This window comes from Ascidiella aspersa, chromosome 4 (assembly GCF_963924565.1).
Source record: "Ascidiella aspersa chromosome 4, kaAscAspe10.2, whole genome shotgun sequence".
NCBI lineage: Eukaryota > Metazoa > Chordata > Ascidiacea > Phlebobranchia > Ascidiidae > Ascidiella > Ascidiella aspersa.
The window spans coordinates 25111068-25255246 of record NC_139450.1 but is presented as its reverse complement, the minus strand read 5'-3'; the positions used below and the strand labels follow the sequence as shown (position 1 = coordinate 25255246).

The 144179-nt window shown below is 36.7% G+C and overlaps 8 protein-coding genes and 1 non-coding gene across 11 annotated transcripts in view; 7 read left to right on the top strand and 2 right to left on the bottom strand.

Moving 5' to 3' along the window:
* The window catches only part of LOC146157117 (DNA replication licensing factor mcm7-like), an 11726-nt gene extending 9204 nt beyond the window's left edge, over window positions 1-2522 (top strand). Inside the window, exons 15-16 of the mRNA XM_083388624.1 lie at window positions 1214-1323; window positions 2014-2522. Of these exons, the coding sequence (XP_083244750.1) occupies window positions 1214-1323; window positions 2014-2227 (324 nt within the window). The 3' untranslated portion in view covers window positions 2228-2522. The remainder of the gene's footprint in view (window positions 1-1213; window positions 1324-2013) is intronic.
* A 12503-nt stretch (window positions 2523-15025) lies between these two features.
* On the top strand, window positions 15026-33517 carry LOC146157116 (glypican-5-like). The gene is made up of 12 exons (XM_083387681.1): window positions 15026-15584; window positions 16376-16537; window positions 20095-20284; window positions 21387-21564; window positions 21976-22133; window positions 22226-22403; window positions 24925-24979; window positions 26108-26399; window positions 29896-30030; window positions 31861-31981; window positions 32368-32572; window positions 32810-33517. Exons 1-12 carry the CDS (start codon window positions 15407-15409, stop codon window positions 33115-33117), a joined length of 2160 nt encoding a protein of 719 aa, XP_083243807.1. The 5' UTR covers window positions 15026-15406; the 3' UTR covers window positions 33118-33517.
* A 10126-nt stretch (window positions 33518-43643) lies between these two features.
* Window positions 43644-51909, bottom strand: LOC146157115 (sterile alpha motif domain-containing protein 3-like). Its single transcript, XM_083388097.1, has 7 exons — window positions 51502-51909; window positions 47722-47818; window positions 46876-47055; window positions 46462-46668; window positions 46163-46289; window positions 45794-45870; window positions 43644-44346 (listed from the first exon to the last, which is right to left on the bottom strand). Exons 1-7 carry the CDS (start codon window positions 51768-51770, stop codon window positions 44092-44094), a joined length of 1212 nt encoding a protein of 403 aa, XP_083244223.1. The 5' UTR covers window positions 51771-51909; the 3' UTR covers window positions 43644-44091.
* A 23555-nt stretch (window positions 51910-75464) lies between these two features.
* On the top strand, window positions 75465-81147 carry LOC146157114 (3 beta-hydroxysteroid dehydrogenase type 7-like). The gene is made up of 6 exons (XM_083388095.1): window positions 75465-75624; window positions 76081-76239; window positions 78897-79129; window positions 80182-80364; window positions 80609-80824; window positions 80983-81147. The coding sequence occupies exons 1-6, from the start codon at window positions 75465-75467 to the stop codon at window positions 81145-81147; spliced, it is 1116 nt and encodes a 371-aa protein (XP_083244221.1).
* A 1125-nt stretch (window positions 81148-82272) lies between these two features.
* Window positions 82273-86481, top strand: LOC146157113 (3 beta-hydroxysteroid dehydrogenase type 7-like). Its single transcript, XM_083388094.1, has 6 exons — window positions 82273-82432; window positions 82784-82942; window positions 83895-84028; window positions 84982-85179; window positions 85620-85835; window positions 86320-86481. Exons 1-6 carry the CDS (start codon window positions 82273-82275, stop codon window positions 86479-86481), a joined length of 1029 nt encoding a protein of 342 aa, XP_083244220.1.
* A 961-nt stretch (window positions 86482-87442) lies between these two features.
* Window positions 87443-91752, bottom strand: LOC146157112 (parapinopsin-like). The gene is made up of 9 exons (XM_083388093.1): window positions 91686-91752; window positions 91107-91363; window positions 90457-90619; window positions 89873-89977; window positions 89522-89645; window positions 88976-89075; window positions 88576-88722; window positions 87771-87860; window positions 87443-87574 (listed from the first exon to the last, which is right to left on the bottom strand). The coding sequence occupies exons 1-9, from the start codon at window positions 91750-91752 to the stop codon at window positions 87443-87445; spliced, it is 1185 nt and encodes a 394-aa protein (XP_083244219.1).
* An 11850-nt stretch (window positions 91753-103602) lies between these two features.
* LOC146157110 (nucleolin-like) lies at window positions 103603-117572 on the top strand. Of its 3 annotated transcripts, none has more exons than XM_083387241.1 (15): window positions 103603-103698; window positions 103761-103829; window positions 104240-104338; window positions 108772-108882; window positions 109061-109168; window positions 110614-110683; window positions 111359-111462; window positions 112133-112253; window positions 112547-112664; window positions 112785-112918; window positions 114384-114555; window positions 114821-115035; window positions 116096-116225; window positions 116320-116441; window positions 116843-117572. In XM_083387241.1, the coding sequence occupies exons 1-15, from the start codon at window positions 103678-103680 to the stop codon at window positions 116989-116991; spliced, it is 1743 nt and encodes a 580-aa protein (XP_083243367.1). In that variant the 5' UTR covers window positions 103603-103677; the 3' UTR covers window positions 116992-117572. The 3 variants fall into 3 exon arrangements, with proteins under 3 accessions (XP_083243367.1, XP_083243366.1, XP_083243365.1); XM_083387240.1 differs by having other exon boundaries at window positions 104240-104341; window positions 109052-109159; window positions 110596-110679; window positions 111355-111462; window positions 116320-116453; XM_083387239.1 differs by having other exon boundaries at window positions 104240-104341; window positions 109052-109159; window positions 110596-110679; ... (1 more) ...; window positions 114381-114555; window positions 116320-116453.
* On the top strand, window positions 115114-115187 carry Trnas-gcu (transfer RNA serine (anticodon GCU)). The gene has a single exon. It is a non-coding gene; the product is annotated as a tRNA-Ser (tRNA).
* A 9057-nt stretch (window positions 117573-126629) lies between the features above and the next one.
* On the top strand, window positions 126630-131459 carry LOC146157109 (uncharacterized). The gene is made up of 6 exons (XM_083387642.1): window positions 126630-126784; window positions 128011-128106; window positions 128934-129021; window positions 129562-129722; window positions 129803-129941; window positions 130025-131459. The coding sequence occupies exons 1-6, from the start codon at window positions 126695-126697 to the stop codon at window positions 130963-130965; spliced, it is 1515 nt and encodes a 504-aa protein (XP_083243768.1). The 5' UTR covers window positions 126630-126694; the 3' UTR covers window positions 130966-131459.
* Window positions 131460-144179: the final 12720 nt, after the last annotated feature.

Sequence of the window (144179 nt, the reverse complement as noted above, 5' to 3'; positions counted from 1 at the left end):
TACAAAAATTTACCCTTAAATAAAATTGAGGGCCGAATTTTTCAAGGGCTAAGGCAGTGCTTCTCAACCTTTTTTCGCCGCGACCCAAATATTAAGCGTAAGCACGACGACTAATCTTTGGCGACCCAATTGTTTTTTCTTGTTAGCGCACGAAAAATAGGCATTAGCATAAAGAATTTCGAATTTTTAAAATTATTCTAAAACGTTATTTGTTTTGCTTCCTTAATTTTCCAAATTGAGAAATCTTTCTCAGAACCAATCTCAATTAGTATAAACATGTGAGCTACTGCAGTCGACCCAACCAAATCAAACAGCGACCCAATTTTGGGTCGCGATCCATGGGCTGAGAAGCACTGGGCTAAGGCTATGTAGCCTTAGTAGCCTAATGGTAAATCCGGCCCTGAATGCAACCATGGAGTAGCTAAAGAGTTGAAACCTGCCGATTTGTAATCAACAATTCTTTAATTCGACAAACTTCCCAGCATACCCTGTCGGTCCGGACTGGTGGAAATGCGTGCCAGAGAGTCGTATTGCACTTGTCCCGGCCTTCAGGTTCTGGTGAAAATTCGCCTCGGATCTAACGTGCTAGATAGCTTCATGCTGTTGGCGTTGTGTTGGGATGCTTTGGTCGTCTTAACTTTCACCAAAAGCAAACCTTTTTTCCGTTTATCGGTCGGCCTAGGCTTGTGCAGTGATTCTGTTCTCGTGATATTATTGCACTTCCCTAGACTGGTTGAAAACCGGACCATACAGCATTTGTCCAAAAGGTATCGAACGTTTTTGTCGCCCAATGAGGTTTGCATTTGCATTGATAAGTCCGTGATACTATGGAGTTTTTTTCGGGTGGAGTTTGTGTAAAAGGGAGTTAATTTTTTGCGCCACCTGTTGTTTGGCATGGCCAGTAAATTATTACAGAATTTTTACTCTTTGTCAAGAAAATAAAGCTTTGTTTACACCAACCAACACACGCTCGGTCGATCAATATTCGCTGCAAACCATAAAGTTTACCAAGCTGATGCATTGCACTTTTATTGATCTGGCCGATTGCTGTCACTTTCAACTGAACAATTGCATTAAGCAGAAGACGAAGCTGACCCCGTTATTTAAAAAAATCGAACCTCAAATGTTATGGGAAATTCCACAGAAATGCGTCACGAATCATTTTTGTATTTTAAAGTCGAAAAATTAAGCAGCTCTAAATTTTGCTTTACAGGCCCGCTTACGCTTGGCTGATGTAGTGGAAAAGGATGACGTGAACGAAGCGATGCGGATGATGGAAATGTCAAAAGACACCCTAAACCCTGCGGCTGAACACACCCACAGGTACGTTTTTGTAAAGCTCTTTTTAAGATAAGTAGAAGTGATTTACGCTAAAAAAATCGTTAGTTTCACTCGAGCTTTCGTGTCAAATTTGCACATTTACAAACAAATCAGCACTTGCAGTTGCTAACTAATCCTCATTCGAAAAGTTTTCCAGCATTATTTTGTTTATATTTGGGGAATGCCCACAGGTACTTTTTTGTAAAGCTCCACAGGTACATTTTTGTAAAGCTCTTTTTAAGATAAGTAGAAATGATTTACGCTATAAAAATCGTTAGTTTCACACGAGCTTTCGTGTAAAATTTGCAAATTTACAAACAAATCAGCACTTGCGGTTGCTAACTAATCCTCATTCGAAGAGTTTCCAGCATACTTTCGTTTATATTTGGGGAATGCCCACAGGTACTTTTTTGTAAAGCTTTAGGTTAAGTAAAGGTACGTTTCGCTAAAAAAATCATTGGTTTCATTCGACCTTTCGTGTCAAATTTGCACATTTACAAGCAAATTAGCACTTGCAGTTACCAATCCTCATTTGATAAATTTTCCAGCATACCTTAGTTTATCTTCGGGGAATGCCGAACGTTTTTTGTCTTGCCAAAGCTTCTGGAGTACTTTTAACATATGCATCATTGGTATTGGAATTCTGAAACGTATTACCGGACAGCAACCTAAACCGCTTTGCTCTTTTTTCAGGCAACAACGACCGACCGACGCGGTGTTCCAAGTGATCCGCGACATGGTGTCAGTCGACGGTGGCTCAGTGGCAAGCGTCCGTGTCACTGACGCCCGCCTGCGCTGCGTTGCCAAGGGCTACACTCCAGACCAGTTCGACGAGGCAATCGAAGAGTACGAGGCGCTTAACGTTTGGTTGCTAAACGCAGCCAAGACCCGCCTTACTTTTATTTAGTTCAAAATTTCGACCCCCCCCCCCCTGCTGTTGTCGCTCATTCGATAGAAAACGACCTTTATCCCTTTCCTTGGAATTTGGCTTCTAAAATGACCGTTTGGTGGCCGTTTGCGTTTGAAACCATTGTATAGAATCCCCAATTGTATATTTCGTTCGGTAGAAACTGTCCGCATTGTATCGTTTTAGTGTTTATCATGAATTGAAATGTGGAAATGCCAATAAATGTTTGTTTGTTTGTTAAATTGTTCAGGGTGTAAATGCTGTTTGCCAAGATAAATAAAATGATATCACCATGCAGTGTAGCGAAGTTTTTGATTGACTAGGGCCCTAATTTAATTGCCAGGCCTAAGTCACCTAAAACAGTGGTCGGCAACCTTTTTTACACTGCGGACCGGTTTAAAACTGAAATTTTGTCGGGACCGGCCTTAAAAACAACAAATGTTCAGTAAAGGAACAACTTTATTCAATGTCCTAATTAAAATGCTTGCGTTTTTTCTAAAATTTCCTGTCTGAACATCAACATTGTTTATAGACATTGTTTGCATGATTTGATTCTATTGCACTGTGGGGTGAGCACGCTTGAACATCAAAAAAATTTATATATGGCCCGTTTTCGATATATTGTACGTACGAGAAGTTATATTTTTATCAAAATATCATCTGGAAACCCTGCTACGGACCGGTAATGAACTCCTCGCGGACCGGCGATTGCCGAGCATTGACCTAAAATACCCAAAGCGTTATACATGTTGTTCCCTTAAAAAGTTTCGGAATCATTTTAAAGCAGTTCTTCCAACCTTTTTCAGTTCGCGCCTTTTAATGCAAGTTTTATTGTGCCACTCAAAATGAGATATTGCCAAATTGCTTAGCAATACTTTAAAATGCAACTAACTGGAAATAAGATTACCAGTTAAATAAAACCTGCCTCTACTACTGGCGTACGTACTGAAACAGTTAATGCGACAATTTCCCAAGAAAACTGTAACATTTAGAAATGCTTCGCGACCCACCTGAAATAGTTTCGCGACCTTCTGGTTGAGAAGTATTGGTTTAAAGGATTCGATTTCTAAAAAATACACTTTGCAGCTAACCCGTGCGTTCAGGCGCGTAGCGTGACCGTTTCAAATGGGGGTGTCCCAATTTTCAACTTAGGGAATTCCCCTATTTTCTGTATGACGTTAATGAATAATGACGTAATAAAACAGTGACGGGTATGACGTCACTAAGTAGTGATTGTACTGACGTCATAAAACATTTTAATCAGAAACAACTAACGTCCAGCAAAGTGAACACGTTCGTCGCAGACACTCCTGCCAGGCGAAAAACTAAGCCAAGATCCTAAAATATGTGTGATTGATTTTGGAAGAATCATAAACTATCAACAGCGCAGTTTCCTAAGTTCCATGTACGGGACTAGCGTTAAATTACAGGCAAGCCTATCGCCACCTGCAATACTAAACGAAGGTCGTTGTTCCCGGGTGTTATTATGCCATAATTAGCCAAACATCTGCGTCGAGCTGTGTACCAAGTTAGCAAAAATACAAGCTGCGGGGGGAAGTAAGTTTGTAGACAATAATTTTGCGTTAACTATCATAACTTAAAAATAGCTACTTTGAAACGCGCACGACAGTCATCATTATACCACCTTTTAAGAATCTGCTTCAGTTAAACAAAAATCCGTTGTTAACCAATATCAAATATTATAGGGCAGACAGCGAACAGCGAGAAAAAAAAAAACATTATGCGCCTAACTTATACGTTTCTTAGCGTGAAAAAAGAAAGACGGTTTGACTTAGCGTTGTTAATTGTCTAATTCACACTTGATGATCAGCCAACCTCAACAAATAACGAAAGAGGAAAACTATACTGCGTTTTACGTCGACCAAAAAAGACAAAAACAGAGTTTTGCGTTAGTTTTGGTTACGCATTAGCAGGGCCGGATTAACCAATAGGCTAATAAGGCTATAGCCTTAGGCCCTGAAAAAATTCGCCCCCTTTTTTTTTAAGGTTAAATTTTTGTAAGGCTGATAGTGATACAGATCCAGTACCGGTTCAATACAGGCTCCGCTGTTTTTGCATTGGAATTTTGACCCTGTTTGGGATTATTGGTGGGTAATGGGTGGAGTTTGAAAATAGGTAAGGGTTAAAATTATTAGGGGAGTTAGTGATGTACTTAGGGGTGAGGTTTGAGGTTAGGTAAAGTGTTGTCTAGGCTGACAAACATATAGCTTATTACTGTAGTTACGGTAAGACGGCCATTTATTATCAGTTTAGTGGGAAGCTATATAGTTCGCCGACGTTTTAATCTATGTTTCAAAATGCCACGGTCAAGCGCTCCTTTTCGAATTGAGGCTAATAAAAACATTCAATAGAGCGACCTGCGGTGAAGACGTTTGCCGTTCGTTTCATCAATAAAATCTATCAGGCAAACTGCTAAATGAAACAACGATAACGAGTGGTGATTGGTGGCGGCGATAAGCACTGACGACGACGTGTTTTCAACGCCAGGTGCAATGTTCCCGATGAAACATTGCAGCAATCACGGTTTTAGTTTTATGATAACTGTTTACTGAGATTTCAAAGGGGGGTGTCAAGACTCCTAGACACCCCCCCCCCCACGCTACGCCCCTGCGTGTGTTGAAATAAATTTCAATATTTTCTTTTCATCTACAAAACCAGTGTTTCTCAACATTTTTTATACTAGTGTCCCCTTGGGCTCCTTATTATTTCATATCACAACCTTAAATTAATGACGTAGGTCAAGGGTTCTTAAACCTTTTTTACCGCGGACCCCTAAATATTTCTTTTTGCTTTGCTTAGTCCACGATAGACAACAAATTTTCATAGAATTACCTCATAAATTGACGTCACAATGAAATACACTTCAGAAATAGTACACCGAAAGCCATTGCAGACTCACCGAATCTGTTAATCTATGTTGCAAGCGGGACAGGCTAGAAAAACAACTAGCCTGCAGTGAGGTTCGAACTCACGACAACCGGGTCAGCTAGATCTCAGATGTTAACTCATTTATGTGTGTGCATGTTTTACTTCAGAAATATACTGATTTTTTCATAAATTTACATCACAATACAAATTCAGAAATATGCTGATGATTAGTAAAATGGAGTCGAATACATTCAGTGCTAAAACGTTTCTTTTTTTTTAATTAAATTTACTTCGAATAAATTGATTATATACTTCTTAAATATACACTAATATTTCAATTTGACCTTGATGGACCCCCTAAAATCAGTTCACGGACCCCAAGGGGTCCATGGACCCCAGTTCAAGAACCCCTGACGTAGGTGCATAACTTAAAATATTAAGGCAATTTACATACAACAATAATAGCGTTAAGATTTTAACGGACCTAACTAACACTACACTGCATTTTGCGGAAAATTTAACTTGGTAATGCAATCCAGTTTTGTCGTTGGCTTAACATAAAAGATTACTGGCGCTGGTCTACTCTAGAATCCTACCACAGCGTTGAAACAATTATTAAAGCAACGCACAATATATGGGTTAGCGTGTCGGTTAGTGTTTGGATGAGGGTGGGTCAAGTATTCTTATATTTATCATTTAATAATATTGCTCAACCTACCTCAACCCAATACGATAACCTGTCCCTAACCCAAAAATGTTCGCTGTGTAGGATTTCTAGACCAGTGCCAGATTACATCCTAATATACATACATTGTTTGTCAAAGTTGTGTTATTACCAGGACAAATTCAACATTCTGCACCAATACTTTAAGTTTAAATTAACAAACATTTTGCCGCGTATAAAATGGTGAAAAGCAACAACAACCTTACATGAGAAAGCCAATTATTACATCAAAAGTTAACAATGGGCGGGAAACTTCTACATTGTGTAGAATCTACAAGTTCGCAGTACGAAAGTTGTCATTTAAGCATAAATGTGACATATTGCAGTGCTGTTTGTTACTATTTTTATGTAAACTGTTTATAAAAGTAGGCTACGTTAACGTAACGCCCCTTTATGTGCGTTCAGCGCCCCCCGAATGAGACAAAGACCCAAAACGCCCCCTTATAACTCAACGCCCACAAGGGGGTGGTACCGTCCACGTAGGTAACCACTGTACAAAACGAACGAAAAAAAATTGCTCAAGGCACAAAATCTGGTGCGACGTGCTCTGATCAAGGTTGCCTTCAACCTTTCAAAAAATAAATGACCACTTAATACAGTCATTTAGGAAATGTCATTTAGTAAAATTTGGCTTTTTACTATTTTTTGAGGAATTCATGGTAATACACCGAAAATCATCGCAGACTGACCGAATCTGTCGATCAATGATCTAAAAAACAAATAGCCTGTAGTGAGGCTCAATCTTACTATTCCGGCGGGACCGTCGATCTACCAACTGAGCTAAACAGGCTCAGATGGAAGCGAGTCAAAAAACAACCATGGTGTCAATACTGTATACATTTTGTTAATACAAGCAACTTTATATTGTTGAACACGTGTGTGGTTATTCATGTTATTAAAAAACAAAAACAAGACAAACGTAAAACTGCATAAATAGTGTCTTTGCTTTCTGTTCGTAATTCTTATTTACCAATGGAGGCCTAACAAATATAGGGTATCAACATCAATATTTCTGATGTTTTTTTAACCACGACATCATTAAACCAGTGCATTGAATAAACAACACATTCAACTTCTTAGTTTAAACGCACACGCCTTTGTGTTTGTTCCAACTTATTTAAACCTTACTGGAAGTCATATCACAGAGAGCAAGAAACTAACAATACCTCAAAATTTTCAGTAACACAGTAATGACCATATTGAAGTGACATGGACCCTGGCGGTCATTTAAAAAGTCGAAAATGGCGGTTTTCCCGATGCCCAATGAGCTGGAGCTATTTTTTGGTGTATAGACCCCAAATTTTAAAAATCGGTTACTAAACACTTGTTTTCTAATTATTTCTCAGACAAATTAATAAAACAGGGATACTATATTGGAAATGCAAGCAAACGTTTTTGTATAGAAATCTAGTAACAATTTATTGGACTTTATATACGGCTACTCAAATGACTTGACTGGAATTTTATCATTAAAAAATGACTTATTTACGACACTGACCCAGTGCCGGATTAATCATTAGGCTACTAAGGCAAAAGCCTTAGGCCCTGGAAAAATTCGGCCCTCAATTTTTTTAGGTTAATTTTTGTAAGGCTGGTAGTGAAACAGTCTCAGTACCAGTACAGTACAATTTTCGCCTAAAAACGAATGACTGAGTGAAGTCAATATATGCCTTGTGTGTGAGTAGATAAATCAATCGTTTTATTTATGCTGTAAAATTAGGCCCTTTAGGCCTACAGTACCCAGTCTCAGGCCTACGGTGCTCTTAATTCGGCCTTGCAATGACCTATCAAATTTAAGTATATGTTTCTTTTTATAACTAGTTTACAAGCCTTCTATTAGACACCATGCAAAGTAGGCTTCTAGTAATATTGACCATCGATATCCAACAGTGCAGTGCAAAGCACCATAAACGCGACAACACTGGGAACTTTTTTGTGCAAAATAGTTTTTAATCATTACGATATGTCACCACTGCGTCGGCAAGAGTGATATAAACCACGAAAAGTTAACCTCCTGGGAGAAAATTACGGAGCAACCAACCACATGCAAGGGTTTGTTTAAGAACTAAGGTGCTAAACGAGAGCAGTTTTGTCAACACCTTTCTGCTGCCCGCATCAAACAGCTTACGGGGTTGTATCAGGTCACGACCTGTACATAAGGCATATGTGCACAAGGGAAAGTATAAAGGTGATATTACCGCTGCCTCTTCCAACATACGCATTAAAGTCAAATTGTTTGGAACGTTGAAAGTTTTTTAGGGGCGCCTTTTTAGCGCTATCGCCTTAAACCCAGTGCGAGTAAATTTGCCGAGATACTGCCTAAAACCAAGTGTTCCATTTAAAAACATGGGTTAACGTATGATTTCGACCTTAGTTTAGCAAGGCAGGCCTTACCGTGATTTTCGTTAAAATCGTTAAAATCTATGTCCATTGAGCAAAATTCCATTTTAAGTCTTTCCTTTTACATATATTGCTGCAACAGACACCTGCATAGCGTTTTTTTAATAATAATTTGCCTAGATATAAAGATGTGATACGCTCTTTTGTAAAAAAGATGGTGTGCATTACGTAGTATCATATCATTGTTTAAAAACTTTGTTCAATACTAAAGTTTTGTTAGACGATTCTTACCGAAATTTAGGTTCGATTTTATCTGGTTAACGTGCAGCTAGTTTTATTTTTGCAAGCGATTATAATTTTTCACAGTCCTTCTTCGTAATATAAAAAAATTAAAATAACATATCGATTCTATTATCATCAAACGTATAGGAAATGTTTAGGAAGTTGTCACGGTCCTATAAAAGCGGGGCTCAATGTCGTGTCAGTTCAAATCTTTGGATAATTAATTGTTTTTCAATTCATACGAATGTTTATTACTTTTGTAATCATTTACGGTGCCACAAGAGTCATGACCATTTGAAAACAAATGTAAAGTCCATTTATTCTCATAGATGGAACATAACCTCTCTATATAGAAAGCTTTGAACAAAGGATATTTTTTTAATTAATTATCAGATTGATGACATTATAACCTAATTTTATAATTCTATGTGTAACGAATGTTATAATATCTATTACGCTGTGTGGGTAATGGGAGTGTTTTTGTTGCCAAGATTTCACTAAAATAAAAGTTCATCCATTTGTCTAAGAATGTTGTTAAAGGTATATATTTGGATGTAAAACTATAATTAAAATAATCTCATATTTGGAAATTAGTTTATTCAAAATCGAAAGCTGGAACCAGCTACGGTTCCCACGTGGCCATGTACCCCAAAACTGTATTGTTTGCCATATTTTGACAAATTAAATGCAAGAATTTTAATTTTGTTTTTAAAAGATCTAGCTATCTTCATCTACACTAGAGCTCGGCAGCCTGCAGTACGCGGCCCGCTGATGTAATTCATTCAGCCCGCCATCTTTACAAACTGCATACTACGTAATTTCCCATACTTTGGCATTTTTAACTATACGTAATTGTAAAAAACCATCTCGTATGTTTTTGTGATCATATGTAACGCTTTTAAACCTACAACATACGCATTTGTTTGTTCGAGTTACCGCCTACGTCTTAAATGTAATGAGACCAATTTTCATTAAAAAAAATATTGGTCTGACCCTAATTTACTTACAGTTTCTATAATTAAAACTTAAAACTTGTTATATTAAAAGATTTTGCACACATTAACAAACAAATGTCAATTAAAGTTTAGTAAGACCGCCGATGCTGAGTTTGGTTTTGGCCCGCGACTGACAAAAGATTGCCGACCCCTCATCTACAAAAACAAAGTTAAATGATTTTTCTATAAGTGACACTCCTTTGACATTTTTTGTTTTAGGAAACCGTCTAGATTGCAATGTTTACTTCACACCAGTAACTTATATTAGGGGGGGTGGTAATTTACAATTTTTTCATTGAACAAAACCAACTTAACCAGGTGTACCCGGGACTAAATAATAGTTAATTATACCTTTAAAAAGGTTCTACATTGAAAAAAAAGTCCGACCTCACCTATATTTCTATTTTTGAAATTTGAGATGAAATATGTCATAATTTCCTAATTAAGGTATATGACTCTTCGTCTTGAAGGACCTTTAGACTAAATTATTCCCATAAGTTTTACCTGGAAATTTGACAGAAATTAGAAACAAATATCCCCAAATATTAAAACAAAACCTTCTCTTTCAAAAATATTGATTTGAAATAGGTAATCAATTTTAGGCTCATAGTATTTGATACAGGTTTACAGTAATATTCACAAATACACTAGTCTTTAGATTTGTAGCACCTCCACTCTAAACTTAGCCAGAAGTCATGGCTAAGCTGTCCAAGCACTGCTGAAACTTGTCGTATTCCATCCCAATTCTTTCAGTCTTTTTACCAAGAAAGGCTTTCAAGGCTTTGCCAAACTCTTCAGCATTCTTGTCACGGCTCTTTCCATTTAGCTCAGTCTTTCTGATTTTGAAGAGAGGGTCAGCTTTAGGAAGCAATGTGTTGGTGTCTCGAGCATACTGTAGCTCCTTTTTCATTCTTTGCTTTTTGATCTTCTCATTCTGTGAGTTGAGGTCAGCTAGATAATCCTCAACTTCTTCTGCCGAAGTAAAAGGACCTCCAATAACTTTAAGAGATTCTAAGACAACAAGTCTTTTTCTTTCCTGCTTTAGGGCCAATTCTCTTTTCTCATTAGCGCCTTCCTTTAGTCTGGTTTTCATCTGTTTAGACCAGTTTAACTCCAGCTCACTCTTGAGCTTAGCAGCTTCTCTGTATCCGCGAAAGGATGGAGTCTCTCCGGTTCTTAATTCTTTCATTCTCTGAAGAATATTTTGTCTGCTCACGGCACTGTCAACTTCCTCAGTTTGTTTTGACACAAAAGTTTTTTTCTTTGATTTTTTGTTATCTCCAGATTCTCCAACTTCTACACTCTCTGCCACTACAGGTTCTATGTACAGAGGGCTTGCTTCTCCATAATGTGTTTTGCTTTCATTCTCACTACTGTCCTCACTTTTAGAGATATCTAAGTCTCCATCTTCTTTGAGAATCTCTGTGATCTTAGATATTGGCTGGTATTCAAACTGTTTTTCTCTCTCTACTCTGTACTTAGCATCTTTCTCCCTTTTCCTTTGCCTTTTCATCATGGCCTGATTCATCATGGCCTGACTGGATCAACTTCTTTTCCACACTGCATTTGCCTGTCCTTTTGCATGTTCTCATAGTACATTTTCTCCATTTTCCCCATTTTTATACCCCAATCTTCTTCAACCCTCCGCCGTTTCTCATGATCTTCCTCCCCATTAGCTTTTCGAGGAAAGATATCAAAAAGGTTATCCTTTTTGTCAACCAGCTCTTTAAACTCTGTCACCACCTTTCTCTTCTTTCCTTCTTTTAGTCTCTTACTACCTTCCTGTACCAACTGAAGAAGCTTCAGAAGTTTATTGACCAATGTTTCATACAATATGCATGGAACCGAATCGTGGTACCACTTTGCATAGACTTGTTTTGCTACTTCTCTTACAGCCTTGTTCTTGCTATGACCTGCTCCTCCAATCTGTGTGTAGTACCTTAGCATTCCCACCACTCCAGCATTTGTGGGGAGTTGAGTCACAGGAAGATAAATCTTGACTTTAGGGAAAACAATGTCAATATCGTAGACAGGTCCATCAGATCGGGTTTTAGGGCGACGTACTTTGGTAAGGTTTCCAGAGCACACTTCACTCATTTTCTTATTCACAATTACCTAATGTATCTTAAATATAACAAAATTATCTTTAAATTTAAATATTTTGGATATCAAAGTAATTAAGGTAACAAACTTGCAAGAAACTGTATTATCTGAATGTTCGTATTTTATTGGATGACACGTACTAAAACATGGTTAAATTTCACCATAAAATTTTTTTCTAATATTAAAGACACAAGCAATATGTAAACTTCTATATAAAACATTTTCAATAATTAGGATGAGCTTGTTAGTAGAACGAAATACCCGACAAACGATAAGACAAACCAAATTTAACTACATTATAAACCAACAAATTAGGCCAATTTAGTCCAAATTTTGAAATGACCGAGGTCGGACTTTTTTTATAAGATAAGACCACCAAGTGATGATTTTTCAGAGTCAAATTGGCTAAATATTAACCCTGTAAGTTGGTTTTGGCCAATTCTAAAATTTGACATTTTAGCTCAATTACCACCCCCTGCTACTTATATGCTCCTGAACATAAAGAAAAAATAAAACGATTGCTTTAGATCAGGGGTTCCCAACCTGTGGTACGCGTACCATTAGTGGTACGCGAAGGTTTTTCAGGTGGTACGCGAGTAGCTTTCGTTTTTTTCACAAAAACCTGGATTCACAACTTTATGTTTTGTTCATCTGGTTTTGTTTACAAAAAAAAAATCCGAAGCTCATTCATTGTTACGTAACCATCCCTGTTGTTTCGTACGATTACGATCTTCAAAATACTGGCCTTGTCAATTGTCAACAATGAGCACAGCAGTTGCTTTAAAAAGCCGTACAACGCTGTAGGACAGTGGGCGACGGGCGTCAAATATGTCAAATGATTGCTCTTGATAGATAGCATCTACTGTTTTATGGCTTAATCTACAAATAGCGTTAAATAATGCTAGTTGTTAGCTAAAAATACAATAAAATATGATTCGAACAAATTAGTTTTCTGCAAGAAATGGTACGCGTGGCAGTACAGAGCGTCCAAGTGGTACGAGAACGTAAAAAGGTTGGGAACCCCTGCTTTAGATGTACCGCCTTTCAGTTACCCTTCATAATAGCGTGGTCAGAAATAATATAACCCTCAGTAAAACAATCTCAGATTTCGGTATACATAATAAAAGTGCATAAACTGTCCTACATTTATATTTCGATATAATGATTGGTAGTACCGATTTCAATCGGTCTTAACTGTGTTTTACGTTTCTTTAGGAAGAACAACACTTTGCACCGTCTATATTTAAAAACAAATTGGAGTATATGTTTACAAACAAAAAAACAGGTAACAATATCTTTTGGTAAAAATATTTATTAAAACTTATGTTTTACAATTTTACAGATCTTTGCAGTGTATCTCTTTAAATAAATGTTTTAAAACAAGAAAAATGAGTTGCACGATGGCGAGATTTTAATTAATTGTTTTGTGAGGTTGATGACTTCTGTTGTTGTAAATATTTAATTTACTAATAAAACTCGTAAAAGATAAATTTCAGTTAAAAGTAAGAAGTTGGAAATATAATTTATTGTTTCACTAAAACGCTGCATTCCGGCAATGTTTTCCTCAAACACTCGTAAACGGCCTGTGTTTTTATAGCAGTGATACTAGAAGGTTTAGGCGGCCGACAAAGGCTTACACATTGAAATGGAGAAGGGTCCGTTGGCCACATATTGCCGAAAATTAATCATTGCCAAAGAACGAGTTTTATCGCCTCAATACCCGAGGCACGCTAAGGCGCGATAAATTGGCATGGCATTTAAGGCGGGACGTGACATCGCGAGGAGTTCCGAGATCCGAAAAAAAACTGTTCTCGATATCCTATACGCAGCACTGCCGTTCTCGCCCAATAGTTCGGGAGTTGGGGGGCATTTTGTTGGCAAACCAAACTGTCGAAGCGAATTTGCCGAGTCTATATGCTGGGATATTGCTTAATTGAGCGTTATGGGTCTTGCTTGGGTATAAGGGTCAGGCATTGGCGCTGGCAAGGTCGCCTATGGAGCGATCGCCCCCGTTTGTGTAAGGTAAATAGTGTTCTATTCTCGTTGCCACACGAAGCGGCAAAGTAACGTCTTGCTGCAGTGAATCCATGTAAACAGGGTGGTTTATCGCGCCGGCTTATCATTAGATCAACAATTAGCCGTGAGAAGTGCCGTGGTTAGTGATGTATGAAGCTGCCGTCGCGTTGAGGTCTCCCTTGTTTGAGCTGCTCAATTGACGAAGGCGAATTTGTGGCAGGAGAGTTTTACAGGGAAGTCGTTAGGAAGGCATTTATGGTGTTATTTTTTTGCTAGTCATTTATACTATAAAGCGATATAAAAAGGCGTATCTTTAAGGAGTGCAAAAGCATTGGCTGCAGGTTTTTTCTTGTCGATAACTTTAACAAAATGTCTGATCCTGGTTTTACTTGGGTTTTTAAATTTGAGTCTTGTTTGTTAATATAAGGTGAATGACGTTGATTTTGTTGTTGTTGTTGTCAGTTCGGCCTACAATGTTATCATTAACATCTACTTGTTGTAAAACCCAATGCAATGTTTCTGAATGACAAACTTTGCGACTTAGTAGCTGATCGTTTTCGACCTCTTGCGGCTTTGTCTATCCGTGTTGAAATTCCTACCGAGCCCACTGTTGTTTTGCTTGTCAAACTTAATTGGAGTGGCACTTGGAAAAGTGCGCCGCCCTATCGATTCCTTTTACAAGATTACTGGCCTTGTGCTAATTAAAACTGCCATTATTAGATAGGCTTTATCGGCCACCTGACGCCAAGGAAATTTAAATCTTATAGTATGTGGTGGCAAAGTACGATAGACAAAGAACTGCTAGCAATACTACTATGAGCAGTATAGTTAATTAATAGTCGCATGAATGTTAATTTGAAATAAATAGGTTAATCTTTTCTGGATAGTTTGAAAAGCTGAACAGCCATACGAATAAGTTTATTCTAATTTTGTATTTATGCTATTTGTACTTATCTTAGGCAGAGAAAAGCCTTAAAAACATAAAGTAAAACATTCGAGTTGAGAGGTTTTATATAGTTTACCTTTTATAATGTACGTGTTTAAATATCCACTCGGGAACGATCAATTGCAAAAATCTGTCTTAAACTAAATACACTTTAACTGTTATTTGGAAATCAAATGCGTAAACATACAAAAACGCAGAAATAGTCTAAGATATTTATCAGCAAACACCAAAGCTTATCAAACGTTTTTTCTACTGTTATGTCATATCGCCGATGGCTGCCGGAATTGATACTTTGCCCTTTTTCGCAACACACCAGCCCTTGTTGGGACCTGTATTAACTTTTATTAGGCTGGACGCTTGCTTCGCGAGCGATGATGCAATGGATGTTGGGCGTTAGAGGCCTTACAAGTGCCTTGCGTTTCGATTTTTTCGCCAAGGGCTTTTAAACGCGCGAGAGTGCGCCCGCGAACGAAACCAAGCAGATGAGAAAGGTACGCGGGCCAGGTGTAAGCAACGCCCGCGCACGCTAACTGGTGCATGTCATAATAAACACAAGGTTATCAGCTAACCAGGCTCACACCGAGGCCTGTTTTTGTTTGTAATTTCAGTTTGAACTGTAAGCTCAGGGAGTGCCGGGCGCTTTTGCCTTGAAAAATACCTTGCTTCAGCGCTTAAAACACGACGACACGACCAGTGCTTCAACTTGAAGTCTGCGCCGGTTTGCACTTTCTGGCGGTTGCTTGCAAGTGTAAATTGAAAGGAACACTCCAAACGAAAGAAATCACTGAACGGCTAAACCCAAAAAGAGGATATTGCTAGTGACGGACTGAGCAAGATCGTCTCTTGCTAAGGTTCCTGTTTTGTGAAAACCTAACCGAAGCGAAATGGATTATTACCGAGCAGATTGTAAGCTTCGCTCGGCGACTTTAATGCTCGCCTCGTTGACAATCGTATCGTGGTTTTCTCCAGCGGTCGGCGGCAATTCATGCGGTGATGTCCGGCGGACATTTGTCATGCAGCGAATAGGATCTGCATCAATGGTTCCCTTCAAGCCAATTGATGGTTAGTTATGCACTTTATTTTTTTACAAAGTAACTTTTTTATTGCCAACCCGGTCGATTTAAGAATATAAGAACTGGCCAAATTGCCCCATTTTATTTTAAAGTAATGTTATGCAATTTAATGAAAGACTATATGAACCCCTATTTATTTGTAAGGACAATAGGTAATTCCTCTAAATAATATGCAGTTTATTGGATAACTGTATGAACCCTATTTTTCTTAAAGGAAAATAGGTAAGGCCTCTACATATTATGCAGTTTAATGGATAACTGTATGAATTTATAGCTTCCCGGGGAAACGTGCAATTATTAGGCCTTAGTCGTTTTCGATGATCGCTTGTATGGCGGAATGCTCCTTAAGGTGACAATTTCACACGGTGTCTTTTTGATGATGGGTCTGTAGCGATTTACATCTCCTTATTGCCAACCGCGCATCAGCGGCGTTCCATCGCATTTCTCTCCACATGAGGAATTTTCTCATGCCCGCAAGTGATAAACGTGTTTGAGTGGTTTGATTCGATTTTGTGTGCTGTTTACCCCCCATAAACTCGCAATTTGACAATAATAAATATCTCATAACTGCACTTTTATGCTAACTTCCGTAACTTGGGCGATAATGTTTTCAGATAGTTTAAGGTTAATTTTGCTTTACGAGTTCATCACACAGAAATAAATTTTTAAGGTTTAAATATTAAACCATTATTAATATCTTGCGCCCTCAACGCCGGATGTTAGTTTTCACGAACGCAACGTTAAAACATTTTTCGGTTAATCACAAAAATAACAATGCAGGTTCTAATTTGCGAATCTGCCCCTACGACGGTCTGCTGTGCTGCACTCGAGCCATGGAGCGCAAGTATCTCAAATCATCGCAACGAAACCTGCTGCAAGCGTTCACCACCAAAATGGAAAACCTTAAATCAGTTTTCTCGTCTTACCTGGAGCAAACACAAGGTATGCACTGCTTTCTAGTAAAACTCTCTTTGTAATAATATTCAATTAGAGATATGATGAAAGTAAGCCGTAAACTAGAAGAAGTTTTCCAGGTACGCCGTACCGCAATTTTTAACCAGGCCATATGTTCTTTCTTTGCCAAGCTATATCCCGCTATCGCCTTGATTGTATTTAAACTAGGATTTCAGTTGCATATTTGTGCACTACATCGAACGTCAACCTTAGGCTTGCAAAGGTTACTCGTTTTAGACGTCCAGCTATGACGACAATTTGTGACGCGTCACTGAAAGTTTCCGTTCGTTTCCGTTCGTTTCGGTAAGACAATACCCCCGAGGTTGACTATATCACAAATATGTTTTAAATTAAATAACAAACTCCTCCATTGCAAATCAATTACTTACTCTGAATTCCGTTAAGTTAAGTGGATTAATTACATTGATGAACGCTGGGTGTAAAGTTTCCTTATCACAAGCAGTAAGGTTTGGCCGCATCAAAATCGTCCAGATTAAGATTATGCCACACACGTTGAAGCTCGTAGGTAGACAATTAGCCATGAGACGCTGTACTACATCCAGTTAGCATTTGACCCGGATTGTATCGATGGCTGTTATATATAGACCAGCTTGTGAAGACAATTTTCGTTTCCTTGTTTTTGCAATTTTAAGACCCCAATGTATTAAAAAAGGATGCGATCTACTCAACTTTGAAAAGGTTTAACAAAGACATGAACAATTGTAGAAAATTCTGCAGGATTTTTTAAGTGGTCAGGTGCATTGGCCTTTCGTCCTCGCATTAAAAAATAAGGCCAATCGACCGGTGGTCCCATATATCATCACGGTCTGTGAATGCACATACTTAACCTGTCTGAAATCCGACCGGTATGACAAGTTTGCAGTGTTGTTCTTCGCACTTTGCATGGCCAATTAGCCGTGCCGAACTAACGAGTAAAGTTCCCACAGGGTTTTGACAGTGTCAGTATAGACTATTTGTGGGTAAACACCACCTCTCACGTTTGCCTTCCGCACAGAAGTCGTGTTTCGTTCTGACACCCCACTTCAGTTGTGATGGTGCACCCTGGACTGGAAATTTATTTTAAGCTGTTGCTGTGTATATCACTCTTGAATTCATTTCAGCTTCGTGTTAACGGCTTAGTACAACATATGCGGAAATAATATCCATGATATGGCTAAATTTCGCGATCGTACGATTTTTCAAAAGTTGGGTCGGATATCTGATATTAGACTTACAAACGGTCAAAAGAATTGTCTTTTATAGGAAAAAATAAAATCGAAAATGTAATTTTTTTATTCGGACATTGTTTTAGCGCTACCTATTTAAAGGTCCACTTAACAATCGCTGTTCTCGTAAACAAACCACTTCGTTTCAATTTGCACTCTTCGCAAAAGTAGGTTTATGTTGTGTTTTGCTCAATTGCATCTATGCAGCACTTCGCTTTTACCGCCGAAAAAAAGGGTTGCGAAAGTTTGTTCAGAGAACCGTCGTTATTGCAATAGCACTCGAACTGTGGCAACGCATTGTAAATGTAACAGCATGCTTTGAAAATTCTTGTAATTGTTGTAACTTGCCTTCCTTATCTTGAACGAAAACTTGGCGATAAAATACACTTTGTTTTAAAGTTACTCGAATATGAAATGGTAACATCAAATAGCCTTCTTTTAACATTAATAACAAAGCTCACAACGATGGGTGTAAAATCGCATAAACTGATCAACATCCAACTGCACTCCTCGTGTCGACCATTAGCGAAGTTCAAGTTTCCTACAAGCAAACAGGTCGAGTTTCCGTTGGCGCAGTTTCTGTCCGAAATCGTAGAACGGTTTTGCTGAGAAGGCCGCCTTCGAAAGGTTGTACGCGCCAGTTGAAGGCATGCATAAGCCCTTGTGGAGTTGATTACACGTGGCGCCAACGAAGCTTCAACCAGTCTACTATGCATTTGGGCAAGCAACACACTGGGCTATTTCGGTTCAGTCGCGCCTTTCGGTTTGAACTCCGTAGCATCGCGGGATGTTTTTGCTTTTATGCCGGATTTTCTTACCTGGTCGTTTCGTGCGAAATCCTGCTTACTGTTGGCGAAACTTGAACCAACCTCAATTAGCAGTTACAATAACAATTTTCGGAAAATGTTTTACAAATTATTTTCGTGTTACTTTACAGCGCGGTGATGAAATTTTTCAAGTGGTGCGTATACCGCATGTTTGTTGGCCATCTACAAAGCGATAACTATGCTGCCCCAACCCTATTATTTATTTGTTGATAATGTCCAGAGGAGCGTGTTAGCTGTTAATAGCGATCCTGGATTAGATGGATACGTCTAGCGCGGAAAATTGCCCGTTTTTCCTTGATCGCAAATCCCACAGATTTCGTTTTTCTTCAGCATTCTGCCAAATTGACAGGCTTTTGTTTTGAGCGGCACTTTTTGAGACGACATTCGTCTTTTCCGCCAATTTCTTTGAAGTGTCTCAGCTTCGCGTAGGCATATTTCGTGCGATAAGTAGACATAGGCTGATCGCAGGTCAACACCTCACGTTTTCAGCATCTTAACGCGTAGAGTTAAAACGATTGGGCATAGTTGTTACTTTCTTTCAATATAAGCTTTTTCTTGAGTAATGTTTATCTATTTATTAGTGTTGTAAACAAAGTCCCAGTCAATTCATTTAAAATATAAGTTCAAATCAAGTCCAAGTCAAGTCATTATTAAAGCAAGTCAACTTCAAGTAAAGTCATTGGCATAAAATAAAACGTTAAAATATTAAAATTGGTAAATTCGTCCATGTATGAGGAATATCTTATCTAAAAAATAACAAAAACGTAATATATAGCAAGCGAATTGTTTTACATACAAACTTTAAAATAATAAACCATTTTTTTTTCAACAATAATTATCGAAAACAAAAACTTAATTGTAACCCAAGTAAGTCCAAGTGAGTGATATCATTTCGCCCAAAACTTAAGTCGATACAAGTCATTTAAAAACAATTTAAGTCACTGTTTAAATAATTTACGCCATTGACTTATGTCATTATAACACTGATATTTACTGTGCCAACATTTTACGACAAACGTATGTTGGCATTTTACGGGAACGAAACTATGAACTTTTTTAACACAGAAGGCAATTTATTAGACATACAGAATGTTGCAGTTTTAAAAACTGCCTTGGCCAGGTTTTCAGTCCTGTGACGTGAGGCACCGGCTTAGACTCATCTATTATTCATCACAGGGCTGATTGTGTCTGCCATCGATTTACCTTAGTAGGTTATTGGCAACTTTGCCTGCGCGTGCTAATTCCATTATAAACTTGGATAGATGAACGATTGTACGGATACGGATAATGAATAAATCCCAAGTGATTTTTCGCCCTACTGTCGCCATTGGATTTGAAACCTTGAAATCATTTTTTGTATTGACCTGTTGCATCTTAAATGTTTACACTGTAATAGTTTTGTCTTAAAACTGTAATTTGCGGTAAAAAGAGTTATAAAAAACCCTAAGATGTGGGTTACCCAATTATTGACCTAAACGTGTTCTTTTTGCAGAGGATATCACTTACGCCATCGCCAAGAATCGCAACGATACCCTGGTAGTTTTGTCCAGAGCGTTTCTACGAGAATCTACAAGAAACACTCCAAAAATTATCGCCGATTCCTTCTTTAATGGCTTAAGGCTGGCTCGTGACCAACCGGATAGAGAGTCTATAGCAGCTGAACTAAGAGGTGCTATTGACAGGTTAGTTAAGTTTCGTTAAATTTAAAGGGCGCACCTTATTTATGGCAATTAAAAAAAATCATTCAAAACATCCTTTTTTTACGGTCTTGTTTTACAGTCGTGATCCGTCTTTTTCTTATCCTTATCAAAGTAATAGAATCTTAACCCTTAGTGTACAGTACAGAGAAGCGCATCCAAATTACAAAACTAGAATTACATTAAAAATTACGACATATGGCGCCTAGTAAAACAGCAGTTTCATACGCCCATTCAACATCTGGGCGCCTGTGTTTTTTCTGCATGGTGTACGGCAGTTCGCACAATAGACACAGCCTCGAAAAATAAGCACTGAATTGCAAAAAATGTGTATCGATCGAGGCAAATGTTTATAGGTTAGGAAACGCAGTTCACGCAATTATTATATAGAACAAAAATACTATTTCTGAACTATTTATTTATCGCATAAGTTAGATAATTAATCAAACCACGTAAATCGGCAAAACAATTTCTCAAGGCACATTTTCCCAAAATTCAAAAAGTTTCAAAAAGATTTGTAATATTAACCATTCTATAAAAGCTTTGGGCCTGAACGAGCCATTGCTTGTTACGTAAAGTCGCAATCACATACCGATTTTTAATTGAAGAAAAAGTCGCAAATCACATACCGATTTTTAATTGAATGGCGAACTGTTTGGCAGTAAACTTTGCCTCGTATAAGTCGGTCGTTGAGATGCGATCCGTAGTTGGGCCGCAGCGTCGCAGCTTAGGAGGTGTCACGGCCTTTAGGCGAAACTTCTGACTTCCCGACAGCGGCTTAGCGGCGACCTTGGCCAAGCGAGGCTTTGTCCAATTACCTGGCCGCGACCTTCTTGAACTACAAATCTGCCAACACGATACGCGTTGTTCGCGGCTACTCTTTCGCGCAACGTTCGCAGGTGGATCGATATTCGACGTCTTTGGGAGGAAATTGGCAACGGGGCCAGATCTTATCACGTGTCAGTTGGCGCAATCGCTCCTAAATCACGGTCGGCCAGCCATTCGTCTTCAATTTGTCATGGTGTCCGTTACAGTTGCCCGTTTATGCGCGAGCCAAGCCCTAAAGTTTTAAGCACATTTTACGCAGGTTGCTTCAAAGCCTGGTTATACTCAAGTTACAACAAGGGCAGTCGAGGAGATTTTCGTCAAAAGTGAACCGTTGTTTGTCGAAGTCCTATCTCAAGATAAATCCACTTGGGAACCTCCCCGACCAGATGAGTACGCTTTTGTTCACCGCGTTCAACCAAACACTGTCTTTTACCCAGGTATGTAGTTTTTGTTGCCGTTAAAATCATCCCAATTCGACCAAATCTATATAAGGCGCTTTGTTTTTATCCGCGTTTCAGTACAACACCCAATTATTTATTTTTAATTTCATCCTTCCCGCGCACAAGAGCATGATAAACCAAGGACAAAAAGTTAAACGAAGTGCATAGGAGAAACTTTACTGGCATAATTAATAACCTAAATTACTTTTGACAAAAACGATGTTAAAAGGTATTTTGTTCGTTCCCCTAAAAACAAAAAACAAAATAAAAAACACTGTTTTTCAAGAAGTCGGCTGAAAACTATTAGTCAAATGCATATTACATTTTTTAATCTTAGCCGATTCTTTGAATAGCGAATTACCGAAACTGGCTCGAAATGCAAACTCAACAAATATGTATAATATTTAGGCCGTCGAGTCAGGATTCGAGGCGCTAAAGTTAGCAGAGAAGTCCGTAGACAGTCGGCAGTGCAGGGAATCGGTGATGAAGATGCAATATTGCTCGCATTGCCACGCTCTCACTCTGATCAAACCATGTCCGGGCCTATGCAAAAACATCCTTCGAGGGTTCGTATTTTGTTACGTAGCTCGAAACGTTGTTTGTTATAAATTATAATGCCTTACAGTAAGCTTATTGCTTTGCATTTTTCAACTTTTAGTTGCCTGGTTGGAATGTTCGAACTCGATTTGTACTGGAAACATTTTGTTGCGGCATTGACCGCTACAGCAATGGGTATAAACGCCAACGACCAAGACATTCAATCCACTATGGAACAACTGACCATAGCACTCTCAGACGTCGCCACAAATAACACGGAGTTGCCCGAATTAGAGCAGGTACTTGCATTATTTGGATGTTTTTGCTGCAAAAACGTACTATAAAGTTATGCGATATACCATAGTCTACATAGAATTGCATTACAGTTAAGGATATAGTAAAACTGCTTGCAATGCCCATTTAAAAACCTATGAGGGTTAACGTAATGAGTTTATAATTGTCCTACGAAAACTAAATAAAGCAATAAAACGTGGCGTCGATTTGTAATCGTGATAACCCACCAGAGTACATGGCTAACATTAGCAGCAGCCGGTTTTTGTTGTCCACCAACCTTGAGGCCGGACCAATGGACTACAAAACGAAACCCGCTGCTTTTAAAGCTGGTCGTCAGTAGTCTCAAGGATTGCACGAAAGCTTTGTTTTTTATGTCCTGATCATAAGGTCTGGTCAACATTGACATCGAACGTCTTGTGTCAATCACGGCAGCGCTCGGTAGCGTCTAGCCGCACGTCACGGTTTGGCTTTCGCGTTACCTTCCTGTCGAAAACACAACAAGCGTTGAAAAGCTTCAACCAAGATGCGAGGTTTTGCTTTTGTCGATTTTTTCACTGGCACCTGCCGCGCACAAATGGTCAAAAACTAAGAGAGCATCAGAACATAATCCGCTCCTGAAGCACCCCTTGATGTCTTGTTTCCGCTCCCAGTTGAGCATTGTGCCCGCTTCGCTCGATTAACAACGGAACCGGTCGGCACTTTATCACATATGCCGAGGCCACGGTCGGTCGATGGACTTGAAGCCAATTTGACGCTGTCAGTGATGTTTACGTTTACGCTCTTGGTTTTAAGGAAGTGGCCGACTCGCGCAACAACGCCTTGAAAACAGTAATTCTTCAAAGTTATAAATATCGAGCGCGTACAGTTTTAGAATTTCCCAGTGTTTCATCGGAAAATGAATATCGAAAAAAAACTTAAATATATTAAGATTGGCTACTATTAAATTTTCCACCTATTTTTCGTTTAATCTGGTATTACACATTGTTGTCCTCGGTAATAAATATATTAAATAGATAAACTTTTCTTATGGTTTCATTTTGAAATGCCCGATATTATCGTTCGAAACAGATATCCGGTGCTAAGTAATACTATGGGTATTTTTGCCATACTGCTGATTTGATACAAAATTCATTTGTACATTGCAGCCATGTTTTGCGATATAACGTGGAGTTTTCTGTCTTAAAAGTTAAATTTTTGAAAAAATATCACCCAAAAGTATCACAGATAAATAGATTTCCTTACGCAAAAGAACATTTTCCTAAAATTCATTTTCACTACAGTTTTTTTCTACACAAATTTGATCAGTTTGTCATTTGACAAAAGTAATGACATCACTTGGTATCGGATTAGGTCTCTGTACTTTTCTTCAAAATATCGGCTATCGGTATCGGAAAAAAATACCTAAAGTATCGGGAACCCCTAGTTGCATTTATCGCAAATATTCCAAAAAGCATCGGCAAGGCATAGAATCAAAACTACACATATCAGGATAGACAACATCACGATTTATGTACTTATTTTTAAAACTACTTTCACAAAACAACATCATTCATTTGTCTTATTTACCAAGGTAAATGTAATCTATATATACGATACTGCTTGTTGTTAAAAAAAACTCGGTCCCAGCTTCCAAAGTTTGCAAACCACCGCATTAGGATACTCGCAGATTTGTTTACAGTTCTGGAAATGACTGTCCAGCGCAGTATACAATATGAAGGAAAAACACGTTGTGGCTTGTGATCAGGTAAAGAAACGACGTACATTAAGAAGTTGGCAATCCATTTTTAAACGGTAGCCTACTTTACTGCAGCCTTACACCGGATCGCTGGCTTGTCTAGATCTGGTGTAGCAGTTGTATGAAGAAAACTGTACTGTACACTCCACTCGCGGCGGAAGCTAGGCCCGATAAGCGCTAGGTTGCCCAGTCGCGATTATTGGCCGCTTATCTGTGCGCGCGCGAGATTGCACAGGATGCAACACCGGCGGTTTTCGTGTCCCTTTGTTTGTCGAAGAAGCCGCGAACCACTAAAACGCTGTTCGCGCTACGCGAATGACATTTTATAACACACATGCTGGCCAATTAAGAATGCGTGAAACTTTATCCTTGGCTAAACGTGGAGAAACAGGCTGTTCGAACATAGCAACTTTGCGTTACAAAATAGGAAAATATTAACTGTTATTTGTCAATAACTTGCGTTTTATTGTGTAAAGACACTCCCAAAAAACAGCAAAATTTTCAAAACAAGTTCGGTAGGTATAAAATTAGCCAAGTTGCCTTTTCCTGCCAGATATCACCAATATAAATATATACATTAATTTAAATTTATGTACACGAGTTTATACTTTTCTTATCATTTTTATATTCAAAATAAATACTTCGTAAACTTCCACGAGTAGAAGTCTTAAGTACGAACTGGCAGTTTTGCAAAATCGTTTAGTGCCTCCAAGGACGGCCAGAATATTATAACGGGTTAGCTAAAAGGCATTACTAAATAATTTATTATCGCGTTTTACTTGGCTTCACAGATGCGGGAAGAGTGCATTACTAAAGCTGTTGGACGAAGATCGAAAAGATATTCAGGTACTTATAAACACCAAAATGCGTCGTAGTACCTGTTTTTTTACTATTTTAGAGTAACTTGTAATTTTTATTTACTTTAGCCAAACAGTTATTTAACCTATCTAGCTACAGTATCAGTTGACTGTCGTTACTGGTGGCTGGACTGTTTTAAATAGGCATTAAAATAATTTTGGGTCGAAGCTATTTATTTTAAATTTCATTCAATTAATAAGGGTATGTGTGTATCTATATTGTCATCGGAACAATAACCAATAACATTGAGTACTGTAAGTTATAAGGATAAAACACTGAATGAGCGTAAAGCATTTGAGAACAATTCCTTGTAAACATTAATTTGTTTGATAGGAACTTAGGAATATCCTGTTCTAATGATTCATAATTTACTAGTTACGAAATACTTTATTCTTATTTTTTCATGTTTTAAATAGTTACAGAGTTTCAATTAGCAATAAATCGATTATAATGAATATTTAGACCTGACTGCGTATACGTTTTTAGCGTTCCCAAATGTATATGCCACGCATAGGTGGCAAAAAAAAGTGGCGAAACAGTATAAACCGTCCAAATATTTTTTTGCAACATAGAAGAACTTTGGTTCAGCGTACCACTAATGTTTTTTATTTGTATTATAAATATTTAAAATATTAAACTTTTAAATAAAGATGTAAAAGTACTTTTTGGTAAATACTTCAAAATTCCTGTATATAGCTTAACGGAATAGTTTTCCGTTTAAGGCCAGTTGTTTGTTTGTAAGCCATCACGCCAATAATAGTCTTAGGCGTATGTGTAAAAATAGCTTTTTTTTAATATCAACTCGTACAATACCATTTGCCTTCGTAATTCGTTTTGGACCAGGATCGCGAGAACAATAAAAAGACGTATACGAACATAAAACATAACTTTTTTAAAAGTCGTAATAAGAATATAAAAGCCCATACAGAAGTAGGTATCATATTGAACGTTTCGAATAACTCTTTATTCATTTATAACATCTGATTATTCGAAACGTTCAAAATGATACCTACTTCTGTAATCTGTATGGGATTTGATATGCTCATTACGTCTTACTACAACCTCCAACCATTATGCTACAAATTGTTTTGAAAGTTATTTATCGTTTTCGTCCAGAGGACGACCCCCGCATCGGCCAGCGCAGCTCGAAAGGCAAGAAGAGACGGCGGAGCAGAAGACGAGGTCGGATGCAGCAGAAAAACAACGCGCTCGATCCGGACGATGGTCTTCCGCCCAATTTCTGGGACATGGTTCGACCCCCGTACGAGGTGCTTAAAGATCGCACGAAATACACGTCCCCAGAGCCGCAGCTCGGCTCGAGATTATCACGAAACAACGATTTACAAATCGATGACGTGTCGGTGTTCAACCGCCTGCCTCAACTTCGCATGAGCGACAAGATGCTCAAGTAGGTCTATTATTCCGTTTTTTAATCTGCACTCTGGTTGTGTATCCCTCTTTTTGTGCGTATTGACATAAAACTAAATGTAACACATGTTTAAAAGCATCTTGTCGGTCAAAACGCTATTTGTTAAGTTGATCCAAATGGGATTGTATATTGTATATGCATAACACAACCCCGGCTAGCCATATTAGCACGTTTTTAAAAGTATCATTATTATAATAAATTTGGGAAACACTGTCAGATATAACTGTTATCACCAACTTATGCGGGCACCTTGAAAGGACAACCTGATTTTACCAAAAAAACTCTTTTAAACGTTGAATATTGAACTTTAAACGTCATAAGTTTTAGATTCTAATAATGTTTTAGACGTCTGTATCAATTCAATTTAAATAAAGTCTGCTTTAATTTAATTCATTGCAACTATGATGCTGCTGTGACAATGACCCGAATTTCTTCATTCAAACGGTGTAGCTATGTTATTGTTCAAGGGTTTGCTGCGGAAACACATTAACGTTGATTTTACGTTGATTTGAGGTAAAGCTCGAAACCAGGGCGCATCGGTAACACGAGTTGTGTAGACTCTATAGTTCCGTTCTCTCTCTAGAGGTTTCTCGTCATGCGAAATGACATACTGAGCGCCAGACTTGACTGCACGATCGCATCAGCGAAACGAATATAAATCATCCAAAATTTAATTGGACGTCGGGAACGCTCGGCCGCGGATGTGCGGCAAGGGAGACTTCTGTGAAAAAACTTTTCGTTCCATACAGCCTGACCCTACTGACTTGATAGGGCTTAAAAAGGTTTTTCAAAGGGTCGTTCATAGCGGCCCGACCTCTTGTTATGTCGGTGTGACAAAGGCCCACTACATGGGCTCGGCAAATAAACCCTCCGGTAAAAGAGACGCGTGGGTCCACGATTCAAGTGGATTCCCTTTCTCTTTCGCGTGCCAGTAAATGCTCCTCACGGTGACTAATTACCTCGTTCTCTCGCATTTCGGACGGTCTTACTAAAGGACGTGAAGTTGGGCCAGGCATTTATGGGCGGCCCACGGTTAACGATTTCAGTGAGTAAATGAAAGTGCCGGTGGTCTCGTATGGTGCGACTAAGTGGCATTATAGAGTTTATTTTTAACCACTCGCCAATCGCTTTCTATCACCTCGACGGCGTGCGTCCTTTCTTTGCCATTATCTCGTAATGGCGCGGGATAAAATCACGACACCTTTGTAACCGAGCGGTTTACGCACGCACGCGTCTTGTGAGTCAGGCACTTTGCTCTTATCTCGGCCGTAAAACACACCCGCAAATGCCGGGAGCCGGCGCGACTTTGGCCTGTCGGGTGGTTACTCAGCACATTATGGCACAACGCTGCGACAACCACGCGATCTTAAGCGCATTTCGGGGTCGCTGCAAATATCTCGAGTTTCCAGTCGCTGTTTGGGAAATTTGACACGTGCCTTGCATACGTGGGATAGGGTCACAGAGGGCCGGGTAGTGGCCATATGTTTTTTTAACGCACCGTAACATTGTTACGTCGCGGTATGACCATGCATTGTGTGCATCCTAACAAATCGATTTGACAATCTCAAAATGGGTTTTTATTTCGGTTTTACGTGGTTTGTTTCCTGGAATGTTATTTTTTTCGAAATTACGCCTTGTCATAAATGTTGCAACTCTAACCTTGTCACTTGTGCAAAAAGTTTGTTACCTGATTTTTAAAATTCGATAACTTAAAAAACTTGCTCTATGTTATTCACAAAAGACTTGGGATATGTCAAATTTAATCGTTACCCATTCCCAATTGGTTTGTCATCACTTTAGCACAGGGGTTCTTAAACTTTTTTTACCGCGGACCCCTAACAATTTTTTTGGCTTATAGACCTAGATCTGCTGATTTCGGTCCAAAAATGTGAAGTGTAATGGAGTCTACATTCAGTGCAAAATCGTTTTATTTTTAATTAAATTCTTTAAATAAAATGATTACTACTTACCTAAGCACTAATATTTTTATTAGGCGTTCATGGACCCCCTAAAACTAGTTCACGGAACCCAGTCTAAGAACATTTGCCTTAGCAACAGCAGCAAAACATATAAACTGTGCAAAAATGCTACTTTGAAGCGGCTCTAGGATTAGAAACAAGTTGAAAAGCGTGCAAAAAATAAGCTTGGGTTTCAGAATTCTTGGAAATTGACCTGATAGCTGTTTGCAAGACATGTGCAGAAATAGATTAGGTTCATGGAAAACTTTGTTTCGGGATAAAACAGTATATGGTCGTCGAAACACAACCGTTGATTGCCTGGTTGACCGGCGACCTTAACTCTGTACTTGCCCAATCAGTCAATTTAGCACTTCTGATGTAGCCTGACTACGCTTAACGTGATATGCCGCCCAATTCAATGATTCGAGTGTTTTCCCGCACCCCGTTGATTGTCTGCCTTTGACCTATTACGCTTTAAGGCAAGGTTCATCGGTTAATTAAGATTACCAGTCTTTAATTGATCCTCCCTGGTGTACCACATTCGCCAAACCTGCTTCAAATTCGATATAAGAGAATATGGCGCTGTTTGCGAGTTGGCTATTATTGCTCTATTATATTTGTATATGTTGGATAAATATTACTCTTTCTTCATGAAAAGGTCTTCCTTTTAACACATAGACTGCACACCGCAAAACAACCCAAAAATGATATCCAAGATTTTTGAGCTCAGGTCAAAATAAAAAATGTTAGATTAGGGCAGCCAATCTAAGTTCGAGGGCCACACATAGCCTATAATCTGTGTGTCGAAATTTGTTAAGTTACTGATATCTAAAACTGCCTATATGGATACATTTTTAAGATGTAGTATTAAACCTAGCCGTACATACCCTGAAAATCCTGAAAACATACCTATTAATTTTAAACCAAATTAAACAAATATTAAGCAATTTTCGTCACTGGAGGTTATGGTCAGTTATTTGTGGCACATAAAGTACGGAAATAAAATTGCTACCCTTCAGCTGGCATTCATAGACCCTAAACCTTAATCAAATTTGTCCGTTAACTTTTATGTTATTGTAAGCCGTTATCGCGAATACACAAACGACCTTAACAAAATGTTAAAATTGTACCGCTGGAAGCGGGTACAGTTTAATATTAACGAAGAATTTCACAAAGCGAGAAATGTGTTCAATGACCACGATATTTTTAATCAAATAGAGTTAATGCGGATAGGCCTCTGCTCACCATGTATAAGATGTTGTGTATATTTTTATACACGACACTGTGCAGCACATACAATTTCGTGTGATAAAAAAAGATCACTCACATTTTTCTAATTTGTCGTTTTCTCAGGGAAAAAAATCTCCTTCGACAAACCAGTTTTTTGTTTGTAGTTAATTTTTTTATTTTAAACCTAATGCATCAAATAAAGGTGTTTAAAGTGTGTCCTGTCTGGTTATTGCTCAACAGCGAAGAGAAATCCCTATTAACCATACTTTTATTTTTTATGGTTTTAGATTTGTTGTCCAGCTCAATTTTTCTATCACGTTTTTTCTGAACCTACCCGATGAACTATGCGATTCTTCCAAGAACGGAGCGTTCCAGGTCTCTAAACATGGATCATGCTGGGACGGGAAAAACATCGCTTCTCGGTAACACCTAGTTCTTCTAATTTACTCAATAATACAGAGGACAATAGTGCTCTTTACGGTAACAAATTTTTTGGGTACAAGTACGTATTTATTTATTTTTACGATGGATGTAATTCATAATAGGACAAAGATGTTTAAAATGTATTATATTTTTAAATAATACCTTGACCAATACAAAAATGGTAAATCACGAATAAAACCTAACGTTTGTAACAGCTTAAAGGTCCAGATAAGGGTAAATGCTAACACCCGCTGTAATGCGATAAAACAGACCCGGACAAACTACGTCCAGCGTACCAGGTATGGGGCTCGCCAAACAATATTATCCGTCCCTTGGGTCACTTCATAACAAATATAAGCCCTTTATCCTTATTTTACAATATTTTGTTGAATATATCAACTTGTAATGCATCCTCACACATTCTTATTCTTACCAGCTTGTTATAACAAGGATATTTACGGCTATATTTTAAAAGCAATCACACTTTACATGACTTATATTTCATATTATTTTTTTACCCGACCCTTTAGAACATTTACTGTTTCTCATGCGGCCCCCGGTCAAAAATAAAATTGTCCGCCAACCCTGCTATCGAACCTATTAGATTAGACATTAAGTCATTGAGTCATTGGCTAAGTGGAACATATGACTTGACTTATTTTCATTATTTACACGCATTGCATTATACTGTCAAAACTAGAAAAAAACATTTAAAAGAAGCCTTCGTTTAAACAGTATTGATTGAATCGTGTGCCTTCGAGTAGTACCGTTGGTGCATTTATCCCGCTAATAAATTTGGAAGTATTGCGTATCGCTCAGTTTGTGTAAAAGAATAAATATGTCACTGACTAACATGACATCGTTTAGTGGCTAACTGTAATTTTATTGTAAAAGTATTGCTAGTTCCCTCTATCAAATTTTAGAAAATGGAATAAAATAAAGTTGTGAAATGGTATACATATCTCGATAAAAGCCTTATCGGTTCCAAAAATACTTGCCCGGTCCTGTATGATCCACTATGAACCACCAAGGCTTTGTAGGCAAGTTCGGTTACAAGTTGTGATATTAATATGTTTAATACGCTTTACAAGTTTGATCGAATATGAGCGTGCCACTCAACTCCACTGTTTGCGCACGGCGCCCTGCCTCCAAGACAACGCGTTAACGCCGGCATAAAGGTTGTACATAGGCTATAGGCGGGCATTGGCCAATCGATGAAACCTCGAAACGTTTGTCATTCGACACTCGGGCGAAAGTAATCTTGCCGTCCCACGTCTTCGCACATTCACGTTTGCAATGGTCGGGCCCTGCATCAAAGTGCTTGTTTCAGCTCGGGGGCGCGCATAAAGCGATCGCATCGCGAGAGGGATTTCCTAGGCAAACTTTGGAACGTGCCACGCAAAATGTTTGCCGCTCGACAAAGGCGGTAACTACACACCGCACGCGGGCCGCGAACGCACGATGAGTAATATTTCGATTTCTTACGACGGGCGCGCGAAATGTTACAGCGCAACAAAAGAAGCCGTTGAGTTGGAACTCGCGCCGATTTTCCGGGCCGTTTAAAGAGAAGCCGGCTCCCTATTGTCCAATCGGGCTACGCAATACCTCGGAAAAATAAATTAAAACAAGATCGCAGACTCGTTTGAGCTGTGGTTGTCATTTGACAGAAGGTATAGGGAAGGGCACAAAACTGCATGTAAAAAAACGCCACTTTGACTCGCTTGGTTGGCGGCAATTTGGCGCTTCCTCAGCGGCAGACTGCCGTTTTTATGTTGTGTGTCAATATTTGTCTGGATTTTACGACTCGTATACTCGTTTGCTTACATTAGATACAACGAGCATGTGGCTGGAATGGGACTGGAGGCTCAGCAAAGTAATCCCGAGATGAAAGTGAAAAGGGTCAGCAGCCACATCCAACAGGCCGCCGAGAAGTTCAGGGTGACTGCGAAGGTAAAAAACTAGAAAACCACGATATAGGAATAGGTTTGGGCACATAGCAGTCGTACTGAGCTTGGAATTCCCTATTAGATTTCAAAACTGTACCTTTCAGCTTGTGATTTCAGTTAGTGTATATACCCGCCTGGCATGTGATAAAATATGTTGTTTAAATTTTGTTGGACATCAAAAAATAAGACGGTCCCCTTTTCTCCTTTAGGTAAATATCGTCCATTGTACGATTATATGTTTGCATTTTTACCACTGTCACCACTTTGCGCGACATTAGATCAGTTGGTTAAGACGTCTGGTCCACCATATAAAACCCTGGCACAATGTATTGTAAGGCATTGGCAGATTAATTCCAACCGGAATAACACTACTCCACCATATTTTTTAAGATTCTACTTTTGCCGAACGGATATGACTCAATCCCAAAAGCCCTGCGAAAGCTCCCCTATTTTGTGCGGAAAAACAAACATAACTTGAATGCCAGAAGCTCAGTACCGACACCGTGCGGTGACGATGAAGATGATTGTGCGGGCGCAAGTTCGGGCGAAGGAAGTGGAGAAGTGCCTCATAATAGAATTAACGACGATACGAAAAGTAAGTGATTCCGTTTTTCCTAATTGGATTCCATAGTTGCTGTCACGACTGGAATTCACTACTAAATACCTGGAAGCCGAACATTCATTTGAAAAGCCTTATGAAAATAACAATTTATGCGGAAAATCGTCTCAAGTGCTCGCTTACTTTGCTGTGGTTTATTTGTCGATAGCTTTGTTTTCGAAGTTCAAGCGACCGTAACCAGCCCTTATGTTTTCGTATACGTTAATTGTACAGGTGATTATAACACGGACAGAAGGAATCGCGACGAGATACAGCCTTCAGGTAGTTCTTCCGTTTCTTCGACGCTCAAGGAGATTCCGGCCAGCAGTTCGACAAATTTCAAGGCGTCTGTCACTAACAGCAGCCTCTTGCGTGCAGACGACGAATCCCGCGCTCCCAAACAAGGTGACAACGCTCGGTTAGAAGAAAGTGGCAAGGATGGAGATCACAATGCAGCCGGAATCGCTTTCCAGAGAAACGTTTGGCTTCGAACTTTACTTTTCACCATAGTGCTGCGAGCGGTAGCGTTGGGACCTTTCTGAGCGCCATTTTCCCTTTTTCTTTCAATTTTTATATTCTTCATCTTCATTCAGAAGCCTCACCGTCACGAAAGAGCTATACTGCCAAAAAAGTTTCTAACACCAATGTACCTACATGCATATTTGATTTCTAATCATTATTCGACCGTGCTGATAATAGAGGCGGTAAAAAGGGTTAAATCAGTTAACAACTGATTGAGGCATTTGGAGTAGCATATCCTACTTTTAAGTCTTGGCACCAGAATTTAAAGCGGCTGTTGTTTTCTGTTGATATTTTATTTTTTCAGTATTTTCGTGACTCTTTCCTTACTTATGTTAAGTTATTTTTTTCTATTATTTGGCGTATTTATGTATAGCATGTGTTTTGTCGTCGTTTGTTCCATTTTGTTGTCATAAAATCCAAACGAAACCTTCTTGCTTTTTGTTTATGTTAAATTACTAAAAAGCCTAGCAGATGAGCAAAGCGAGGTTCTGGGTAAAGGTTCTCGTTTCTTGCAATATTACCCTTTTTCTTATTTTTTTTTTAAATATATTAATCTTTCGTGGTAGCAGTATTTGTCTAACTCTAAATCTGGAAATCAGGTTGAACTACATGTCAAATTGTATTAAAATGTTTTCCAGATTTATGCAAATATGTAATCAACTTTTTTTAAAGCAAAAATGGTCTTTATTATTTCAAGTGGCTACAAATTTTGCATTAGGGTTCAAAATATTTTGTAGGGAATGAGTTAACCCAGTGCCTTACAATTACAACCTACAGTAGGGGCACGCAAAGACTCAAAAATCTTGTGGCAAATTAATACAAGCAAAACATTAATGTAACTGCCGTACAGTTACAATCTCTCTTTGACACATTAAATCGGCCTGTATTCAATGTTTGACATGAGTAGCTTATAGTGCAAAATCTTCGTTAAAAAATCGTAATATTAAGGTATTTATCTAAATGCCTGTTATACATCGATGCGTTGTAATAAAGACAAACCAGACCACTTTAAAGTATTGGTTGCCTATAACCACTAAACCTCGTTTCCATTTTATTTGTTCACCAACAAATCACGCCCATAACGTTAAAGTTCACAGAGTAGCCTATAATTTATTGAACTTTGTTTTGTGAAAAACTCTGCCGACAGTATCATTTATTTATTTGTTAAGAGCATCGCAAAATAAAAAAGCTGAGAACCGGGGCTAACTAAAAGTGAGCATTGCTGTGTGTTTTTAATCCTTCGTATTTTTTTTTAGCTTTTATGATTAGCATAGCCTATAGTTAGCTTAAGTTTTACAATCCGATTTCGGCCGAATGTTTTAAATGTAGTGAAAATTAAGGTTGTTGGATTTAGTAGCGATTTTTTTTTAATTTTTTCATCTAAATACAAACCATTCACAATTCATTCAGAGCAAATTATTACAATTTTAATATTTTAAAGTAGAAAAATTTAAAAAAACAAAGCTGCCAAGAACGGCGATAGACCCCGGTACACCAAACAATGCAAGCACATAAAATTTGAGAAATTATAGCGATACATTAAAAAAAATGCGCAAAAGTTTTCAAGTTCAAGATCAATGAACTCATTTAGAATAATTATTCCACTAAAATGGCATGGCCTAAGTCAATCATACGGTTGAGGCATCTGGTAGGGCAAAAGAAAATTTAAAAGTGTTGATTTAGAATGGGCAATGCTCAGTAAGATCACCTTCACTTGAAGTCGAATTGTTGCCAAATCCAATAACCAACAGGTGAGAATGTGTGCAGGACCAAACACAGGTGAGAAGGGAAAGTCCAAGCTATTCGGGTGAAATCTAAAGCTAAACATTCAGGTCTGTGTTGAGGGGCGTGACAGGGTTGCACTTCCTGTTGAAGAATCTCGTAAACTGCCGCAAAGTAACTGCAAATGTATAGAAATGTTATCTTTTAAACAAGGCTATATAGCATCTTCTTAAATAAAATCTCGGATAATTTCATTTGCGTTCACTATTTGGTTTGATACAGCGAAATTAATCTGTTGGAATTATTTGCCAGATCCAATATCACTTAATAGTCCTATGTCGGTTTCACAACAAGCAAAGCCTCTGTGAAAACACTTTAGGCCTACTGTATCCTGAAAATGTTTTACAAATAAAATTAGGCGTTGCTTAAGATACGGTTTAAGCAAAACGAAAGCGCAAATGGCGCTTGCCGAATTGTATATTACTTTTAACCGTTGGATATTAAGCAACCATTGCCAAATAAAAACATAACATTTTTAGAATATGCAAAACAGTATTTTTATCGGCCGAACAAAATACACTACCACTCAAAAGTAATCCATATTTATTGCTTACCTGCTGAAATCTAGGGTCACTCCAGCCACTTGTGCTGACAGAATTCCGCAAATCAATCATATCTCCGCAATCAATCCAAAAACCCATTTTAATGCAAAATGGTAAAAATTGCAATGATATATTAGAACACTTTAACGTAAAATGTATAATATTTCAACGAAATTGCTTTCCTTTCTTAATCGCATTTCCCAAATAAATTATAAAAAAATTCCATTTTTTGGTATCATTAGTTGATGGCATTCATGACCTCATAATACCGTTTATGAACTCTGACTTGTAATTGTAACTTAAATAACAGTCAAATTGTACTTGATCTGTTTTTTCTATATCATTTTTTAATAATATATTTGAATAAATTGAAAAGCGTAAAAGAAACCAGTTATAAATCAAGTGCAATACAAAATGTATAAAATACTTTTAATCCATTCCTATTATATATAACAACATGAAATTAAATTAGATTATTGTTACTGATATTTATAGTCCCTTAGGCTTAAAGTACTGTAATCCTGAGGGCCCATTGCAAATTTTTTAAACTTATAGACATTGTTCGAGTTCGTAGACCACTTGGTTTACTAAGTTACTCAACAATTTAGTGTGCAATTATTATTTATAAAAAAAATATTCAGTAACTGAAAAAAAACCCAAAAAACAAATATTTTAAAGAAAAATACATTTTTATCAGGAATTTGCGATAAGGTACTAGTTAAAACCAGTTAAATGCAATTTTTCCAGTGGAGGTATTCTATCAAATTATTTTAATACCACAAAAATGGCCATAAGACTGAGATAAGAACATCAGAGTCGGAATAAAACGCAGTTCGGAATAAACCCAAGTAGGACTAATACATTATGGTTGACCTTTTACCTAACTCCAAACCCAACCCTTAAGTACATCACTAACTCCTTTAATAATTTCAACCTCACCCATTACCCAACAATAACCCCAAACAGAATTATAAATCCGACGCCGGTACACTAACGGCATCGGTCAAACTAGGGCGTCCAAACGTCGTCACCAAAACGGCCGATGCCAGACCGACGGCCCCCGATCGCGCAATACCCTCTACCTACCTAAAATTTTAGGCGTTATTTTGGCCATTTAGACCAGGAGTCGGCAGAAGTTTGCTAGTCGTGGGCCAAACCAAACTCGACAAGTTCTCGGCGGGCCGTAATAAATTTCCACTAACAATTTGTTATAGAAACGTGTGGGGGTCGGATCCAGAGGTGTAGCCTACCCACAGTATTTTGCGCCCGAGAGCCTTAGCTACGCCTCTGGTCGGACCTAAATGTTTTATGCAATCCAAAATCAGTCTAATTTGTACTAAAAAAGTAGCAAAGCGCGAAAAAAATGCGATTGTTTGGTTTATATCGCCAAACCTTTTATTTCACAAGAAGACGTGATTCATTGCGTACACACAAAATAAAACACATGTTTCTTATACTTTTGTTTTTATATGTTTATCATAAAACACAGAATACAGAAAATAAAACATTATATAGATTAAGTTGGAGAAACTGTCATTTTAGAGAGTTTTCATGCTACGAATAATTTCGATTCGTTTTTCATAGGCCAAACATATTTCCATCGCCCAAAAAGACGACAATTTCGCTCCACAAGAGGAGAAGTCAAACGGAGTTTTACTTTAATAGATAAATCTTCTTTTTCGGGTACACGCATGTTGCAAGTATACCAGCATAAAATCCAAAAAAAAATTTTTTCACCAGGAATATTTTATTTGGGGTTTCCCCCTTTTTATTTTCAATATTTATAAAACATCGATAAGATTCAAACTTATTCTGTCGCCGAAAAGTCACGTAAAATTCTGTTAAAAATATGAAAAATGCAATTTGCAATTGGAGGACCTTGATGTATTTTTAGTGTCCTCGGAGGATTGTTCGTTTTTCATCATAAACTAGAAGAAATCCTCCTAAGAAGACATATATATTTCCTTAAATATCAACTATAGGTAAGAGTTAATTATTTTCAGTTTCTCTGAATATGTATTATCACACCTTTTTGCAGCGTTAGACATTTTTATTAAGGAAAAACACTTTTAGATCGTCAGCATTCACATTTTGAAATTTGAGCGTGTGTTATATGCATATAACATGGAAGATTACTTATAACTTAACCACATGCAATTCATGGCAGTTTTTATTGTCAAAAAGTGAACTGTTAAAAATTTACTTGCCTTCTGGTTTAAACCGAAAGACAGTTTGTTGACAGACAACACGTTACTGTTTAACGCCGAGTTTAATAAAATATTAAAATACTAAATGCGAGATTAAAGGTCTTTCAACCACAGTAAATCATTATGTGGTTAAACCGTTTTCTGATTCTTGGTCATTAGGAAACGTCAAGGCTGTGGCATAATAAAAACATGTCATGTAAATGTCGAATTATTGAGAAATGATATTTCAAGGTTATACGGCAACATTGAATCAACAAACTACCAAAGATAAATAAACATTATTTAATTATCACTAAACCACATTTGCGGACAATAGGAGCAGTCGGTAAAAAAAGCGAAAAAAACAACAACCACGAATTATGGGTGGAATGTTTTTGGCAACACAAATTACCAAAGGGTGCAGCGACCTAAGCTATTCCACAATAACATTAGGCCACATTTTACTTCTAAATGTGCAAATATTAAAAATATAACAACAGAACGATATGATAACTCAGGTTCCTTATCAATGCACCGCCATATCATTGAAATTAGGTCATTTCAAGCTATATGGTTTGCTACTTAAATTTGTGTGTCCCACGCCATTCAGTGGTTCCAAACCGGGGTGCCTCGGCACCTTGCTGGGGTGCCATTTATAATGCCCAAGGGTGCCGAGAGATATACAGTAATATTAAGCCAAGTCATAAAATGTTGGTAATCACTGGTTTACAAGGTAAGATTTATTAAGATTATTTTTAAGCAAAATTGCTCCAAAGTTAGAGAAAGATAAAGAAGCAATACGAAAACATAGTTCGTATAAATTAAAAGTCAAACCTATTAATGCGATTGGCTGATTGGGGTGTTGTTTACTTCAAGCTTGCAAAAAGTTTAGTCGAGAGAGTTGGGTGGCCAACGCCTCGCCGTTAAAACTGTGCTTAGTATTTCGAGCACCGCTCAAAAGATCGAAAAACAGCTTTAAATGTTCGTCGTGCTTACTGCTTCAACTGTAGCAGCTTGCGCAGGGCCAGAGTCGCGCGGGCGGGTTCTTTTGACCCAGTTGCTCAAAGCGACTACTTCCGTCCAATTTTCAAAAGAGAGCACAACGAAGAGCACGTGGAGACACACGTCGATACCGAAAATTAAGATGAAAAGATGCGCCGCTTCGTCACGATGCAACTTTATGACCAACAAAACAGCCAAGTCGAAAACTAAACCGCAAGATGTGATCGCTGCTAAACGTTTGGCGATCCGCAAAATCTCTTTCGCGTGTCTGCCTCGCAAATGAGAGCGCAGCGGAAAGAGAAACTGGAAAATCAACGTTGCCCGTGCCACCCACATTACACTGACCAGCAAATACACCGGCCAACGGGGAACCAAAACCGGGCCGTCGTCGGTACAGCCAGTTCCAGAATCTTCGGTCGCATGAACGTACGCGTAAAAAAACTGAATCGCGAAGGAACTAAAAAGGTACAACAACAGCATCAGCCATTTGAAAATTTTCAACAGCGGGCTGATGTCCTGTATAATGGATATATTCGCATACAGGTAATGGAGTCTCAGCCATAAAAGCAAGTAATAACATAAAAAGAAATATAGCAAACAAATAATGCCAAAAATGGTGGCAATCTTGCAGTAAGCCTCTTGCCCAACGCCATGTTCTATGTTGAGAACAACTTGGTCAGAAACCAAACCTATTAGGCCGAAAACAAGCGTTGAAAGGCTGACAAAGTAAATCGGTCGATGGTTGACCTTCAACTCTTCCGAAGAGTTCCCAGCCTTTTTCCATTTTCCGCTGCGTATTCCGTAAACCACGAAGCTGCTGACGAGCCAAATCAGGCCGATAATTTCAATAACGTTTAAGACCTGCGCTGCTGCGAATAATTCGGGTGGACCTAGTCGAGAAAAATTACCGAACACGTTGCCTTTCAGCATTTCTGGACGTTTCCACGATTCAGAAATGAAATACTGATTAAGAGTTTTTCAAATAGTTATATACTAATAAATTCTTCAAGTTGGATAATTATAAATTTTAAAGCTGGAGAATTTGTTCTGCGCTGAAAAATAAAGTTAGATTTCAAAATGATTTTACATGAAAGCAAACAAGTAGCTTCGCATAGCATTTTTTGCGACCTAATTCATATTGTAAAGTGTTTATATTATCTACAAACTTATGTCGTGTTTACATTACCTATCTCAAAAACCCTTTGCCGAAACTGGTTCTGTTTTTACCGGTTTAAGATGAAATGTTTTTCTTGCACATTATTTTTTACCATAGGATTATACTGCTGACCACAAAACCAACATTATATACAAAACGCTGACGCTTATGCAGCATATCACCCGTTAAAAGGGCTTGCTAGAGTAATTTTAACTGTCGTCCACTTAAGAATACTGGCCTGTCACTTATTCCTATAAACATTTATTTCTATATGACAAAATAATGTTATGATATATAGATATAACTCTTCCAAATATGCAGTAACGTACATATTTTTTTTACATTGCTGTAAACTAAGTGAATTTCGCCAAAAGCGCCACTTCTCCCAATCATTTTAACACGTCAGGGGTAAAATACCACTTAATGCTAACAAGATGCATCTGTCGATCGTCGCGGTTAGGTCGGCGAGATTTCACTAAGAATTCAAAAGCCATCTTGCCAATAAAAAGGCGGGAGGGGCAAAGTCCGAATCTATTTTATTCTGTAGCTGATCAACGGTTACAAATCAAGAATTGAAACACTGACCAACCAAAATAATTTTTGTTCAATACAAAAAATATTACAAGAATTCTTGAATGTTTCTGGGCTACTGAATCCAAATATTACATTCGTTCTCTCGAATTGGCTCTAGTTTTTGAGATGGTGTTATTTTTAAATTTAGGCTAGTAAACTTGCATATTTTAACATCTTCTAAAAAAAACTAATCGCAATTATCAGTAACATGCATATTTAAATGTTTTTTTAGAAACATTCATTTCTTATTAGCAACGAGGTGCTCCAATACGTTCAATTGTATTTGTAGCATCATATTTCCTAGTGATTCGGCATTGAACTTATTCGTTGTAGTGCAGTAGGTTATTGTAACTGTGCAAGTTTATTTTCACAGAGACTTGATTTTTTTCAGTTTTCGGTAAACTTTGCACCATTGTACAACGTGTTTGCCTCAAACAACGACCATGTTTTTTTGACTATTAACTAGAATTTAATGACAACTCGGAGTTAATTTTGGGAGGTGATTTCAATGCTATGTTGCAGGTAATATATGGATAAAAACCAGGGTCCCTTTCATTTAAACAGAAACTCTCGTGCCAGAGTTTTATCGCACATATAATCTTACAAGTCATGTGATGCGTTTCGACATTTGCACCCAAAGACCCGCCAATACTTACGGGTTCAGATCAACCCCTTGACCGCCACGCGTATTAATTTCTTTTTGCTATCGAAGTCATTTTTAATTTACCTAAGTTTCGCAAACATCACACAAGCCATTAAATAAGATCATAAAATATTAACAATTTAGTTGACAGTTTCGAGTTATCCTAGTGGCAGAGGATACTGGAAACTAAACACAAATTTCTTGTTAAATGACGAATACATAAAAAGCACGAAGCGCACAATACAAGATTATGTGACCCGCAATAATCCTAAACATGACGTGAATTCAAACATTCGGTGGGATGCTCTTAAAGCTGTAATCCATTGGGAGTCTATTAAACACAGCGTTAAAATAAAAGGAGCAAACGGGAACACACAATAAGACCTAAAAAGCAACAATACCTAAAGCAGAAAAATTTATAAAACCATAGTGTTAAAACCAACGACGTATTATAGCCAAATACGCAGTAATATGTATTGTACAGTACAGAATAAGATCGAAATCGTTTGAATAAGACCTAAATCTGCGGAATACGTCCTAAAATACTCCGTATAGGCCTAAATGGCCAAAATAATGCCAAAGACTGTAGGGAGAGCGTATTGGGCCATCGGGGGTCTGGCATCGGCTGTTTTGGTGAGATGATTGGACGCCCTAGTTTGACCGGTCCAACGCGATTCAAAGCGCTAAATTGGTCAAATTAAAACTGGAGTTGTATAACAAACTGGAGTAGCAATTAACTCTATGCCGAGGAATAAGTCCCCATGCCTTAATGGATTGCATATTAAGGGTGTCTAAACTTTTTGACGACGATTATATAGCCCCGTGAAAAAAGGCCTGAAAAGGGCGTTTTTACAAACAGAGAATTCCAATGCTAGCTGCAAGAATATTAATATTCATTTTTTATTCAAAATACTTTATCGTGTATTTTTCGTTTTTTTTCTAAAAATTACGAGTGTCTTGTTTTTTTGAATTTTTTTGACGCCTTTTTATTCTATATCACTCTTACGGACGGCCATATAGATTACTGTAAAGGTTTAAACCTCATTCTTCAAGCAAACGTGATTTTATTAAACAAAATTTGTCAGTTTTCAGTGCACTCGTTAACCATCGGAATAAAAAATTCAAATAGAGAACATTTATTAAACTGCACAGCACGTCTAAGTGTAGGGCAGGGATGACCAAATTTTAGCACAATGGGCCGCATTGCCATTTTAAAAATTTTTATTGGCCGCAAAACATATTAAATTAAAGGGGGTGACGTCATAAGTTATGTCATATCGTGACGTCATTAAACAACCTAACTTATAAACACCCGCTCTTCTAGAGTGAAATCTCCCGCTCTTCTAGAGTGAACGCAAATATATAAGTCAATCTCGATCTAATCGTGCGAAACGCGAAAACTTGAGTTTGCTTGTCGTATCATGCCATGGTACGACGCCTTTGAGCAGCTATATTTTCTTAAAACGGTACGCAAACGCACACATTCAGAAAACACATAACTTGCTTTGATGAGGGGAGCACAATTAGTGTTCAATGGCCGTTGAAATGCGACATTAGACTCGATTATAGTTTTAGAAAGATATGAGATGAGGCCCACATCAAATGCTGCGCGTTCTACACGTTTTGATGATAATCGAAACAATTGTTTTTAATAACAACTACTGAGAATAAGTGGTGGGCCGCACGTAAGCATCAGGCTGGCCGCAGGTTTGACATCCTTATTGGTGTAGTGTTTCTCAACCTATGGGTCGCTACCTAAAAATGGGTCTACGTTTGATTAGGTTGGGTCGCCGACTGCAGTAGATCTTATTATTAGGTGTATTATTATTAGTTCTCAGCAAGATTTCATCGAAATTGGAAAACACCACAAAGACATGACTTAGGTTAATTAAATTTGATTTGATTAATGCTATTGTCTCTTGTGTTTTGTTGACATTAAGTTCATATAAAGTTCGGTGGACGGAATTTGGTCCCAAAAGCTTCGCTTTTATACTGATGCTTGGCATTTGCGTCGCCGCAAAGAATTAAAAAATCAACAACCAACTTTAATCCCAGAAGCTCAGTACCGACACCGTGCACTGTAAACTGAAAAGGTGGAAATTTCTACCTTCGCTAGTGGATCAATTTTTATGCCCCTGGGTTCTATTTTCCGTAACCCACCCTAAGGTGGATATAACGTTCTAACCTTCAGGGCGGATAACGCTGTTTACACCCTATGTTAATCCACCCCAACGGGGGAGGAATTGTACGAATCCACCCTGCACTGCTAACTGAAAAGGTGGAAATTTCTACCTTCGCTAGTGGATCAATTTTTATGCCCATGGGTTCTATTTTCCGTAAACCACCCAAAGGTGGATTTAACGTTCTAACCTTTAGGGCGGATAGGGCTGTTTACACCCTATGTTAATCCACCCCGAAGGGAAAGGAATTGTACGAATCCACCTTGATTTAAGAAAATCTTCCCCATTGTAAAACACCACAAACCATTGTGGATTTTCGCATTTCCACCTCAGGGTGGATTTAACAATCCACCAATTGTATAATCACACATACTAATGACATAAACAATGTATAGTATATTTTACAACATTACCAAAACATGGCAGAATTCCAAAAAAGTTGAAACGCAAAAATAAAGAACAAATAGTTAACATGATGACAACACTCTTAATCAGGGTTCAAATCTAAACTCTTTCTAAACATCCAAAAACTAACATAACATATTGTTTGGGTGTCAAAAAAACATTGCAGAAAAGAAAGTTTTAACAACAAAATAGAACAGATCTGAAAACAACATGTCACAGAATTTTGGCTGAGATGGTTATTCCGAAGGTTAATTTAACAAATAGAAACATACATGTAGCAGTTGAAAATATATTGTTTTACAACAGTATCAAACGAAAAAAGCTAATAATGTGGGTCTAAAGGGAAACATATAACACTACAACTTTTGAAATTAAAAGTTTAGAAAAGAACTTTTACTGAAGCTATGCAAAAATATGTTTATGTAGTTATAATACATTTAAATTAAATCAAAGTAAACATTAATCATATGCTTACTAAGGAATGAACTTTTAAAGGTGATAATTGGCATATACTTTGTTACAAAACTACAAACTGTTTATGACCTGTAAAACACTGCTTGGAATTTTAACGCCGCCAAGCTGCAGTATGTAACCACATAAAAAAGCCATTGTTTTTGTACAGCCATGTGGTATAACAATATTAAAAACCCAATATGCTGAAATAGCCGTAGCTACTGCAGTGATTAAGTCTCCATCTACAGATATAGTAGAAGCATCTACATGCGCAGAAATTGATTGATCACTGCAAATTTTTATTACCGGATACGGTGATGTAGACTCCTATGAAAGTTAAAAATAAGCAAAAATTATTATTGTGGTTTGGTCATCTACAGTAATACTGACCAACAATAATAAGACATAATATAAAAAACAATGAAAAAAATTATGAAAATCTTGCTAACATTAGTCGCCTTCCTTGTAATCAAGGCAAGATAAGGACAGTATGCCAAAAAATTGAAAAAAAGATGTCGTCCATATTTAGATCTTTGCTTCATTAACCGAAATATAAAGGTTCCGCAAAAAGAAAATAAAAGTCTCTATCACTCAACTAGGCAAATAAACAATTTGTTTATGTGTACTCTGGCCTTTAAACATGCATACGATAATGGCACAAATATTAATCTTACGTGCAGGGCTGCCACACATTTTTATGAAACAAATTTAAAGATATTTTTATAGTTTAAAAAGGACTGGTTGACAAAACTTACATATTATTCGAAAACAATTTTAAAAATGCTATGGTCAACACAACATTTGTTTAAAAAACATAAAGTTAAACATGAAATAGTTTTAAAAAAAGAAAATTGGCTTTTTTCAAGATTTACAGAATTTGTACCAATCCTTACAACGGAAGCCTAGGGTGGCTAACTGAAACCATATGGCCTAAGATTTCATGTAAGGGTCAAACCAACATTGTTTCTACGTTTGGAGAGATAATGGTTTAAGTATATGGCAAAGGTCACTATTTTAAATCTTACAATAGCCTAACTTTACTGATACCCTAGTTCAGCGTGGTCCAACTTCTTTTCATCGCGGGCCAAAAACAATATTTTTTTTATCTTGCGGGCCAATGTTTTTAAGTAGCAATTCTTAGGCTTATTGCTTGCAAATGATACATAGCCTATTACAGTCGTTCTTAAAAGTTTTTTCAGCCGCGCCCGCTTTGGTAATTTTCCTATGCCTTTCGCCACCCTACAAAAAGCAATTCGGCATTTTCAATTAAATATCACTACGACAACTTGAAAATAGTAAGGGTTTTGTCGGTCTCGGGAACCATGAAAAAAATTGCTGTTTCAATGTATTGGCAAAAACAGACTTTGTAGCCTACACCGCTGTAGGAGTGGTGTAAAACCTAAACGAAACCATTAGAATCAATGCAAAAAAATTTAAATATTAACTTGGAGCTTGCGCCCATCCTAGGCCCACCAGGTCAACAACTGCTGGCCTATGGCATATATACTAACCTTATGAAAAAAAGCTACGGTAGTTATGAAATCACAGAGGATCATTTACGAAGTTTTTTGGTCAATTACAATACCAAAAAAACAAAAATCGATAGTGCTAGATTACAGCAAAGCAGAGTATCAGTTCGCGGGTCAAAAAATTGGAACTTTGCGGGCCAAATCGGCCAGTGCACTAATTAATGGAGCTATAATTAGTTCTTGACTCCTATGTGAAGCTCATTGTAAATGTTTAATGTTGTTATAATTATATTCCACAACATTACCTTTTCAATGATAAAAAAATGATCCAGATTCTCTTTAAATATACTTGGCAAAAAAAGAATCCATGCGTTTTCCATTTCTAAAAAGTAAATTTTTTTTTCATAAATAGGACTGAGTTTCTTTAGTTATTTATCTATCTGTTGGCTGCTTGGCTTTGAGTGCAGCTATGAAATGGTTTAAACTACCTTTACAGTCCTTAAATTTTACCACATCAGAATGTAGCAATGTAGCATGCATTTAAACTGGGTAGAGTAAATTGTAGTTCTACAAATAAATTTCACAAAAACACATAAACATTATGACCCTTATCTTACTATTTTGTCGTACTGAAACCTGTGGACCTGATTCTAGCAAAATTTTTATATACTTACCTAAAATATCCATGTAGGAATTAGAGATGCTAGACCATCGAATCATTCGTTTGGCTTTTGACAAAAGTGGCTCTCTCAGTCGTTGATCTATGTTCATTCCAACTATTTTGCCCATTTCAAACAGAATCTTTATAAAAAAATAACTGTTACAAATAAGTAATTAAACCATAGATAATTCAAAATCATGTTTTACTATTGACAATTCCTAAAAGATTTACATCATAAATAGATATATTGTGGAAAAAATCAACAATACAACTCAAGTTAAATACAGAATTGCTCATTATAAACATACACACCCATTTAGAAGTAGTCAAGGGTGAATATCTTTCTAAAATTTCTTTTGCTGAACCACCACTTAAAACATCTGCTCGTCTGCTACTGTACGTTCGCTCCAATCTATCTTCAATGGACTGTTGACAAGGTTCTTTCTTTAAAAATTCTTTTTTGAGGTAATCAACATGTATTTTGGTCCCAAATTCGTCCTCTGTATCAGCAATATCCTGCTATAAACAAAAAATATATATTATATATACTAGTTTGCACCCAAAAACAACACATACAAACTTTCAAAAATTTTGAGCTATAGTAAAGATAATAAAAAAGTATTCCAGTCTGACATATCAATTTCCTGACGGCTAACTTTAGCCAACCTTTGTAATAATAATGAAAATATAAATAACATTAACTGCAGAAAAACAAAATTTCTTTACATTTCTGCTGGTGCTGACATTTCGTTTTTTGCTGACTATTTCAGCTTCTTCATCTGGTATGCTGCTCCTTTTTCTATTTTGGTGACCAAATTTTTTTTTCATTTCTTCTCTATATTTATTGTTAATTGAATTTCGACGCCAATCTTTGAATTTTGTTCGCAACATCTTAATCCAAGTAACCTATATTCATACAAAATATTATAAATAAACTAAGATTATGATGTACACCAGGGGTCGGCAACCTTTTGTATGTAGTGTGTCAGTTTATAAATAATTTCAAAATATCAACAACTCGCATGCCAAACATTTTTCTATTTTTGGTTTTGCACTGGCAACCAGGGCTGTGCAGTCTGTTAAAAACAACCCGAGTCTGACTCCGGCCAAATGTGCAATTACATCGAGTCCCGAGTACAGCTAAGACTCTACAGCCTGTTTTTTCCCAGATTTACTTACTAAAATAGAATAGATGTCGGCACTCAACTTATAGGAGTCATGGAAAACATTTCACCATATGCTATTCTCCGGTAATTTTACCTAGTCTTATGTCCAACTCCGCAGCCTTGCTGTTAACTGAAATCTAATTTACAGAACTTGGGAGATGCCATTAAATCTAATTTCATAAGTTAAATTTTGTAAAGATACCCTAACCTTGGAAAAAAAAAACGAACTGTCACGAACACAATACTCTTGCCCTTTAGCGTACCCTAAAAAATCATCCCGCATGCCACTTTTGGCATGCATGACAGGGGTTCCCGACACCTGAGTTACACTGTACAGGCTACTTTATTAGGCTATTTTAGCTGCCTTTAAGTAGCTGTAAACTGATAAATAAAAACGTTAACTTACAAAATAACAGCCTGTGTTAGAAAATCTGTCTCTAAGCACTGGATACTTGCGAACTAAAGCACTGCAGACTTCTCTATATTGATATGATGAAGGATATCTAAAGAATAAATTTCTGTTATATAAACTTAACAAATGCAGAAACAAGCAAAAAGGGTTGTTTTTTTAGTACATCGTATTTGTCAATGAATAAAAAGGAAAGTTAGGCCCTAATATAAAAACCATCATAACTCAAACTTACGTAAACAGAATGGTATACATTTGTCAAAACTTTAGTCTTGATGACATACCCTACATTGCCTAAAATAAGGTATTGTCGCAACACGTCAGCACATCAAATTAATTCTTTGTTTTATCGCCTTAATGTTGCGTCATGAAAGTTTTTGTTTAAATTCGATTGCCGATATCTCTTGCTAGAGTTTGCAACGAATGCCTTGTTACTTTTGTTCAAGCCATATTGGGACAAAAATATTATTTCCGTCTATAAGAGTCGAGAGAAAAAGGTTTAGACCACGCCTTGTTGTCACGTGATTTATTATTGAAAATCGTAAGAATATCTATGTCAATATTTCCTGTGCATTTTAGAAATATTTTCGCCAATAAGTATAGTCGCACAATCGAATAAAAAACAGTATCAACCAGTATCACCCAGTACTGCCTTGTGCAGAGAGAGGCTTTTACAGCTTTGACTGAAGACAGCAAAAATTGACTGTTCATGTATCTGAACTAAAGGAAAGAATTGGACCTGAATGGCCTCACGAAGACAGGCCATCTCAAATCTTGTAGGAGTGTGGTCGATTCATCTTGGCAATTATATAAATGAAGACTCATTAATCCGGACCCACACCTCCTCAAAATTGATGCCCGCGAGTGAGGAACGAACCACCTGCAAACTACTTTCCCAAGAAGACTGAAGAAACGAAGCTCAAAGAAAAAATATGTGCCTAAATCTGTATGGACCACCTACAAACGGCCGCCTAAAAACTGTCATGTTTGGAACTTGCAAGAAGCCAGCTTTAGAAGAAATTAATCTCATCGAAAGATACGTGAAGAGACGCTCCATAGCGTCAGCAAAGCATTTGCTTGGAATTCGAAACACGAAATACAAACAAGCGTTGCCGATAAAGACATCACCACTGTTTGGAATCATGGAAAACGAAACGGAATTATGGATTTCACAATAACTGATTCTGCCTAGTTTATCAGGTGAAAAATCTATTATACATTTAAAAACAAAAAAACAAAATTATATATATAATGAGTAAAAATATCGACTGAAAGGTCTGTAAATTGTTTTAATGCGACTTTTTATTAAACCATTATGTATCGCATTTCGCAAATTATGTATAGTCTATATCTATGAAGTCTAAGCTTAAACGTCGATCGCACGATCTTTTGATAAATGTTAAAAGAGCTTAATTTTTGTGCTTGGAGCTCAATAGTTTGAAATCAACGCGTTAAACTTGTGAATCACGACTTAATTTTGTTGTGCACAAAATAATTTCGTGTTAAATTTCCGAATTCTTTTAAACATTTGGTACGTTTTGGGTTTTTGTCTGTTTTTCTCTCATCACGCAGCCGCGTTTACACACGAGTTTAAACATCTCGTATCAAGCATAATGATTTATCCACACGCGAAACATTAGCTTTCAAATCACAACTTTAGGAACACCCCATTTCCTGCCTTTTGTTGAAAGCAATAGTGAATAAGCAGCAACTTCAAAGCGTATTTTCTTGTGATGCGTCGTTATTTTAAAACTTACATTGAACGAATTGTGCAAACTAAAAAAAATGCAAATTTTTAAGGAAATGTTGCTCAATGTAAAAAATCAATAGAATTTAATTTTGTATTGAATCGCAAAAGATGTGTAACGTGAGTAAATATATATTCCAGTAATTAATTGTCTCAAACTTTAAGTGTAACCTGTCGCGCCTATATATATATATATAAGTATAGAAAATATGTGTGTCTATAACCAAAATATAAATAACTTGAATACTGAGTGTTGCTACAGATAATTTCGAACACACATCTGCCGGAAAAATATTTTGAAATTTCAGAAAACAAACACAACAAGCGTTGGACAAAGCGATAGATCGAGATGCAACGCGCAAAAACAACGGCTTCCTGGTGGCGTCAGAATTGCAACGCACCGTGCAGGGATTTTCTCCTGCAAGCCGCACAGATTTCCTGAAAAGCAAAAAGCCACAGCAAACTGCTCTGGCGTGTCGATGAAACACATTTCAAGCAACCAGCGAACGCTGACATCAAAATCCTCCTTGCCAGTTCAGGCACAAACGAAAATTTTCTCGAGGAATCAGGAATCGAACCAAAAACAATTGCGCAAATGCGTTAAATGATCGGACAATTTCGCGTCCAATGCTCCATAAGCATTTCACAACAGCTGAAACACAACACACGAAAACAATTGGAAAATAATGTCATTCCTATATATTCGAAATGACTGCAAAACCTTTGCAAAGGGAGTATTTGTCGCAACACGTCAGCACATCAAATTAATTCTTTGTTTTATCGCCTTAATGTTGCGTCATGAAAGTTTTTGTTTAAATTCGATTGCCGATATCTCTTGCTAGAGTTTGCAACGAATGCCTTGTTACTTTTGTTCAAGCCATATTGGGACAAAAATATTATTTCCGTCTATAAGAGTCGAGAGAAAAAGGTTTAGACCACGCCTTGTTGTCACGTGATTTATTATTGAAAATCGTAAGAATATCTACGTCAATATTTCCTGTGCATTTTAGAAATATTTTCGCCAATAAGTATAGTCGCACAATCGAATAAAAAACAGTATCAACCAGTATCACCCAGTACTGCCTTGTGCAGAGAGAGGCTTTTACAGCTTTGACTGAAGACAGCAAAAATTGACTGTTCATGTATCTGAACTAAAGGAAAGAATTGGACTTGAATGGCCTCACGAAGACAGGCCATCTCAAATCTTGTAGGAGTGTGGTCGATTCATCTTGGCAATTATATAAATGAAGACTCATTAATCTGACCCCACCCCTACAGTATGATAGATTTTTGCAACTTTCAGCTTGGTCATGTGATGTACATGCACAATATTTGCGATAAAATCTCACTGCTTATATTTTCTTGTAAAGAAACATAAAATAGAGTTTTTCATACATTAAAGCAGTGGTTCCAAACACATGGGTCGCGACCCAACGTTGGGTCGCCTGATTATTTTTTGGGGTCGAATGTTTTTCAGCCATTATGTATCTTGGGCGAAAAAATAACAACAAAAAATTCAAAACGTGAAGAGATCACAAAACTGGAATTTATAAACACAAAAATATGAAAACCAATCAGGGAAACCGGCTGGAAGTTAACAGTGACATGGGTCTATATGCTTAAGCAAAATAATCCCTCGATTTCAACAAATCGCTGACATCAAGCAAGCAAAGCTATCTCATCAGTGATTTGATAAACATATTCTTTTCGGAAAAAGTAAGTGCTTTGTAGCGCAGTTTGTTTGCAATGCAATCTTGTATGATAATATGACAATTGCTTAAGTCGCAAGATAATACCAAACTAATTTTTTTTTCAAAATGGGTCACCTTAAAAACAGGTTTGGAACCACTGCATTAAAGTAAAGATGTACAGTTTTAATTAGCAAAGACACAATGCCCATTGTGTTATTCATACTAATTTTATTTAACTTAATTAGTTACCACTAAAAAATTACCTTGCTTTTTATCCACAGACTATAACTAAATATCGCACTAAAAATAAAAATATATAGGGAAATACATTGTACTTACTCGGTATAGCTGCATAGGTCATCAAAAATAATAGAAATTATTTTTCTTCTAATTTTTCCTCCAACATAGAGCTGTTTGTCATTTTCAATTGTTGACAACTCTGCAGATAGAGTTTTGGGAAATGTGGGGATGTTATACACCACTGGCCAAACCTTTGGTTTTAAACAATTAATTTTGTGTTCATCATCAGAACTATCAGAAGTGCTGCATTTAATTGATTCTTCTCTTTCACTGCCATCATACTCAACAGTGGTAGCGCTGCTATTCATTGATGAATTGGGTGACGAATTAATATTTGCCAGTATGTGATTTGAATTATCCTGACAAACAACTTTTAGTCTACCAGTGGTGATGCATTTATCGAAATCCACCCAGTCATCAAATTCTGGTGCATAGGATTGGAGATCAAACTTGGTAACTCCAAACACTAGAGTTACTTCATCATAAATTTTTTCAGGACAATTTACATTTAAAATTTTTTTTGAATTTTCATAGGTTACATGATAGGAACATGCCATGTTTTCACTTATATAGTTTACAATTAGAAATTCTATAAATTACAATCCTTTAAAAATATATTTAAGGCTTTTTTAACTTAGTAGGCAGGAATTTTAGTTTAACATAAATAAGATTATTAATTTCATAAACATCAGTTGCAGAACTTAATTCTTTACCAACTCGTATGACATGCCAAAACATACTTCTAGCATAAAGACAATATGCATGGTAATGATCATCAAAATGTCGAACTTCAAATATTTGACAGAATAAAAAATGTACGTCCTCAATTAGCAGTATTGAAGTCACTTTAAAAAAAACAGGTATATCACACACAATGTCAACAACAAATGTATCTCCAATTTTGTACAGGTAACAATTATAAAGTAAACTTGAAACACAATGACATGATAATTTGTTCAAATTACCAAATAAGTTTACAAGTTTTTGAATCACAGAGAGGGGTAAAGTATTTAAATTAAATTCCTTGAAGGTTTCAGATGTTTGATCAGGTATTAAGCAGTCCTCAAGTAAGCAGCACTTATTTCTGTGTTCCCAACACTTTAGACCTTGTATTCGTTGAGCAATTGTAAGGGTTATATTTTTAAAATTACAGGACTGCCTAACAACTTTTTTTAAGCGTTGATGAAAAGATTCAAATCTCATTGACCATAAATGGCGCAAAGGACCATACCTTACCAATAACCTGGGGTAGTGTAGCATATAGTGAAACTTTGGTTTTATCTGAGAAGATTCCAACTGTATTACAAGAGCATAAAAGTCATGAACATAAACATCTAGCAAATTTATCCATTCGGATTCTATTTCCGGAGAAAAAATTATTTCGCAAATCAGAGATAATAGTTTGTAGAGCTCCCAGACTTGACAATCATGGGGAACTTTTCCACCAATGATAAAAGACAATACTCTGAACAGACACCAAGCTTCATGTGCATTTAGAGATGTGGAATTACCCGCAATCCAGGCAACAGGTCTATTTTTTTGATCATTTTTTCCAAACTTAAAACCTTTAACAAGCTTTATCAGATGTGATCTTGACAATACATTGCGTTTATGAAGTTGGTTAATTATAATCTCAACTGTTATTGGAATAACCCCTTCCAAAACATCATGCATAATATCAGGAGGAAGACAGTTAATTACATCAAACGAAAGCAGAGTTCCAAAAACGGGAGACGACCTAACGCCATACACACAAACTAATGATGCATCTTTCTTAATGCTTTCTACATGCCATTTGTGAGTATTTGCATCACGTAAAGTAAACATACATTCATGTGGTTTATTCAAAAGATCAGGATAAGAACACATACAGTGGCGACAAATTCTTCCACTGGAAAAACAGCGTCGGAAACCACCAATATCGTGAAGACCTAGGTTATCGCCAGATATTGTGGCAATTCCACCATACAAATGTAACTGTCGACCATCTTTTACACTTACTGTTACACCATCCCTTTCCAATATTTCCATATCTAAGCTAAATGGTTTTAAAATAACATCATATCCAAACTTTTTAACATGCGAAGAATAGGTTACAAGTAGTAAGTGAATGTTTCTCAATGCAGACAAATATTTTTGTTCAACATTTCCAATAGTAAAATAAAAACATGTCAGTTTATGAATGGTTCGAGATGAACCAAGAGGATTACACACTTCTAAGTCGTCACAGTAAAGATGTATTCGAATTAAGTTCTTTCTACCCTTAAAAAATTCATTTGCAACGAATGCAGTACCACTTATGTAATTGGAGATAAGTTTATCATGACATTCCTGAGTTCTTCCAATGCTGTCAGCCACATCACAATGTGAAAGATAATTTTTTATTGTGTTTAACATTGGAACATAATGAAAATGACTTGTTGAATCTAACTGTACTTGTTTTGGCTTGACCATTCCCATGGATTCACAAAACCTTGTATAAACACTTTCACTACATATCTTGTTCCAAATAAGTTTTGGAGTATTATCTGTTAAATAAATTCTGGGCAAATGTTGCTCTTTATTTATTAAATATTCATTGTACTGTTCTAGTAAGGAAATTGTGTCTGACATAATGCTTTTTGACACAGATATTGGAAGAACATATTTTTCGCGGCACTTAAGGTAGTGCAGAAAAAACTGTTTTTGAAAAGGGTCATTATATTTATTTGATTCTTGAAGTGGTAATTCTTCAGAAACAGCAAGAGTGTTATCAAAACTGGAAGTTTGTGGTGCAAAATGTCTTACATCCAGAAGTTCCCTGTGATATCTGTAAAAATGAATCCTTATGGAGTGGTATGATGAGCATGACTTTCCACAGTTATCAACTGGACATTGAATATTAGAAAGGTCATCATCATTGTGTTCATGCCTTAAGTAATAAAGAAAGGTCTTTAAATCGTTCTTTAATGAATTGCAGTTAACACACGAACAAATAAATTCTGTAGTCATTTTTAAAAAGGCAACCCTAATTTCACTTTTTTTTTTTATTTATACAATCACTTCAAACTAAGAAAAATACATAGGGCAAATTAAAAGAAAAAAAGTTTGTAAAATATCTTTGAAATTAATTTACTAATAGACTGTTTTAGTCAAAGCACTAAATTCTCGCTTTAATGAACATAAATCATTTTTAAGATTTGTACAGCAAATAGTTGTTTTAATAAGGCCCTACATTAAAGAAACAAAGTAAAGACTATATAAGGTGTTACATCAGACAAGAACCTAGAAGAAACTAATATGACAATTTTTATGTCATGTGTCATGTCAATTCCCAAATGCTGGCGCTCCAGCTAACTTAAGGATTAGATCTAACCCCGAAAAATATTGGCACTGGTCTAGAATCCTACTACATTTCAAACAATTATTAAATTAGCACATATCATTTGGGTTAGGGTTTGTATGATGAGTGTAATTAAATTTATTTTAAGTGTGCAATTTAAATTTTGGTGACCAAAAAAGTGGTGGGACTTTAAACCAGCACCCAAAAATTAAAATGACAAAATATCCTATGCTTAGAATGCAGGGGGATGTCTGTAGCAGGGATGTTCAAAATGATTTTTGCCATGATCCACCACAGCCAAACCTGACAACATGATGATCCACCAAATACGAATAGTAAACATATCGGACACACTTTAATTTTTATGGTGCTTTATTTATGTAAATGCGATAAGTTTAATAATTAATCTTGTTTAGTGTTTGTTAAACTTTGTAAGTCAGGGCACAGGTGGCGAGCGCGATTTTTTTAGGTATACCAGCATTTCTTTTAAATTTCTTGAAAGTTTTTATTACATTACCGAAAATACAAAATGTGAAAAAATATATGTCCAACATTTTTTAATGCGCTTTCCATTAACGGCAATGAAGCGCTGATCTAGTTCAAAAGACCGCATCAAAACGTAAACAGGGCGGACGCAGAAAGATGATTCGCGCGAAGCGGGAAAATTTTCCGCACTTACAAGTTAAAATAGTCAAAAAGTATTTGAAATGGACTCGTATCTAGTTTGTCAAAGAGGCAGCGGGCCGAATTAATCACATTGGCGGGCGCATCCGGCCCACGGGTCGTATGTTGCCAACCCCTGTTTTGAATTTAGGTCTTACAATAACATCGAATTGGGGCTTTCTGTGGCTGACTGATATCTTTAAACGCTCACAAAGATTAGCATTTGGGAGTTTCGTTCTATGCTTGATTTTTTTTAAAATTCATTAACACTGACAATTGGTAGTCACATGAAAACACTGTAGAAAGTTTATTTTTTTAGGAGTACATTAGAAGATCCGCACAAAACACTGAAAAGATCCGGAACCGGAGCGCGATCCGCCATTTGAACATGACCGCTCTATAGCTTTCACAGGGTTGCAACAGTTTTATGAACAATTTTGAGACTTTTCAAAAAAATTCATGGCGCTGGTCTAGAACCTGGCACATTTATGTTAATACTAACAAAACGACATGTCAAAGTTGAAACTGCAAGGAAGGCAGAAATATGTAAGAACAAATATAATAATAATACTTAACCTAAACCCAAATAACCCGCATACTAATTAACTCCATTTTCCAAAATAATGTGATTTGTGGTATGATTCAAAGACCAGCGCCAAAAATTGTTTTTTAATGGCAATTAATAAACACACAAGTTAAGCTGAACAACTAATTTCGAAGATTTGGGCTTGGGTAGGTTAAGCAATACTATTAAATATTAATATTTGACCTCACCCAAACAGAAACCCTAACCAAAATAATGTTCGTTGTATTGGGATTCTAGACCAGCATCAAAAATAAGGTTTTTCGAACACATCTCAAAGATTTTGTGGCAACCAGTTTTTAATTATTGTATGTTGGGTAACCATAAGCCAACTTGAACGCCATTTTTCCCGGCCGTCGTCGCCGCTAACATCAATAACTTACAAAAAAAGCTAATAATAATAGCAAACAAAATATATATATACAACACGAACTCTAGACAAAATACTTCCTAAGGTATATACTGATAAACTTACTGTTGTCATGGTCCATCATTCAGCGCAAAAACAGTCATTCTATAACCATCCTGCTTAACAATAACATGTGACAAAGTCGCTCTAATCTTACTGGGCAAAAGTCATTTGCGCAGAAGTCCTATGCGCAGAAGTCCTATGCGCAGACCACATGATAAATTTTTATGTGGTCGAATCGTCAATACAAAAATAAATTATAACTGAAACTAACACTGAGTTTGGCTGTATTGAATTAAAAACAATAAATACATTTAATAGATATACAATTATGTATTAATATATTTAATGAATCTTTTCCCTAAAATATTTATGCGGATGAATATTTACAATTTATTCTTGCGGATAACTAACTGCCGATACGTTTCCTCTGATTGGTTCATTTTAATCACCTGGTGAACAGCCTAACATTCTTATTACCGCAAATTACGTTGTATTCTAAGAACTGTACAAGCTATGTGGAGTCATTCATAGTTTATCACGAATTTGGTTTGTCATTTTTTTAAACTTATATGCAATTCTCGAAGACAACATATTCGTTTCAGTCTTGGAATGCCGTACTTTTCAACACAACAATAAGGATATAGTTGTCTCACTCTTATCTATTTTCAGTAAAGTCAACTGTAAAAAAAAAACAAGTAATTATCGAGCTGGGTGGTTAACATAATATAACCCAATAACACAGGTGTTAAATTTCTAAACTAAAGATGTAACTACTAGGTGGGTGGAAAACCAAATCTAACCCAACGCTAAATCAGTGACAGGGGTATTTTTGGAAAACACCACCCCTTTAAAATCACCTTTTAAGGTTTAAAATAATTTCTAACCTAGCGTTGGGGTGTAAAAATAAAATCCCACCTTTCATACATCTAAAGCTGGGGTATAAATCGAAATTAATTGCCTTTTAGGGACGAAAACAAGTCATTCCACCCCCCTGGCGGGGGTGGAATATTTCCACCCCTTTAAAATCCACCTTTTCAGTTTACAGTGTGCGGTGACGATGAAGACGATTGTGCAGGCGAAGGAACTGGAGAAATTCCCGAGCACGGGCTTTACGACGATTTTGAAAATAAGTGATTCCGTTTAAAAGTTTGCTTAATTTCATTGCATAGTTACTGTCACGACTGGTATTTATTCCTAAACTACCTGGAAGTCAAAGGAGTCCATTCGTTTAAAGGGCCTTATGAAAATAAGTCCCTCGGGATCGCTTTTCAAAGAAACGTTTTGCTCCGGATTTAATTTTCTCCATAGTACTGCGAGCGGGAGTGTTGGGACCTTTCTAAGCGCCATTTGCCCCTTTTCATTCCTTGCTTATGTTATGTTCTGTTTTTCTATTATTTGGCGTATTAATGTATAGCATGTGTTTTGTCGTCGTTTGTTCTATTTTGTTGTCATAAAACCCAAACAAAACCTTCTCGCTTTTGGTTCGTGCTTAATTGATAAAAATCCCAACAGATCGGCTAAACGGGGTTTAAGGTAAAGCCCCTCTTTCTGCAAATGAAATATTATTGCAGTCCTACCGTACAGTTACAATCTCTCTTTGACATAATAAATCGAACTTTAAACTAAGATATTAGACTAAGTTTGCGGTTAGCTCTCCGTTAGAAACTTGTAATATCAAGGTAGTCATTTAAATGGATATTAAGCATCAATTAGTTTTAAAACAAAACAAACCAGACTGAGCTGTAAGTTATTGCTTGCGTATATAACGAATAAACCTCGTCTTAATTTTATTGTTTCACCAATCACGGAAATCGCAATAACTTTACAGAGTATAATTTATTAAAGCAACTTGTTTTCGTGAAAATTGTGGCGACAACATCATTTTTATATTTTTTAAGACCATGGCAAGATCAATAAGCCGAGAACCAGGTCTAACACTACTAAAAGTGAGCTCTGCTGTGTGTTTTTAATCATTCAATTATTTTTTTCAAATATTATGTTTAGTTTAGCATCACGTATGTTTCACAACCTATCGCGGTTAAAAGTTTAAAATGTACTGAAAATTAAGCTTGTTGGAATTAGTAGCAGATTTTGGAATATGTGCAAAAATGTTATGCTAAATACTTCCACTGCGCAATTCATTCAGAGCAGAATCTACAATTGTATTTAAAAAATATATTTTAAAGTAGAAAAGTATACAAATCCGAAGAACCGCGATTGACCACGGGACATAAAATATTGCAAATCCGTAAAAAAATGAGAAATTATAGCGATAAATCGAAAACTGTTTTACAATTTATTTAAGCGCAAAGTTTTTACGTTAAAGATCCATGAACCATTCTAAATAATTACGTAACTAAAATAGCATGGGCCCAAAAGTAACAGTACTTGTTGCGCATCTCGTTGGGCAGAAGAAAGTTTAAAAGTGTTGATTTAGAATGCTCAGCAAGATCGCACACCTTCACTTAAAGTCGAATTGTTGCCCGATCCAATAACCAACAGGTAAGAATAATTGCAGGACCAAACGCAGGTGAGAAGGGAAAGTTCGAGCTATTCGAGTGAAATCGAAAACTAAACATTCACATCTGTGTTGAGGGACTTGACACGGTAGCACTTCTCTTTGAAGAATCTCGTAAACTGCCGCGTAACTGCAAACGTATAGAAATTTATCATTTAAACAAGGCTAGAGTATCTTCTTAAATAAAATCTCGGAAAATTTCATTTGCGTTCACTAATTGGCTGGATACAGCGAACTTAATCTGTCGGAATTATTTGCCAGATCCAATATCACTTAATAGTTCTATGTCGGTTTCACAATAAGCAAATACTCTGCGTGAAACAATTCCCAATAAATAAACACAGAAAAGCGAAATGTAAGCACCTGAGAAAGCAATGGTCAGATCGGTCAGCTGTTCCAGATAATTGATGGCGGTGGCCTTTAGAATAAAGAGGAAGCACATTTTCGCTCCCAAACGCATCTCGGCTAAGTCTGTTACCGGCTGGGGATTTGCACCACCCTCTTCAACGTCATCCACATATTCGTCCTGATTTCCCAATGTCTTGTTTACTCGGTAAGTGGTGCAGGTTCTCCCTACCAAACGCATCTTGGCTAAGTCTGTTACCGGCTGGGGATTTGCACCACCCTCTTCAACGTCATCCACATATTCGTCATGATTTCCCAATGTCTTGTTTACTCGGTAGGTGGTGAGGTTTTCCCTGACTGAAAAAAAACCAATAAATTTATTTAACCTGTGCCGTTATAAAATAGATTTAAATATTCTTAGTGTTAAACGGAAAAAGTAAATATCTTTATTGTCTGGCAAACCTTTACAACAAAATTGCAACAACCATGAAAAGTAATATAGGGCGAGGGGCGAGGAGATATCTTCTGTTTACATATTCAGTTTACCTTGAAACGTATTGCGAACACTTTACTATATTCTGAAACAGTTTTACAAATAAAATTAGGCGTTGCTTAAGATACGGTTTAAGCAAAACGAAAGCGCAAATGGCGCTTGCCGAATTGCATATTCTGATTTTTGCGCTTGTCGAAATGGATATTACTTTTAACTGTTGGATATTAAGCAACCATTGCCAAATAAAAACATAACATTTTTAGAATATGCAAAACAGTATTTTTATCGGCCGAACAAAACAAAAACTTACGTAAAAATCTATGGAACTTGACAATGCATACGAGGTAACCAGTTACCAACAAGAGAAAGGCGATCTTGAATCCCAATATGATTTGTACAGTGAGACATCTTTCAAAGGTCATCCAATAGAAATCTGTTGATATGTATTAAAATCTTTACTAATCATCAAAAAACAATTTTGAACTATAGTTGCAAAAAATATTTTACATCGAACGGAGGCTATATCAGTATTTTACTTAGTTTTTACCTGATGCCAGTATGTTCTTTTTAAGAAAACTGTTGATGAAGACAAAGATACAAGATGGAAGCATTAAAATTTTGGCGGTTAGCCATAAAATCATTAGGCCATAGAAGGTCCTTAAAAAAATATGATACAAATCAACATTGAAAATAAGAATATGCTACATTGTTTATTAAAACTATATAGGCTAGTGCGTTTTTTTGTTTTGTTAGTAAACCCCCCTAAATTTAAACAGGTGCTTCGTATATTTAAGTTTCAACATTCCCCTTTTCGTTTTTTGGAAGTGTTTTATAAACTAATTCTATATACATTTCGATTTACTTGTGATTATGACGACCGATGCAGTTATTGATCCAGGGGCAATGGTGGTCGAATCCAGGGATACACTTGTTGCAGTTATTGCAATGTTTTGCATTGTGTCTAGGAAAATATTGTTCCAAAGCAAAATATAATTGTTCAAGAAATAGAGTGTAGGTTCAAGAAATAGAGTGTAACTTTTAATCAAAAATCCAGGCAACATAACGGTGTTACTTCTATTACTTACACAAATGCTTGGCAAACGAAACAGTAACCTCCAGACACCACATGTCGATGAGCCGCCGATCGGACAAACTGGGGAATATCTCGATCGCTTTTGTAAATCATTTGCTTTAAACAGTCAAAAGTTGGGTCCGATGACGCCACGATCACTAACAAGGTGATGTACGCACCAATGACGACGCTAGCAATCTAAAGAGGAATATTTTAAATTTTATTGGACGAATTTTTTTAACCAACTACTAAGTAAAGCAATAAAGATAACTGAAACTCTTCATTTATCTGAGCAATTGTTTGGAATCTTACTGCGCACTGATGCTTCCGAAAACGTGAAATTTTCATGAAATGTTTACGATTAACAAAATATAGCGTCACAACATTAAATATCATGTACATTCAACAAAACACCTACAAAAAGCACCAGCAATATTGCGCTATACAAAAATTTCCTTGAATAACGTAGCCTAATACAACTTTTTACAGAACAAGATATTTATAGATTAATTATTATATTAACTGGCTTTGAATATAGTCTACATTTGTATTGTAAATCTAAATATATCTGTAGTCTATAATTATTGGCTATGCTACCTCTCAAGTAATCAGTGTTGTAAACAAGTCATTTTGAAATAACTTAAGTCCCAGTCAAGTCATTCGTAAAATAACTTAAGTCCAAGTCAAGTCTTTTTGAATAAATAACAAGTCAAGTCCCAGTCAAGTCATAATTAGAGCAAGTCAACTTCAAGTCCAGCCCTTGTCAAAAAAATAAAACTTTAAATTATGAAAACCGGAAAACTCCTCCGATGATTATGAGAAACTCAAGTCAAAAATAACACAAAAGCAGCATATTACAAGCAAACTCTTTTATGTGCAAAGATTGGTATAAATAACGCAGTTTTGTAAATAATTGCTTAATTAAAACAATTTATTTTAACCCAAGTCATTTGTCCAAAAGACTTAAGTCAAGTCAAGTCATTTAAAAACAGTGACTTAAGTGCACTTAAGTCAAGTCATTGACTTAAGTCATTACAACACTGCAAGTAATCCATATTTATTACTTACCTGTTGAAATCTAGTGTCACTCCACCCATTTCTGCGGACAGAATTCCGCAAATCAATCATATCTCCGCAATCACTCCAAAAACCCATTTTAATGCAAAATGGTAAAAACCGCAATGTTAGAATATAACACTTTAACGGGAAATGTATAATATTTCCACGAAATTGCTTTCCTTTCTCTATCGCATTTCCCAAAGGAAATATAACTTTTTTCCATTTTTTGGTATCATTGGTTGATGGCATTCATGACCTCATAATGTCGTTTATGAACTTTGACTTGTAACTTAAATAACAGTCAAATTGTACTTTTATCTGTTTTTTCTCATATTGCAACAATATCAGTTTTTAATAATATATTTGAATAAATTAATTAGCCGCCAAAAAAATTAGTTATAAGTGCTATACAAAATACATAAAAGACCTAATGGCCAAATTGTGTGAATTTTATCCATCCCTATTACAACATGAAGTCAAATTAGATTATTGTTACTTACTGTTATGTATAGTCCCTTAAAATGTAATCCTAAATGCCGATTGCACACTTTTTAAACTTATAGACAATATTCGAGTTCGTAGACCACTTAGTTTACTAAGTTACTCAACCATAGTGTGTAATTATAACGTGCTTTTTCACTATTTATAAAAAAATCAAATCTTGATCTGTTTAAAAACTAATATTATTAGATAGCGAACAACTGATCTCCAAGTAACTATTCAGTGACTGAAAAAAAAACATAAAAAAATTTAGATTATAATACATTTTTATCAGATATTTCCGATAGGGCACTAGTTAAAACCAGTTAAATGTAATTCTTCCAGTATAGGTATTTCTATCAAATCATTTTAATACCACAAAAATGGGCTCCAGCCATAAGACTGATATAAGAACAACATTAAAGTCGGAATAAAACTCAGGTCGGAATAGCACCCAAATAGGACTAATGCCTAATGGTTGTAGCACCGTCTAAATCGAAATAGGTACCAAATCCGTCTGAACAAACCTAAATGGTCAGAATCAGACATATAAAATTTTTTACCCAACTCCAAACCCCATCGTTAAATACATCACTAACTCCCCTAATTTTAACCCGAACCCATTTTCTAAACACACCCATTACCCAACAATAACCCCAAACAGAATTAAAAATCCGATGCCGGCAACCTAACGGCGTCGGTCAAACTAGGGCGTTCAAACGTCGTCACCAAAACGGCTAATGCAATACCGACGGCCCCCGATCGTCCAATGCCGTCTGTCCCTCTACCTAGCTACAGTTTTAGGCGTTATTTTGGCCATGTTGACCTTATTCGGAATAATTTAGGACGTATTCTGCAGATTTAGGCCTCATTTAGACGATTTCTATCTTATTTTGTACTGCATATTATTGCGTATTTGGCTGTATTATGTCGTTGGTCTTCATACTTTTTGTAGATTTTTCCGCTTTTTGGGTATTATTGTGTGTTCCCATGAAAATGTATGCTTTGGCTTTGTTATCTTTATTGGTTCTTAATAATACGCGAATACTTATTTTCTTGACTGAAATCAAATCGCCTCAATCTATGAATTAATAGCCAAAGATAGTATTATTTGGGGAAAACGATGCAGCAACAAGTTATTATTCAAGTTACCGTACCATGTAATTTAAAATTTCTATTTAAATTTAAAAGTGTTGCTAAAACTGCATAACGAGCGCCACGCTAGTCATAGTACGAAAAATGTTTTTGCTGGTCAAAATCAAATACAAAATGCACAAAAATCGTTTACAAAATTAGCAAAAACTGTAGTGATATTTTTAAAATTGTCGTTGAGGTAACATTGTATCAAATTTAGTTTTGAGTTACAACCAAGAATATTTTGGCTGTTTTATATCTTCTTTAGGGCAATATATTGTATACGCGAGCCTTTATCGCATTAACAATGTGTTGTTTAAACCAGGGGTCGGCAACCTTTTTTGCACTGCGGACCGGTTTAAAACTAAAATTTTGTCGCGGACCGGCCTTAAAAAACAACAAATGTTCAGAAAAGGAAATTTATTGCAACTTTTAATGCAAACGTTATGCTTGTTTTGCCGCAAAGAGGTTCTCCCATCTAGGAATTATTGAACTTACTGACACCAGAGGGCGGCATTCGGCCAGCCAAACAATTTAGTTTAACCCGCAGACCGCGGCTCATTTCAATAAAACTTTTAGGCCTTCACGTTTTTTTTAAAAATACACTTGTATACCATTATTGCCAATTCCTATATTCTTACCAGCTTGTCAAAATAAGGATATTTAAAGCATTCTTTCAAAAGAAGTCACACTTTTGTATAACATATAATAATGTATGATCCCATTTTTGACCAGGCCCTACAAGACACTTTTGGTAGTTAGCCTATGTATTGTAATAACAAAAAAAATAATGGAAAACGTAGGAACCACAGACCGACACCTGAAAAGTATGGGATAGACATACGTACAAGGCTTGCCAGAATGATGTCAGAAAAATCTTTAGGCTTTTGACATTTTTGTCATTTTATAGAGTCTACATTACAACTGTAGAGGCTAAAACTAATTAATATACATACGTTTTTTCGAAAACTTTCCTGCCTAAATATCAAAATAATAAATTATTTCAATATGGGGCATAGTTTATAAACATTCTTTGCATGAAATTCTATTGTACTTTAAGGTGAGCACGCTTAAAATTAAATCACATGATATTTTAGCCCATTTTTCGATATATTGTAAGTACTAGAAGTAGATTTTGCAATAAAAATTTGCATTATGGATGTTGTGAACGATCTATGTAACGCATATGGCCAGGAAACATTAGTTGTTTTGAACCTCACGAGAGCTGTAAACTAATTTGCATTTTTTATCATACCAAACAACCATGGAGTAGTAGGTTATTAGAACGAAGTTAAATGTGTTTTAAATACGTTTTTAGGTTTTACGTTCTGTTCGTGTTTAAACAAAATTTAAATCTGACAACCCTGCTACGGACCGGTAGCCAACTCCTCGCGGACCGGTACCGGTCCGCGGACCGGCGTTTGACCACTGGTTTAAACCAATATATTACTAATACAGCGGTTCTTAACCGGGGGGCGCGCCTAGGGGGGCGCCAAGCAATTCTTATGGGGGCGCGAGCTCTTCTTCATTATTTAATTTTTTTCAGTAATTTATTTGTTTCTTTGGGTTGGGCACCACTCCTGCAGCTGTACAAACTCTGTTTTTTGCCAACTTTAACACTGAAACTAAAAATTCGCGCGAATCTTTCCTTCAATACAGTTGTTTAATTTTTTAACACAAAAGTCTCTTTGAGTGCCATTAGCTGTTTTCATATCACGTATAACGGCCCTATTTAACAACATTTTTGCTAACTTAAACGATAAAAGTTATCCCCCTTTCGAATTATTTTTTATCCATGTTTGATAAATGATAACAGGCTAGCAACAGGGGACTCGAACTTTTTTGCGCGAATCTATAATGGTTTTGCAACATTGCCGTTGTATTGTGTGTCGTCACATATTTCAAAACACGATAACGCAATGCTTAATTTTTGCGCTTGACATTTTTATTTGCGCTCGACATCGCAGCTGTACAACTGTGAAGTATATGCCCTCGCAATACGTGTGTCAAAATCAGCTCGATAAAAATTATTGTGTCGAGCACGAGCAATGTGTTGTAAGCCCAATGCGAAAAAGTCTCCTAAATTACAGTTTAGCCATTTCAACCAAATGAAACTCAATTGTTTTTGCGCGACCAACAATACGCTTCACTATGTTGTCTCAGTAATATTGAATTAAAAAATTTCGAACGGCTTTTTGTAGGGCGCGCGAGGCATAGGAAAATTACCAAAGGGGGCGCGGCTAAAAAAAGGTTAAGAATCACTGTACTAATAGGTCAAAATGTTGTCGAAAATTTGTGTGTTTTAATATTTTTTTTTCGCGTGCCATGCCCCCAAACAGCGTTTTTTGCATATTTTAACTACGTCAAAGCATAATTATCGTGGAACACGCTTCCGTATAACTTACAGTGTAGATATTCATACAAACGTTGAATATTTTCAAAATGGAATAAAAGAACCATATTTTGCTGATTTTTATAGTTTGGCGATTGCTGTTATTTAATAATTCTATATAGAAGCGAAACAGTTGTTCAAGCACGAGTCGAGTCGATTATAATAGGCATCCTGAGCTTGGGTCGAGTCATTTGGATTTGCTTCAACGCATTTATTACAGCAGACGTGCGCATAGGCTTTAATTAACATACAGCGCTCCGTCACGGTGTGCCGCGAGACCATCTCATATATCAGAGGTATTGCAAGTCAATTATTTTATACTTTAACCACACTTACCGATTTAGGCGGGACAGCAGAGGCGTAGCTAGGGGGGTGCGGTGGGGTACATATGTCCCCGGGCGCCAAGGTGCAGGGGCGCCAAAATGAGGCTTTCAAAAGCCAAAACGAGACTGATTCTTCTTTAAATACAATGTTGTATTAAAATTTGAATCGTTTTTCGTATAAAGTAAGGAAAATTATGTTATTGTTGGAGAAAACGTGATCAAACACGGAGAAGGGGGTGTGAATTTTATAGTTTGCCCCCGGGCGCAAAATACCCTGGCTACGCCTCTGCGGGACAGTTCCGATTTTAGGGCTTGACACTAATTCCGATTAGTCAACAAAAATGTCACGCTTTTTAATTAGCCAACATTATAATAAAAGGCGCATTTTCTATACATTGGCCTAATATAAGTTTGCTGTGATTGGTCTGTTTTGCCAACTTAATGAGGAGTGATACTTAATGTGCGTTTTATGTCCTTGCGATGTGTATAAATAGTTTTTACGTCGCCATAGCGTGTAATCTTGGGCAGTGGCCCAACCAATTTTAGTTACGGACGCCTTTTAAATCTATATTACGCTTACGGACCACCATAAATTATTGCTTATTTTGTTTTAGTAACTTCAAATATTTTTAAACGAAATTTGTCAGTTTCCGGTGTACTCGTGAACCTATAGAACCTTCGTACGGAATCCTAAAGGGGCCTGGTTGGGAACCACAGAATCACTAGTCTACATTTTTTTGGTCGATTAAATAAGTTGCCATTTTAGATTATATTAATCTATCTAGGGATTCTAGATGTTGGATTATACAGTTCCGTTTAGATAGTCGATTTATTTTTGGATTACTGTACAAAATATGGTATAATCTAAATTGGTGACAGATTAATTATCGAGGATAAATATTTTAACAATTTCATAAATTAAAGATTTCCGTTAATGGAAAATTAAGTACCGAGGTATAAAATCAAAATTTCAATAAATGGTCTAATTAGTAAATGTTTTATGAAACACAAAAAAATCTAAGTTAGTGGTCGGCTGTGAGACGTGGCCCAAATGTAGACCTTGCAGCAATTTTTAGTGTGCCGTGTGACAGCCGTACATATATTGTACTGTGTTTTGAAACTTGTTGTAGCTAACAGTTTTAAATTGGCTCCTTGTTACATCACTAGGTTACCAGGTCATGGTCTCACCTGTACTTTTAGCCAAGTTTACAATAGGGACGTTGGGTAGTTTTGCACAATGTGCGCAAAAATGTGCAAAAAAAGGTGCGAACTTTTTTTAAAATGTGCGCACAGTTTTGTGACAAGAGTTTATTTAGAGAAAAAGATTTAGAGGAGAAGAGTTAGAGGAGAAGAATTAGAGAAGAGTTGGAGGAGTAGAGTTAAGTGATCAAGAGTAAGAGGAAAACAGTTGCGGCATCAAATTGTGCCCGCATTTACTATGTCAAAATGTGAAAAGGAAAAATGTGCTCACATTTTCATATTTTTGTGCAAAAAATGCTCACATTCCCGTCTCCAAGTTTAACTATGTAAATACATTTTTTTGCGTTTCGCAAGAGCTAATATATGTTCTACTGAAATATATTCAGCCCAAAGGCGTTATACATACTGCCATGTTTAGCCATGTGACTCAAAAACTATATAGTTTAGAAATTTCTGTTAAATTATTACCGTCATTTCCAACACTTGTCGAAACTCGTTTATGTGTCTCATCCGTCACGCATCCTTTTAATTGAAGTTTTGCCTATTGAAAACAAATAAACGCAGTTTTTAAGCGCTATACGGTCGATTAGACTTCGCGTTACGCACGAGAACAAGAAGTGTTTATAAGATCAATTGTAATGTAACGTCACGGTATAACGTAACCTTGTGAACCTTGTGATGTCATTCTAAAAAAAATCATAGTCCCCCGTACCCCATTCCAGGCAAAAATCATAAATCCGCCCCTGTTGTCGAAGAGACGTATGGACTTTAATAAATCTTGAAAGAGTAATATTTGTGTCTCGACAACGAAGTTTGCCGACCCCTGATCTAAGGCAGGGGTGCACAACAACAACCTTTTAGCTGCTGTCGGCCGCATTGACAATCTTTATTTCTCACGGCCGCCAGTTGAATTTTTTTACAGATGACATCAAGTTATGTCATAATGTGACGTCATAAAACAAACATTCTTGAAAAGACATGTTGTTCTTTTACAGTCTCGTGCAAAAATATGCAGCTTAAATACAGTCTAATCTCGTTTAGCCTGAAAAATGCGCTTATTGGGTTTAAATCAGGAAAAATTTCTAGTAAGTCTGGATGTTTACTGTTAGCAAAATTGCAATTTTGGATTGCTTGCGCTTTAGCCTTAATTGGTATGCTAGTACGAGGTATTGTGTTCATCACGATAAGAATTCAAAAAAGTTTTATACTTCCTGTAAAATAATAGATAATTCCGATGTAGTTAATTTAGCTATTGTAGCTTTATACGTCTTATTGTGTGTTTTAGTAGGGTAATTTCAGTGTAAATTTAATCAAGACAACCGAGATGTGAGTTGTCTGTACGAACAAAGTGCCGAAACAAATTTGGTCCAATTTCTAATTACACCTTCGCGCGACAACTTAACTGAAAACTAAAATACCTCTTTATGTTATGACGTCACGCTATGAAGTATTTTTGTGATCACAAAGAAAATATGCTGGATCAGTTTAGAAGCGGCTGATTTTAGATAGATAAACATGGTAACCCTGCTTTTAAGCACAATTACTATGTTTTGCTAGTTTTGGAGTTCTACAGTTGTAGGATAAATTACATTGTTACGTAATAATGTTACATAATAAATAATAAGTTATTGCAGGTAATACTATGATGAATAAGCTACTAAGCAGGAACTAATATTTGCATTTGGAAAGTAATCCATCCCATGGACTATGGATGGACAAGACGATGACATTGGTTTGCGTAAAAACTTTGATCTAGTTTTTAATATTCTTTTGGACATTTCGGTAAGTCGTTGGCATTGTATATAAAAGGTAAATAATTTCAAGCAAAGCTTTAATTTAGTTTACATTTACAGGTTTTAAGTGGGCTAATTGGTAATAGTGTGTTGATAAATTGAATGTTTGGGATAAACGAATATTTGTTATTTCCTTGATTCTCCATTTTACTCAACTTTATTTGAATCGCTCAACGCGAGTAGACATTGGCCCTTAAGGACTGCTGAGTGTAATACATTGATCAGTTACAGCCTTACAGGGTGATATGCATCTATTTTTTCGACAGAAATTATGCTTTTTCTCGACAGAAATTATGCGAAAGCGATGGTTTTTTGATTTTCCCTAAAACTTAGTTCATTGTAATTTAGAAACACTTATTTCTGTCGCTGCCTCTACTAATTAGTTACCTTATATAAAAACACATAGAACGGCATACATGAATTGTTAAGAACTTTTGTAGTTTTTTTATGCTCGTTCAAACAGTAGGTTGGTCCTTATTGACTGTTTTTGTCGACCGACCATTATGTTTATCAATCGTAGTCGGTTACCCAGTTGTAAATACTTCTCTAGAGACCCAATTATGATGTTTTGGTAAATGCATTTTGGTCACGTGAGTAACCTTGCTCCCAAATGACACCCCCCCCACACCCTTGAACTAAGTTTTTTTTAAGTTTTTAATGCAAAAAGCCTATTTATTTAGCCCAGGGGACCAGGGGTGTATAACCTTCTAGCTATTGACGGCCGCATAAACATTTATATTTTTCTCACGGCCGCCAATAGGGGATTTCCAATAATTTTGGATCGAGTCGATACCGGATGTCAAGTGATAGTGTCGGTATTTGTCCGATACTAGGGCAGTATCGGCGCCGACCGGATCCCAAAGTATTTTATTCATGATAACTGATTAGCTTTCCAATGCAGTGATTTCCCCCTTGAAAAAGTTATTAGGTAAAAATCGATTTAGCGTTGACAAGTAAACTTGACCAAACATGTCAACGCTAAAGCGATTTTTGCCAATATTACCTTTGAGCGTTACAACTTTTGCTTTTGCAATTGTGCAACAAAGTTACGTGACTAGAGCAAAGCGCGAAACCAATGCGTTTATTTGGTTTCAGTTTGCAAAGCTTTCTTAAACGGAGACTAGACGCATTGGGCACATAAAAAGACTATAGCACTATTCCAACCACAACTGAAAGGCTGCACCGAAATCACGTAAAAGTTTGAAAATAAGTATACTGTGTGCGGTTATATTGTTTTCAAAGTACTCACGTTCTTTTTTGCAAATACGACTATACATTTGCGCGTAGAGAAAAAATGCGTTAAATAGATAAGTTGGCAGAAGTTGCGTTTTGTAGGGAGTCGGAATCTACACAGCGGCAGCGCTGCACATTGGATACATAGAGAAGGTGACATTAGTTTACGACGACTTTAAGAAAAGAGCGCCATATAACTTATTAATGTCTTGTGCCGTAAATCTTTTCGCCTCGCTTACCCACACTGATTTGAGGATGTCTGCCTGGCCTGTCACATAAAACCCTGCGTACTTTTATACCGGTTTTAAAGGTGAATATTTCAGAAATTGGTCTCAAAACTATAAAGCGCGAGGTTGATTGTTTCCGCCTGCAACGTGTTTGAAAAAACGGTTAATAATAATAGAATATTATCGGAAAGGTTTGTCGGGTGCAAATATAATCTAAATTTTGAAAAAAATGTTAACTAAGCGCCATTTTAATGCTTTCTATACACACTGTATTTTGTTGAATACTGTTTCACGCTTCCTTTGTTTAATCACGTAAATAATGACAAAAAAGGTTTTGTTATCCGGCCTGTGATTGTCAATGCTAACATCAGTGTTTCTCAACCTATGGGCCGCCGACTGCACTGTTCACATGGTTAAGTATCAAGAATAGTTCTAATCAAGCTTTTTCCAAAATTGAAGGAAATTAAGGAAGCCTCCTAAACCCGAAAAAAATTAGACTATAAATGCCATTATATCAAGCAATATGTAAATCTTATGTGCCTAATGCGTCACGTATCCTTTAACTTTGAAGTATTTTTTTTTCAATTTAAACAATGATATGAATTTTATTTGCGATTAATCTGATTTAATTGCATATTGCTCCCCTGCACTCCTCCATACAATTATAAATTTTGCTAGTTATTTAAAATCTTTTTTCTTACCTTGGTCTTTCTTATGTAAAAGCAGACAATTTAAAGCTTGTTGTTAAAACGTGTTTAGATTCTGGGTTGCCTTGTACAATGCTGCACCGAGGCGTGGTATTCACTGCTGGAAAACAGAGTGTATCATCTCATCACTCAGCTGGGCATCGCAGCGTTATGCTACAAAGCTCTCTTCTCATTCATAACATGGTCGGATCCGGTTAACACACCTTCTAATAAACGATAACAACAAAACTATGACGTGTCTGATTTTTAAATTGCTATCAATATCAGATTGCGACTAAGTTTTCCTGTGTTTTGCAGTGTCGTTAATGCTTTTACCATATTTTATATTCACTTGTGTGTTTAAAGATATTTTCCTAAAATTTGTTCAGATATTTTGTTAAAATAAATTTGAAGTGTTTAGAAATCATTCATTTCAATTCAAATTGTATCGTTAACGCCAATATTCAATGAAATACAATTCATCAATTATTTTTGTACACCTTTACAAAATACTATAGTTAAAAGTCAAATCAACATTAGGCGTTAACCCAGATTTGAAAAAGGTAGGCAAAGTAACCGGTGTCGGAGGCGCCAAGCAGCGACTTAAAGCGAGCTTTTTTAATTCATATTTGCTTCGTTTTACAACCGATTAGGACTTATGTTAGACGTTAGAACAGTGGTCTCCAACCTTTTTAATAGGAGACCCCAATTTAAATAAATTTAAATTAGAATTAACATTGCGACATTTTTGTTTTCATATATAAATACTGCTGGAACTAAGTAACACGAGCGAATATGCGTAAATTATGCACATTTTCACAGAACTATGGCTACATATGTGCACCAAAATGATTTATTTAAGAAAATTTTATTTTAAATATGAATTTGAATTTTGCACACGAAGGAACACCAAAAATTAAGTTTTTTTAACACTATTGCATTTAGTGTCATGGCTGCGCCTGCATATAGCAACCACCAGTTTTGGAAAACGCGGCCCACTTTGCATATGTAATGCTCTACAAGGAATTTACGATGTTTCATTTTTATTATGCTCATTGCGCTGGATTTCATTAAACAAAGCCATTTGGTTGAAATCGGAAAGAGTAGTTGACTCACAAAATTGGACAAAGGCGAATAAATTAATTGATTGGTCCTCTAGTTTATGGCGACAAACTTATGCAGTGCACTTCTAATACTTTGACTAAACATACTTCAAGTAAATCAGCCAATATGTGCTTACTTCAGCGGTGATGACACTCTTATGTGGCAAAGTAAACGAGTTCCTCATTACCCTGGGGTATGCATTATTTAACCAGCAGAACCTTAAATCTGTAGCAATAATTGAGTGTTAGCATCCCACACATCCCGATTTGACTAGTGATGATTATAATTATCGTACACTAAGAGAAATACCTGGTGTTACCTAGAGTTAAAAGGTAGTTACCAGTTATAACGCTTTATATCGCTTAAAACGTCACTTGGCCTATTGACGTTATTTGGGCGATGTGAAGTAATTACTAATTACCGTTGCAAGACCAGTGCTATTTTGCGAGCTGAAACTCGTTTTAGCGTGGCTATTTAAAATGTAAAAGGCCGTCAAGCTATAGCCGAGGCGGGTTAATAAAATGTGCACATTTTTACCAAATGTACATCGGCTAAATGTGCACTAAATATGCAACTTATGTGCTCCGAGTGTGAAATGTGCATGGAATTTGCAGGTGGTCTAGACTCAAATCCTGTAGACCTATACCCGTTTACAGAAGTTTAAACTTCGAACTTTGGGGACCAGCTCAATCTTACATATATAAAAAAAAATTGATCGTTTAACGTGGTTCGGTAACACGTTTCCGGGCCTTTTCCAAAATATACTACTGCACTCTATGGTGCATATTTTGCCCTAGTGCACATTATGCGCACCATGTGCACTTTTAAATATGCACAGAACCATGCATATATCGCAAGTGCACATTGTGCGCTGGTTTTGAGTACTGTAGGACATTATCGTATCAACTTCAGAATAAATAAGTTTTGTGTCGAGGGTATACAACAAGGGATTTGGAGCAGTCGTAAATGTTAGCTCCGGAGCTCTCTTTTATCATAGGTTAGCTCCAGCTCCAGCTCCGGAGCTTATTGATTTCATTGCTCCAGCTCCGGCTCCATTACGACAAAAACTGAGGTTTAAGGCTGAACGCTTAATTTGCAATATCTAGCGTTTCAAAATATTCACAAACGAAACACCATAATGGTTAGTTAGAAAAGGTGCGCCAAAGAAGCAACAATTCCTAATTGTTTGAAGGGTTGCTGTTAAATTATGTGAATTCAACTATTAGTGGAAGGCTAGTAGCATAGCATTTTATGCAATACATCGCAGCCGGAGCTATTTTTTAAACAACTGGCTCCAGCTCCTGCTCCAGCTCCATTTAAATTTCACGTAGAGCTCTGGCTCCGGCTCCGGCTCAGGCTTCAGTTCCGGTTCCGTTAAAAATGCACGGCTCCGGGGCTCCGGATCCACGCTCCGGCTCTGGCTCCAAAGCCCTGAATTACAACTCACTGAAAAAAATTAAAACAGTTTGACCAGACGTTAGAAGCAATCCCTGCTGAACTAAACAATTTAGATTTATCACAATGAAGATCGTGGTACATTAAACCTATCAATAACGAGGGTCCATTATGTTTCACGATGTTGTTTACTAGCAATACGTATTTTGCCTTGGCACTTCGCATGGTAATCCAGGCCTACCTAATGTAAGCTCTCCTAGAGAATGAAAACGCAAACAAAGCAATAAAAATTAATCATTAATCGCAAACAAGATGCCCGAAAAAAGGTAAACGTTCGACAAGGGCCACTAATGTTATGCAAAGCGTTACTTGATTGCGCAAAGACAGTTTAGGTTTTTAATACAAAATACTTTTATAATCGCTTTTATCATGACTAATTCTCCCTCAGTCGTATTAGTAAGTTAAGGCATGTCATCTGCCCATATTGTGCATAACTCCTTCTGGCCCACAGCTTGACTTTGCCCTTATCGCGCTACATTTATTTGACAAGGACGAAAGGACAGAGTTCGTTCGGCAAGTATCAGACAGAGATGGGTAAAACGTATCTAATAACTGGTGGCGGTGGCCTACTGGGCAACACTTTGCTGCAAATAATCTGTGAAAGGAATATTGACCAAGTTACCAAGATAAAGTTGCTAGATATAAAGTTTTCAGAAGCCGTAAAAAAGACCCGTAAAAAAAAGTTAGTTAGAAAAGGTGCGCCAAAGAGGCAACAATTCCTAATTTTGTGAAGGGTTGCTGTTAAATTATGTCAGTTATTAGTGGAAGGTTAGTAGCATAGCATCTTATGAAATACATCGGAGCCGAAGCTATTTTTTAAATAACTGGCTCCAGCTCCTTCTCCAGCTCCATTTAAATTTCACGTAAAGCTCCGGCTCTGTTAAAAGTGCACGGCTCCGGGGCTCCGGATCCATGCTCCGGCTACAAAGCCCTCCGGCTACGACTTCAAAGTAATTATTACAACTCACTGAAAAAAAATAAAAACAGTTTGACTAGACGTTAGAAGTAATCCCTGCTGAACTGAACAAATTAGATTTATCACAATGTAGATCGTGGTACATTAAACCTATCAATAACGATCCATTATGTTTCAGGATGTTGTTTACTAGCAATACGTATTTTGTCTTGGCACTTCGCATGGTAATCTAGGCCTACCTAATGTAAGCTCTCCTAGAGAATGAAAACGCAAACAAAGCAATAAAAATTAATCATTAATCGCAAACAAGATGCCCGAAAAAAGTAAACGTTCAACAAGGTTCACTGATGTTATGTAAAGCGTTACTTGATTGCGCAAAGACAGTTCAGGTTTTTAATACAAATACTTTTATAATCGCTTTTATCATAACTAATTTTCCCTCAGTCGTATCATTAGGTTAAGGCATGTCATCTGCCCATACTGTGTATAACTCCTTCTGTCCCACAGTTTGACTTTGCCCTTATCGCGCTACATTTATTTGACAAGGCCTTACACGAAACGACAGAGTTCATTCGGCAAGTATCAGACAGAGATGGGTAAAACGTATCTAATAACTGGCGGCGGTGGCCTACTGGGCAACACTTTGCTGCAAATAATCTGTGAAAGGAATATTGACCAAGTTACCAAGATTAAGTTGCTAGATATAAAGTTTTCAGAAGCCGTAAAAAAGTCCCAGAAAGAAGCTTGCAAAGGTTCGTGTATTCGCAAGTTGAGAAACATTCTCAAGTGCTTGACGGTAAAATTAAGTAAAGTTAATTTGAAATTAAGTTACATATTGTTTTTAGTCAAGGTCGTTGGGTCATCGGAAAAGCACAACTATGATATAATAGTTATCCCAGCAAGTGAATCAATCGAAACTAAAAATAAACAGATCTCGATTCTGTGTTTATTACGTTTAGTCGAAACGAAGATAGGGGCATATATGCGCTATTTACTAATCAGCCGATTAAGAAACCCGGGTATACCTTTTATCAATTCTCTACGTTCATAGTAATGTTGCATAAATCTGAATAAATTAAATCAGAATAGCGACCCATAGAATGTAACATGTCTTTTGCGACAGCAAGTGTAACAAGGTATTTTTACATTGCGACTTAAAGTGGTCAGAATAAAAGTAAATATTCTTAGCGTGTGTAACTGTGTTTTAGGAGCAAACATCTCTGTAGAATGGCTCGAAGTCAGCGTAACAGACAAGAAAGCTGTGAGAGAGGCAACACGAGAAGTAAACGTGGTCATTCACATGGCTTGCATCATTGATGTTTTTCAGAAGCTTGATCCAGATTTTGTGTGGAATGTCAATGTCACGGGTAATTATAAAAAAGAGAAGTTGAAACAATCCTGGTTGCATTAGTATGCGTAAGTTGTGCGGGGCTCCCGGGAAAAGAGTTCTTTTTGGTATATGTTTTCTGTAGCCCTTCTGACGTGCTGCTGAACAACGATCGACAACGGCGAATCTTGCTGTTAACATAGTAACCCGGATGCGTTCGGCAAGGCACATACCCTTAGCAGGGGCGGATCTACGATTTTTGTTTGGGGGGATGACGTCACTAATTTACGTCATCATGTGATGTCATAAAACTACTGATCTTAAAAACACCTATTCCTTTGTTGCGAGCTCGTGCCCAATATATGCAGCTCAAAAACGCGCTAAAAGAATTGCGTTTATTGGGTTTAAATTGGCCAGACTTTAATTCAAAAGGATACCTGGCGTCTTTAGCACATAAAAAGTTGCGCATTTTCTCGAAATATTGTCAATAATAGTCTTTTGGTTACCAGAAATTGCAAACACTTTAAAGAGTTTACACGGCGCAACATGTATTAGTATGCATAGTGCCGCTGGGCCTGAAAAGATTCCCTTGAAACATAAAAACACTATCGGTCTAAGCCCATACAAGTTATTATATAGGTGTAAGCTGATACAACGCACTATAGGTGTAAGCCGATACCAGGCATTTTGCTACTAAGTTAACTTAACCCAGCAGTATTAGTTATAGTAAAGCTTGGTCGCATATAGAGTTGCTCTATTTCCACTTCTATGTTTTAATACAACGTCAGATGTTGCTGCTACAAAATCCTCTAAAATAAACAGTTTAATAAATAAAAATCGTTATCCTGGGGCAAACGAAGCAACAAACCAACATTTTGGCAGCAGACACCAGATGGCGGGTATACGTTAGCGATGTTTTGCTTTTTCGTTAATTTATAATCTTTCTGACGTAGTACGAATACAAGCCCAAACAGAAGTAGTAAGTATCATAGGCTCCCTACTTCTGTTTGGGATTTGATACTCATACTACGTCTTACTACAACATCCAGCCATTAATCTTTATATCATTTTTAGCATGTCAGCTGGCTAACGGATTCTCGTTTTAAATTAACCCTGATGAAGTCACCTTATATTTGCTGCCGAAACCCTGGTCTATTACTTCGTTTACACCACAAGAGCGATTTTCATCTATTGATATGTTCCCTATATAGTGAAGCTAAATATAATATTAAAATAAACATATGAACATTCATTATTAACTGCGATGACAATACAACATTACATTTATTAATGACAAATTATGTTTAGAAATTTGTATATTCAACCAAAGTTCGTAAAAAAGTCAATTTGTGTTCATTTATTTTTTTTTGGTTTAAGAGACATTATAGTCAGTAGACCCAACTAGGACAAGATGCCAAGCTTGTTAAGGAAATTAGACTTTGTTTCAAGGCAAATAAGTTTGGTTAATTTGTACATTCGAGTGTGTATCTGTATACTTAATTCCACAAACCGACTAATTTAGATAACTGTACATGTAGCAACTATGTTAAACAACGAACTGCCAGATAAGCAGCATTGCTGCGCGGTATACGATTTTCCGCCAAAAACCTTAGTAGTGTGACGTAATCGTTTTAGTTGTTTGTAGCTATCTGCTACTATCTAGCGGTAGCAATATATCCGATACAAGCAAAACCGGTTCATACCACTCCCGGGTTCGGTTCGACAACCTGGTGAAAATGCAATAAACTCAATAGAAATTAAAAAATAGAGCTCGCTTCGCTTGATTCCCTGGGATAACAAAAGACTGTGAAACTGTGGGCCTTTTGGCCATTTTAGTTGACCACGAGCTTGTTGAATAGTTTAATTTTATCATGTGGTTATGGGCCGTATGATAGCCATACATTCATTGTACTGTATTTTAAAAGTTGGCGTAGCTCAGAGTTTTTGTTTTGGCTAATTGTCGCATCAACGGGCCTCCAGGCCATGGTCTCCCTAAACTATAATTTTAGCCAAGATTAACGGTGGAAAAACAATTTTTTGTCCTTCGCGCAAACGTTTATACGATTTTTTAATCTATTTAGCCCAAAGTCGATATGCGTTCTATGGCATCTTGCATCGTGTGACTCATAAACTATGCAGTATAATTTCTGCTAAACTAGACTATAAATGCCGTTATTTGGAGATATATTGAAATTTTATTTGTGCCTCATGCATCACATATCCTATTAATTAAAGGTTTGTCAGTTTAAAACAAATTGAAGCAATTTGTTTCGCGCAACGCGCGATAATACCGGATTTTAATTGGCATAAGTATTATTAGGACTAATTGTAACTTTGTGACATCATTTTACAAATTTGTATGCCCCAATTAAAACAAAACAGAAGGATCCTTTCTATTGTTGTAGTGGTTTTAGGTAGCCGGCCTGCAATAGCTCTGAAAGGTACTTTGGGCCGCGAAAAATTTTACCGACTATACTGTTTGGAGGGCGTAACTATGTAACCTGAAAATTTTCACTAACCTGATCGAAAAATGAAAGGCTTAAAAAGTTTTAGTACTTTGGGGGTTAAGCATCGATTGTGCTATATTGCCCTTTGTCAAGTTTGTACCATGCATAAAGGCATAAAAGCATATTGTTTACATGACATCCTCGTTATTTTTTGTATATTCCAATTAAATGTGTATTTGAATTTTGACAGGTTCCATGAACATCGTCGACGCGTGCTGCGAGAACGGCGTTGGTTTTCTCATATATACAAGTTCAATTCACGTGATTGGTCCCAAACCAAGTAGAGAAGCAATCGTTGATGCAGATGAAAGTTTTCCATATTTCATCCCGGACAAAAACGATAGTTACGCCAAGACTAAGCAAGAAAGTGAAAAACTAATGCTTGACGCTAACGGAAGAAAACTTTTGCCTGAAGGAAAATCGGTAATTACGCTTATAACATAAAAATAACATAAAAACATGTATTAAACGTAACCAGTAATCGCTTTTAAGCATCTGTATTACATTCAGCCATACAAAACATATCCCTTGAAAAAAATAAGAGCCGAATTTTTCCAGGGCCTAAGGCTATAGCTTTTGTAGACTAAATGATCATTTTCTAAAGTGGGACCCAACATGGGAACCACATTTCTTTTTAAAATTATTTTTACAGAAAAATTAACTGTGAACCAATATTAAAATGTAAACAAAGAGCAATAATTTTACGAGCTTCGCACAACACAATTTTGTCTTTGACAAATTTTGACAATATGCCCATGGTGTAATAAATTACCATAGACCAGTATCAACTTTTCAGACAGCTAATTATATTCTTTCAAAATTCAAAAAAAATAGTAACATTCTGGTAAACTATCGCATAACGTCTATAGTATTTCTTTAGTTCTGTCTTTAGTGTATGTATGGCAGGCATTTTTACCGCACTAATTAAAGGTTGCCGTTTTAGTCAAACAAATTTTTCCTGTGGATAAGATTGCTATAACGCAGGGGTCGGGAACCTTTTTAGCTAAGTAAGCCTTAAAAGTCAAATATTCTTTGTTGCATTTCCAGGAGAGACATAATATACGTTTTTAACATCTAGTGATAGGTTGGCACAAAATGGAAATTAAGCAGGGCCGTTTATTTTATTCCCCTTTAAAGGACAAAACATGCTGCAACAAAAATGAATTAGCTAAGTTTGTACAACTTTGATTACAGAGTTTCGTTAAAAGAATAGAACATTTTGGATACTAAGAGATTTCTTCAAACTGGATAGTAGCCTCGAAAAGCAAGTAGGACTCGCACGAAGCGCCGAAAATTTGCTATGCCTTATATATCACAAAAAAGAAAATAAGTTAGGAAAGCGGTCGTGGCGGCTTTTTTATTTGAGATCATGTTGAGAAATAATAGCTTCGATTTTTCGGCGAGCAACATTCTTTCATCCAAAGAGCCATAGGTTCCCGACCCCTGCTGTAACGTATACATTTTTTATTTAACAGAAATTGGTTACCTGTGTTATTCGACCAGTTGGCTTGTATGGAGGAAACGACGCCGTCCTCGCAACTTACGCCAAAGGTCAACCGAAAAAGATGCGACTTATCATGGGGCCGGATCACTTGCATTCAAGAATGCATGTCGACAATGCAGCCTGGTGCCATGTTCTCGCCGCAAAGAACATGCAGGTTGTCAATCCATTCCGTAGTATGTAGCTAATAAGGAATAGTTATGATAATTAATGGATTAGAAACTATACGCTAATAGCAAACGGGAAATCAGCTATTAAACGGGACATGCTATTTGTTTTAGGATTTAAAAGTTATACAGGGTAAACCTAACTACAATAGCAAACAACACAGTTGTTAAAAGACATTAAAAATGCAAATGTTGTACAACTCCAAATAAAGGTCGACCTAACATCCTTTACAGGAAAACAGTCAGCTTATTGGTGGAAACGCATACTTCATCGGTGATGACACACCAACTCTCTCCTATGGCAGATTAAACGAGGAGTTTCTCAGTCACCTGGGTTATAAAATTGTTAAACCAGAACCTTTTATCCCGTTTTGGCTTCTTATGGCGATCGTTAATGCGCTGTATTTGCTAAACAAGGTTCTCAGTTTCGCTGGAATTGGCATTCTTCAGGTGAGCTACTTGTATTCTCTTTGCAAACTATACGAAGAGCTGCGCATATTCGCCTGCTCTTAAACACACCTTAAGATTCGTAACAAACTCATTAAAACTTATAGCTTATTCGCTAGTCTTGAAAAAGTTACTAAACCAGCTAAACTATTATTATTCAGAATGTTCCAACCCCTCACATGATTCGCCAGGCATGTACCTATACCACAGTTAGCCACAAGAAGTTTCGCAATCACATGAAGTACGAACCAATAAGATCTTGGCCCGAGTCTAGGGAGTCCACAAGAAAATTTATCAGCAAAATCCTACAGAAAGATGTTTCCTAAACTTTTCAAGACAATTTAAGCAAATCGATCGAACGACATAAGGCAAAATACAATAAAACTCCAAGCCAACCCTATCTGGAAGTTTATTTACAAGATAAAAAGCGTAATTAAAAAAAAATGTGTTTTATATTATGGATTGACTTTCAGAGACGGAATGTGAGCCATATTATTCTCGTGTTTACGCCTTTTTTTCGATGCTTCGTTTTGTTTTATCTCAGTAGCATGTTGTGTACAGATTTTTCTACATTTAAAGTTGTTAAGATATAAAGGCGCTAAGCCTACTGTTTATAGTCAAAACAAATTTCATGTATAGCTTTGCCATGTTTTACTTCTCTTTTTCGTTATAGGCCTTCGTATACCAAAACTGTTATGATGGCGACCTAGACATTAACCGAAACAAACCAAGCAGAGCGTCATTTACAAGAACCTGATAAAGTTGCGATCCTTACCATAATCAGTGTTTCAAACTGCTCAAAATCTCACGAAGCGAGCCTAATCAGACATGTGAAGAATGCACGGCGGTGATTGTTTGGTAATGCTTTGAACCTGCATGCAGTAATTAAGCCACAAATGAAACCATTATTATATACCTTCGTCCTGCAGCTACTCATTTACGAGAACTCGCCATTTTAGGGCGTTCATTGTGACACGACCACTTAATAGAATGCTTGGAGCAGTTGCCTTTTTCGCTATTCACTCTGTGTGGTACCACTAAAAGTGTTCTACGGTTGCTAAAGTCAATTGAGACCTACACGGTAAAAATCGATGAAAAAGGTAAAATATCCGGAAAGAAATGTAAAAGAAAACCTCAGGAGTATAGTTTGATGTTAAACGTCCTAAAGCTATTTTGTAAAGAGTTACAAACTATAAGCACCAATAATGGTATGGATAAGTCTTAATTTCATGAAAGCTAAGAGATGAGATATAGTAAAACAATAAACAACAATAGAGATGCTATTACAAGGAAATGTGGATCTATCGTGTTTCTATAAGAGTTTTTATTGTAGAATGTAACCCTTTTTACAATTTCTCTATACACATCAGCTTGTAATGGTTGAATGTAGGCTATTAAAGCTTACAAATGCTCGAATTGCAAACATCTTTTTAGAAACGTGAAATAAAATAATGGGAAAAACATACTTGATAACTGGGGCTGCAGGTCGACTGGGCAGAAAGATCGTCGAAGTAATTTCCATGAAAAATATTGACAACGTACAATGTCTAAAACTACTTGATATAACATTTGCCCAAGAAATCAAAGACGATATTGCTGAATGTGCTAAAGGTAGGCATACCACATTTTTCAACTTTAAACTGACACTTCCAAACAGTACGCGGATGTAGAACTTTTTGATGGATATTTAAATTGATAAAGTGCTACAAATCGTCAAACAAAACTCTAACTTAAAGAAACAGGGTTGCCAGTCAAACTCGCGTGCGAATCTGGAACTATAATTACGACAAAATATATCCAAATTGTAGCGCCGATTCCTATTGTTGAGAAGGCAGCTTTCTGAACTAGGAAGTAGTTTCGCAAAAAGAGCATATTTGGGCAGAGCATTTTTGGCCCAAATTATATTACGATATATCTGGTTTGCTTCTAGCACGACCTGTTTTGATATATTTATGCACTTAGATAGTGGAATTACGATCAGGTGGATCCAATGTGACGTAACCGATCTTGAATCGATGACGTCAGCGTTTTATGACGTTGACGTCGTCATGCACGCTGCGAGCGTCATCGACTTACATGAAAAATTTACCGAAAAGCAAATGAACAACATTAACGTGCAAGGTAATTTATTTTTGTTTTTTGATTAGAGTTAGACTATCAATTTTTTATGCTTACATGTAATGTAAAGAATTATAGGATGGCCTTCATAATGGAATATTTTTTATTTAAGGTTGCAAAAAGAGTCATTTAAACTGTACCATCAGTTCTTTCAAACATATTTTAGATGAACATTATTAACAAATAGCTATAGCATAACGTACATATAGTTCTACTGACGGCATTTGTAAGGCAGTTTGTGATTTATTAACATATTGCCTACGACAGAATCATGAACATTTTATTGTGTAGGCCACAATACCATATAACCTTAGAGAAATATTAAAGACATATCACATATTATTCCCATGTTAATATCACCGCGAAACTTTGTTTCTGCATCTCTACAAACAATTTATTTATTTATTTTCTGGCAATGCATAAGTTCATTAAGACGATTTCGTGTGATTAATTGTATAAAAATCTGCTAAGTATACTGAGTACTCATATTAAGAACACCTATATGTTAACAAAGTTACAACAAATCTTGCTATGGTATAAAACAAACTTCACAGGAGGCCTCAAGATGTAAAAATTCCATTTTCGCAAGATTGAACAGTAGTGCCTTGTTACAATCACTTAGTAACGCATTTGTTTTTTCTAAAATATTTGTTTTTATTTTCGTTTATTTTAAAAAGATAGGGAAATCGTACATCGGCCACTTTGTGACCCTAGGGGCAGTTGTTCGCCATCCTTGCCCAACTATATGCCTCATTTGACATAATCTGTCCAAGTACCAAGTACCAAGGTCAAGTTTTGTTTTTATTAGAAAATACCTAACTTTGCTGTTATAACCGAAACCCAAATTACATTCGCATTTTTTTAGGTACAGCAAACGTTTTAACCGCGTGCTTGGTATGTGACGTCAAACACTTAATATACACCAGTACCATGATGGTATGCGGTCCCAACGCAGATCGGGTTCCATTTCTTGAAGGAAGCGAACACACGCCATACCCAACTAAGCTCACATCGGCATATAGTAAATCAAAGAGCGAAGCGGAAGCGTTGGTGTTCGGAGCCAATAGAAGGATAACTATAAACGGAAAGGCGAGTAATCAATATGCCATTTACAGTTACTGGATTTGTGTCAACAATAGCAATGGTATGCATTAAATTGTGTTCTTCCCACCTGTTCTTTAAATTTGACTTCAGTTTCACAACGGCCAACTTATAACGTTTTTTTTTAAGCTTTGTTTTGTAGCGTCGCATTATGACGACTTGCCGACCCACTTTTTGCAACATTTCGTGTTTTTCATACGGACTACTGTCAAAAATATTGCCCACTCCTTTTGAAATATTTCAGCCAAAACGCGCCGTGTGAACCACGGTCACTATAATGAAGGTTTTTTCTCTTACTCTATGGCTATGCAATAGCATTTTTTCCGAATGTTTCCTTTTTTAAAACGAGCATAAAAGAGTGTACGGCCCTATTCAAACATGGTTGACAAATACTTTATAAGATATTTTCAATTTGATGATAAGCTATTCTTTATAGCGCGCATTGTCGACCTATGACACTTATATATGCCATTATGTCTAGCAGTGAACTATTCTTTTTTGTCATAGTATCGTAAGGTCTTCTACTTTGAAATGCTTGTTAATTTAAACAAACAACAAACAAAACGGATGTTTTTCCTTATCTATTTCTCCTTTATTTCAGTTGCACATTGGCCCACGAGTTGATCAAGAAAAGCGCATATCTGAATGTTACTTTTTTTATACCTTTTATACTTCACAATATAACTTGTGACGTCATCTCTAAATAATTCCTTTGCTCGTCATATACTATTATAAAGACCGGGTTGCGTATGCCATATTTCAAGGTTGTGCCATATTAATGAATAGCGATGTATGCATTTCAGTTTAAAATTGCCTAAATGTGAGCAACTTCCGATATAATATAGTCGTTTGTATTCTAGGCTACATGTCGTCCCATCTTGTTCGTTGTTTTTCCTTAAAAAAGTTAAATATTTTCAATATAAAGTTAAATATTTTCACAGAAATTTGTTACCTGTTCGCTCCGTCCTGGCGGCTTGTACGGCGGCAGTGATGACCCACTTTTACGCTGGATGGTGGGAAGATTAAGAACGACAAACAATCGATCCTTGCGCGCCCTTTCATCGCGCGACGCTTTACAAGAACGAATGTACATCGGCAATGCAGCCTGGTGTCACGTCGTAGCGGCCAAAGTTATTCAAGTTAGTTTATGTGATGCGTTGTGCATGTTATCGATTGTCTGTTGCAACATTAAGTCGTATTTGTTGGTTCAAAAAATTGTTAAGACTCGTTTTAACAACGGGTGTTCCTATGGTAATATTCTTGGTAATTTTAGGATCCATGTTTGCTCCAACAATTTGATTGTTGATGTTTTCTCTATATGACACAAAATCTAATATAATCACAAGGATCAAAACAACCTTAATTAGAAAAAATATCGAGTGCGACAGTTATGCCGATAATTACATAATTAGTTTTAGCAAAAAATGCAATACACAAGAAAAATTACACGAAAACCCGAAAAATATAAAATTAAAAAAGTACAATTTAGAAAGTACTAACTATACCAAACACAGGAGGTACTATTTGTTGCGTGACTAACAGCAGGTTTATGTTAAACTCATTTAACCTTTGTATTAAGGCAAAGGGAGAGAAAGTCGGTGGCGAGAGATACTTTCTTGGTGACGATACGCCCAAGCTTTCCTACGCACGTTTAAACGAACAATTCTTCTCCAATCGAGGCTATAAGATCGCAAAGCCGGAGCCATATATTCCCTACTGGCTTCTGATAACCATTGTAACTATCGCACATTTTGTGGCCAAATTGTTGGCCCTGTTAGGCGTTCATGTATTTCAGGTAAGTCTAATTTGCACGAACTGTTGTATTTGTCCGATTTAAGATATTAAAGCATTACAAGGTTATGCGGACATTTATTATAATTGTTTTTATTATTTGTTTGGTAGATCCTATTTAGATTTTATACATGTGTATGGATTAAATTTAATGTCTGCAAAAGTATAAATTACTTTACAAAGCTGAAGTAGTTTTAATCTTGACACGCAGATCTGTGTTGTAATATTTGTAATTAAACATACTCAATATGGTCGATATCAATTCTGGAGAAGTACAAATCAATCCTTCTTTCGATGAACTACATCTGGGTGGTCTAAATCCGGTCACTTAGGCCACACATGATCAGCAACGTCAAAGTTTAGACTAATATAAGCATGCGGTTGAATGACTAATTTAGGTACTCCTGTGTGGCTTGCGAAGAATGCACAAAACAATACTGTGATCATACATTCATACCATAATTTAACTTTTATCATTTTCTTCTTAGAATGCTATGAAACCTGAAATGGTGCGCCCATTGTGCACCAACTTTACCACATCACACGATCGCTTTATCGCTCATTTCGGCTACACACCGATGTTTGACTGGGAAGAATCCCTTGCTAAAACCAGAGGTGACGTGGACAAGATTTTTCAAGCTGATGACTGACTTGCCGCTTTGTTAGCCTTATATGTAACATGTTTCAGTTTTTCTTACATCAATTTATGCAAATAAACGCACAACTTACTTATGCTGTAATTTGAGTTGATTTGAGACTTTACCTATAGTACGTTACATTAGTTTTTAGGTTAAGCATCCATGATTTGGCCGTTGGTTTTAAACTACTTAGAATATTTACTATAACCTAATAAAAATGTAGTTTTTATCTGCGAGTTACGTGGTGGGCAACAGCCGTCTCAGACTGAGGCCCTGAGATAATCTAACACAGTAGCAAATTATTCAAAGGCTTTTGTTTCACATTTATGTTTAAAAATATCTATTTATAAAACAAAACATACACAGCCACACTATATGACAACCACTTTTACAAAACAAAGAAAACTGAATTTGAGAGGAGGTCGCTATATACCTATTATGGATGAACAATATATTACTAAAACAATATGATTTTGAAGAAACTTTTCTGTTCGTAAAGCAATAGTGGAACAGTTTAAGTCCAACAACTTAAGAAACTACGCACTTTTTGTTCCGTAAATAGGTAGGCTTCTTTTTGGCTATCGTTGAAGTCCCAAACATTATTTTCATTTAGTTGACAGCTATTCTATCGAACAATCGCTTTCAGATTATTTACAATCGAATTGTCAGAAAACATCCCTAATCGGGATTAAGAACACGGATAAGCTTATAGTTTCGTCGCAAACAGATCGCAGTAGAGGTCAAGCCGCCTATACTCCACTTGGATTACAAAATTCGAGCAATTACGAAATGTCTTTTGGATTAAAATAGGATTGTTATCAGCAAAAGCAAATGATGGGACATGGCGTTCACGATAAATTCTGGCATGATAATGAAAGACACAAATAAACCATACAGACTGTAAAACGGTTTGAAATATGTTTGCTAGCTTCATTCAATCGGTAACAGTTGTTGTCTGACCAGTGACCACTGATCATGCCGGGCCGACTTTGTTTGTGCTCACTGTGGTCATCTGGGAACCTTGAGAGCTGACCTGGCTTCCAACAATCTCGTCGCTCCAAGGATTGCGTCCGTTAAAGAACATTCGGATAACACAGTCACGAAACTGCAAAATGGACAATGAGTATATTACAATCTTTTGTAAAACTGTTTGTCTTCTTGATGTCGTTATTTTACATCTCTAAGCGAAATTTGAGTGTTTGCGGTTTTATTTTGGTACAATAGTGGGGGTTATTAGCGTTATGGATACTGCGTGTTTGATTCCTTAATATTAAATAAAAAACAATTCTACTTTGAATTACCTGTCGATTCAATCCGATGTAAATCAGTGGATTGTAAATCGTGGCAGTTTTGGCGAAAAAAGCCGGGGCCGCTCCAACGCCATAATCAATCTAAAGACAAAACGTTTTTTTAGTTTAAAAATCCACCTCAACAAACTGAATATATTGATAAGAACCAAATACAACTTTGTGAAATAGTTAATAGCCAGAAATAGGTATAAATAAAAGTATTAAAGTCACAATTTTGGATAACATCAACTTATTTGGCTGTTTGAAGACGCAATATCTTATGCAACCATCATGTAAAAACTAAGGTGAAGATACAAAGTGATAAAAACAACTTAATGTATTTAGACATATATTGTTTAACGCCTTAACAATTCGACTTTGTCGTAAATTGTGTCGAAAATAAATTTGTTTTCCTACCAGAAAAACTATTAATCTTGAGTGTGATCGGTTTGCCGAAACGACATAGACCGAAACCACACAGCGGCCGCATGGGGCAACTAGTTTATACGGCTCTTACGCCTAGGTTTATTTAGGTTTTTTGGGTTGTCCAGTGTCAATATTCATGTGCTTAATATTTTCCCAATTTTGGTGTTAATATTTACAAATTGTTGGAGCTTCGTATGAAACTCGTTTAACGTTTCCATTAGAGTAATCTTGTCAGCTTAACACCCCATGTATCGTATTCCAGTTTGCTAGCATCTTAGATTTCAAGGCTTTCCCCAAATGTCCTTTTCGGTAAACCAAGTAAGAAATGTGACTCTTGGTATGTGACTGATTGTCCACACCTGACATGCAGTAAAGCCTACATCATGCACACCTGGGCTTGTGGGTTTAACACGTTGTACATCGCGAAAGAAGCGTAAGGGAGCCAACATATGACGAACGCTGCCACCATCATCACCACCATCTTGGTCACTTCTGCCTCTGGGCTTGTCGATCCTGACAGAGAACTTTCCTTGGCGATCTATTTTATTCCAATGCATCAGCATTACGAATTGACATTTTCTTAAGCTTAACACGAAATATTCGCCCAACTTGAAGAATATTTTTTTGTTAAAGTTTCATTCCAAAATTGTGAAGTTTATTATTTTTTGTTGGAAAGTAGACGCTTTCGTTGTCTAATATGCATAAACATATTTATTGCTCAATATTGTAAATAAATAATACACATTTAATGCTTCTTCTTTAGAAATAAAACAGTTTTATCTTCTCTCAACCTGTCTTAATGTCATGATGAGTTTTCCGTAGCAAAAGACAATAATGGTGAGAGGAATGGCGAAGCAGAATACAAAGTAAAGTATGATGAAGAGACGCTCACTGAAAACAACAAACGTTTGGAGGATTACCGCCAGCGGAGTTCTCTTAATGAAATGCATTAATAGTTGTTTTACATTCTGTCTGCATAAAAACAGATACAAGTCACTTAGCTTCGTTTTTATAACGATAAACAGCAGCTAAAAAAAATCAAAAAAAGGTGCAAACAAAAACAATATTTTGTTAAACATATGCAGGGATTCATATCCTGATTTTTGTTTATTGCTTGCTATCGGGGTCTTACGACTACGTCACACATTGCGTCTTAACAAGGGTTCTGTCAATTTTCAGTATTACCAATGCCAAAAGAAACAGCATGAGAAAAAATATTACTCAAAACACGCCTGTCGAGAGTACTTTATATTACATATTTTTAACGTATTAGTTTTCCCTATTCTTGCGTCTTCCATACTAATTATTTCCAGTACATCCATAACTGTCGAACTTACTTTGCTCCTTTGACAAACCAATTCGGGGCACAGCTTGTCCCAAGTCCTTCAGGATCATAACCATCCCACCAGATTAGTGGTGGTGTGTTCCACACAATGGCCCACACCCAAGTAATCACGATACCTTTAGACAAAGCACAGAAATGTATTAAAAAATGGATTGGAATTTATTGACTCAACCATAAATAATAACTAAGTGTATATCTCTTATCTTTTCTAGTAATACGACACAGAGAGGTTTCGAAAGACATTAAATGGACTGATTTCGCTAAACTTTTTACAAACAATAAGTGTCCTTGTGGATTTGTTAAGATTTTCCTAGGATGAATGTAATAAAGTATTAATATTCACCAATTGTGGCGTGTTTTTCTCCGAACCTAACCGGTCCAAACGGCTTGCATATCACGAAGTATCTCTCAAATGCCATAACAGCAATTGAGTTTAACCCGGTTACACCTGCACATAATAACAAAAACAATTAGGAAATTGCCTACTGTACACAGGGGCTTGCAAACTGCATTGTACAGCGATTCTTAAACTGGGGTTTGCGATCCCACAGGTGTAGGCGAGAGAAATTTCCGGGGTAGTCCCATAAGTTTATTTTATTGTCATTGTGGCGGCTTTCGGCAAACAAAGTTATTGGTCGAAACCACAGTAACTGCAGTGTATTTAAGTTTCTCTACTACCGTGCTAAAGATGTAAGACAGGTTCTTTAAAAAATACTGCAATAATGGCTCAATATTTCCTTTGTCTTAAGTTTTTTTTTTCATTGCGGGTAGACCCGATTTGTGAGTTGTCTAATCAATTAATTATTTTAAAGTCTACGACATACATACAGGTACATCGAAAAGACTACTCGGATGAAAAGGTTGAGAACTACTAATTGAGTAGAGCAGTAGTCCTACATTGTTACAATAAAAAACATTTGTCCTCACCGAAGTTAGATACGAAGTAACCTTCAATTTGACACATGGTTTTTCCCATAAAAAAGTAACCCGCACCATTTGCCAATATGCTGATAGAACCACCCATAAATCCACTCAATAAATCGACAACAGCCAAATTGACAATAATGTAGTTCAATGGTTGGCGAAGTACCTGTGATAAACATTGATTTTATGCACGGGACAATAGCTGGATTCCTGAAATATTAAACTATAAATTTTGTCATTAAATAGTAATCTTTGGCTACAAAATCTTGTACAAATTATTATCGAGAAAAAATATGGAGAAGAAATAAAATGTTTATATTATTTTAATGTCTAAAGCCGTGATTTTTAACCTTTCATAGTTGTTACCCACAACGCCCTTCCATGGGCTGTTAACTCGTTGTGCATTTCATGTTCTTGGTGGTAAAAAAATACGTTACGGAAAGTCTCCAGCGAGCTAGCTGTTACAAAACGTCACAAGCGAGATAGACTAATAATGAAACTACAAAGTTTAGGTTACCTGGCGTAATAAAAAATAGTAATTAAAATAGCTAGTTTATGCTCGTGAACTCCCCAAGACTGAAGACCTAGAACGGAATGATGGCCTCGGTTGAGAACTCCAAAACAGCGCCCTGCAAAAGCTGTCCGAAGCTTACCTTGTTTTTGTATGTGGCCGCGATAACAATTGCGTTGGAGGAGACAGCAAAAGTAAAAACAAAGGTCATGTAGACACAGAGAAAACTGTAGACATATCGTGGGGCTAGTCGAATATGCTGGGGAATCCAACCATCGTTTTTCAGAACATAGGGGTTAATTTCCACACACTGTGGTATATCAGGAAGACTGGTATCGTGTATGACGGAATAAACAGGCGGCGCAACGTTCCAAGCCGGAGGACCATCGTGTTCAGGTTCTAAAGATACGAAGTGAAAATCGACGATGGAATGGCAAGACTTTGGTAAGACGCGTTATACATATCGCCACGAACAAGTCCTAACTAATGAGCAAAGTACACTTCATTAAATAATATACGTCATTTGACCTACTAAATTGTATTAACGACTTGGAAAAATGAACTTGTCTATATTTGAATACAACTCTCATTTTTATATACTTAATCGATTACTATAATCCTGTGGCTTGTCCTAAGTTAATTTTTATTATAAATTGCTGAAACTACACTGCTTACAGAAAACTACAAATAGTTATAGTTTAACTTCAACAAAATAACCAACCTGGCAAGGAAGAGTTTACCAGGTCGAAGTTATGGTCGTTCATCATGGTTTCCAGTAATTGATTCATGATGACCTATCTATTCTTCTATCATATATAGAAACCTCCGCAGTTTCACACTACAGATCTATGAAAAACAAATATCGTTACATAACGAACAAATGTAAACACATATAAACGCTTATCCATACAAGGTCTATATTACGTTCCACCGAACTTTGTAAATATTAGCGCAAGCATTCGCTCTGGTTAAAAATACGACTGGCCAAAAACCTACGTGGTTGTCAATGTTATAAGCATTTTGTGAGATTACGCAGGGTTTAATTTCGCAAAGCGTCGATGGAAACGAACTCAAGCACTTCGATCAGGTTTCAAATCCTCTTAAAGGGTCGGCAGATAAGAAACCTATTGATTTGCGTAATGGGTGATGGGTAGAAAGCCATATGTTTATGAGCGCATAAGATGAGCTTTCACCACGCTTCAACCGTTGCGTTAAAGATCCGTCCACAGTTTTTTATGCGGCTCTTTCATTCTTGTTGCAAGTCGTCAATTTACTTTGTCGCTGACTTATTACTTTAAAGAATACCTACTATTTTTAACTAAATATCACAAAACCCCATTGTGAATAACAATTTATTTTATTTTCATGTCAGTGTGTAACATTTTAAATAAATCTGGTTGAGCAAAGGTTCAGTATCTGTGCATGTTAGTAAGGAACTGTGTTTTCTTATAGTAATTTCTGCCCATTTGCGAAGTGTGGCTCTTTGTGGTTAACACAGCAGAAATGTGGCTGTTGATCGCTGACTGGTTTGGCCACTCCTGCTGTAGTATAACGAGTTAACGGAAGGAGTAAACTTTTAGTTTAATTCTGCAACAAACTGAATATAAAATACCGCATCTATAGAACAACTGCGACGTTTAATTAAAATGAAATCTAAGCCGCGAAAAACAACCCACTAAATAAACCAACAGCAACTTCCGTTTTTAGTTGACTATCAGGTGCGACAATAAGTAAAAAGTACTTCTTCTAACCGTTTACATAAATTCAAGAAACATTGATTTAAAAGACTATAATAGAAAATGTAAATTGAACACGAAAGGTTGTTATATTGCTTGCATCAAATGTGGTCATTCAATATTTTAAAGTGAAATCCTTTTGCAAATATCATATATTACCTGGTAAACTACACTTGGACAACTTGATAAATTTAGTTGCCTAGAAATAATTTTAAGATAAGTTTAAACGCTAATTCTATAGTTGTCTAATTCAATGAAAGTGAGCAAAGGCGGCTAATTTTAATTCTAGTTTAATTTGTGCTTGTGGCTCAATTCTAGTCCTAATCCAGTTCGGGTTTCACCAAAAATGTTGCTTTGTCCAGCGGCACTTTTAAATTTTTTTTGGAAAAAAAGACTTTTAGACAAATCTTATATTCTGAAAGCATAGCGCGTGCTAAAAAGTCCCACTATTAGCACAGGAATATTTTCCCTAAATATGAGAAACATTCTATGAGAATCAATCGCAATTTGTACCTAATTGATTGTGAAACAAGTAAATGTAATTCTAGTCTACATTTTAGTTTTCGAGAATGCAGTATTTGTTACAATCATATTTTTCTAATGCTCTAACTTTATGTCCTTTTTCACGAGACCATGTATAAAAACTATGATTGCTTGTTATACTTGCATATCTGTGCACGGCATCAAACGCTAAGCCCAGTTGTTTTAAGGTTGCATGCATTTATGGCGTAACTTCGTAACGCCATCCTTGAAAATTTCCATGCGTTCCAAGAGGAAAATTATTGTACTTTCACCCATGGAGTAAAATATTAATAAGTTATAACAAAATTCTTGAAAAACAGTCTAGGATAGAATTACAGATGCGCTGTTAATAAACGCAGAAATGACCTAGAACAACGTTTCAAAGAAAATTAACCTCGTAGGCCTACTGGATTAAACTGCTTAAGAACTGTGTCGGATTAACTATAAATGAGGTAAAGAACAGTGTCGGATTAAGTCCGGGCCTGTAGCAGATTGATTAGATGTACAGATGATGACCGGAAAGTAATTGAATATTTATAGATTTGATCTACATTCTACAACAACAACAAAAGTCTAATTAAATGTTTCATTTGAAATGAGAAATATTCAACTTCAACAAATAGTATTCAAAGATCTTTTCGGCACATTTTGATCTCTGCAAATTTGGCAATTGTTTCAGATGAGTTCAGTGACCTCAGAACGTCATTTGCAATATTCAAAAGAGTTAAATAGTGTAGCCGCTCTGTCCCCATTGTGTTTCACAGATAGTTTTTAGTTAACTTCATTTTGAAAAGGATCTCTCTCCCGTTTAATTATACACTCGGGGTACGCTATTCCAAAAAAACACCAAGACTCCAGTTTCGAGCAATTCCATTTTCTCGAGAAGTCCATTTGCGTCCTGTCGACATTCTGCCTTTTGATCTCGGCTATTCTACAGTGCCTCCTTCACAAAAGGAAAACGTTCTTTAATAACCTTAATGGCATCAGATCTTGCGGACCGTCGTGATACAGAGAGCCTCTTTAGCACTCCACCACGCTTAAAATAATGAGGAAGGGACAAGACGTTGGGACTAGTAATTTAATCTTACACTGGGGTAAGAAGTACCTAACCTCATAATCTGCAACAGCAGAAAAAAAAAATCGGGCATCATGTAGCGAGGTCAGCCTACGGTTACACCAGACCTCTACCAGCTTTTCTCTGCAACGCATGTTATTCATCGGACTTTTTGTATTTACTAGCATAAAGTGGGCAACCTTTTCCCAGTCGCGTGCCAAAACCAAACTCAGCAAGGTCTCGGTGGCCGTCATAAATTTCCACCACAAATTTTGTTTTTAAAACATATATTTTTTGGCAGTATGATATTGTACCTCGTAATAAGCGACTAATCCAGGATTTGTATGCAACTAAAAATAGTCCAGTTACTTATATTTAAGAAGGCAAAGGTATTGCATTAGCGTGAAGCGCGAAATGCATTTGTTTAAGTTCATTGGGCAGAACTTTAATGTACAAAAAATATGGCATTGGGCTTACAAAAAGATGCGAACATGGTTTATAAAATAGGCATTTGTTACGAGGACTTTTGCAAACAAAAAATTAGTTAGGCTACTTGATCCATGGATTTATTGATCAACAGAATCCAGTAAAAAATTGTGGTAAGGCACAAAAACAGTCCGTTTATCTTGTTAAATTTTTTGGTTGGACTTTAAAGAGTGTTATACTTACGTTACAATCAGTGGTGGGATTTGGCCGGTTCACAGTTCGCAACATTCGCTGGAACTTTTGTGAATGAACCGGCTGACAAAAAATTTGAATCCCACCACTGGTTACAATGGCTATATAGCCTACGTTAATGCAAATATGTTATTTTTTGCAAAAAAAGCTGGTTTGAAAAATTTGAGTCCATGAGAATCCATGGTCATAAGGAACATGCGAAGTGCCATATAGCACATGCGAAGTGCCATAAATTTAATTGTTTATCTGTACACTCTCTGTTTTGTCATATGTAAAATCCGAAAATTATTTAAGCAAAGCCCGAGAACACAGTCTACATTTTATATGGACTCCATAACTACGTTGGCAAAATCTCTCTCTCAGTTATGAGAGGTCTATGGCATGCGCGGTGCCTTTGGGCTTTTAGGCCCTAAAAACGCAAACATTTTAAGTCAAATGAGATTCGCGAGGCGCGAAATTGTTTTGGGGTTCTAGTCAGCATATATGGGGCATCGCCTCGTGCCTATAGTTTGCAAAAGGGGCGGCGAGCCATACAGGTTGCCCACCCCGGGACGAGTGCTTGCGTAAAAGTGAGGCTGCGGACTATATTTTATTGCTATTTCAATTTCGTATTTTGAGTTGCTTTTACTTTTATTTTAGTCTAATGAAGCACAATTTGCACCATATACGGCCAGCGGGCCGGGTCCGATCCGCCAAGTGATTTAATCCGGCCCGCGGTTTAGTTTTCCTAAAATACATAAGTTAATCAAAAGGTAGGGCGAGTTTCTACAACATGTTTGGTTGTATCGCAAACACTCTTTCCAGAGGCGGATCTAGTTTTGACCCAACCAAACTCTAATTTAGCTTTCTTTAAATAGTAAAATGGAACTTGTTTACGCGCTTCGCGCGAATCTCTTCTGTCTTTTTCGTATGTTCCACGCGATGTTTTGGCATATTTACAGACAAAAAGTCCTCTGCACTGTGGCACTATCTACAACGAAAGTTTAACAGCCTTATATTTATATAGGCCTATTTTTCGCTGCGGTCGAATGTATTCCGTCTTTAAAATATGAACGAAATGCCGACCGTTTTCTAAACTCTGAAACATGCCGATTCACATTTTGTCAACCCAATTTAGTTAATGCCATGTTGTGAGTTTCTCCCGATTTATACCTTCTTTGCAATGTGGCCATTGTACCGCAAGTAACATATCTGTAACTTTAAAGCCTCAAAAATAAAACAAAACAATGTAAGTTTTGACCTTTTTTTTATTTTAACCTTAGTTTTTTGGTCAACGCGCCCAACAACTTAATAAACTCCAATATATCCAGAAAGGTACATTTTTTGTCTGTGCTCAATGTATGACGTCACCCTTTATGTCCATATCAAAGTTTACATCAAATTGCGCATTCACGCACAACTCCTAACGTAATAACAAATTCTTTCGCTTATTTGTTTTATAGTTTTAGAGTATGAAGTCATATTGCGTGTATTTAAGATTCTATTTTCGACACGGCCCGCCAAAACATTTTAAGATTTTATGCGGCCCGCGGTTAAAATTAATTGCCCGCCCCTGCTCTAGCAATACGATCGAAATTGAAGTAACATAAAAGTCAGAATAAAACCAAATTTGGATACAGGTCAAAAAACTAAAGCGTAATACAGTACTATCAACAGTAGCATACAACCTAAACTGCCCTTTTACTATCAATTTTTTTGGATGCGTCTACAATGTTTCTAACTGCAAAAAAATTGAATCCAACTTTATTTCAGGTTTTTTAAGTTTATTTAGTTCGGCGAATGTTTATTGTACAATAGTGGTAATAAGATAGTTAACTTTATCGTCCTATCCTCTGTAGTATTGGTGTAAAGAATATTTTTAACTAAGTTTGTACGATGCTGTGCGGTGGTAAAACATTACAAAAACTCAGGCAGATGTGAGGTTATCATAGCCTGCTTTCACATTTTCTGCTGAATGTGTTGTATTTCCGCATCTAACGCGCACTTTTCTTCAAGCTGCTGCTGCAAATGTCGCTTTCTGTCGGCAAGTCGCGCGTGGAGTCGCGTTTTTTGTGTCGCATTATTGCTTTTAACCGCTTCCAATTCAGCGATTGCGTTTTCCAGTTGCTCTTCCTCCCGCTTAAACAGTTCCTTTTTGCGCAGTTGAATCATTACCAGTCGTTCTTTTTCCGCCTCAAGTTTGACTATCTCTTTTTGCTCACCACAGCAACGCGTGCCACTTTTAAGCTGCTCAATTTCCAAGTAGATGTTTTTTGCCGAGTTCTCCAATTTCGGGATATGTTCCCGTACAGCAGCTAAATTAACTGCGTACTCTTCGCTCTCTTCTCTTTGGGAAATTTCTTTAGCATGGGTCTGCATCATATCTCTAAATTTCTCCTCATTCTGAATTGGACAAGTGTTGGCAATTAGGTCGTACTTTAGTTTGCTACCTTTCTGTGATAGATCCAAAATATCTTGACATGTTTTGGAAAGAATATGTTTATTTGCAGCACACATGTCGGTCAATATCTCAGTTTCTTTCGTAATTTCTTTTAATTTAATCTGGCTTTCAGATAAGTTTAATTGCATCGATTTCAGAAGACTCTGTCCGTTCTGCAAAATTCGAAACTGGGAATCAAGATAAGATTTTTGTTCTGTCCTCTTCTCAGCAACTTCTGTTGCAAAAGCTGCTAAGTTCGGCATGCTTTTATCAGGCTTAGAAGCTGAACTACAACGCCCTGTACTTATGCCTAACGTTGTCGGAAACGAAATATCAATTCTGTTTAGACTTCCATGACGTTTTATCGCGTCTTGCATCATTAACAAACATCGTTTGGGCTTTGGTGGACTTTCCATTGTTGCAAATTTATACTAGGAACACTAATGCTCATGAGTCATGAGTCATGTTTTCAGTTTTAAGTTCCAAACGGAGATCAAGTTTTGTGACGCAATAAGCGAAAATCGCTCGGTCTGTCTGCATTGTTATAATGGGAAAAAACCATAAGCCCTATAATCAGGTTTGCGATACCGTGCTTATTTCTAAGATTTGTGCTGATTTTAGGGTGTAACTGTAGTGTCTTAGAAAGCACTAATGTGCTTATTTCTAAGAAACGTGCTTATTTTAGAGCTGGGTGCTTAGTTTGACTTATTTTAGTTTCATAAAGTGTTCTAAATTCTTTCACTTTGACCAAAGAGTTTTAAATAACTCTTTTTTTTATTTTGAAACCTCTTTGCTTTGATAGAGGAGTGTGAGACTTCATTTATTTATATTTATCAAGTTATTTGACCTAGATTATAACAACAATGTAAATTACATATTGACAATTTGTGATTGTTTTTTGTGATTGTTTTTTTTTCGTAAAAGTACATTGTAACTTATATATAAGTGTAGTAGTTTGCCTTTAGTAAGGCATACATGTGTCAGTAATATTTTTATAACAAGCGAAACTTCGACAAGTAAATTAAACTTGACTACCATGCAGGCAGGAGCATCTGCAGGCGTTCCATGGTGCCATGCATCACGTTTTAAAACGTGTACAAGTGCGCTCGTAAAAAAGTTAACAAAGCTTGCATTAAAAGGTTTGGTAAAATACTACGTTATTACAGAACAGCGTGCTTAATTTTTAGTCTTGGCAGATGCCTGTATTCAGGGGCCGATTAAGGCGGGGGCTGAGGGGGCTGCAGCCCTATGCCCACCAAAAAATAGGCCCACCGCAACAACTTAATATGACCTACCGACGTTGTCATGGTAAAAATAATGTGAAGTTATAATATCTTTAGAGGTATCAACGCTAGTGCTAGATCGTTTTATTGTTTCAAGTAAAATATCCGTTATGTTGTTTTTGAAGCCATCAGACCATAAGTGCCAATGCCTGGTTGTTGCACAACAGTGGTCGGCAAACTGTGGGCCGCGGCCCAAATGTAGGCCGCACAGCCATTTTTAGTGGGCCGCGAGTTATTTTTCAATAGCTTAGTGTTATCATGTAGTTCTGGGCCGCGTCATGGCCGTACATTTATTGCACTTTATTTTAAAGTTCGTTAGGCGAAAAGGGTTTATATTGTCTCAGCGTGGTTTAGACCCACGTGCCAAATGTGGTCCTAAGAGCCTGTCGAACTATATTTTTGCCAACTCTAATTATTTGTAAACGTAAAATTTTCGCGCTTCGCACTTATATTCTTCTTTCATAGTATGTTTTCCATGGCCTCGTGTAATATTTTACTTTAAAATCAAATATCCTAAATCCGCCACTGTTTTCGTAGTGGTTTTACGTAGTGGGCATTCAATAGCTCTGAAAAGAGTGCATTGGGCGGCGACAAAAAAAGTTTGTCAACCACTGCTTTATGAGGCCATGGAAAACTTTATGAGGCCATGGAGGCCATGGAAAACAACATGATGCTACTATGCGAAGCAAAGCTAAAACAAATTACAGAGAGCTACCTCAACTTATGTTTGCAGACAGCACATTAGCTCAGTCAAGTTGTCACAATTCCTAAAATTCGTAAATGTTTTGAATAACAATTCAGCTTTCGTAAAAAGGTAACAAGCCTTAGCAGGCTACGTTCAAATATGTTATTTGTAGAGAATGTGATTCTGAAGGGAAAATTCTGCGGATATGTGATTCTGAAAGGAAGTTTCTGTTTATATAGGCCTAAGAGATTACTGTTGCCAAGTGAAAAATCTGAAAACACATTTAAAAAAGATTCGTATTTTTCGATTCCCAACTTTCAGCATACGATCGCGTTTAGCAAATATGCTCGTTTCTGGCGGAACAAGCTACTTGCTAAAAGAAAAGAACATTTTAACGTCGAAGAAAGCTAAAAAATGCCTACGACAATGAATTCATGTGTGCGTTTTTTATAGTATCTCTTTTATTTTTGCCAAAAAAGTTGCATTCGTTAGCTCCACTTCGTATTAAAAACGAGACTTAAATATACAGCGATGAAGTTATCAACAGCTTTGCTTTATCTAAAGCTAGAAAACATGTTAATTGAATCTGTTTATCAAGTCAATAAAATACAGCTATATTCATGTTAATTCTGGTTGGAACAAAAACAAAATGAAAACGTCCAATAGGCCTCTGACTACCACACAGCCCTAGTTCCATGAAAACCTTAATCCGGCCATGCCTGTATGTCTATCTGCAAAACCAAAACCATAATGTATAATATTACAAAAATTTAGCGGCACACTTAAAAAATCTTCAGAGGCACACTATTTGAGAAACACTGGCCTAGGCTAGGGGTCACCAAATTACGGCTCGCCGCCAAGATCCGGGTTAAGTACCGTTGAAATGTTGTCGTATGCGATTCAGATTTTTTGATAAAAAAAAAAGATTTGATAACATCTTAAACTGCACGACAATTTCTTAAGCTTAACTACAGTTTTTATTCCATAGGCGTTTGAATCTTTTAATCTATTTTTGCAAGATCTCTTTTGATAAGATCGAAATTGTTAGCTTTTCTGTAAGAGCAAGCATCAAAATGGTAAGCAAAATGACTTGGTTGTATCTCGGCATTGCATTGGGCCTAATTTCGCAGCTTCAGTTCGTACTGGCCGGTTCAGGAAAGTTCAACGACTGGTATCCAGAAGGTATAGTTTCTTATATTTTTCGTTTGCTGAAATTTATTAATCAAGTTAAGTAAGTTCGACAAATACTGTGATACTTGGCCCCCGTTGGTTAGCACTTACAATTATCTGGCTCTTTATAAAAAAGTTTAGTGTCCCTTGCCTAAGGCGTGAAGTCTCCTCTTAAATATATGGTTTTGCCAATTTCAAACAAACAAACGCATTTTTTTTAAGCTACGTTTTGCGCATACAAACAATAGGTGTTTATAAGTTTTTATTTTAACTTATGACGTTATTTCTGAAAGCTTGGATTTCACCCCCGGAATCGTGGATCTGTCCCTGACCTTTAAGTAGCGTGCTTATTTTTTGGACTAGTGTGCTTTTTTTGGTCTGAGAAGATGGTAACCCTGCACATAAACCAACAATATCTAAAGTAAAATAATAATTTATAACAGCTGTTCCTGACCGCTGATCGCCAAAAATGTTCTCCATTTGTGCATTTGGAATCTATATGTTACTTACAAACCTTAATTGCGTAGATGCAATTATTTTCTAGCTTTGCGCGAGTTTCACCTATTTTAGGATACTTAAGCTCCTTTTAGAATAGTCTGTTTAACACAAGACGCCAGAGTAATTTATGGCACTAAACTAGCAACTTACAATGACACAACTTGTATTCCCTGTGTGTCCTAAGCTTTGTGTTTGCCAACAGTAATTCTAGTGTTTGTCTGATTGTAAGCCGCACGAGGAAAGTAAGGGAATTCGGGCGTCGTTGGAAAAGTTACCTTCATTGTGGTACCTCGCACTACGGTAGTGATGAAGTTAAAAAAGAGTTCGAAATAAAACTTTAGGACATTGCTAGATACCCAAAGTGTAAAGTTTGGTTCTTTTGGGATTATTTATACCATACGTGTTTTCTTTAATTTTTTAAAAAACCTATTCAATGGAAAAAAAATTACCCGAAGTATAACAATTTTCAGACATGACGTCACAAAGTTACGCAATAAAAAGACGTTTAAAACAAGTAGGTGGGGGTCATAGTTTGATATAATGCACAAACAAGAACCTGAAATCTTACTCTTTAATTAGGGTGCATTCAAGAAAGTGGCAGAATAGCCTGGTTAAAAAAGGGCATAAAAATACACTCTTCTGCAAAAAAAGACCTGCAAAAAAACTTTTCTCTGACCGCCTTTCCGGCAGCAATTCTTGGCGGCTTATGAGAAACCAGTTGAACCTTCTGCTAAAAGCATTTCATAGTTAATTAATAAAGCCATGCTGGAATTGTACAGGTTTAGTTGTAGTTTTTGTCCATTCGGGATTGTAAATATGGAAGGTGGCTCTTGCAAAATTGCATCTTTGTTTATTTTTACTTTTTAAGAAAAAAGATCATAAAATCCGTGTAAGTCACTAAAATGACAAGGGGTCCGCATTATTATTTTAATAATCACTTAGATTAAAGTAAACAATTAGGGGAAGGTGGGGCAAAATGGATCCCTTAAAGTAGTGTTTCTTAACCTTTTTTACTTGGGGGCGCACCTGGAGACGCATGAAAACTGGGCGGCGCACCTTGCAAGCGAAGCAAGAGTGAATTTGTTTTAGGTGTACCGGTATTTCTCTTAAATTGCCTGCAAATTTTTCAATATATTGGTTTTATAGTTGAATATCTTTAAAGGGACTCCAGCCTTTAAGACTAAAAACGTTAATTTGTCCATTTAAGTCTTATTCCGATTAATTTTGGACTGTGAATATGGCGTTCTTATGTCGGTGGTCTTAATAGGCCTACTATGGAAGCCTATTATAGATTAATTATCTGATTTAGATATTGTTGCTTTGAAGGTCTTATTGCGTTTTCTACTTTGTTGAATCAATAAACTAAGCTTACTGGGAAATTAAAAAATATATGGTTTAAAATAGGACCTACAATTTTTTTTCTTTTGCTCGCGGCGCACTTGGCAACCTTCCATGGCGCACTGGTTGAGAAACACTGCCTTAAAGGGTAAATGCTATTTTTCGAGTTTTACAAAATGTTGTTTGGTGAGTAGGGTAGCAACCAAAAGGTCCTACTGAAAGTTGCTCCTATGGTAAAAAACAACTAACAGAAGCATGCCTTCTGAACGAATTACCATTTTTGGCAGATTTTTGCACAGGGCAAAACGGATCCAACTAATAAAATATTATTTAATTACCTTGTTCTGTGGAAATGCAAAATGATTAAGGATATTTGTTTTAAAGGCGCATACAAAATTTCAGAGATATTGTCACAAGTTGCGTCACAACGTGACGTCATTATTCCATCAATGGTATACATGGCGCATTATGGGTTGAAAACATTTTACAAAACACACAAGAAAACCAAGAAAGCACTATTAGTAAGTAGCAATGCATCAATATATAAGTTGAATGGTTATAAATAGGCCGGCCGTACATAAAATGCTATACCGATGCCTATCTCTGGCCTATAGTTACTTCGTTGAGCCGCTTTACCAAACCAGCACTATTTTTCACTGTTCACATATCATGTAAAACAATGTCTTTAGTCAGTAGTTTTTTTAAGTAATGTTGTCATTTTTAAGAATGTTATCTCTTTAGGGATTTGCTAATTGCGTTGGCGGTCATTGACTATTAAGACACGGATTATGCAGCAAATTTTACTTGATGAAATCAATGATCGGACCATGGCAGTTTGAATACATCTGCTTCCGAACACGCTTACCAAACATTTTTTCCACACGTGGGTTGAATAATATAACAACGTGCTTATTGGATTGGATGAGAGTAACGTAATTAATTAAATATGATTTTCAAAAAGATTAAGATGCATTTATTGTGACCATCTTACTTTTTACAAACAATATAAAAACAATATAAAAGTATATCAAAGAGTTATATATACTAAATATACCTACTAAATATCTATAAAGTCCTTTAAAATAAGCACTTTTGATATGTTTCGCTACAATGACTGTTCTATCATTGGATATAAACTTCATTTTTCTTTCCGCGTGTAAAAAGTTTTATAAGTTTTCTTCTGATTGTAACTTACTGCTGTGAGGAGCATTGTATAAAACTTACGTATTTTTTACATAGAAACTGTTTTTTTTTGAAGGTTATTAATAATATCTTAATTTGGTAATATTCCAGTGTTATTTAAATCATCAAATTTCCACTACAAAACAAAATGGTTCAACTTAAAGCAAAGGTATGTTGTTCGAACTTTTATATATATTTCTTTATAAAGTATTATTATATTCTACTGTTTAGGGTAAAAAGACCAAAACTGCTATTGTGAAACCTGTCAAAATTGCTAAAACCGAGGATAAACCTAAGCAGGTAAACAAATATATTTTTTGGTTGTTTCTTGTAAATCTTAATGCTTTTTGTTTTATAGATCCTGGTCTAGAATCCTACCACTTTTTCATTCAGTAGTTACTATTGCTAAGAATATTTGGGTTTGGGTGGGTCAAGTATTACTATTAGGAAGAGGCTATTTGCCTGGCAACCATACTCTTTCTTGTTATTATATTTATTTCTTTTTGTAATTTCAATTTTGACAACTCATTTAGTTACTGTAAAAAAGTTGTAGGATTCCTGATTTTGTTATGGTATTATTGGCACATTTATCTTTTTTTATCGTGTTACTGGCACTTGAATGTATGCTGGATTTTTTGATTGAATAATGTTGTTATTTGTTATATTAACTTGGTAAAAAATACTCCTTATCAATAATAAATAATATCAAGGAAAAGCTCAAAAAGAACAAAAAGGCCAAGAAGGTTGAGATTCCAGTTAAACCAGAGAGTTCAGAAGAGGAAGAAGATTCTGAAGATGAGGAAGAAGAAGTGGTAAATATTTTAAAATGTTAAATACTTTTATTTTAATCCATGGAAAACTTGGATGTTGCGGTTTTTATAAAGGTATTGCTTAAAATGTGTATGGACCTAGAAATTACTTGACTGCATTCAAACGGCTGCTAAAATTTGCTTGGTGGTTGTCATTAAGTACTTTTTTAAAGTAAGCATGACTGAAGTTTTTCTTGTAAAATTTCGGCTAGATTTATATCCCATGCAGTTACACTTTCAGTTGTAACTAAATTGGATAAAATGTCATAAAATCAGCTCAGCTGTTCAAAAAGAGTCTGGCAAAGTACACAACGTGGACTTACATTGAATCATTAAAATCACCTTGCAATTTATGACAAACAAGATATCATACTCCACCCAAACATGACCACTCTTTTTCAATTTTAGTTATAGGCAGTGTTTCCTCTAGTTTCCCACCACATGTGCGGGTGCCTGTCTGCAAAGTATGGCTGATCTCAACGAGATATTGCAGGTACACAGCCGCAAAATTGGTGTGACTGGGTGCGACTAAGGTCAAAAGTGCACCCTACTGCTATAACATACAGGAAAACTGGGTACATATTCATTTTTTGGGTGTGTTGGTATAGTCTGAAAAAATGAGGTATGCACTAGGGTTCCTCTTTTTCCCGGATTTTTTCACTCCCGGGAAACGGGATTGAAAAATGAAACTTCCCGGGATCCAGACGAAAAAATTGTACATAAAATTACATCATTATGACATTTGAAATTTTTTTATTTTAGCTTCAAACATTTAATTAAGCTCATTTATGGGCGTTCTTTCACTTATGTATGTGCAAAGTTATGCAAAAAACAAAACAAAAAAATACCGCATACCAAAACTCATATTGTTTGGGTTTGGCTGAGGGTTGGTCAAGTATTATTATGTTTGTTATTAATAACGCTGTACCCACCCAAACGCTAACCCGCACCCTAACCCAAATAATATGCGTTGTGGTATGTGGTATTTAAAGACCGTTTTTTTTTAATTATTTTATATGTTCATATCTGAAGAAGCACCCATTTTTGTTCTGTAGTATTGCTTCTGCAATCTTACAAGACCTTCTCATATTAAAGTCAGGACCCTCATTTTATTTAAAAAAAAAGCGCATGCATTTTTATTAGTGGAATAAATTTGATTAAGTTTTTCTGCTGGTAAGTGCAAATAAAGCAACTCAGGCAACGACGTTAACATGGTTGGTACTATTTTTTCTTTATATTAGTCAAAAACGACAATATTTTTTAAGTTTTGCTATGTTGCTAAATAACCGGGATTTAAAAAAAAATTCCGGGATTCGGGATTGTTAATTCGCGGGAAATCCCGGGAATGTTTTGGCCCTAGTGTGCACTTGCCATACTTTTCCTAGTGGCAGAGTCATAGCATGGGGGATGTCTAGGAGTCTAGACAAACCCTTTGAAATCTCAGTAAACAATGATCACAAAACTAAAACCGTGATTGCTGCAATGTTACATCAGAAACATTGCACCTGGCATTGAAAACACAGCGATGCTTATCTCCGTCACCGCCTAATAACTGCTTGATGACGTTGTTTCATTTAGCAGTTCGCCTGTCAACGACTAAAATAATCTCTAACAGGCCTGATAACGAAAATATATTTTGTTGGCAAACAGACATCTCAATAACCTTGGAAAAACAGGCATGTAAGCTACACAGCAATGTGCATTTGAAACATAATTACTTTATTCTTCTCGAATTCTTGTTTATGTCATCCACAGAGTAGTTCATATAGCGGTGTAAGTTCATTGTTGTGAGGTCATTCTATTGAAACTAAATATTGGCCTTAATCTCAAAAAGGAGCGCTGGAGTGTCGCAGTTGTAACAGGCAGAGTCATTGCATGCTACCTACCATCGGCAAAATCAAACTACAAATATCACCAAATTTGTTGATCAGCATCGTTAATTGTGTTGACAACGAAGTGCAACACTTTTTGATTGATACGTCACAGAAGCTGTTCTAACACTACAATTCCATAGTGTAATTGAAATCACTTGAATGCATCATTGGGGTGTTATAATTTTCTAGCTTCGAACACACACACAAAACAAACTTTTTCAGGCTCCGCCTGTACCTGCTAGGCAAATCAAACAGAGCATGACTTTGTAATGGTTACATTTTACTTTGCTTATAAAAAATCTTTTCAGTCTTCATTAATCTGTTTCAATGCATTTTTATACTTCGTATTAACATTACTGTGTTTACAATATGGTCATCATAAAGAGTACCCAGATAAGGCCAAGAAAACAAGATAGGTAAGATTCTTCTTAGATCTCAAAAACATCCCAAACATATTTAACAGTTTTTTTTTTAAGGCATATTTCTGCCAAGTTCGACTAGATGGATTTCTTTACCTAAGAACAGCAGGTTTCTACATTGTGTTGTTTAAGGCTTTTTGGTACCTTTTAAAAATGCTGCCTCCATCGTGCCAATCACTTGCTCCCACTGTACCCAAAAATGACTTTTGAGAATTGTATAAAAACATGACATCAAATTTTGTCTATATACAGTTTTCATTTAACTGCAAAACATATCGTCGTACAGAAATATGGAACGTAAATTTCATTAAAAGGGAACTGGGTGCGTTCACCTTAGGGCAAGTGTGCCTAACCTTTTAGCTGTTGACTGGCTTTTAGAGATGGTGTCAGAAAGTTGAGTCATAGAATAATTATTCTAAACATACTTGTGTTGTCTAACGATCTCATGCAAAAATATAGAACTGAAAATAGTTTAATCACACATAGCGCAAAATTGGGTTTTTGAACATGACACAGCTCAGTGGCGGATTGTTGACACTGTGCGCATGAAGTTTCAGGGTAGTACCATATGTTCGTTGACCTGGGACACCGGGTCTCACTGTCTTTGGTTATGATTTAATCTTCTTGTGCATCGATCAATCAATGATATCTACTTGTTTTAGCGCACATTGATCTAATGAACTGCACTCCGTAAGGTCGTGAAATTTTCTAATCTGCATTTAGCATATCAACCATTCACACATGCCAGCACGGGCACCAAGCTTATTAAAATACGTGGTAATGGACGCATAGTTATTCGTGGACGGCCGCAGGTTGAATACCATTGCCTTAAAGTAACACCTAAACTCAGCATATATATAGTGTTTCGGAGCCTACTAACTTTCATATCAAGTTTGCTTCAAATTGGTTAGATAGGATAAAAGGTTGCCAGCAACGCGGGCCACAATATTGAAATTTTGGGTTGATCGGGCTATAAAATGTTCAAAGATGACTCACAAACGCTTTGTCAAAAAATAACATTGAAAGACATATATATATATATATGCTCAAGAAATCTGCTGTTATCATCAATGTTGCGCAAATGTAAAAATGAAAACCAGTGTAAATTGGATAAAATATGCAAAAAATTACATATTTTACATGTTGCAAATACTAAATAAATTGGCACAAGTCATTTCAATAAGTACCATAGGATGCACTGCCCCTTCTCACTAACTCACAAAACAGTATACACATACTAAATATTAGGCTTTTGTGCAACCGTGGATTTGAAACTGGATGAGTGATAGGAAATCGGTTTGTTTAATTTTGTATTGTGAAAAACGTAATCATAACCAAAATATTTTCAAATCAAGTGTTCAGTGATATCCTATATTCATTTGATTAAACTCTCCACTGTACACATCGAAATAATTTAACAGTGATCCGCAGGCCTCAGACAACAATGTTCACATGTGTGGCCTGGCTTGCTTTGCTACACCGCTCATTTATAGCCACCCCGTTTACACCAAATCTAAAGCACAAACAAAAAAATAAATAAATAAATTTAAAGAAATCATTTTCATTCACAATAAGCTGAATTTAAAATAGTTTATTTATTAGCTCAAATATAAAATAATTCAGGCACAATTTTATAACTTGTTTTAGCAAAAGTTAGGTACTGAATGTAGGTATTAAAATTCCTTGCAAAATCATGATTAAATGGTTACATGTGATGATTAGAATTTACATCTTTTAATAAAACATTTAATTTTGCTGCTGAAAAAAGTCCCAATTACCTATTTTTTGGCTGTCCTGCGCAACATTCAAGGATTTTAATCTTAACCAAACTGAAGTATTCTACCTTGAACATCCCTTTTTCTAAAAATGGTGATTAAAGTCTGGTAAAAACTAAGATAAGAGTATTCTAATGCTAAGTTATTTTAATGGTTATGTAGAAGAAATTCAGAGCAATTTTGTGGTCGACTATGTTTGCTAGAAACCAATAATCCAGAATGAAGCTTGCAAATACATACACTTGTAGTTTTAGGATCATAAATAACATTGTTTTTATAGATTTAAGTACACCCCATTGATCGTAGTATGGTTTGAAAAAAAATTATTTTGCCAAGACTAAATTATACAACTATTTATATTTTAGAAACCAAACGGAGGGAAAGCTGTTGCTCCTGCTGTTGCCATGGATACAAAAGAGGAAGAGGATTCTTCTGATGAAGATGAGGAGGAATCGGATGACGACGAAGAAGAAAATGTAAATCTACTCTTTATATAATCTCTGTATTGGCCGTACAATGGCGTACATGATAATGAATGAATTTAGGTTAAACAAATGTGAGTTTCCTCCGTGAGATGGCGCTTCCCATTGTTTTTTATTTATTGTTTTTTATTACATGTTATTTCATACTGTTTTTTGCATATAGACAAAACAGCAAGCTAAAGAAGAATCTGATGATGAAGACGACGATGATGATGATGATGATGAAGACGACGACGATGATGATGAAGATGAAGAAGAAACTGCTTCAAAAGTAAATGATGTTCAAGCACTTATATTGCTAAAAAAATTTCACATATATAATGTATTGAGATGTACAAAGTAGGATACCTGGGTATTGTATTTCCAAACTAGAATTACAAATCAAGTATACTAAATTTGTAACTTGTTTTAAGCAATATTTACTTTAAACCTTTATGTGTAATCTTTGTAGCCAGCACGGTAAATATGTGTATCTAAATCAGACCACCTGAGAAATTTGTGAAAGCAGACTAGACCACAGGCCAAGCAGATTTGTCATGTATCACATTCACCTTTACTGAAAATCTAGTTATCTAAGGGAAAAATCATGAACCCTAATATTATAAAAATTCGTTAAACCAATAACACTATCCCATCTTGCCATGGAGTTTGCTTGTACAAAGTTTTACTTAAATGTTTCATTAAATAACCTGTCCAGAGTAATTATATCTCGGGCCTAAATCAAAGTCTGGTATAGGCCCCATGTTTTTATTATACTGTTGTATATCTAACTACCAAGTTGATTAAATAGTTCCAATAAGTACTATGTAACACAGAAACTTTTTAATTGTTGATAACCATACTATAACTATGCTAGATATTGGACTGTTGGCCTCTAGTTGACTACCAAGAGTGTGTGATGTTAAGCTCAGCCAATATGTTTTATGGTGAAATTTTGCTATAGAAATGCATTATAATTGCACACAAAAATATCCGGAGTTCTTTGCAACTGGCTTTAAAACATAAAAAGCTGTTTTTTTAAATTAGGGCTTCCCTGATTTTGGGACAAAAAGGTTTTGCGTTCAGTAAGATACCAGGCGTCGGTACTTAATTGATACTTATTGCTTGCATTTGTTTAAATCAGAAAACCATCTTTTGTTTTAACTAAAAAGCAACCTAATATAATTCTAATTTAATTTGGGAAAACTGAAAAGCTATTATTTCATGTTTTATTCGAATGTGGAAAAGCTAAAAAAATGTTAAGTTAGGACCCATCCCCTGTCCTATAAACAGACCAGTTGTAAATAAACTGTTGTTTAAGTGCTTGCTTAAAATTTTGGACATTTGCGCACATTTTTTCACGGTAGCATGCAATCAAAAAAAAAATAAACATTAATAGTTTTTGAGATAAGTATGAACAAAAAGTGCATGGAAGTGTCCAAGTTGTTTTTTAGGCTCATTACGTCAAAGCAATGTTGATGTTATACAGTTATTAAAAATAAATGGCCTGAAAAAACAATGTCTGCTGCAGACCTAGGCATAGCAATTTGAAATAAAGTTCTTCCTGACATACCAAAAAAGGGTCTTCCACATAGCCTATTTGGGAGCTTTCTTGGCGCGTTGATTTTGGGCAGCTGGTAAAAATAAGAAGGAACACTGAATGAAAGTTAACTTTTTCCCTGATCCGTAAATATTTTTTTCCTACTTTAACTGTCAACATATCTTCAGGCTAAAGCTGTAGCAAAGGCTGATGATGATGATGAAGACGACGACGACGACGATGATGATGATGACAGTGAGGAAGACGAAGAGGTTTGTTTAATTATAAATAGAGCGATTATTTTTGAACTTGTCAAAAAAAGTCAAAAATTTTGTGAAAATTTACATGTTAGCTCATCAAAATTTGTCAGAATTATTTTAAGTCAATCTATTAAAAATGCGCATAAATCATATTCAAAATTTATAAAACTATAGTCAGCTCATCAAATAAATTTAGTTTTGCATTATATTTAACGACATTTTAACTGTATTTTGGCAATATACATGACCTGACAGAATTAACCACTCAGCCTAGTTTATCACATTAGGTTCAGCTCAAACTTCATTTTTTCATTATATAGTTGTATATCCCTGATTTGGACAAATGTATTGAACAGTAACTGTATTTTTTTTTCACTTGTGATTTCCAATTATAATTATTGATTTGTGTTTGACCGGTAGTCAGTAAAACAGCAAAACAAGTGGTTGGCAACTCCCAAGACACTATGCAGTAGTTCAAACAGCAATATGTTCTTTAAATCAATGTATTTCCAATAGGTTAAAATTTTGGCAAAAAATGATATTTTTAGGTCAACATTTGTTAAAATTTCAAATTTTTAGGTTTAAATTTCTCATTTTTTTAGGTTGTCACCCTAATTATAAATGGCAAAATCACCACTTTATGTCTGCAGTAGCTTTTTTGAAAAACTCTATTTTTACACATTTTAGGAAGCCAAACCCAAAAAGGCAGCTGCTAAAGCTAAAAAAGAAAAAAAAGCTGAAGAGGACGATGATAGTGATGACGACGACGACGACGAGGAGGAAGAAGAAGACTCCGTAAGAAATTTTTTCATCTTATTTCTATAGGGTTGTTTTTTACAACGAAAAGGCAGTTCCGTAATGCTTCTTGGGCAATTGGGCTGAGCTCTTCGGAGTTGTGAGGCGCCATTATAATCAAGAAGCTGAAATTAATACCTTGTTTAATCCCAGGAAATTAACAAAATGGTTTTCCTGATTCATGCCTTGGATACATTTAGAAAATATGCAATTTATATTATTTAGGTTTTAAAAAAGACTTCATTAAGAAATGCTACCGAAATTTTTTTTATGTTATCACAAAGGTAGACTGCTGTAAGGGCATATTGTGATCTTGTTTTTACACACTGCATACAAGGATCTTAAACATATCTATCCAGTTAAACTTGCTATGAAAAAAGTTCTACAATCTACAAAGTTTTTTTAATAAAAAGGCCTTATTCCAATTAGTTTTAACAGTTGCAACTGACTATAGATTCTTTGTGCAAAAAAGTTTTTTTTTTAAATGAACCCTTATTTTCGATATAGAATTTGAAAATATTTGTAAGATATCAAAACAAACATCAGCGAAGTTTTAAAAAATGATGCCATTCTTATTGAAGTATTTTTCAACACAGCAATTGTTCATTAAATTGTCAAGTTATTTCTGTATATTGATTTGTTTTAATAAAACGAAGACCAATCATTTCAGGATGACGATGATGAAGAAGAAGAGGAGGAAATGGAAACTGAGGCTGTTTCTTTAAAAAGGAAAAACAAAACTAAAGAAGAGCAAGCTCCAACCAAAAAACAAAAAGTCGATGATGATGGTGGTATGTGCAGCAGTACTTTTTATGAAAACAACCGTTCAGTTTACTATTTATAAAACTTGGAATGTATTTACCAGTACCCTGACGTCATGTAATGTAACATTCGCTATCGTATTTATCCTTTTACTACTTTTAGCGTATATACTGCAAAACTTTGGCGTAAGATGGTTGCCTACACAAAACTTAATTGTATTGGTGCTCAAAAGGCATTGAATTAAGACGGGGTTAGTATGGCCAGTAAATACAACTAATGACTACAGTATACTAACTAACACATGTGATCTTCAAATATTAAGAACCTGTCACCATGATGTTTATGAATCTTCCGGAGGGAACAGACGACTCCAGTTTTAATGAATTTCTCAAGAGCAAAGGAATCCAGTGTGTTGCCTGCAGAGCTAACTACAATCGACAGTAAGTTTCTTGTCTTATAGTTATTTCTAGCAAATTTTTATATGAAAACTTTAAAATTACGCTGTTTTGGTATGGCGTTTCTCCTAATATGTTTCAAACTGTGTTATGATTTCGTTACAGAAAGGCGTTTGTTGATGTGAAGAAAAGTGACATGGGTAAAGCACTTGCCCTTGACCAAGTTGAGTGGCAAGATTCAGAGCTGAGTGTAAAGCAAGATACACCAAGAGTTGATCGTAGAAGTAGTAGTGGCCAAGGTAAGGTATCTTTAGTTTCCACCTTGATTCCTTGACTTGTATTTACTAGATTTCCTAAATAAACTCTTAATAAAATTAGTCTCAAACCAACATAAACTAGCTTCTTGGGCAATTGGGCCGAGCTCTTTTGAGTTGTGAAGCGCCATTATAATCAAGAAGCTGAAATTAATACCTTGTTTAATCCCAGGAAACCAACTTAAATGGTTTGCCTGATTCATGCCTTGGATACATTTCATTTTATAAATAAAACCAAAATCTTTAAAAAGGGTTGATTTGCAGAAAAATATTTGATGCCATCATCTTAAAATGTTGTTAGTTTTCTTGATTTTTTGATGCAACAATTCCTAATCATTTCAAAAATAGTTCAGGAAAAGGTAAACAATAAGGAAATATTTGACAATTTAGTTTTTGTATAATTTGTGGGTTTCTTCTCCTTTTATAACAGGGGTCGGCAACCTTTTTGTAGTCGCGGGCCAAAACCAACCTCAGAAAGGTCTCTGCGGGCCGCACAAAATGCTAACTAAGAATTGTGTTATTAAAATGTTAAAACTACCGTGAATCAGGCGGACCTCGGATCTTTTTTGCGCCTAAATCGTGTTTAATTACATTTAAGGAGGCAGTAATAAAGTATTGGCGCAAAGCGCGAATAAAATGCGTTTGTTTGGTTTAAAATCGAGTCCACACATCGTCATCCATACTACTAATGAAAAGTGAAAAAAAACTACTTTGAGGAAACGCAATAACATTAGTTAATCTAGTTGAGTGTTTGTCCGTCAACCTGCACACCTGGCGAGCGAAGCGAGCGCGATTTTATTTTGGTATAACGCCATTTCTTGCAAGTTTTCATTAGCCTACATTGCCGACAATCAAAATAAAAAAAATGCTAAAAAATATATGTCCAATATTTGTAAATAGGTTTTCCGTTTGTTCGCGACGCACTTGGCAGCCTTCCACGGCACAACGGTAAAGAAGCGCTGATCTATATTTCAAAAGACAGCGTCAAAACGTAAACAAACCGAATGGAGAAGGATCATTCGCGCGAAGCGCGAAAATTTTTCGCACTTACGTAGTTAAAATAGTTTAAAAGTATTTGAAATGGAATCGTCCCTAGTTTGTCAAAGAGGCGGCGGGCCGGATCCGGCCTTTGGGCCGTAAGTTGCCGACCCCTGTTTTAGAAGGAAAGTTAAGAAAATGTTTTTCACTCCACCCTAGCGCACAACCTGTGCTTTTTTTCTAATGATCAAGGGTATTTTATACTCGATTCGAGTATTTTATACTCATTTTTATATACTCGAAATACATTTTTATACTCGAATACTACAGATTTTCACGGGCACACAACGACTTTGTAGACCCATAAAAGCAATTAGTTATTATTATTTTTTTTTGTTAAACGTCGTATGATTAACCTTAACCTACTGTTAACCGCAGCAACAAAATCTTCCATTATACCGTATGTTAGCAGGTGGTGACTTCGGCGGCGGTGGTTTTGGCGGCAACAGGGCCGAGCGCGACGAGCGCACACTCTTCGCCAAAAACCTTCCTTACCAAGCTGACGAGGGTTCGATATCAGACTTGTTTGAAGGAGTGCGCGAGGTTCGACTCCTCAAGGATCGAGAGACTGGTCGATCGAAAGGGTGCGTTACTCCTAACATTTTGTGCTAAATACCACGATTGCAAATCAGGGTTTACATTGATTTTGTCTTCCAGTCAGCAATTTCCCGGACGAAATTGTTTTTCCCTTGCACTCTCCAAATATGTTGAATGTGTCGGATTGTTTCAGTATTTTCTTTTGTAGTTTCACTTTGTCGAAATGCCCACGTAACCCGATCGCCCCTGGAATCGAGCAAATTTGACAAATTAGGATTTATTTTTACTAAATTCAACAAAATTTTCGCGCAGAATGGCGTTTATCGAGTTTAACTCGAAAGAAGAAAAGGAAGCTGGTTTTGGACTCAAAGACGAACTCGAGTTGGATGGAAGATCGGTGTTCATTGACAACCTCCAGGGAGGAGGACGTGGTGGTGGTGGAGGTGGAAGAGGATTTGGTGGAGGAAGAGGAAGGGGTGGAAGAGACAGCTTCGGGGGCAGAGGACGCGGTGGTAGTCGGGGACCTTGTAAGTTTGAGTTTGTTTCTAAAATAAATTTCTTGTTTTGCAGTAACACACATTGTTTCTCGACTCGCTTCCCTCTGGGCTTGTGTAGCTCAGTTGGTAGAGTGACGGTCCGCTATTGCCGGAGGTCGTGAGTTCGAACCTCACTGCAGGCTGGTTGTTTTTCTAGCCTGTCCTGCTTGCGTCATTGATCGACAGATTCGGGGAGTTAGCGATGGCTTTATACGTAAGCCGTTATCGTTGGTCAAAAAGCAGCTTCTGAAGGGCTAACTCACAGTGTTGTAAACACACATGTGTGTGCACTGTGCATGTTTCATTTAGCATTGACACTGTATAAAATACATGTAGGTCCAGGAAACAATAGACTTTTTAGGTTCGGAGCAGGGCTCGAAATACTTCGGCCCGCCGGGTTAATTAGTCTGGTCCACGGCATATTTCCTTAATGACAATGAAGTGCAGTAGAGATGTTGTCGGATAAAATTCAAACAAATTTTTAAACTGTGCGACGATTTATTAAGGCCCAGTACAGTTTTTAGCGTATAGTTGTTTATATTTCCTTCATTTAACGATAATAATCAAGTTAACAAAGTTTGATAAAAAAATAATATCCGGCCCGCGATCCTAAGTCTTAATTGTTATCCAACCCGCAATGTTCAGGCCTGTTATCCGTCCCTTCATGAACAAAGTTCGGTGACCCCCTGGTGTGTTGAGAATGGTGGAACTCGCCATACCGAATAACCAATTAAACACGATTCTCATGGTGTTTCAAACGTATAATAAATGCTTGTTGTTTTAATGCTTTACACGTGTTTTTTTAAGAGTTTATATTACACACGATTCTGATAGGTAGCAATTTTGTAGTTACATAGTACAATTATAGCTTCTTGGGCAATTGGGCCTAGCTCTTGAGGCTGTGAGGCGCCATTATAATCAAGAAGCTTAAATAAATTCCTTGTTTAATCCCAGGAATTCCCTTATGGATTGCCTGATTCATGGCTTGGAAACAATATCATTTTTTTAACTTTTTTACCAACTTAAATGGTATTGTTTTTCTCAACTCCAGCTACTCCGAGCAAGACCCTCTTTGTCAAAGGAATCACTGAAGACATGACAAAAGACACGCTGTGGAACTCCTTCGGAAGTGCTTCAGACATCAGAATTCCTCAAGATCGGGACACGGGCAAAAATAAGTTGTAAGTAAGACGAGGCTCTTAGTTGCGAAGAACAAACTTCGATAACACTCACAACTAACAAATATGGTTCTAACTTGCTGTTACGTTTCTTTAGTTTCGCTTACATCGAATTTAATTCCGAGAGTGATGCGACGTCGATCTACAGAAACGCGAAGGGCGGGATGAACGTTGAAGGAAATAAGTTGTACGTCGATTACGCTGCGGAGCGGACCGGAGGCGACAGAGGAGGTGCCGCATACTTTCTACCTTATCAATCTAGTCTATTGGCTTAAGCTTCTTGGGCAATTGGGCCGAGCTCTTACGAGTTGTGAGGCGCCATTATAATCAAGAAGCTAAAATTAATTCCTTGTTTAATCCCAGGAATTCTTATATGGATTGCCTGATTCATGGCTTGGATACAAATATTAGTACACATTTGTGCAAAAAATTACTGTTTTTAAAGTTCTAATTTTAGTCTGTCAAATGTATTTACTCTTGGTGACATCTAGCGGATAACGTGTTTTACTACTCCACCCGTAAGGTGTTGTTCTGTCACGCGCCGCAAAACGCGTTGTTTAGGAATTTCTGAAAAATGTAACGGCACACATTAACCTACTGCAATTATCACTTGTTTTTAGGTCGTGGTGGCGGTCGAGGCCGTGGTGGTGGTGGGCGTGGCGGTGGGCGAGGCCGCGGAGGAAGGGGCGGCGGCTTCAGTAACCCAAAGCACAAGGGCACCATATCCACATTTGAAGGCAAGCGAACCACGTTCAACGACTCCGACTGAGCGTAACAAGGTGACGTCATCACCATGACGACATCCGGATGGGTTAACAGGCCAGACGTATTTAGCCCAGTTGCGAGCTAGCGTGTGTGCCGATTGTTTTTTTTTACCATAATTTTTTTAAACGCGGGTTGTTATTTCTGGTTCGGATTCGTTGTTTGCATTTCGTCGGTATTTTGTGTGAACATCGTGTCGAAAATTCGCTTTCAGTTTAACCCGCTTTCCCTTTTTTGCCTGTCCAAAGGCGATAATGTAGCTTGGACGACTACCTTGTAATGTTTTCCCGTTCACACTAACATAAATAATAGCAACGGAATTTAGCAAACATGAAAATAATTTTCCTTGTCGGAAAACAAAAACTTTGAAATGTTTCACCTTCGGGCTCCTGATTGGTCGCCTTGAATCTTTTGGGTCGCTTTCCGTGTATTCTGCCGGCAACTTTCTGCCCGTTGATAGCATACTGCCGTAAGAATCCTGCCGCTGTATACACTGTTGTACATTTGTTACGCGACCTGTGCGAAAGTCTGTACAGCGAGGTGCACGCATAAGTTGCACCTCGTCAAATAAAATCTCTTCCCATTTGACCTGTTGGTGTTTGTTGCGAGTCTTACATAAACAAAGAACAACCGAATCGAGTGGTTCTCAAACTATAAATCGAAGCCTTTGTTTAAAAATATTTGTTATAAATAGGCATGCAGACAAGATGAGTTGTAGTGCTAAATAATCTTGGTCATTTGCCCCTCGTAGCTAGGGTTAGAAATATGCTATTTATTGTTGCGTGGACATCTAGTGTAGTGAGGGTCTAAAAAAGCATCCGCCTACCAAAATTTAATTTAACCTTTTCAAATATCGCTAAATTTAAGTGTGTATAACACGTTCGATTAAGTAAGCTCTAATCCGGCTCTGTTCGATTCTTAGTAGTAATTGATTAATTTTGCATTCCAGATAAATATGTAGCAAATCTGTTTTTTACAGGGTTCGATTGTAAAGCCCAATAAAATAAGTGGGTCGTACGTTGAACATTGTTCATTCGTTAGTCTGTGATACAATATGCATACATTGTTAGTTCACATTTCAATGAGATTGCGCACGCAGAACTGATACCTCATTAAGTAACGTTTATTAATAGTACGGAAAGTAGCACTAATAAAACGGGTTTTTAGTTGAAAAGAAAAACAATGTAACTTTCCAAGCAGCTGAATGTTGGCTAGTGCCAAGTGTGGGGCTTTTCTATTTTAACCAATCACCCATTCGGTGGTGTATTGTTGCATTCTTGTGAAATAAAAGAACACAAGTAAATGTAAAACCTTATGGCATTTTTAAATAGCGTAATTGGTATATGCAGGACAATTCAGAGGATGCGTTGCCTGAACTGAGATCTGGGCTTTAATGTAAAATTGTAAACCAATCCACCTCAACAGGTTATCCATCGCGACCCATTAAAGGGTTCCCCAGAATTTATATTAATTTTTATTTAGTAACACTTTCGTTTCTTGAGCACCAATAAAGTTGTGATTGTTTGAATAATCCACATATATTTCGGAAAAACTTGTTGGTGCAAGTTTATATCATTAGGTAGGCATTAAATGCAACTTGTAAATCTATATTTATGTTTTCCAATTTGGGGATTAATTATTTCATGCATTTAAATTTATCTGTTAGTGTCACAGTGTTATCTGAATAGGCATGGTAGTCCACGAACAACAAAAGTTAAAAATTCATATATTTAAATAAGTAACCATTAACGTGTTTACGTCACTTCAGCAAATAAGTATACTGAATAACTTGAGTGGAGAAAAACGACGTTGTCAAGAAAACATTTTACCCAACTGTTGAAATGCCATCACATCCCAACACTTGATGCCGTCGCCGAAACAAACGCCCTGAACGAGTTCAGCGCATCACCAGGCGCACAGCGCAAAAGCAACGGTCCTATAGGCGATGCGATGCCTGCAACTATATAGTAAAATGTTGTTTGCCCGTGGGCTGACAGCCAGGCCGTGCGTATATACCCTTAGCCCGATGTTATTTATGAGCGATAGCGAGACCGCAAAGCGCGCTCGGAACGCATGGGAACCTGGCCTAAACGACTTTCCCACACTCGCGAATGTTTACACAAGCTAGCGGGGCGCGTGCGCTCCAAGCAACAATGACATGCCCAAAGCGAGCGCCGCCTCAACTTCAACTTGCGCCGCGGTTACGTCACGGCGGCAGGTGCAGCTTTGCGCGCAGGAGAAAAACCTGAAATGCGGCGAAAGCGACCGACACACGATCGCGTTTAGGCTTTTAAGCGATTTAAACACGACATATTCGCAAGGCCGAATTAATCTGCAAACAAAGCAAGCAAGTGCTGACGAAGCATTTACGCAAGAGAACCAAATAAGCGGATCTTATTATTAAAGCTAAATAATAAATGGCCATAAATAATGAACATGTAGTTTTCCTCAACTGTTTCCATTATTGCTCAATTAGTTTAAAGTTTACAATCTTTATCGCTTTGCAATAAAACCTAACTTTTTTAGGTTTAAAAAAAGCAGTATACAAATGCAATAGTTTTACGTTAAACTTTATCAGCGATTATAGTTAGGCGTGACCTTGGCTCATCTATGTTTTTCTAAGTCGCGTTAAACAGTAAAATTGTAAACCAATCCACCTCAACAGGTTATCCATCGCGACCCATTAAAGGGTTCCCCAGAATTTATATTAATTTTTATTTAGTAACACTTTCGTTTCTTGAGCACCAATAAAGTTGTGATTGTTTGAATAATCCACATATATTTCGGGAAGACTTGTTGGTGCCAGCTTATATCATTAGGTAGGCATTAAATGCAACTTGTAAATCTATATTTATGTTTTCCAATTTGGGGATTAATTATTTCATGCATTTAAATTTGACTGTTAGTGACACAGTGTTATCTGAATAGGCATGGTAGTCCACGAACAACAAAAGTTGAAAAGCCATATATTTAAATGAGTAATTAAAGTCGCATTAAACAGCATCTTCGCAACAATTCTGGTGTATTTTAACATCGCTTTGATACTTTGACTGACCCGAATATTTCAGTCACCACTGAAATGTCAAAATCCTTAAATAGAAAGAACCGTTTTGACATCGTAACTATTTTGCAGTCTTATTAATGATTTCGCCCAAGATGGGGCTAACACAGGGGTTCTCAAAAAAAACCCCTTGGGGGTCCGTAAATTAGTTTTGGGGGTTCAACAAAGGCCTAATTTAAAATTTTTTTTTTCAAAGAAAGCAGTTTACTTAAAAAGAAAACGGTTTTGCACTGACTGTATTTAGACTCCATTTCACTTTTACATTTTTTAGACTGAAATCAACAGATTATGAAATTTAGTTGTAAGGTGACGCCAATTTATGACATCATTTGTTAAAAAGTTTGCCTATCGTGGTCCACGCGAAGCCAAAAAAAAATTTAAGGGTCCGCGGTAAAAGAAGTGTAAGAACCCCTGGCTAACAGAATGATAAGTTTAAATATTGTAATTGCGCGACATTTAATTTATTAGTTGGTGATTGGTAATTGCAGGTATCTGATTTTGTTAAGACCATAAACTTTTTAAACGTTAATTTCTAGAAATAAAACTAGAGGCGTTCAAAATTATGCTACATTCATAGGATTTTACTACATTCAAATACAGCACCCACAACGCTTTATGTTAAACTTTGTGTATAAATAAAACAACACACAACCTATACGATGAACATTAAGTTCAGTACGTTTGGAATACGTTTTATTATGGTACCAACAGCTTTCAACCTCATTCCCAACATATTGTTTTAACATATTCCTGCATGTTTATTACATTTTTAACAAAAGTGAACGAAAAAAATATTTGAGTAAAAACACGGAGAAACACTAAAATGTAGTATCGATTGAAAATTTACACAAAACGAAAATCGCAAAGAATCACATTTTTCTACATCAGGTCGTTAGTTCATCCACCTTTGGTGTAAATCGCTTATCGATAAAAACTTGTCAGTCATATTAGGCATTTCACTGAAATATTCATTCGCGCAATGGAAACTGTTCAACGAGGATGGTTGTGGAATCACTATCATCAATATTTAAACATTTAACAATATAATCAGCAATAAAACATTGACAGTTCAAAGTGGGGCAATTTCAAGCAGTGAAATTCGATAGGGAACACAGAACAAGACCTACTATAGGGAAATATATCTAAAGCAGAATAATCTGTAATACAATAGTATTAAGACCAACGACCTGATAAAGACAAATACGCAGTAATGTCTACGACAGACTAAGATCTAAAATCGTCTAAATAAGACCTAAACTTATCGCAATAAGGCCTAAATGGTTCAAATATTTCCTTTAACTGAAGGGATATAGGGCAAAGGACGTTCAGGGTCCATCGGTCTTCTATCGGCCGTTGTAGCGCCGCTGTTTTAGCAATGGATTGTTTTCCGTGTTTGGGATTAGGGTATTGGAGTAATGAAGTTAGTAGGCCTAGTGGAGTTAGGGGTTAGATAAATTGTTGTATAGGCCTTATTTTATCCATTTAGGATATATTTCGACGAGTTTAGTCATATTCCTACTCAGATCGACGTTATTAGGTATTACTCCTATTTTGAAGTTATTTTCCGAACTGTCTATCTATGGGTGGCACCATAGTTTGTTTCTGTGCGACGAAATAGTTCTGTTTTAAACAGAGCTTAAATATTTTCCATATAACAAAAACCAAACGGCCTGTTCAGTGAAAAATAATGTGATAAACTAGTTAAACCAGCATAGACACGTGTTCCTTGGGTCCGGGGTATCGCGTTTTTTTTAAATTGGGTTATGACTATTTGTACGGTCGGAGCTTAGTTCCAGTTTTCCGCAATTCTTATTAACATTAGTTTTTAGGACAGCAAATACCAGTGTTTGCACGGCCTACATACAACGCTATAAACTGGTACGGCTGAATTACTAAATATCGCTTTATCCAATTTCTAACTGTTCAATAAAGGTGCACCAGGGCTCTCGCATTGTTCAATCGTCAATTAAACCCATTTCATCGGAACTTTTATTTGCAGCTTGGATTTGTTTGCGATGCCATTTAGACTAAAAATGTGTGCTATGTGCCAAAGAAGTTTAATGTTGATTTATGACTCCACTTTGCCTGATGATGTATGCGTCAACGAGACGCGGCGTCATGCTTTTACTTAATTTTGATGCTCTCATTTTCTCAAAAATGGCTTCAGTTGTTTAAACGTTTTGATATGTCCTATTAGTGCTATGAAGAATTCTTCTCGTCAGAAATGGACCGCTTCTAATCTCGGTTTTATCCTGTGTTAAAAATGTAGTTTGCCGTTCCGCCCTTCATCTGTTTTTGTTGGGTAAGTGCTGCCTAATCGATCTATCCGGTGCGTGTGGATAACACTGAATGCATTGCGCACGCGACCCAAGCGTAGTTTAACGCAAGTGGCACACGAGTCCCCTCGCCATACCGTGGGAAAGACACACAACATTGAGCCCGGATTAGCGCACTTCTCTTATCGCGCGCCTGCTGAGGTTGAGGGGAAACAGCCGAGTCTTCTCGCTTGTTTACGGGCGCCTTCGTTCAGGTTCGCTGCTGCACAAGAAGACCACCCCCTTCGCTATTCTGCACTGAACCGATGCAAATCGACCAGCTTTTATATACAGCTATAAATATATCTATAGCAGTATATGAACAGGGGCTTGTTGAAAAACAAATTTATAGGCTCGTATTAAAGTCCGAGCATACTCCCGAACGCCATTGTATTACCAGACAAACCAATAATTCTACCAAATGAATAAATTTTAATAAAACTGGTCTTAATTTAGGATAGTGTTGGTACTTTTTTGGTTTAGCTTGCTTTGTATTTAATATTGAATTAGGATATTTATTTTGCTATAACAAAAATGATTTTAAGATTTATACACACAAATATGTGATTGCAATCACAGGTTTTAAATTTATTAAATACAATATTGATTTTTTCGAAAGGCGTTTTTAGTAAGCCTTTTAAGGGGCTTGTTAATTTCGAATGAATGTGTGACGTTTGGTTCTCACGTCTTTCAAGGGTTTATACCTTACACGCGAATTGATCGAACAGGAACCTTATTTTTCAATTTACCGAATTGCCTTCTGGCATAGATTACAAGGTATTAGGAAGCCTTGTTAACTTGTGACGTCAAGGTATAACGTATGTGACGTCACGTTATAGGTAACTTTGTGACGTCATCTCTGAAATGTTGTCATGCCCTAGATACGGTTTTACCGCTCAGCAAATCGTCTTATAATGTTTAGAAAAAAATTTAAATTAAAAAGTTCGAAACTTTTCCATACCTTCCAATGAATTGGCGTCGATAAAAGCAATATTCATCAGTCGAAGTAATGTTGTCAACACTGAAATTAAAATTTAGATTTTTATTTATGCACGTGTGAGTATCTTCGAAGAGTGTTTAAACAGCTGCGGAAAAGGCTTGTCAACGCTTCTGCAATTCTTTGGTCACTTGAGCGCCGAGCTACTGAGAAGATACTTCCCTTTTTTGTTGGCATCTGTTGTGACAACAAACAAGCCGGAGACCCTTCGGAACGTGACGACTCTTGGAAAATTTATGCCGTATTAATTTAGCGCATCGGCTAGTGTCAATGTTTATTAGGCGGCGAGGCAATCGAATCACGAAAGGCAGTCGAGTGTCGGTCGCTGTGCGTGACTAAAGAGTATTGTGACGAAACCTTTGAGCCGTTGTGCTTTTTACAGAGGCACTCGCTTAGATAAATGATGATGAACGCTATCTGAATTGACGGCGACAAACGTTATAAGCTTTGCACTGATATCAAGTGACCTCACGACAAACACAACTCACTTTATGGTATTTTGTCGAGATCATCAATCAAACTTGGTTTTCAACTTGCTCTATATATAAAAGTAGCATGGTGGACACAAAAGTTCCTATAACGGACATAAGTTTGCACAAAAATTGTAATCAAATAACTCGTGTTGCCTTTAATAAATATTGCATTAAACACAATATCATTTTTCATAAATTTCTTATTTCAATTTTGGAAAAAACATAGAAGATTTGTATCTGCTCTTCAGTAAACAAGGATTGCCAAAATATATGTTATAGAAAATATGAAATCTTTGTCAAATGGAAAATACTGAAAAACCTTAAAATAACTCACGCAAAATTTACCCACATTAGAATACGGAAAATAACCGATTAGTGTGACATCTCGCTGAATGCATTTATCTTTAGTAGCGAACACATCGAGCCCAGGTGTTCGAAATCGCGTTTAAATTGCGCAGGGCATTGTCGAATATTCACCATCAGCAGCAGAATCAACGGGTCCATGATCGCCAGGGAAGAACGGCGACAAGCAGCAGGGCGCTGCTGTAATCCGCTCATTTTTGGGCGTCGACCTTTGCGCCGCTGATCGGTGCTTATTTCGTCGGTGACGAGACGCCAGAACTTCTCAGGAACGACTTTTATTGTTCGGGGCGCTGCGCGAAAGCTGCGAGGGCAGCGAGGCATAATAGCGTGGGAAAAACACACAAGCGAAACGCGCGAGCGCCTGGTGGGACCGCACCTTGTCATAAAACAATACGACGGCGACAACAATGCTCCACCATACCGACGCGACCCTCAACGTCAAATATAAGTGTACACACATTCGCGCGGAGGCTTGTGTGTGAAGGAGTCCGGAAAAAGAACGGTCGTTGCTGTGTTTGCACTGCATAAACTTCTGAATCACCACCCGGTCCACTTTGATTAACCTCATAAAAGGGAAATAAAATGGACGCGTGATACCTACGCGTGGTATTCAATTTCACAATTGCCATTACGCGACACTAATTTTTATAACTCAGACAACGCGTATCACTAAATCACAGTCTTCGCTACAACTTTCTCTTCAATTATTTAACACATCTGGACCCTAAAAAAGCTGTTGCACTCCGAACAGGACACATGAAAGTAATAGTAATGTTAAGAGATGAAACAAATCCGTAAAGGGAACAACAGGGTTGTTATTATATATGTATAATTTGTGCTTACATTATTTTAACCCCCAGGCAGTATATCGAATCGTCCTGGCTAAACTTAACAGTTAACCGCGCCACGAATTCCCAATCCTTGATCAAAAAGCAATAAGAACGGCGTTCCTGTGAGTTGTGACCAAGAGCCGGAGCTAATGGCGGGGCACTTAAGTGAGCTCGCGCAAGTCGCGTGGCTTTCGCGCAAGCTCGCCCGGCGACAAGAGGGCGGCTCAATCGGGCGTCGCTCCCTCAGCGTACGCAGGGCACCTTTCGCGCGCTAAGCGACACGCGCCAGCCCTTCGGCCGTCCGCGAGCGAGGAAAAAAGTGCTCTCGCGACCGGCACAGCACCGGCGATCGTTTTGGCACCTGACAAACACGCGACGCCGCCCGCTCGCCTTGACAGGTTCCGCGCGCTCGCCACAGAAAGTTTTTCGAATCGCATTTCGACAGTTTTGTCGCCGGCCAGCCGCCGAGTGTTAATCGCGAAACGAACATCTCTGCTCGCCATGAACTTCGAATTGATACGGAAGTGCGTGACCATTTAGAGCAGGATTTCTTAACCAGGGGTGCTCGCACTCTCAAGGGTTGCGAGAAATGTTCCGGAGATGCTGAATTAGACATAGAAAATGTATTACTGTAATTTATATATTTTTTGATCAGTTAAATGTAAAACTAATTCACATTTTGGTATTGTTTTACTGTGTTATTAGTTCATTGTATAAATATGAAATTACAATGATTTTGTTATATAAGCAATTGTAGAGGGGGGTGCGAGAATGGGTTAGGGATTTGAAAGGGGTGAGAGAAATGTTTGGTGATTTGAAAGGGTGCAGCAAGGAAAAAGGTTAAGAAGTGAATTTAGAGTTTAGCGAGTTTGTGCTGAGCAAAGAGGTTTAAAGAGGAGACGGGGTGTCGGAGCCGGTTGCCAGTTGTTTGGCAGATCGTGTCTTGCCTTCTCTTCGATCAGAATACCGAAATATTGCAAACAAAACTAGAATAGGGAAGCAAATGTTGACAAAAACAAGGATTCCTGTGTAGAATAGTGATGTGAAGTGAAATTATATTCTTCTGGTTGTTTTTTAAGAAAAAATGGTTTCATACCTTTAAAAAATCACTCCTTAAAACATCGCCTATAATACGACATAAACTGTGAACTCCATATTTAAATTACTATACTTTATACCGAATCAATTACACATATTAATATATAAATATAATTAATCATTTAATAAACGGTAATGATAACTCTGATAAATAATTTTTGTCAGTATAATATTATCGAACGAGGGATGCTACGAGGATCCAAATAAAGTTTAGCAAAATATGAAAAAGCTATAATTTTTTTTGCTTTTTGCCACGTAACATTATGAAAATATACCCAACAGCAGACTTGGTCTTGAGTTAAATGGCGCCCGCCAGCAGCTTGAAATAGTGGTATGCCGGCAATTTTAGTAAAGTTCTCGATCAGCGAACAAAAAACGTTATATTGCTCAGGTCTGGCCATATTGTAGCAAGTTTATTGTACCTTGTGCTTACGCGCCCTACAAAGCACAAACCTAGGTTGTTTGTTAAGCCTTTTAACAACATACTAATAAATTTCAGGGTGTAGCGCAGATCCTTCAATCATTAAACTGTTTCAGAACTCATGTCTTTAAATTGGTCTTGCAAGTGACGTCATGCAGCCAGAGAGTATGTCTTCCAGTGACGAAACACAAGCAGGGGAAGTGGATAGCTCCGTTGGAAGCAGCTACGCAGAAAGGAGAAAGGTAAAGCAGCGGGGAGCATTTGCTTTTGTTGAATATTAATTCAAAAACGAATTGTAACTTTGGTTGATAATAAAAATCTGGATTTACTTAATATAAGTCAAATATTTAATGATCAAATCGCTAGTAAAGTGAAATCAAAAATGTATTTTCTCCTAATGGCACTTTTATTATAATTTCCTTCACCAAAACGATTGTTGATTTTATGTTGAAACAAACGCTATGAAAAGATACTATAAGCCAGCTGCAATATCACACATTTTGTTAATCTCCCTGGCGTACAATGTGGAAAACCGTTTCGTACCATTAACAGTACGTTTATTCCAGGTTGATGGGATATTAACTGAATTAGAGCTTTACCCTCTTACTGTAAATTTTAGCTAAGACAAAGAAAAAACAAAGTGTTGTAGACCTACATGTTTACTATTGAAATACTTTGTCAAGGCTATCAGTTATGAGTTCATTAAAGGTTGCTCTGAACTATAAGCGCCCTTTCCTGTAGTAAACTGGAAAATTTAACCTAAAAAAATAGACTGCAGGTTTAATCAGGTATAATAAATCAAGTTAATTGCAAAATCCGTCCGGGGAAAGTGATAGCTGTTTGTTTTTCTTTCGATTGTTATGACACCTAAACCTAAGTTTATTTTTTATTTTTTGACAGAGTTAGATCTTTGTTTGCAAAAATTCATACGCAATGCATAAATTAACACACCCACGAGAAGAACCTAATCAGTTTTTTTTATATGGTTAGATTTGGATGGACATAAACACAAAGTTTCATAACTGAGTTGCTTATGGGTATCAAATTATCCAAGGTATACGGAACGCTACACTGGGCCCGCCGTCACTTTTTCACGGTTATTTGATAAGATTGTAGCGAGTTTTATAACCACCACTTGTTTGTCCACACACCGGATAGCGTTAAATCACTTTTACAACAACAATCAGTGGTTTTGGGCTGACGATAAAACACCGTAATCCCAAAGTAATCGAGGCAATTTGCGTTTACCAAGTGCGTTTCGCGCTCGTTTTAGCAACGCTTAACATTTCCCAACGCATTTTTATGCTTTTCCGAACTTAAAGTTTTTGACAGCCTTTGTTTATTAGGAACAGAACACAATCTCTCGGAATCGTCGAAAAATATACAAAAAAGTCAAAACAAAGTATAGTGAATTAGTTAAGACTTATTCAAAAACAGAATATAACAGTTTGTCATATGCACTTTTCAGTCATCCAAGCCTATCATGGAAAAGCGGCGGCGAGCACGCATCAACAGCAGCCTGAACCAGCTGAAAACAATACTTCTGGAAGCGCTCAAGAAAGATGTTAGTGAACTTTCTTTCGTTTTTAGACATAATAATTGTACGTTGCTAGTGTGAGAATCAATACGGACTTTAAAAACCACTAAAACTACTGTTTGCCAAACTAGAGAGTTTTTCAAAGATATCTTTATTGCTGGACAAACTAATTTGCAAAAAGCCGAACTCGGTTTCTATTGTACGACTTAAAATGAAAACAAACCATATGCTGTGGAAGGTTATTTAAATCACTGCCGCTTTGAAACATATAATGTTGGAACCCGATTTTGGCTAATCGACACTTAGATCAGCGAACAGCGCTCTGATGTCAAAAGAACTGTAGTAATAACGGGTGTAAGCTTGCGCCAAATGTCTGCATTTGTCCGCCATTAGCTTGAATTGCACCCTGTTTATTTTCGCTGCGATCGCCTATCAAAAATAAACTTCGAGAATTGTCGTATGTCCGAACAAAAGTCGTTGTCCGGTCTCACTATGACACGCGACAGTCCCGTTGTACTTTAACTGGTCGAAGCTAATGGGGATAGGTGATCGCTCGTTGGTCATTTGTCCCGTCGCGATAACATCTTTTCGGGGTTTGACCGGGCGAAGTATTTACGTTTAGGCCTGGCCACTTTTGACCTAAAAGACGCACTGGGCTTCCGTTTTTCCAAAATGTTCGGGACATTCCAAATATTGACGTGACTGTATAAGGTTACCGTAATCTGCAAACGATTCAAGTTGTAGGTTTAAAATTGTTTGAAAATTTCCAACTTATTTAAAAAGAAAACATCATAATATTTTCAACATTTAAAAACATGTTTATCTAACATTTATAATATGTTTGCTGTTTACAGAGCACGAGACACTCTAAATTGGAAAAAGCAGATATACTGGAGATGACAGTCAAATATTTGAAAAATGTCGAGAGACAACGCCTGTCGGGTTAGCGCAAAATTTGTAATTAAAGTTGTTTAGTAAAAAGTCTGAGCCATAAGCAAATTTGTTGTGTTTCGCACGTTATCGACTTTTTATATTAGACAGCTGAAAACCGTTCAAGTGACCATTAAAATTGTGATGTGGAACGATAAAGTTCCATTTATCTGCTTGGCACAAAATTGGATGCTTTTAGTTGGCAAGTAGAAATCGTATCTAACTAAATGCATGCTCCGTAGCACTTCGTAAGCTTTTAGAGAATCATCCGTTGGATATATAGGTGGAAAACCAACCACTTCCAGCCGGATCTTTTAATGGGAGGAGATAATACGTTATTAGGAGTAAAGTACAGATAATTTATAACTTGTGGTGCGAATTTGCAACCTACTCTCACCAGAATAACCTATCATTTGTAGGATGATCTTTTACTTTGTAATGACAAAATTGCAGTTACAGCATTATGTGAGACTAACGATAAATATCCCTTGCTGCACGTAACGGACTTATTCAAAAACATTTTTTAGTATTAACGTAAAATTCTTTCGGCAGTTTCCCTCAGCATCGACCCAAGTGTGGTCGACAAATATCGTGCTGGATTTAACGAATGTCGTAATGAAGTTATGAAGTTTCTCAGCACTTGTGAAGGAGTAACGGTTGATGTGAGGACACGGCTGCTTAGCCATTTAGCGACCTGTTTACAGTCAATGCATGTAAGTCTATACGAAACATTAGGTGATAAAGCGAAAACGCGTTTTCTTATGAAATATCTGATTTTTTACATCGATTGTAGACGCAGTCGAGTTTGTTTGACGACCCTGGATTAACAATTGAATCACCATCATTTTCTTCGCCACTGCTCCGTAATGGACAAAATCAGCCCATCCAAATTCGATTCCCTGAGGTGCAGACTAAAGTCGCAGGAAACGCAAGTAAGTGTAAACAGGATTTAAACACCAAACTAGCAAAAACATCTAGGCTAAACATCAACATTTAAACTTTCAATTTTGCGCAGCATCATACACGACAAATATTGCGCCGAAACCAACGCCATGTCCGACAACGGTGTTTGATTCACAGTTAGCGGTGGTTCACACTTCACAAGGTCATCAGTCAGCCCCGATAGTTTTACCAGAGGGAACTCAACTGGCCTCGACGATTAGAGGTCTCCCCAGCGGGAATTTCGCCGTATTTTTGCCGCAGATCAGTGGCAGTTCTACGACATACCTAGCGCCGATTTCGGCCCAGACGCTGCAGTGTCAACCAACAAGTCAACCTGTCAATGTGGTTCCCTGTGTCCCAAGGCCAATTCCACTTCAGGCCAAGAGCAAGACGCGCAAAACCGACGCGAATTTGCCCGCAGCAGAGTCAATTTCTGTGCAGCAACATGAGCAATACGCCAGCAGCGAAGCAGGCAGTTACCTGGCCGACTCACCACCGGAAAAGGTTCGCACACAGGCCTCCAACTCACCCGAAACCCATCAAGGAAGAATCAGGTCTCATGGAAAACCATTTTATCGCAAACGGGCGAGAAGTCCGACGAAGGAGCGAGATCGATATGTACAGGAGAGGCCGCCAGTTTCAACCTCACACGTTTCACCCGAATCATTTGAAAGCAATACACCTCCATCTAAAAAGAGGTTGGAATGCAAACGAAAACGCAGGCGCAACACGCGCCACAAGCCCGAGTATATCCAGCTGGAGAAAGCAAAAGTGTACGAGAGCAGAGATGCTTCCAGTGACAACCTTTCAAGTTCCTTGTTCTACCCACCCCCACACCAGCCACATTCCCCCCAAAGAAGTCCCACGTCCACAACTAGTCATGACGTTGACGACACGTGTTCCGACTCGTCCCTGGGAATTCCCCAACGCCCTGGACACCTGCCTTTAGGTAATAGGACCTCAGGTCCGTGGAGACCCTGGTCAAAGCCAAATATATTCGGCAAAGACACATGACCAAACACAATAAGACACAAGATGCAAACAAACCAAGTACATTTAGGTTTTTTCCAAATGCGTTGTTTAAGATTTGTATGTGGCCACTGCGTCGAAATTCAAACTCCGCTGGTCATTTTGTCAAAATTAGCGCTAATTACTCGTGGATTTTTAGTAACCTTGTAAACTGGCGTAATCATTTTTGTACATTTTATTTAATTGTTTTATCATTTTCCTAAGTTGAGATCGAACACACTTTCTCATTACTATGCACATCTTTTTTAACCTTTATTCATTTGTTTTGTTAACATTTAAAGTTCCTTAGTTTGATTCTATTGTTCATGTTCCAGTGAAGTTGCAATATATATTTTATCCACCAATGTCCAGTTTGCCTCTTAAACAAATCATACATCACAAGCTATTTCTTGCAGGTAATTCAGCTTTCGGCTATAAAGGTATTACAACATATTGCAAAACTATGTCATTTAAATAAGTTACATAATGTTTTTAAATAGAGCAGCGACTTATAAACACCAAAATGTAAAATGAAAGTTTTCACAGGATTAGCAGAAAGTCGGAAAATAAACTTTATGGTAATTTTAATTGTACAGAGTGATTATTTCGAAAGTCCCCACACAAGTTTAACATTTGCTTTTATTACTATGGATTTTATAGATATAAATTCTTCCGACATTTCAATACGGACAACTCATTATTATCATTAGGACAAAGTAGAAAGCCATTACAAATCACAAATTCGTGCCAATTCTATACCTACCTATAATTCTTCCATTATACAGCTGTAGAGACAATGAATTAGGAGCTATGGTAAAAAGCAGTTAAATGTTTTATTTTTAAATATAAAACAAATGATCAAATTTCATTTTTTGAAGAAAACTGATTTTCGGCCTATGTCTGTGCCAAACATTTCTTCAGACGCACAGCGCAGCTCAAAATTCGCACCGAGAGCGTAATTAGTCCGTTGTTGACAAACCTGCTGTTTCGGTATACAACAAATAATTTACGTCGTTCGGTTTATAACTGGCCAAACTCACGTCCATTTATTTATAAGTTCCTATAAATCAGCATGCCTCCGACGACATATTACATCGCTTTAAATTCATACGCAATTAAAACCTAATTTAAAGTGTTTCAAACGCAGGTAAACTGTTCCAAGAGGTGTCATCAGTTGTTTCGCAGTTTATTTTTTAAGGTTAAAACCGCAAAATAGGTAGACATAATAAACCTGGTTAACGGAATATATACTCATAAATCTGATGAACGTAAAATTGTAAAATATATATGTTCATTGATCAAACGTTTTTTTGACGTTTTTTATTTTTATTAATCAAACGTTAGTTGCGTAATAAAGTTTTGCCATGTCTACTTCAGGCATTTGGCCGTGTAAAGTTTGCATCCTACATTAAAAAAATATACTACCCAATACACTACTAATGTTGCATTTTTTCAAAATGGCGACGAAAAGATGTAAAACCAAAAGCCTTTGCGTAGCATAAATAAAACGCCCATACAAAAGTTGGTAGCATTTTATGAACTTTTTAAAAAACATTTTTTCCTTGAATTGTTTATTTTCTTAATGGTTCTCAAATTGTTACCCATACTTCTGTGTGGGTTGTGATATTAATTCTACGTCTAAATACGTCCTACAGTCATTAAGCTGCCCATACGACGTAAAATATGTGTTAAATTGACTAACAAGGTTTTATTTGAAATCTTCCTTAAACTTTCTTAATGGTTGTATTACAGCGCACAAAAGTTAAAACAAGTACAAAAAAACGATGACGGTCTTCTTAGGTTTAGTGCATAAAACATACGCTAAATAAACAGTAGTAAATCACATTTGAGGCTGCGCAAAACCGCCCTTTGTTTTATCCCGCTAACTTATAATTTTTCTTTTTTTAATTTAATTTTATTTATATCCATAAATACAATATAGTCGTAAAACATTTTCGTAGAATATTTTACATAATGATTACAACGTTCCACATAAAATGTAGTAACTTATCAGACAAAGGGGTATTTATTACAAGTAAATTGTTAGTTTATGTAACATAAAAGGAAAACATTTTGGGGGGTAAATTGGAAAAAAAATGTTGTCGATCATATAAACAATAGTGGGATGCAACGTTTAAAAACGAATAAAAAGGCCCATCTCAGTGTAATCTGGTATGTTAATATTGTGGTGATTAACTCTCTATATCCAGTCGTTGTAGGATAGAAAAACCAACGTGTGAACATACTGTAGTATCATTGGTGTGACCGCGATGCATAAAACATGGAAGATTTTCCGAATGCAAATATTTTAATTTTTCACAAATAATTATAATTAATCTAACACAAAACCCAGTTGCTCAGTTGCATCACCTGACGGATGTCTTAAGTTGTAACACTGAATCAAGCAAAAAAAAAGATGGTAGTTTGGCAGATAAAATACAATGAAAAGTGACCAAAATACATAAATACCTTGAATTAAAGAGTATATAAACTAGATATTAAAACAACAAACGTAAGGCAAAATACGTCTATCAAAATCAAAAAAATAATAGTAAATAAGTAAATAACAATTCGATAAAATACAATCAGCGGCTGTTAAAAAAATCGTGTTCTTGAATTCGGGTAGATTTAATATATTGGATACTCAATCTTGTTTGGCTTAGGAAGGAAAGTCACATACTGACAGGCGTCTTTATTGGCATATATAGTTTCAGTAGACCTGCAATTTTCAGCCCATTAAAGTCGTTTGAATAGGTAGCTGTAAATCTGCAAATATGCGGTGAAAAGCACACCGTTGTATGTTGTGTCTTTTACCAACCCCTAACCTATCAACACTGTTTGCTGTCACTGAAATTTAAAACTAATATCCTGGTGGCATCGTTCAGTTTAATCCCAATTAAGTTCAACAGACAGTCTGGTAAACCAAATTACCACCGGTAAACCGGCTAATCGCATTAAAGAAACATGTTCAACTGATTTGTTTCGTCTTGTTTATCGCACCGTCAAGAGGCTTTACCAAAAAAGAATTTCATTTAAAAAAAATGATCTGCTGTTTTAGCAAATCTTTTCCAAGAATTAGTAAGCGAGTTTTTTCCTCGAAATTTTATTTACCCTGGGAAAAATCTAAAGAGAATTTGGATAGTAAGTTTATAACTAAACAAACTTTTAAACATGGTTGATAAACAAAGCATGTAATTTAAATATAACTGTAACACATACGCACGCCTTCAAACTGGGAACAGGTCATTGTAAAGTCGTTTACTCGTAAATCATTCTTAACAATAGTCTTTAAAAAGACTCCTGATTTGCAAAACGTCAAGTGTTACACTTTAAATTAAATTAAAAGTTTCTGGATCACCATTTAGGTCTGACGGCTGTGGGAAAGCAACCCGCACGTATACGAACCGATCCGTCGCAATCCGGCTTACAGAATGCCGCCATATTGTCCTGTTACTGCTGACAACCCGCAGCAACGATCCGATCGTGGGAAAGTTGGACTGATGCAAAACGCCCGGAGCATTATGGCCTATCGCATGAACAGATCAGCACAAATCTTGCTCGGTCCTGCCTTATCACGGCATCTAGCCATCGGCATACGATTAACCTTAGCCGTGTGTTTGTGTTGCTCCTTCCAAAGGTGTTAGGCAAAGCGTGAAAACTGCGCACTGACCCAACCTAGAATGTTGCCGTTTCAAGCCGCAGTCCTGACGGGTAGTAATGTACGTGACCCGGTAGTTTAATTTTAAACCCGATTTTTCATATCATCAAGATACTGTATGAGTAGGCCACCTTTATTTTCTGAGAAGTCGGAGGGAGCTAACCTATAACAGATTTGTTTTGCTGTAAATGTTTATCGGAAGTCGTTCTCCCTGTTTGGTGTAAACGTTCATTAGATGTTTTTATTAATCGTTCAAATCTAAAACTTTAACAAATTGTACCCAGATTTTTTGTTAATATGGGTGAAAATATATCTTTGCAAACTGTTCAACAACACACAATGTTTAAGAACATTGCATTTGCGATTATTTTATGGTCATAAGGTGGGCCTATATAACTAAAGCTCTTTTACGAACACCAGCCGTGTTTTTACACAACTTTCTCAAGTATTTCACGTTTATAGGTGATTTTTGGCCTAAAACTGTGTTTTCCAACCTGTTTAATATTATTATCCTTAAAAAAGTATTTTAGGTATTTCAAATTCGCCTTTGAAAAATTGTTATGTTATACCCTGCATAGAATAAACATTTACACAATATTAGAATAGCTATGGATTTTTTTTTCGGAATACGGTTCAGTTCCGGTTTCGGTTTGGAGCAAATCAAAAGTTCCGGTTCAGCTCCGGTTCGATCATTGTTATTTCAAAACCAGTTTATAAAGTTGCGGTTCGCATACAATTCAAGTTGCGTAGAATGCTATGTGACGTCATGCTGGGGTATCCAATTTGTTTGGTTTATGTTAAGGCTCAGGTTCTTGAAAAAATTCGATTCCTTAAAATCTTACAAAACCGGTTCAGGTTCGGTAAAAAATCGCCCGAAGCAGGTTCACAAAAGTTCCGGTTCCGTTTCGGTTTGTCTCCCTGTGTAAAACCTTCTTAAATCACTGAAATTTTTGTAAATCGCTACGATCAATAGTAAAAAAATAAAAAATAAAAAGTGCTATACGAGTTGCTATAAAATAAATATTGCTTAAACATCATTTGAAATTTCTATAAATTAAGTTGAAGTTGCCAAGTCAAAAAATATTCCAACTCATCATAGGAAAACTTTTTTAAATAATTAATGACTGCCTTTTATGGGCATTTATTGTTAAAGATAAGCTACATATTAAAAAAAAATTGTTTAATTAATTTATTTCTGTTAACTACTCTGGCAAATGTACATTACCAGAGACACCAGAACAATAACGAAGACAAAGCAGCACACATAAACATCAATGGCCACCACTTTGTTTAGGAATAATGAAAATATTTGGAGCTGATTTCCTAAGTTTCGGTATAACGTGAGGAGAACCATTATATAAAAGATACTATCCTAATCCTGAAGCGCACTGGTTCGCAAATATCAAAATGAATTTAAGTCTAGTCGCGCAAAGCGGAAATAATAATATGACTTTCGTTTACACATTAATGAGATTAGCATATAAATATAGATCCTTGACATAAAAACACCATAAATTTGGTCCCAAAATTCCCTTTTTGAGTTTATAAGTTTACCATGTGCATCGTGCCATCCAAATGCATTGCGGCCTAGGGCTAAAACATCTAAAAAACGCTAAAAATCCTCCTTTTTTCTGGCTTGTACACAGTTGAAGTTTGCCAATAGCGCTACAAAGCAAGCAAATTACCAAAAGAATAATTTTATAAAAAAAAAACATTTTATGAAAACAGCCAATTTTAACCCACGTTATTTTGACTTAAAGACAAATCCCTAAGTCTAATTTGTCTAGGTCACGTCAAGGTATTTCCATCAAAGAAGTCAAGTCATTGCATTACAGCACTGTAAGGCGATATACTAAAGCAAGGGTCGGCAACCTACGGCCCTCGGGCCGGATTCGGCCCGCCGATGAAATTCATCCGGCCCGCCGCCTCTTTGACAAATTGGACACGAGTCCATTCCATATACTTTTTGACTATTTTACCTACGGAAGTACAAAAAATTTTCGCGCTTTGCGCGAGTGATTTTTATACATCCAGTTCTTTTGCGTTTTGATGCTGTTTTTTCAACTAGATCAGCGATTCTTTACCTATGGAAGGCAGCCAAGTGCAGCACGGAAAAGCTAAAAACGTATCCAGAATTTTGAACATATATTTTTTAACAGTTATTTTTATTTTCGGCAATGTAATAAAAACTTGCAAGTAATGAAATGCCGGTATACCCAAAAAAATCGCGCTCGCTTCGCTCGCCAGATGTGCCTTGACTTTAAAGGTTAACAAACACTGAGCTAGATTATCTTCAAATGTTATCGCGTTTCCTAGTTTTGTTACACTTTTCATGAGTAGTATGGATGACGACGTGTGAACTCGAATTTTAAACCAAACAAACGCCTTTTTTGCGCTTTGTGCCTAAACTTTGTTACTGCCTCCTTGAACGCAATTAAACACGTTTTTAAGTGCAAAAACGATCAGAGGCCCGGCTGATTTACAGGTGTGCTAACATGAAAATAACACAATTCTTAGTTGTCATTTTGTGCGGCCCGCAGAAATTTTTCTGAGTTTGGTTTTGGCCCGCGACCAGAAAAAGGTTGCCGACCCCTGTACTAAAGCAATCACTAAGTGAGCGACGGCGACGACCTATCAAGCAGAATAGTACACTTATTTCCCTGGTTAAGCAGACAGAAACTTCTCAAATAAACTAGGAGATCACCATGTTTTATTTAGATGGGCAAAAATATTCATTCAAATAGTTGTGCCACAGACCTAAGCCTGAAAAGTGGCGCGGGCCACAATTTTTTTACGCAGGTAATTGCATACCCCTCGACTAGAGTAAAAGACATACCAAATAACACACAAACTTTTGATTCATTTATAATTAGTGAAACGATATTTGCATGAATATACAAGACAGTGCCAAACAAGCAGTATTGCACAATCAAATACGCACATTTGTAAGCATGACAGATGTCTACACAAACAGCGCAAGACGCCTTAGTGTCAAATGTATGCAATTTGTTTAATTGTAAGAACTTTCATACAAGAAAGGTAATACCGAACTTAAATTCAAACAGTCAGCACCATCAATAAATGATTTTGGACTAATGCCCCACTATGTAATATACAAGTACAAAATCAAGTAGCTTTCAGTGGATTACAAAAAAAGGAAACGTATTAGCACGCCTTTTTCAACTTGTTTGTCAACAAAACTGAACACATTTTTATGTATCAAAGTTCGAAGAGCGTTTATGCAAATCCAGTCATGTGATAAATAGGCACTTTAATGATTAAGTACAAATCTACAGATTTTGAGTTCTATAATATGATTAAATTGTCTCGTATTGTGCTCCCTTCGATCTGGCGCGTCCAACGAAGTAAGCGACGATGACTAGAACGATAAGCACTGCGAGCACCGCGCCAACAATAATCGGAATGATTGGACTCAAATCTTCATCGGTTGCACAATCGTTCGCTAGTGGTCGCAAGAGGGTTAGAGCAATAGGATTCCAGTAGGTGAGGTGGGTTGTAGTGGAAAAGTAGGTAGAAAACGAAAGAAAAGTGTGAAGAAATTATTGGAAAAGCAGCGGGTGTAATTTTGGCAACAATTTGCAAAGAAAGAGGAATGAAAGTGAAATAAGTTGGATGAAACATATAAAAAATATGGTTAGTGTTTGTAAAACGTTACATAATTTTATTTTCCTAACTTTTATTTTCACTTGCATTCCTCTGAAACAAAATCAATAGTCATTGTCAATGATAAAAATAGCATCGAAGAGTATCGGCTATTTAAGAATCCTAAATGAGAAGTTAGGATATCGCTAAAGCTTATCAACTTTAGGTCTATTAAAATCAAAATATGCGGTCACATTTAAAGAAATAAAACACATTGTTTTGGCCAAGGAGTAGTCTTTTGCGTTAAACGAGAACATAAATGAAGCGAGAAGGCGGCGGAGTGGGGGAATTCGTGGTAAGTTTAAGGTTTGTTTTAGGTATTTGCATATACTATTTGACACATAGTTCAAACGGCGGAAAAGTCAATGACAGGGCGTGCTATAAGCAATTAGGACTCTTTAAAATAGTATTGCACTTTTTAAATTAAAGAAGAGAAAGAAGCGGGCGAATTAGATGTTCGGCACTAATTTAGTCGAGCTTGGATTGCTCCACTCAGGGCCTAACATTGGTTACATTGATTGATAACTGTTTTTGGTTTTGCGCTTGCGACAAGCGAACACAACTCCTCCCGCTACAAGTGCGAGAACAAGCGCGCCAACAACTGCCACAACAGCGATCTTGGCTGTTCCCCAGCTGTCGTCATCACCCTTGCAGTTGGAAACTAGATTAACGAAAAAATTATTATAAAAAGCAAACTTTTTCCGAGTTTGTTGTAGGCCCATTATGCCGTTAACTATCATTTTAACAGGACCCACTTCTTAACGAAGGCTGAAAATAGTATTTTTTACAATAAATCATTCTGATAACGCATAAGGACAGCGCAAAAATCTCTTAGGACTGATATAAAAATCTACTTACAGAGTTTAACGAAACAAGTCAAATTTGATGAATCATTGCCAATCAATTCAATTTAATCTAGAAAAATTTAAGTCTAAGAAAGACGGGCGTTGCACGATGTAAGTTAATTACAAAGAAATCCACCGAATTGTTGCTAATTTTTTAAACGAAACATGCCATTCCACCGCCCTCTTGTGACCATTTAACTTTTTTTAACAGGAAACAAAAATGTGGTACTTTGCAACGTTAACTGTATAAACGATATATTTTATTGTTTCAGAAAAGCGTCTGGTAATCATCGGTCTTTCTACACTTCTTGCAAATGTAGATTATGAGGGCGACCAGAACCACAACGAAGACAACGCAGCACACAAGTACCACCACAACCTCAGCGGTGGACAACTTGGCGTTCGATGCTTTTGCGCAGTCAATAGCTGGTGACAACCATAAGAATTGGAAACATGCCGCGCTTAGTTGTATTGTTGTCGGACGGCAAGTTTAATTAAATTTTGACCGCAAATTTACTTAAATTGTGAAAAGCGGCATTTTTTTTTACCTAAATCACGTCCTAACGCAATTTAATCAGACAATGTGTCAATAAGGTATTTTGTTTTAGGGAAACCTCAACATATATTGCGGCAAAATGTTCAATGCGGTATTAGAACTAGAAGTACTTTTACACGTTCAAAGGTAGCTTTCTCTTTTAGAATAACGGGAATAGCTTTTCTTATAAGAAAGACGCGTTTCATCCTACATTCGTAAACAGTGAAATCTCGTAACTTAACTTTAGAGCTTACCTGCGGAAAATCCACCACTGTCCTCAATGCCAAATGGCTGGATCTGTACTTGGGCGAAGGTGACCACCGTAAAGTTGAGGCTCGCCATGGTTTCGGCGACGCACTTGTACGAGTGATCCTCGTCGGTGCGGAATAAGTTTAGGGTGTCGTTAAGCAAGGTCACCCTTCCATCTTCCTCTGCGACAAATATCGACGCAAAGGTGTTATTTACAAAAATGTATGTTTCATGTTGTTTGCTGCTAGGGCAACCGAAATTAAAATTAATAGTTTTTCGGCCCTTACTTTAGTCCAGTGTTTCTCAGTCGTTATGGCTAGCGGCACCCCTCAGAAATAATAAAAAGATTGAGGCACCCCTATAAAATCTTTTAGTAGGTAATTTACTATAATGTAACAATAAACGGAACTGAAACAACACACATCAACTCTACACAATGTAGGTTAAGTTATAATTCGATTTATTTCACTCTAATCTTACACAAAAAGTTGTAGGAGTTAAAAATAAAAAAAAAATCAGATTCTTAAAGATTCCCAAATATGTCGCGGCACCCTTAAGGATTAGAAATGACACCCGGTTGAGAACCTCTGCTTTAGTCCTTCTCCAGGGCGCGTTTTACGTTTACAGAATAAAACTGCTTATTTACACAATTATTTTACGTGCCATAAGATTTATGTATTCTAAAATCATGATCTCCGTCGGTAGACCTGCATTCTAAAATGAATCACCTCTGATAATGATGCAATATACAAATAGTTTAGAATAGTATATAGGTTAAACAATTTTTTTATATATTTTCTTGTGCTGTTAAAGTGGTATTTAACCTCTGAGATCGTGGTTTGGAAAGTAGTTGGACGTCTCGTTGTACTGAATCATCATTGCCTCCATGTAGTACTCCGAATCCTTATCGGTTCCTGTGTTGTTGAAAAAGAAAAAAAAAGTAAGATCATCCATCTGAACCCACAGGGTAGCTTCCTCGCGTTGACATTGGCCGCCGTAATCAGTGTTGTTTGCCAGAGCGATCTGAACGGTTTCGGTCTAAAAAAAACATATAAAAGAGTATCAGAAGTTTTTTATAGTTAGAAGACGACATATGTGACATTTCTGTAAAAATATTGCTATTATCAATCGACGTACAGCCTTTACAACCAAAAATGTAAACAATGTAAAGTATACTAAGAAATAAGTTTTAGGTAATATTTTAGAAGAAAAAATCATGCGAACCACGTCTGAACAAAAAAGGTTATTTATTCTCGTTAAACAGTCAAGAGGGAAGTTTAATTTTCATCCGGTTAAATACATTTTCGTACTTACTTTCCCGAGGATGGTTGGGTAGGTGATGTTAACGATGAGCGAGAACATGTACTTCGCACACTCGTGCTTTTTGGTGTCGTTAATACTCCACACGCCCGTGTTGGCACTCGGTGCTGGTTTGTCCGCATAACACGAGCTCACTGGGTAAAAGTAAATCTGCCTTACTTTGAAAAGTTTTAGACCTTCACAAGCGCGAACTTTTTTCTAATAGACCAAGGATGAGGTTTTTTAAAACCACACTTATTCACCTTTAAGATAAACTTCCATCTTTTTGCAGCGTATACGAATTATGAAATATGCATTACGCACGTGGGCCTATATCACATGGTTTATGTACAAAAAGTGAAGTTTAACAATACACTATAGTAAGGTTTCTAAAATAACCTGTATTTATTTCATTTTCACATTCTAATTGAGGCGATTATTTTTTGACTTGTTAAAAAAAGTCAAAATTTTGTCAAAATTTACGTGTGAGTTCAAAAATTGTCAAAATTATTTCCAATTAAAAATCGATTAAAAATCCAAATAATCATCTACAGAATACATAAAAAACTTTTTATCAGCTTTTTTTCGTTCAGTTTACAATTTCATTAAAAAAACTAGTTTTGAATTACATTCAACGACATTTTAACTATATTATATCTTCATTAGAGCAATATACGGTACACACTTTTTAATATTCTGCAATTATTTTTACCTTGTATTTTAACTGTTTACATTTTTCTAAAATAACCAGCGTCTAGTTTCGCTTTGGTAATTTTATAGTGTTCGAATTGAAATGACAAAAATATAAACTAAGCATCTTCAAGAGTTTTGCATAAACCCGAAAAAATAACTGACTTGTGTTGGACCGGTAGTCAGTAAAACATCTAAATCGTGTGGTTGACGACGCCAAGACACTAATGCAGTACTTAAAACAACAACATGTGTTTAAATCAATGTATTTCTAATAGGTCAAATTTTTGTAGAAAACTGCTTTAGGTAAAAATTTGTCAACATTTTAATATTCTAGGTTTAGGTAAAAAACATAATCGCCCTAATTATAATCCTACACTCCAGTCTAAATAAGAGAACCGCGGATTGTAAAACGGTTCGCTATTATGTGTTGTTATTTGGAGTTCGTACCATTTGAAAACTTGTTGTTTTTCACTTGGAAAGCTTGCAGCTTGACGCCGGTGATCCTTACGATTACACCCATCGTCTTGTCAACCAAGATGTCGGTTTCATGGGACATGCATGAGTAGCTGTTCCCCATGTTGGCGCTCATTTTCATTAAGCCAGATATCGTAAAATTTTTGGTGGCTAAAAAATGCAAACTAAAATATTAAAACAAAGAAATAACCGAAATGCTGTTTCTTTGTTAGTAAGAAAGGATCTTGCATTTTTCGATATTCTCTTCATTCATAGAAAGCTGACATAAAAATAAAATCAGGCTGCGAATTACAAAATTTCCTTCTTAAAGTCCTTTCTTTCCAATTAAATTTGACAAAACAACAAATTAAAATCGACAAATAGATCGATTAGAACATTGGATCATAATGGTTGGCGGTTTCAGTGAGACTATTAGGAATATCAAACGCCATATAGAATTAAGTAGGAGGTATTTCTATATGGACTTATATCCCTACTAGGTCTCTGGATATACAATATACATTGTAAAACGACTCATTTATTAGGTTCTACACGACCTATCTTTAAAGTTCTTTATGATCTATTTACTATAGTGCAGCTAAGACACAGCATGATACGCAGTCTAGTCTTAACTTAGGTTCCACAAATTATTCGTGGGTCTTTATTACGGAAATTATAACTGTAAAATATTCATTCGAGTTACTTTATTTCTTTCAAATAGTTATTGACCTACCATTAGTTTGAGCGCTTGGAAACATTTTATCCATTGTGTAGGAAACACGAACTCCACTCAAATACGCCGTTTTTGCGTCGTTGGTAAACGTCAAAACGATGCTCTGACTCTTTAAGGTGTAAGTTATTTCGGATACGTTGCCTGTACATGAGGCAGAGTACTTCACGTCTGGGTGTTGATAGTTAAAACCAATCTCCGTCTGCAAAATATATATACTTGAATCCGCAGAACAAGCTAGAATTAATACCGGGTTGCTCGAGAACAACAATGCAGCTGGCGAGGTTTAGAAAATAAGATAACAAAGATTACTTTTAAACAAAATGATATTTTAAATATATGAGATTATATTAATTAATACTAGTATAAGCATAAATGTAAGTGCAGTTTTCCAGGGAGTTAGGGACCCTAGATTTTTTAAGAATCTTTTATCAAGACTTTTATGAGTCTGTTTTGGTTTTTGTTACTTAAACTTAAAACAAATATATAGAATCTTGTGCGTCGAGCAGGTTTCCACAAACATACCATTTTGCCAGCTGTGGTGTTGTACATGGTACGAAGTTGTAGTCCCATCATGGCCTTCAAGCATACTGTCTTGTTATCCTTTGCATCGACGATTGTAATGTTTTCTTTAAAAACAAATTAAATGTATATTAGTTTTTATATGTTGGGTCACATATACAGCATATTTCGCACTAGCTTAATCTAGTTTTGATCTTAACCACTTAAACGAGTTATACGAAGATTATACAGTACGTATACCTGTGTTGGGTTCCCCGGGAACGTTGGGTGATAATGTAGTATCTAAATAAATATATAAATGCGTCAGTACTGCCGTAATGAACATAAATCATTCAAACGATGCTTGTCTACCGTTAACCATGTGTATCAGTGTTTTTCAACCCTTGAGTCGCGACGTAAAATTTGGCCATCTTCGATTTGGTAATGTTGCCGACTGCGAAACTTACAGATTGACCGAGATTGATTTTGAGCAAGATGAAAAAAATGAGAATATCGCGGAAGCAATACGAAGACTTGGATCATTTCAATTAATTCCGATTTCACAATCCTAACGGAGCAGACGCTGCTCGAGGT

Coding starts and splice junctions, on each gene's coding strand:
- LOC146157109 (XM_083387642.1), top strand. CDS start 126,695: ATGCAGCCAGAGAGTATGTCTTCCAGTGACGAAACACAAGCAGGGGAA. Junction 126,785..128,010: donor GCTACGCAGAAAGGAGAAAG/GTAAAGCAGCGG, acceptor TGCACTTTTCAG/TCATCCAAGCCTATCATGGA. Junction 129,942..130,024: donor TAAAGTCGCAGGAAACGCAA/GTAAGTGTAAAC, acceptor AATTTTGCGCAG/CATCATACACGACAAATATT.
- LOC146157113 (XM_083388094.1), top strand. CDS start 82,273: ATGGGAAAAACATACTTGATAACTGGGGCTGCAGGTCGACTGGGCAGA. Junction 84,029..84,981: donor GGATAACTATAAACGGAAAG/GCGAGTAATCAA, acceptor ATATTTTCACAG/AAATTTGTTACCTGTTCGCT. Junction 85,180..85,619: donor TAGCGGCCAAAGTTATTCAA/GTTAGTTTATGT, acceptor CTTTGTATTAAG/GCAAAGGGAGAGAAAGTCGG.
- LOC146157114 (XM_083388095.1), top strand. CDS start 75,465: ATGGGTAAAACGTATCTAATAACTGGCGGCGGTGGCCTACTGGGCAAC. Junction 75,625..76,080: donor CCAGAAAGAAGCTTGCAAAG/GTTCGTGTATTC, acceptor ACTGTGTTTTAG/GAGCAAACATCTCTGTAGAA. Junction 79,130..80,181: donor TTTTGCCTGAAGGAAAATCG/GTAATTACGCTT, acceptor TTTATTTAACAG/AAATTGGTTACCTGTGTTAT.
- LOC146157115 (XM_083388097.1), bottom strand. CDS start 51,770: ATGAATAGCAGCGCTACCACTGTTGAGTATGATGGCAGTGAAAGAGAA. Junction 47,056..47,721: donor CTAACACAGGCTGTTATTTT/GTAAGTTAACGT, acceptor GTATGAATATAG/GTTACTTGGATTAAGATGTT. Junction 45,871..46,162: donor TTCCTACATGGATATTTTAG/GTAAGTATATAA, acceptor TTTACTTTTTAG/AAATGGAAAACGCATGGATT.
- LOC146157110 (XM_083387239.1), top strand. CDS start 103,678: ATGGTTCAACTTAAAGCAAAG. Junction 103,699..103,760: donor TGGTTCAACTTAAAGCAAAG/GTATGTTGTTCG, acceptor TCTACTGTTTAG/GGTAAAAAGACCAAAACTGC. Junction 103,830..104,239: donor CCGAGGATAAACCTAAGCAG/GTAAACAAATAT, acceptor AATAATATCAAG/GAAAAGCTCAAAAAGAACAA.
- LOC146157116 (XM_083387681.1), top strand. CDS start 15,407: ATGGATTATTACCGAGCAGATTGTAAGCTTCGCTCGGCGACTTTAATG. Junction 22,404..24,924: donor AGTTGCCCGAATTAGAGCAG/GTACTTGCATTA, acceptor TTGGCTTCACAG/ATGCGGGAAGAGTGCATTAC. Junction 30,031..31,860: donor GGGAAAAACATCGCTTCTCG/GTAACACCTAGT, acceptor TGCTTACATTAG/ATACAACGAGCATGTGGCTG.
- LOC146157112 (XM_083388093.1), bottom strand. CDS start 91,752: ATGAATCAATTACTGGAAACCATGATGAACGACCATAACTTCGACCTG. Junction 91,364..91,685: donor GGTAAACTCTTCCTTGCCAG/GTTGGTTATTTT, acceptor TCGTATCTTTAG/AACCTGAACACGATGGTCCT. Junction 87,575..87,770: donor ACATCGGATTGAATCGACAG/GTAATTCAAAGT, acceptor TCCATTTTGCAG/TTTCGTGACTGTGTTATCCG.